General features: G+C 38.2%; 4 protein-coding genes and 1 non-coding gene across 6 annotated transcripts; 3 read left to right on the forward strand and 2 right to left on the reverse strand.

Annotated features, from left to right (window-relative positions):
• Nucleotides 1-7,626: 7,626 nt before the first annotated feature.
• Nucleotides 7,627-28,663, reverse strand: LOC148999365 (exopolygalacturonase-like). The gene is made up of 4 exons (XM_089141190.1): nt 28,518-28,663; nt 27,509-27,730; nt 8,239-8,464; nt 7,627-7,845 (listed from the first exon to the last, which is right to left on the reverse strand). Exons 1-4 carry the CDS (start codon nt 28,661-28,663, stop codon nt 7,627-7,629), a joined length of 813 nt encoding a protein of 270 aa, XP_088997316.1.
• A 5,221-nt stretch (nt 28,664-33,884) lies between these two features.
• Nucleotides 33,885-33,991, forward strand: LOC148999366 (small nucleolar RNA R71). Its single transcript, XR_016170961.1, has one exon. It is a non-coding gene; the product is annotated as a small nucleolar RNA R71 (small nucleolar RNA).
• Nucleotides 33,992-39,459: 5,468 nt separating this feature from the next.
• Nucleotides 39,460-48,556, forward strand: LOC148999367 (large ribosomal subunit protein bL19cz-like). Of its 2 annotated transcripts, XM_089141214.1 has the most exons (7): nt 39,460-39,549; nt 40,457-40,757; nt 41,456-41,590; nt 41,759-41,955; nt 42,136-42,222; nt 42,301-42,434; nt 47,926-48,556. In XM_089141214.1, the coding sequence occupies exons 2-7, from the start codon at nt 40,640-40,642 to the stop codon at nt 48,029-48,031; spliced, it is 777 nt and encodes a 258-aa protein (XP_088997340.1). In that variant the 5' UTR covers nt 39,460-39,549; nt 40,457-40,639; the 3' UTR covers nt 48,032-48,556. The 2 variants fall into 2 exon arrangements, with proteins under 2 accessions (XP_088997340.1, XP_088997341.1); XM_089141215.1 differs by lacking the exon at nt 41,456-41,590.
• Nucleotides 48,557-51,088: 2,532 nt separating this feature from the next.
• RPN13 (regulatory particle non-ATPase 13) lies at nt 51,089-69,700 on the reverse strand. Its single transcript, XM_089141185.1, is given in 16 exon segments — nt 51,089-51,949; nt 51,951-51,989; nt 51,991-52,055; nt 52,448-52,502; nt 52,625-52,702; nt 52,779-52,873; nt 53,892-53,915; nt 54,024-54,142; nt 58,490-58,580; nt 58,654-58,726; nt 58,810-58,884; nt 58,979-59,017; nt 60,654-60,713; nt 60,887-60,979; nt 69,106-69,165; nt 69,497-69,700. Coding segments are annotated over 15 exon segments (984 nt in total). The 5' UTR covers nt 69,145-69,165; nt 69,497-69,700; the 3' UTR covers nt 51,089-51,910.
• Nucleotides 69,701-114,449: 44,749 nt separating this feature from the next.
• LOC148999369 (pollen receptor-like kinase 4) lies at nt 114,450-120,086 on the forward strand. The gene is made up of 3 exons (XM_089141206.1): nt 114,450-115,251; nt 117,078-117,698; nt 119,334-120,086. The coding sequence occupies exons 1-3, from the start codon at nt 114,579-114,581 to the stop codon at nt 119,999-120,001; spliced, it is 1,962 nt and encodes a 653-aa protein (XP_088997332.1). The 5' UTR covers nt 114,450-114,578; the 3' UTR covers nt 120,002-120,086.
• The last annotated feature ends 5,101 nt before the right edge of the window (nt 120,087-125,187 follow it).

Below are 125,187 nucleotides of genomic sequence, written 5' to 3' on the forward strand. Positions count from 1 at the left end.
AGTAGTAATACAAGTAGGTAGCTATGGTCTCAAATGCTTTTCTCCTTCCATAGTTCCAACTTTTCTGAGGTACCAAAACCAAGCACAACAATATACTCCGGCTTGAGGAATCACTCTTTAAAAGCAATACACAGATGTTGGAGAATCACAATTGAATGGACTCTAAAACACGGACTTGGCATTTGAACACCAAAAGCAACCCCTTTTGCATTCTTACAAACAGAGGTGCTGTCACCATCACTTGATTTCAAATTAAAATAAACGAGCTCTACTCCTTCGCATGGTACAACTTCACTGCATATGGGGGAAACTACTTCCTTGGTGGCAGATGTACCCTTGATGTTCTTGAAACAAATGTTTGTGAGCTTCACATGTGAAGGATGTGCATTGGGTAAGGTTAATAAGTACATTAGTAATCTTAGATACAAGGTTTATAAAACCAATATATATTTGCCTGCCTTCAAGTAAATAAGACGAGGTTGAGCAATCAGGATCCTCTCCTTTGACGTGATCGACCTACCTCCCTTCTATCAAACACAAAAGGGGATGGTTATACGAACATACTTATGCCAACCTAATTGTGCTTGGAGAGAGATTGTCAATGAGTATGTACAATCAGATTTGGTAGTATTTTATTGATGTCACATTATTTTACTTATTGGGCTTTTTAAACTTACCAAAGAGTCACATTGGTTCTTATCACAATATTCTTGGCTAATGATGATGGGGTTTCTCTCATTTTTCATGATAAGATCCTCAAATATATCATTAGAAACTTTGTTATCTTTTGATGTTGGCCATGTTTTGATCCGAACGCCATTATCAGTTCCAATAAAAATACAACTCCTCACTCTCAAAACCGTTCACTTCCTTGTCATTTTGATACTTCCCAAGGCTTCCCAAGTTGCAAAACAAAGAACAAAACTTGGATAAAGCCAATTGAAACAATTTTTATCATCCCTTTTTTTTTTTTTTGGGCGGGGAAGGGAGCTTTCAGATTTGACCCAACCGTTGGAGCCTTGATCTAATACCTAGCCCAACATACCCCTGGTAGGGCCAACCGTAAACTTGACCCAGCCCAACCCTAGTAGGGTTTTCCCAACAACTGCCTAGCCCTAGTTCACCTTGATTATCATGCGCCCATTTAGCCATGGAACTTACAAACCCATTGCATTCTACTCGGGCTAAGCCGAAGCTTTAATGCACATAATGTCATGGAAATAATGATGCTCGTTAAAGCCCATTTATGTCAAGTGCATACTTTATATATGTTGAAACTAGCCCACACCTAACTTCAAATACATGCCCTGTCTAATCCTGTTTGCCTCAGGGGGATTGTGCTAGTTGGTTTTTCTCTGACACCCCTTTATTGTTTTAGACCAGCTGTACTAATAACTAGGAGATATATCAAATTATTTAAGCATGATTAATATGTCATTACCTGATGCCATGACCTGGTCCACAATTCACATTGGAGACTAAAATGTTGGAAGTACCATCTCCGACGAAAAAATCATTGCTGGTTCCAATATTACTGTTAGTAAAAGTGATCCTTGGATGAGTGGAGATATGCACACCGTCAGTGTTTTGGCTCGTCGCAGGGGCTTGGATCTTGATACCCTGGAAAGTTAAGTCACTGCTTTCAAAATTAGCTATGTGAAAACCCTTACTATTGATTAAAGTGATGTTGCTTAAGAAAGTAGTCAGCTTACATGATTGAAGTAAGAAAGTAGTCACTTTTTGGGACAAAAAGGCTGGTGGTTCAGTAGATTTACATGCAGCAGCCCATGCATTAAGGAAGGCCTTATTATTATCTGTTTTCCAATTGCCAACTGCTCCATACTTGATGACAATAAACACTTTACCCTTTGAATCATCATCTGGTGCTGATCCTAAAGCTTTGATTCTTGACAAACATTTTAAACTTTTGAAACATAGGAAAACTTTCAGATTTAAGGGCAATTGGATACATCCAAATAAACTTAGTAAAAGCATTAAGAAACATAACATAATAATGGCATCATTTTGTATAGGGAATTGGAGAAGGGCCTTATGAGCATGATTGAATCGCTGGTGACAATCAAGGGCCTTATGACCATTTGTTGCTAATCTGACAATATGTTTCATTCATTAGATGAAGGATGAGTACTAGAACCATGGTGAGAGTTGGAGGCACCATTATCGGATGAGTGGCTAATAAAGATCAATGAGATTGGGAGCCCCCGCATTAATTGCCAAAATGTCCATGATAGCCATGGCCATGTGAACCATTCCAACGAAGCATTGGTGGTACCAAAATTACATGACTGACCGTCTCCAAAGCGATATTAGCAGTTGGATGAGGTATATTGAGGAGAACCGAATCATCTTTGAGTCAGAGTGGTAGTGGGTTTAACAACAGGACTGAATGTTTCATTATAGTTGAGGCCCCCTTCTCGATTGTAACCCTTGGCAGCAAGGTGTGCTTTGTACCTATGAAGATTACCATCAACATTTCACTTAATATGAAACACCCACTTGAGACCAATGATGTTCAAATCCGGACGAGTTGAAACGAGGGCCCAAATACCATTGCTTGCAAGAGCATTAAACTCAGAGTCTATACCTTGATGCAATCCCGGATGTTTGTTTGCAGTAGTGAAGGAGGTGGGTTCAACGGTAAGACGGGCTACATAAACTTTGGGACAGTGAGTGCCATACAGTTGATGAGTTACCATGGGATGATGCTTGGGAGGAGGTGGAGGAGCAGGTGGGTCAACCACACGGCCATTAATGGGCATAGGTGTGGTTGGGGAAGGAGAGGGCGAAGTCGATGTACTAGGTGAAGGGGAAATAAGTGGAGAGGATGGTGAGGTGTTGGGAAATGATGATGCACTGGGGGATGGTTGAAGCATGCCAACATATAATGCACATCAAGATACCAGTAAGTGATCATAAGTTGGATGCACACCATGCAATCAAAACATTGGAGAGCCATTTTGTAGTATAGGGGTGGGAACCTGACTGATTAAAAAAACTGCTGTAATAAATACATATTGCCTAAAATTCAAAGGTACCCATGTGCAAGTAAGGCTAGCCTAATCTTTAGAATACGACGATGTCGACATTCTGCACATCCCTCTTGTTCATGTAAATAAGGGTGTGTAACACGATGTGCAATACCATCTTGGTCAAGACATAAGAGATTGTTCAATACTCCCCCGCCCAATCACTATGAAATCTGTTAATTTTGCAGCTCAAATTGATTCTCGACCAACATTCAAACTTCTGAAACACAGGAAAAGCATCAGATTTATGGGCAATTGGATACATCAAAATAAACTTACAAAAAGCATTAAGAAACATAACATAATAACGATAAGTCCTTCAGAACAGGGAATTGGAGAAGTGCCTTATAAGCGTGACTGAATCGCTGGTGAATATCAAGGGCCTTATGACCCATTTGTTGTAGATCTGACATTATGTTTCATTCATTAGATGAAGAATGAGTACTAGAAGCATGGTGAGAGTGGGAGGCACCATTTTTGAATCAGATGAAGCATGCAACCCCATCTTTGTGCAACAAATATATCGGCGATCCTGAATGCCCAAGGTGCATTGTGACAAATCATCTGTATTCAAGCGGTGCATGCCCGAGGTGGGTAAAATAGAGTTTCTCCACCTCCTCTGGCTTAAAGAGAAACAACATTTGGGGCTCATGTGAACGACCCCTCATCGGTGTCTGATGACCTCCACAGGAAGCCATATGGAAGTCTGAAAAAAGAAAATAAGTAGAGAGAGTGAGAAAATGTGTGGGTGTTGTGTGGTTTGTGTTTTGAGGGCTCGTGAGTGGTTAAGCAAAGCTTAGAAACAAAGATTTTCAGAAGTCCATATCCCTAAGAAAGAAAAGTGAAAATGGATGAATTTCAGACAAATCTGAAAAGTTGTTAGATATGCAAGAAGATTACCTGACAATCACAACAAGAAATGCCTGGATCATGAAACCCATGAATTTCTTGTACTGTCCTAACCAACTGGGTCCCCTAGGCTGCACGTTGCTAACCGTTAAAGTAAATGAAAAGGGAAGAAGAAAAGATAAAGAATACACAGAGATTTTAACATGGTTTGGCATTCAACCTAAGTCCATGATATTTTGGTTTGGTCAGTGCTTTATGCTTTGATTACATGTCCTATTTAAAGGTGATTCATGTTACAGAATCTCTTTACGTAAGCAAAGCTAGATGGATGCGTATCAATAGGACTTTTGTCTTAGCTAGTGTCTATCTTCTTTCCAATTGAAGCTGTATTAGCAGGGAACTTATCTTGACTGTTGTATATCTTCTTTCCAATTGAAGATGGATAGGTACCAACAGAGACTTTATCTTGACTGTTGTTTATTTTCTTTCTAATTGAAGATGGATGAGTATCAGCAATGATCTTAGCAAAACAGTTGGTGTCGGCCTTCTTTTGAACTGAGTTAGTTGTTATGCTTTGTAAGACACGTTGACCCTTAGTTGTATTGATAGACAAGGATTTATCTTCTATTATATGTTGACTTCTGGTAGCATAAATGGTAAAGTGATCACGCCGATCTTATGGAATCTTGATAATGTCCTCTTATATCCGGCTGATCTAAGGGATCTTGAACTTTTTCTCTTATATGCCCCTTCAAACTTGACAGGGATGAAATCACCTCGAGGTTGGATACCAAAAGATTGAAGCGAGCACGAGACAATGGGTTAGTGAAAATGCCAGCCACTTCATCTTTAGATGAGACGAAGTGGACACCCAAATTTCCCCTGGCGGCTTTATGATTGACTAGGTGAAATTTGATTTCAACATTCTTAGTTTGAGCATGAAATGCTGGGTTGGGAGTGAGTTATGTGGCCCCTACATTGTCACACCATAGTATTGGAGTGAAGGGGAGAAATACATGTAGCTCTTTCAGTTGAGATTGTAGCCAAGTGAGTTCAGTTGTTGTATTAATGAGTGCACGATACTCGGCCTTCATGCTTGATCTAGGAACAGATGCTTGCACGTGCAAACTCCATGATATCAAATTGGTTCCATGAAAAATTGCAAATCCTCGTGGATTTTTGATAATCAAGGCAACCAGCCCAGCCAGCAACAAAATAGGCAGATGACTTCATGTCAGGTTGTTTTGTGAAGATGAGGCCATGGTCAGTGGTGGCCTTGAGAAAACGAATAATTCAATCAACGGCCGCCCAATGATACAAAGTTGGGCTAAACAGGAAATTGCTGCTGCATTGTTTTAATGGTTTTAATTCTTCTACTTCATTCCACTGGTAATGAAGAGAGATTATGTTTTATGTACTAGAGTCCTTTTACAGTGCCATAATGAAGTTGCTTCGTTCCTTTAATGTTACTACAAACATCTATTTTCTAAACTCAAGGGATTGGTTCAATTGCAACACCAGCTTGGCCACTGGTTGAGGAACATGAATATTAAAATTCGGACGCCATCTTTGCAAGCGGATTAACTGATTTTGCCACCTTCCATCACTCAAGACACTAGACCTCCATCATATCTCCCTCATACATGAACTAAAATATTGTAAAACCTCATCCCAACGAATGTTACACAACCCCCGAACTTAATTTCCAGGATTTCCTCGAGATCTCACAATTGGAACACAGATCTCTTGGAGCCCCCAGGTCCCTCGGAGCTTCTCTCTCCTAACTCATTATTTGAGTTGAACAAAATTTAGGACAATATTTCTTTGAAAAAAAAGAAGAAAGTTATCAGAATTTCCAATAAAGATTCTTTTTGAAATTGTGAAGGAGGCATACAATTAATCTGAAGATAATTTTTTAAAGGTAGTAAATAAGTTACCAAGAATATCTGACCAAAAAAAGTAAACAATTGGTAAATAAATGAAGGGATAATTACTGTTGCCCCCCTGTATTATAGCTTTATTACTAAAAGAACCCACCTATGAAAGTATTGCCCCCTCAATCTAACGGGAAGTGACCGAAGGTTGAATGTTAAGTCTATTTGCCCAAATAAGAAGCCAAAAAAATATCCCATTTAGAAAAAAATCACATGAAATAAACGGTAGCATCGAAATAAAAAAAAGGCACCCATTGGTAGTAGGACCCAAAAGCAACGCAAATTAGACAATAAATAAATAATAATCTATTGGAAGAGAAACCTTAAATTGATAACATTAAACGAAAGTAAATAACAAAAAAAAAACACAAAAAAAGGAATTTTTATTTATTTATTACCAGTGAAAAGTACACATCGAAATTTGAAAATGAGTATCCCTTGATTTTTCTCTTTCTTTAGACTAGGAAAGAAGATTGTTTAATCATGTTTAAGTTTTCCTTAATTACTCAGGATAGTAATGTAATTTAATATAAAGTGTAAATAAATAATATAAGACTAAGGGTTAATTTGGGATTTTTAAATAAATAAAATTGCCATAATCATTTAACACGGAGTAGAGGGGACAAAGTAAACAGCAAAGTTAAGGTTGAATAGTAATTTCAAAAGCGGGGATATATGTATAGCAGCGGGGACAAAGTAATATCCCATAAAGAAGGTAAGAAACAAGGTTCAATAAAAAGGTAAACTCGGAAAATTGCCATGAAAGGAACGCACTGATAACTAGTAAGCCACATGCAATGCAAGTGAGTATTTGTTGGTTTTTTAACATTTAAAGTTGTGTTGATCACTTGGTTTATTTGGTAGTAGCGTTTTCATATAATTTTCTTTATGAAGGTTATTGTAGTATATGCAGTTCTTATGAGTACAAAGATGGTTGGGATCTAAGCATGAATAGCAGGCGGTTGGGTTTTAGTGGAGATGATTAATTAAAATTAATACTAATTTGCAAATGAATATATTTTTCTTTCCCCTTTTCTATAACTAAATGATTGGATATATTGGTAATGCCATAGTGAGGGTTGTTTATAATAAATTTAATTTTAATAGGAATTGAGACAGCTGGGATCTATGCATGAATATCAAGAAGAGCTTAATTTGAGTTCTAGTTGCAATTAATATTAATATTTAACTAGAATAAATGACTAATTAATGACAATGTAGAATAAAAATTTTAGACATCAAGTAATCAAACTCTATTAGTGAATAATTGAGGGTATTCTCGGAATAAAAGTGCTACCATCCTCCATGAGTTCATGCTTTTACAAAAGTAGTATGTTAGTATGATTCACTTCTTGAAATCGAAGCAGATCGGATGCAAAGTAAAGTTAAATCTAATAATCAAATTCTAAATGATTTGAAGTTAGTTATATTGTTTCTTAGAGTAATGATTGTAAATTATTTGAAAAGTTGCTTTTTTAAGTATGAAAATTTCCCTTCCCTCCCTTCAATTTCCTCTTGCAACCAAACAAATTGACCATCAAAGATTGAATATTTAGTAAGAAAATTAAATTTCATCATATTGAACTTTGAATCAAGTCAAAGATAAGTAGTAATACAAGTAGGTAGTTATTTTTAAATGAAGAAGGTCTCAGATGCTTTTCTCCTTCCGTAGTTCCTACTTTGCTGAGGTACTTGAACCAAGCACAACTAGATACTCCATCTTGAGGAATCACTTTTTAAAAGCAATACACAAGAAACCAAGTACGCAGATGCTGGAGAATCACAATTGAATGGACTCAAAAACAAGAACTTGGCATTTGAACACCAGAAGCAACCCCTTTTGCATTCTTACAAACAAAGGTGCTGTCACCATCGCTTGATTTCAAATTAATATCAACGAGCTCTACTCCTTCGCATGGTGCAGCTTCACTGCATATGAGGGTAACTGCTTCCTTGGTGGCAGATGTACCTTGGATGTTCTTGAAATGAATGTCTGTGAGCTTCACACGTGAAGGCTGTGCATTGGGGTAAGGTTGGTAAATACCATTAGTAATCTTAGAGACAAGGTTTACAAAGCCAATATATAATTACCAGCCATCAAGTGAAAAAGACGAGGTAGAGCAGTCAGGATCCTATCCTATGACCTGATCCACCTACCTCCCTTCTATCAAGCACAAAAGGGAATGGTTTATACAAACGTACTTATGCCAACCTAGCCAAGGTGAGCTCACACACGAAGTCTAATTTGGTGGGGAGCATATATGTATTAACTTGATGAAAAGGGAGTGATTCTAACCAAGTGCTAATTGTGCTTGGAGAGAGATTGTCAATGAGTCTGTAGAATCAAATTGGGTAGTATTTTGTTGATGTCACATACATTATTTTACTCGTTGGGCTATTGAACTTACTAAAGAGCCGCATTTGTTCTTATCACAATATTCTTGATTGATGATGATGGGATTTCTCACATTTTTCATGGTAAGATCCTCAAATATAACATTTGAAACTTTGTTATCTCCTGATGCTGGCCATGTTTTGATCCAGACACCATTATCAGTTCCAATAAACGTACAACTCTTCACTATGAAACCGTTCGCTTCCTTTTCATTTTGACTCCTCCCAAGGCTTGCCAAGCTGCAAAACAAAGAACAAAAGTTGGATAAAGCCAATTGAAACCATTTTCATCATCCTCCTTTTTTTTTGTTTCTTTTCTTTTTGGGCGGGGAGGGGGCTTTCAGATTTAACCCAACCGTAGGAGCTTTAATCTAAAATACCTAGCCCTAGCATACCCCTGCTAGGGCCAAGGGTAAACTTGACCCAACCCAACCCAAGTAGGGTTTTCCCAACAACTGCCCGGCCCTAGTTCACCTTGATTATCATGCGCCCAATTAGTCATGGAACTTACAAACCCACTGCATCCAACTAGAGCTAAGCCGAAGCTTTAATGCACTTAATATCATGGAAATAACAAAGCTCGTCAAAGCCCATTTATAGCAAGCACATACTTTATATATGTTGCACCTAGCCCACACCTAGCTTCAAATACAGGCCTGGTCTAATCATGTTTGGGCTCAGGGGGGCTGTGCTAGTTGGTTTTTCTCTGACACCCCTTTATTGTTTTAGACCCAACTGAACTAATTGCTAGAAGATTTATCTAAGTATTTAAGCATGATTAATATGTCATTACCTGATGCCATCACCTGGTCTACAATTCACATTGGAGACCAAAATGTTGGAAGTACCATCTTCGACGGAAACACAATCGTCGCCAGTTCCAATATTACTGTCAGCAACAGTGATGCCGGATGAGTGGCCCTGATTTTGGCCCTGATCTTGGCCCTGATTTTGGCCCTAATTTGAGTCTGGACCCTCCACCCATATGGAGATGAATTAATTATAATCCACATGGGTGAATATTTGACACATGTCAAATTTTAAAAACATGATCATGTTTTGTAAAAAATTAATAAAAATAAATTATATCTTCATTACCAATGTGTAAGCATCCACCTGATTTTGGCCCGATCTTGACCCTAATATTGGCTCTAGTCTTAATGTTAATTTGACCTTGATCATGTATTAGATTTTTACCCTAGTCTTCACATTAACATTAATATAACTATAAGTATTGACTTTGACCTTCAGTCATTTTGATCATATTAGATTATGAGTTCATTTTTTATAGTATTTTTAAGATAATTTTTATTTTTCGAACTAAGTCAATTTTAGTTCCAAAAAATCATTGATTTTTTTTTTTTTTTGGGACTAAGGGGAGATAATATATTATAAATAATAAAAGCTAGTATATAGAGAATTAATATCTAACAAATCTACACCCCAACTTCTCATCATGAATATTGACATTTTTTTTGCGTCCAATGTGATATTTCAGAAGAAGGGGGAAAAGAAATATTTAAGGACAGATAGCTATGTTTGTAACTAAAATATAAGTTTCTTCAACTACGGAAAGAATATCAATACTAAATTATCGTTGATTTACTTGTTAACAAAGTTTTGAATATGATTTTTTTTTTTTTTTTTAAATAAGGATATCAATGGGAGGGGTCTTCAATATCCATCACCAAAGTAATGGGAGAGGTTTTAAATTTCCATCATCAAAGCATTGAGAGACTTTCAGAGATCAATATAGAATTATGGAGTATGAATTTATTTATGTTTAAAGCAACATTATCCACTTATTGATTATTTTATCATTTTGTATGAGCTTGAATCATCTTATATTTCTTCTACCAAAAAAAGAATCATCTTAAATTTCTTTGAATTTTATTTTTAGTTTACTTATGATACTTTTATTTTTATTATTATTATATTTTTTATGAATTTACATTTGATATTTTAGGTCCAAGGATAGGACCAATTAAAGCTTGGGCCAAGATAGGGTCAATCAAGGCCAGGGATAGGGTCAATCAGGGTCATGGCCAATTAGGGCCAATCAGGGTCAGGGCCAGGGCCAATTAGGGTCAATCAGGGTTAGGGCCATGGCCAATTAGGGCCAATCAGGGTCAAGGCCAGAGCCAATTAGGGCCAATCAAGGTCAAGGCCAGAGCCAATTAGGGCCAATCAGGGCTAATCATGGCCAATTAGGGCCAACCCATCCCGACTCGACCCAATTAGGGCCAATTAGGGTAGGAATGGGCTTGGCCAAGCCTTGTAGGGCTTAGGGCCAGGGACAATAATCATTGGCCTTGAACTAGGGTCAGGTGGGAAGGGGAGGATGGGTTTGGGATTGCAAAAGCTCGGCCCAGCCCGACCTAGTTGCAGCCCTAGTATTTATTAAAACTCCTTTTACAATATTACAATTGTAATAGCACATTTGAAGCATGAATTGTATTCATTTACAGTTTCAAATCTTACAACTTCAAGTGCATCTGTAGAACTGTATTCATTTACAATTTCATATCTTGCAACTTCAAGTGCATTTAAAAATATTTGTGATGCAAAACTAGCAACTACTATATACAATAAATAAATAAATAAAATCATTATGTTTGGATTGGTTAATGACAAACCACACTGACCTAATATCTTTTTTTTTTATTTTTTTATTGTTAGATTCAATTTTATCACGATGCACTTACATTACAAGATGGATAAGACAAACTCCATTGTTTATAGAAACTTGCGAAAAGGTCGATCATCATTTTCTCCTTGGAATAGAAAGCATAATGGCATATAGTCTGTCATCTTTCTTCTTAAAATGCAATTACTTTGAGTGGAGTCGTGCTGATAACATGTTATGAAATAAAGAAGGTATATTGAACATGTTATAAAATAAAGAAGATATATTGAATACAAAGAAGAAAAAAGTTATTCATTACATATTTATAATGGAACTAGTATCTTCTCTAGTATGGAAATATTAGAGTCTATAAAGAAATACAATATATAATTCTTGCACACAATTTTAATGAATAATGTGAATATTCGCTTATGTGCTTCGACGCATATTATACTGAGAGAAAAAGAAAAATTCTCTTATTTGATGATGTGGGAGCTAATGTTCATACAATAATTGATAGTACAACATTGATTGAAGACTCCGGAAGAGCTAATCTATTATTATCTGGGAGATAAAATTGGCTACAAATAATGCATTATTTTGTAATCAGTCTTAAAGAAACTTTTTAAGTTTCGAAGCTATATGCCAAAATGATTGAGACTATAAATGATGGTAAAAGTGAATACTTATGCATTACTACAAAAGGGTTAGCATTTTCTCCCAGTTTGTACTACATGAATATTTGCATGGTTGAAATACATGCTTGGGTAAACCAAAAGAACATTGATTCCGATAGTTTTATTATTTGGCATGACCGGTTGGACCATCCCGGATCAAGTATGATGCATAATTTGTTTTTACTGAAAATTCATTTGTCATCTATTGAAAAACCAGAAGATTCTTCAATTAAGTGAATTTTCTTGTGCTACTTGTTCTCTAGAGAAATCTATTATTAGATATTCACTAGCTAAAGTTGAGATTGAACAATTGCATTTTTTAAATGTATACTGAGTGAAATACATGGGCCCATTCACCAATCATGTGGACCAATCAGATAATATATGATTTTAGTAGATGCATCTATAAAATGGTCACATGTATGTTCATTATGATCTCATAATTTGGTATTTGCGAAATTGTTTGCTCAAATAATTAGATTAAGACCACAATTTATAGATTATAAGATAAAGACAGTTTGTCTTGATAATGCTGGTGAATTTACATTTCAAACTTTATGGTTCTTGTATAATAACTAAGATTATAGTTGAATAGCCTATTGCTCATGTTTAGATTTATTTACCAATTGTTTACTTTTTTGGGTCAGATATTCTCGGTAACATATTTACTACCTTTAAAAAGTTATCTTCAAAGTAATTTTATGTCTCCTCCAAAATTTCAAAAATAATCCTTGTTGGAAATTCAGATAACTTTCTTCTTTTTTTCAAAGAAATCTTTGTCCTAAATTTTTCTCAACTCAAATATTGAGTGAGGAGAGAGAAGCTCCGAGGGACCTGGGGCTCCAAGAGATTTGTGTTCCAATTGTGAGATCTCGAGGAAATCCTAGAAATTAAGTTTGTGGGTGGTGTAACATTCGTTGGGATGAGGTTTTACAGTATTTTAGTTTATGTATGAGGGAGATATGACGGAGGTCTAGTGTCTTGAGTGATGGAAGGTGGCAAAATCAGTTTATCCGCCTGCAGAGATGGCGTCTGGATTTTAATATTCATGTTCCTCAACCAGTGACCAAGCTGGTGTTGCAATTGAACCAATCCCTTGAGTTTAGAAAATAGATATTTGTAGTAACATAAAAGGAACCAAGCAACTTCATTATGGCACTATAAAAGGACTCTAGAAAATACATAAAACATTAATCTCTCTTGCTGATCAGTGGAATGAAGTAAAAGAATTAAAACCATTAAAACAATGCAGGAGCAATTACCTGTTTTGCCCAACATTGTATCATTGGGCTGCCGTTGATTGAATTATTCGTTTTCTCATGGCCACCACTGACCATGGCCTCATCTTCACAAAAATACCTGACATGAAGTTATCTGCCTATTATGTTGCTGACTAGGCTGGTTGCCCTGTTTATGGAAAATCGACAAGAGGGTTTGCAATTTTTCATGGAACCAATTTGATATCATGGAGCTTTGGCAAGCCCGACAAGCAAGCCACCGAACAACTGCTGAACTCACTTGGCTACAATCTCAACTAAAAGAACTACATGCATTTCTCCCCTCCACCCAAACTATGGGTGACGATGAGGGGCCCGACCAACTAAAAGAACACATGCATTCTCCCCTTCACCCAATTGTAAAATCCAGCTCTATCCTAACCCCGACCCTAACCGAATCCACCGTGTTTTTGGTCCGAAGACCGAGCGGTGGTAGAAGAGACGTGGACCCTTGATTGATAATTTGAGTCGGAGACCGAGCCCATGGACATGACGATGATACCCCTACTTGAGTACATGTCGGTGTTAATGAAAGTCTGCATCGGAGAAGAATTAGTTGAAGTACCATGGACTCCCTGCACAACCGAAGGTATTCCCGAAACTAGACTCTGATTGAATAGAAGAAAACCCCATCAATTTGATCTTGTATAGCCCTCCATATCCCGTCCAAGCGCGCACTAAACCCGACTCTTGGAAACATTTGGTCGATACCATCGACCAAGGACCACGACCAAAGTTCCCGACGACAAGTTAATGATCTTGGAATATTCTCTATTCTATTTATACTAGCCTCGTGTTTGAGCCCTATTGCAATCATTCACCCCCGAGAACAGGGGGAGCTCCCAAAGCAACCCTAGGCACTGTGAAGAAGATTCACCAAAACTCATTGTAACGTCTGTCTCCACACAACACAAGGATGATCATCACTCCACCCACCCTCGCCTTGCTTCAAGCCTAGCATATACATTCTTTGATTTTCTTCTTAACATCATGCCTTCTTGTACAGAACTGAAGTGTATAGTATGCTATGTACATGTTTATCACTAGCATATGATCCTAAACAAATTTCTATAAGTTCCCCTAACTAATGCATGCCTTTTCATGTCAATGCAATCAATTTCAATCCATGCTATAATGCTTGTCTCTTGAACTTTGTAGCTCAAATTGGGGCTTTCTATTTAGACCACTAGATTATATAATTTCCTTGATTTGTAGTGTCCTCATACTGTTATTAAGCATCCCTCCAAGTTCCGGATTGATTCAAACCCCGGAAGACCAATTTCAGACTAAAATCCCCAAAACCCACTATTCTGTCCCGAAGACATTTTGGTCGATCCTCTTTGGTCGATGCCATCGACCAAACTTGTTGCTGACAGCAACCTTATCCAGTTTTGACCCGTTCGACATCCGATCTTCCCGATTTCTTCTCTAACTTCTTATTTATGTTTGTTTAGGGTCTTAACACTACTTTTGGACCATTCCTTGGTAAATTCTTGATTCATCATCAACTCAACCTAAGGTAAGGATGGTTATCTCCATAAACACATAGACTATGAACTTATGTTTTGGTACTTATACTTAGTGAGCATAACCTCTTATTTGTTTTGATTATTATAGAACTGCCATACATGTTTTAGAACTGTGGTATTGAAATTCATATACTCTTGTCATAATGAATTACTATTCTTGTTACTTGTGTTCATGATGGATCATTTCAATATTATGACTTATCTTTTATCATGAAGATGTATTGAATGTATGAGAAATGATGGATTTGAATATGTGATTGCCTAAGTATAACTTGGGATTGGGGAGTGTCCTATTGACGCTTTTGTCCTTGGGCATCGGAGGGAATAGTATGGAATGTTCTCCGAAGGTGCCTATCGACACTTTCTCGGGTTATTGGATGACATACATAGGATTGTCTAGTTGTGTGGCTAGGATTGTCCTTGTCGTGTCAAACCCGAATCGGAAGGGCATTGAGACCGAACGACCCGTGGTAGTGTACGGTTTGATGGGCGCTCAAGACCGGTAACCATCCCGGGAGAGGACATAAACCATGCTACGGATACCCGAAAGGGGCCATTCATTGGTAGGGTTGCAAATAGCTAGACTTGGGCTCACGGATGCTCTAAGATCGGTGAGTCATATCCATGAGAGGACGTGAGAGCTTCCCGTCTACTATTTGTGAATGACCAATAGGGTTGATGAGTCCGATGGGTAATATCCATGACTCTAGTGTGAAGGATACCAGAAAGGATCCAGGGATGAGAGGAATGGAAGTATCCGGATCTAACTTGATACGACTGAGTAGATGACTTGCATTGGGCTAGGCTTTACCTTGACATGCGCCAATACTTAGACCAAATGGAGATGTGAGAGAGTGGTGACCGAAACCCCAACCATGGAATGGTCCGAGAGGGATGCAGGACCCAATTCCCCCCCGGTATTGAGTGATTGAGACTTACCTAAAGAAGTATGGTGCTATGGCTTAAAGCATGTCTACCATAGAGACTAGCATTCATAGAGTTAGAATCATATTTTCATCATATGTCTCATATCACATTGCATTATGTCATGATCTGTATTTATATGATTTTGGATTATGGAATAACTGCCTTGCTGAGTTCTTTTGAACTCGTTACTTTTGTGCAATTGTTGTAGATTTTCCCGCAAGTACTGAAGACTCTGATGGCTCATTCTACGAGACAGAATTTGATTCCTCATACTACCCTCCGGGTGGTAGCTACGTTGAGGATCAAAGTTATGGTGCCGAAGAGGATTATTATACGTACCAGGGTTAGCCCCACTATTGTGCGGGAGTCGGCTAAGCTGGGCTTTCTTCATCCACACCTATGAGGAGACGATCATTATGATAGAAGAAACCCTTGTCTAGTGCCCCATTTCCCTGGTTTATTGTGGAACATTTGGATATGTAATTAACTTTCTTTAGATTACTCTTTAAAACATGGGATTGTAACTAACTTGATTTTTACTATTTTCCGCTGCCTTGAGAGAGTGACTCTCATATACTCTCTCATCCTTATGATTACACTTATACAATTGGTATCATCTATTTCCGCACTTTGATTAGTTGAACTTATCTTATTCATGATATCTATTATTTGTTGCTTTTACCTTGATTATTATTGTTAATGATTGTGTTATCGCGTATGTGGGAGGCATGGTCCCTCGATGCTTGATCCTTGGACTGTGGATCACATTCCCGGGTATGCCAGATAGGGTACCGGCTGGGTGGATGTGACACCAATACACGGTGATTGAGAGCAAGATGTGAGACATCGTCGTCCCCTTCTCCACACAAATGCTAGCACACATATTGGATGTCCCTTACGTCCCAAGTGAGAGGTGATGGATTGCGCCAGGTAGTGAGTTCGACGACATACTATACTGGATTTAACGCCACTTGATCTTATCTGTTCTCTATGATGAGGAGTGTACTAGTGTTAGGAGGGCCAAGTGCATGCTTCAAACTACCAAACTCACGCATTGACAGTGAAAACATCATGCCTAAGGGAGGGAACTAGAACAAGATCTCACTAACAAAGGTGCTCGTCACTTATGCTCCCTACGTCAACTTTCCGATAGACTTGGCCTACATCGTTTTGGATGCCATGTGGTTAGGGCACACTCAAAAACGGGATTTGAGCTCTTTCTTCTCTATTTTTGGATTCTTTCCTTCATTGTTTCTTCCACAACAAACAAGCCGTTTGTCCCCCTGTGGACCTCTAAAGAGAAAGACAAATTCCCCATCCATAAACCACATGGGAAACTTCAAGTAATGGGCCATCCTTTGCATGGAGGGAAACCCAAACCAAACATAAATCATCCCAACTTTCTATTTAACAAGTAAAATATTCAAAATAATAAAATAATGAACATGTGTTGTACCAAAAAATATACTAAGCACGTGTAATGCTTCTTCTATACAACAGTTGAATGATCATTCAGTGGACATTTTGGATCTTTCTTCAATGTGCGGTGCTACATTGGGGTAGTCCCAAGTCGCCATATTGGTGAGATGCTTTGCACCATAGAGGATCCAAGTTCCTAAATTTATCACCCGTAGATAAAACTCAACCACATAAACCAACATATACCTTTTTCTTCATTCTTTTTATAAAATAAATAAAACATCTTTATTAAAAGAGGGTAAAAATGACTAAGGAACAATAACACTCAAACTAGCAACAACAACTGCCCAGCACACCCATTGCTCACTAGTTCCTTAATTTGTGGTATACTCAATCAAGGGAGAATCCCCCAACCAAGAACCCCCTTTAAGAAAACTGTCCATTCACTCAAAAAGTGAGAAAAAAAAAACTGCAAAACAGCAGCACCAAACTAACAACCCAAAGAACAACATATTACCTTCATTCCCTTTTTTTTCCTAAAGAAAAGGGAAGCCAATCCTTATCTGAAGTTCTATTTCCTACCGCACAATCAATATTAACAATAACAGTGAGTTAAGATCTCTCTCACTAAATTCACGCATGAAATAGCCCAAAACAGGTTGGAAATTCAAAGCATAAATATCAAATCCCCCACAAGCGTTACAACTTGAATGAAGTCCACCACTAGACATCTGTTGGAGTTGGGATCAACCAAACCTCTCATCCCAAGCAAGGTCTCTAAGGCTCTACCTGATCCTTGTTTATGATCACAGCTCGATTGCTTTTCTCACTTGTCTTTGAATCTTTATTTGCATAAGAGAAATTAATGATGGGTTCAAGCAGGCTTCTTATGTTAATATGATTGCTAGGCTTCCTTCTATGAGTGGCTGAAGCAAGAAGTACTGGGATTCGGCTTCTCAATTCAAAAGATAAAAAGGGAACCTCCAATGGTCAAACTCCCACAAGAACGCCATCACCAGCGTTAGCAGCAACAAATGCTTCAGCATTGCCACCAAAAAAGGCTTTAGGATCGGCACAAAGTGATGATTCACAGGGTAGAGTGTTTGATGTCACCAAGTATGGAGCAGTTGGTGATGGGAAAACAGATAATAATAAGGCCTTCCTTAATGCATGGGCTACTGCATGTAAATCTACTGAACCATCCAGCCTTTTGGTCCCAAAAGGTGACTACTTTCTTACTTCAATCATGTTCAGTGGTCCTTGTGGAGACAAGAAATCTCCTTGTGTTGAGATAAGCAGCAAATTAATAGCTCTGACTTCCTCGGGATCTACCGAGTCATGTATCAAATTTGATAGTCTTAGCAAACTGCATGTCACTAGGTCCAGAACTGGATCTCTAGATGGTCAAGGAGAAGCCTCTTGGGGAAGTAGTTGTGTTCAGACTGCAAATTCAAACTACAAAATGGCTGGATCAATGACTTATTGTATTTTTACAAATATAAACAATTGGATCCTTAATATATTTGTTTCCCTTTTTGAACTTTCACTTTTGTGGCAGATCTTGCGCTTTTTTGCAATTACCGGCGGATCATTAAGCAACATCACTTTAATCAACAGTAAGGCTTTTCACATAGGTAATGTTGAAAGCAGTGACCTAACCGTCCAGTGTATCAAGATCCAAGCCCCTGCGACAAGCCGAAACACTTATGGTGTGCATATCGGCCACTCATCCAGGCATCACTGTTGCTGACAGTAATATTGGAACTGGCGACGATTGTGTTTCCGTCAGAGATGGTACTTCCAACATTTTGGTCTCCAATGTGAATTGTGGACCAGGTCATGGCATCAGGTAATGGCATATTAATCATGCAGTAGGTTTGTAAGTTCCACAACTAAATGGGCGCACGATAATCAAGGTGAACTAGGGCCAGGCAGTTGTTTGGTAAAACCCTACTAGGGTTGGGGTGGGTTCACTCTACCCTATGAATCATCACTTTGTGCCGATCCTAAAGCATTTTCTGGTGGCAGCACTGAAGCATCTATTGGTGCTAATGCTGAAGCATGTCCTAGTGCGGATGCTGGTGATGGTGTTCTTGTGGGAGTTTGACCATTGGAGGTTCTCTTTTTATCATTTGATTTGAGAAGCCGAATCCCAGTATTTCTTGCTTCAGCCACTCATAGAAGGAAGCCTAGCAAACATATTAACATAAGAAGCCTGCTTAACCCATCATTAATTTCTCTTATGCAAATAAAGATTCAAAGACAAGTGAGAAAAGCAATCGAGCTGTGATCATAAACAAGGATCAGCTAGAGCCTTAGAGACCTTGCTTGGGATGAGAGGCTTGGTTGATCCCAACTCCAACAGATGTCTAGTGGTGAACTTCATTCAAGTTGTAACGCTTGTGGGGGGATTTTATTTATGCTCTGAATTTCCAACCTTTTTTGGGCTACTTCATGGGTGAATTTAGTGAGAGAGATCTTAACTCACTCTTCTTGTTAATATTAGTTGTGCGGTAGGAAATAGACATTAAATAAGGATTGGCTTCCCTTTTCTTCAAGGGGAAAAAAAAAAGAATGAATGTAATATGTTGTTCTTTGGCTTGTTAGTTTTGTGCGGCTGTTTTGCAGTTTGTTTTCCTCCCTTTGAGTGAGTGGACTGTTTTCTTAAAGAAGGTTCTTTGTTGGGGGATTCTCCCTCGACTGAGTATACCACAAGTTAAGGAACTGGTGAGCGATGGGTGTATTGGGTCAATTATTGTTGCCAATATGAGTGTTTATTGTTCCTTGTAGTCCTTTTTACCTCATTTAATAAAGATGTTTTATTTATTTTTTTCAAAAGAATGAAGAAAAAGGTGTATTTAGGAACTTGGATCCTCTACATTGCTTGGAGGTCACCCCATAATAATGTTCTATTTTTCAGTTGTTTTTGATAAATTTAGGAACTTCGAACCTCTATGGTGCAAAGCAGGTCACCAATCTAGCAACAAGGGATTACCCCAATGTAGCACCACACATTGAAGAAAGATCCTAAATGTCCACCGAATGATCATTCAACTGTTGTATAGAAGAAGCCTTACACGTGCTTAGTATTTTTTTTTTGGTATAACACATGTACAGTATTTTATTATTTTGTTTTAGTGAATATTTTCACTTGTTAAATAAAAAGTTGGGATGATTTATGTTTAGTTTGGGTTTCCCTCCATGTAGAGGATGGCCCATTACTTGAGGATTCCCATGTGGTTTATGGATGGGCAATTTGTCTTTATCTTTAGAGGTCCATAGGGAGACTATTTGCAAAATAAAAATAACCACAATTGCACGATATTGTGTAGCTAACGGGTCAATCTTAGAGAGATGTGCCACTTTAGAATTTAACATCTTATTGGTAGCGCGGGAGTGCAATGATTCAAAATTCTTAACTAGTTAATTAAATTAAATGTGTAGTCCTAACACATACATTTAAAGCGACCGAATTGAGGCTAAGAAATAAAACAAACATAAACTAATCATTCATCATCTAATAAATAAACAAATAAATAACACATAAATAAAAGGTAGGGGAAAAATGTGAACAATAAATAATAAATAAAAGGGAAGTGATCCGAGTGTCAGCTTTGGATTGAGGGAATGAGAGTATAATTAGGATGACTTTGACCTTGGACCCTTTGCCATAGCTTACAGTCCACTGATTGGGGAAACGGATATTAAAGAGAGAGAAAAATGCAGAAAGTAAATAACAAAGCACTAAAAGAAAAAGGAAAACCTTAACCAAAGAGAGGCACGACTATAGGCATCTTTGATCAAGGACCCAGGGGAAAGGAGAACAATAAATAAATGAGAGGAAAAAATTGCAAAAACTAAATAACAAAACAATAAAAGGAAAAGGGAAACCTTAACCAAAGAGAGGCACGACTGTGCATCTTTGGTCAAGGACCCAGGGGGAAAGGAGGACAATAAATAAATGCTTAAAAATAAATCATAAGTTCAATAGATGGAGGGGTAGATAGAAGTGGGAATGGAGGGGGGAGATAAGATTATTGGCGAACATTACTTACTCGCATCTTTGAATCTCTAATAATAAATAAATAAAAACTTGAACGAATGATTCGAATCTCAATCAACCCTAACATCCAGATCTAGAATGATCTAGATCTGCAATTGCTAGACCCAGAGAAAAAGGAATCCTCAAACTTGAAACGTGAACTTGAATTTGAACTTGAAGTTGAAATTGAATTGCATTACATAGAAAAATTAAACCTAAACATTCAATCTAGAAACTAGAATCCCACAAAGCAATCAAAGAAAACTAGAGAAAGCCTAAATAAATTAAAGAGAAAGAAAAAGTGTAAACGGCCTAAAATAAACTAAAGAGAAAAGAAAGTATGCTCCTCCAAAGCTCCAAAAAATGTTCTCCCATGCTGGAGTATGCTCTCCTTTTATAGTGTAATTTCCTAGATTACATGGGATATGATTTTTGACATAGTTTGAATCAAACTCAAAGTTCCTATCTGACTCAACCAAGAAGGGTTTTGGCATACAAATTGGACTGATTTAGAGAGATCAAATGCACAATTCCACCTTTGGATTTGAGGATGAAGAAGTTGTGAAGCTCTCTTCCAAAATTCAGCTTAGACCGGACACCGGATGACCATTCAATGAAGGGCTTGATTGAAACTTGACATAGACACTCAAAAACGGGATTTTTCTCTCTTTTCTTTCTCTGAATAGGATTCTTTTTCCTGTTTTTCCTTCTTTGATCAAGTTCCAAATAGGAAATAAAATATTGAAGCATGCAAGGACTCCTCTCCAAATTTTTGAGGAAGCTTTTAGAGTGCACTATAACTTCATAAACAAGACTTTCCTTTCTAGAGTGGAATACAATCCAGCTTGGTTCCACTAGGACTCTTTTTACAGAATTTTCCATCAACCTCTGTAGATTTGATTGATAATTTCTAATCTCAGTCGTAGATCAAAATTTGCTTCTTTATTTCTAAAATATTTTTGGAGGTGGCCCATAATCACATCTCTAGCCCATCATGCTCCAGATCAGTCCCATTATCACACTTGAAATTTTGAATGGACCTCTTGACGTGTAAAATTGCATGTTTCATATCCAAAACTCCAAATGTGTGCTTAAATCTTGAAAAGTCCTAAAATCTACAAAAACAACATAAAACCCAAGGTCGCTCCACTCTAAGTGTGTAAAATGCATGTTTTATGCCCTAAGATTTCACACATAAAGGTGTTCATCTGAATTCCCCCACACTTAGACTAAGCTTCTCCTCAAGCAAGAATAAAAAAATGACAAATGTAAAAGATTGAACCGTTTGGCCTGAAACCAACCCAAACCAGCCCGTTAAACCCGCTATAAAGAAATAAAATAGCTTAAATTTAAATGTAAAAGACAAGAAAACCCCAAATATCCATTTGTTTTCCTTAATTGTTTTGCTTTGGAATATGCAAACAACAAGCTTGTCAAAGCTTTCACCATTTGGAAGATGGGCTTAGTAAATATTTAGCAAGTGTATTATCATTTGAAAATCTTTTTATGTTTTATTTTGATCCATTTTTTCAAGTGTCACGAAGGAGGAGGAAAATAAGCAGAGACAACCCATTAAAATTCATCAAAATGCTAGCTTTCTTTTGTATAATAGTTCTATAAGTTTTATTTCTTTGTAAAAAAAAGGTTTTTGGTTTTAAATACCCAACACAAAAGACTTGGAGATAACTTAATATTTATATGTGTTCACATACTTTTGATAAATTTCACATATCAACAAGGTACTCAAAACACACCATTAGTAAACCCGAACCCAAACCGTTAGTAAACCCAATTCTAAACCGTTAGCCCAAACCGTTAGTTAGCCCGAACCCAAACCGCACCAGCCCAAAACCGGCCAGAAACCGTTATTTTCTTTATGGGCCGTGTTTGGGCTGAGTGTTTTTTAGCCCGAAACCATTAGGCCCGACCCGAAACCGGCCCAACCCGAACCGTTGACAACCCTAAGGTTGGATGCCAAAATATCAAGGCGTGCACAAGATAATGGGTTAGTAAAAATGTCAACCATTTCATCTTTAGTTGAGATGAAGCAGACATCCAAATTGCCCTTGGCTGCTTGATCACAGATGAGGTGAAATTTGATTTCAACACGCTGATTTTGACACACTCAATTAACTGTGAAATAGGTATTTGGCCGAGTCAATGTGGCATATTGCAAGGCACCTGTACTAGGATACAATGTAAGTTCACTCATTGGAGCCCCAGAAAACTTGGATAATTGGGCAAATTTAGCCATCGAGTATACAGTGGTTTGCAATCAGACATATTTGTCTTATCCAGTGGATCTAGAATGTATTGGCGTTGTGTAACAACAAGGCCATGAGAGGTAGGGAGCACACTAATTCCCAAGAAATAATGCACAGGCCCCAAGTCCTTGTTAGCGAAGGAAGACACCATGGTGCTGATGAAATGGGTTAGTGCTACATCATTATTGCTAGTGATAATGATCTCATCAACATGAATTAACATATAGACCATTGCATCAACCTTGTTGCATATGATTAGAGACGTATCAATAAACTTGTACCCACTTTCAAATAGAAATGAGCTAAGACGATCAAACCAAGCATGTGGGGCTTGCTTTAGGCCATTATGTGGGCATCGGAGTCAACATACAAGATTAGGGCGAAGAGGATTGACCAACCTTGGAGGTTGCGACATTTTAAACCTCTGTAACACAGGAAAAGCTTCATATTTATGGGCAATTAGATACATCCAAATAAACTTACTAAAAGCATTAAGAAACATAACATAATAACGATGTCCTTTTGTACAGGGAATTGGAGAAGGGCCTTATGAACAGGACTAAATCATTGGTGACAATCAAAGGTTTTAAGACCCATTGTTGCAGATTTGACAATATGTTTCATTCATTAGATGAAGGATGACTACTAGAACCATTGTGAGAGTGGGAGACACCATTGTCAGATGAGTGGCTAGCTAAAAGATCAATGAGATTGGGAGCCACCATGATAATTGCCAAAATGTCCACAATAGCCATGGTGACGTGAACCATTCCAACGAGCATTGCTGCCACCAAATTTATGTGATTGACTGCTGCAAGCCATATTAGCAATTGGATGAGGTATATTGAGGCGAGCATCATCTTTGAGTAGCACATGGGTCAAAAGCATACCACAAAGTTCACCATAAGTAATAGATATCCCACAAGTGGAGCCTAAGTTGATAAACAAAGCATACTTTGGACCTTATTAGTCCTTTTTTTTTCTTTTTTCTTTTTCTTTTGGGGGGGGGGGGTTGGGGTGGGGTGAAGATTAAACTTATTCATTGCGAGTAAAATTCTGAAGTCCAGATTACATGCCTCTAGTATCCAAGGAATGGATGTGGGCCAAACTCGCTCAATTGTACAAGTTATGGCCTTGCATGGGAGAGAATCTACAGCCAAGTTGGACTTTCTCAAAACAAACTCAATGGATAGAACATGAAATTGTTGTTGCAAGGTTTTAATGGTTTTAATTCCTCTACTTCATTCCACTAATCAAGAGAGGTTAATTTCTTATGTATTTTCTAAAGACCTTTTATAATGCCATAATGAAGTTGCCGGGTCCTTTTAGGTTACCACAAATATCTATTTTCTAAACTCCAGGGATTGGTTCAATGCAACACCAGCTTGGCCATTGGTTGAGGAACACGAATATTGAAAACCGGATCCATCCCTGCAAGTGGATAAACAGATTTTGCCACCATCCGTCACTCAAGACGCTAGACCTCCGTCATATCTCCCTCATGCATGAACTAAAAAATTATAAAAGCTCATCCGAATGAATGTTACACCACCCTCGAACTTAATTTCCAGGATTTCCTCACTAGACCTCACAACTCATCCATAGAAGTACATTGAAAATTGGATCTGCTGATCAATGACAACAAAATTGGATGCTTTAAAAATCATCATACTCCAGTTGCGGTATCACAATTCTCCGATAAGAATCAGTATGCATGGGAGATGGGAGAGAGTCAATGTTAATGCACCTTTGATTTTCCCACAACACCAGCATATGACTTCTTCCCCTTCACACCACCAACACCCCCATTACCTGCCTCCTCAGGATGTTTCAAACATTGGAACATAGATCTCTTGGAGCCCCCATGTCCCTCGGAGCTTCTTCTCTTCACTCATTATTTGAGTTGAATAAAATTTAGGATAAGATTTCTTTGAAAAAAAAAAAGTTAACTAAATTTCCAACAACGATCTTTTTTGAAATCGTGGAGGCATAAATTTACTTTGAAGATATTTTTTTAAAGGTAGTAAATAAGTTACCAAGAATATCTGACCAAAAAAAAAAAAGAGACCGTAAACAATTGGTAAATAAATGATAGGTAATAAGAAAATAAATGAATTTCAATTAAAGTAAAGGATAAAATCGTTAAGTTAAATTTGCCAAGAAACAGGAATACATGCACTTTGTATAACTAGTAAAGTAACACATGCAATGCAAGTGAGTATTTGTTCATTTTTTTAATAATTATAGTTGTGTTGATCACTTGGTTTGGCATTTTCGTAGAATTTCTTTTATGAAGGTTATGGTAGTATATGCAGCTTTTATGTGAACTGAGATGGTTGGGTTCCAAGCATGAATATCAAGATGTGGGCTTTTAGTGGAGATGATTAATTACAATTATTACTAAATTAAATTGCAAATGAATATATTTTTCTTTTCCCTTTTCTATAAATAAACGATTGGGTATTGGTAATGCCATAGCAACGTTTTCTTTTTTCTTCTTCTTTTTTTTTTTTTTTTTTTTGGAGGGCGGGGGTGGGGGTTGGTTGAGGGTTGTTTTTAATAAACTCAATTCTCTAATGGGATTTATACAGTAGGGATCCATGCAGGAATATCAAGTGGAGCTTAATTTGGGTTTTAATGGCGAGTATTAATTGCAATTAATATTAATATAGAATAAAAGACTAATTAATGAGAATGTAAAATAACCATTTTAGGCATAAGTAATCAACCCTTTTGGCAAGTAATTGAGGGTATTCTAGGAATAAAAATGTTACCATTCTCCATGAGTTCATGCGTTTATAAAAGTAGTATGTTAGTATGATTCACTTCTTGAAATCGAAGAGGATTGGATGCAAAGTAAAGCAAAATCTAATAATCAAATTTTAAGTTAGTTATATTGTATCTTAGAGTAATGACTACAAATTATTGTAAAAGTTACTGTTTTAAGTATGAAAATTTCCCTTCCCTTCCTTCAATTTTATTGCAACTAGACAAATCGACCATCAAAGATTGAATATTTAGTAAGAAAATTAAATTTCATTATATTGAACCCTGAATTGAGTCAAAGAGAAGTAGTAACACTAGTAGGGTTGTTCAGAAGCTCAATCCCAACCCAGAAAAAGTGTTGTTCAACATTTACAATTGGATCCAAGTTCTAGAATCCAACACAAAGAATCCTTTAGGGTCCACACCTAGAGAGACGATGGTTTCTAAACCACACACATGTTTATGTAAAACTATGACTAACTTAAGCTATTTACCAATGTTGATGTGTGCAGGGGTACATAATGCAGCATTAGATAGTACTAGATGGAGTGTGGGACTATTCTGGGAAGGACACCTAAGGTATCTCAATGCAGGAGGACCGAAGAAAGGAAAGATCGTGGAGGCTCTTCTAAGTGGAATGATGGATAGAATAGAAAAGGCACTAGCTTACAACATACAACTAGAAGAAATATGGAGCAATGAAAAGGAAGTGCTTGATCTACTCTCACCACAAAACCACATGAAATGGCCAATAGATTATGTCCCAATTTTGATAAATATATTTTGTAATATTAAGAAACCTTGTCTGAAACAATTCACCCAAACCACACTCCAGGAATGGCTTATATATATAGCATATATATCCTCCATAGAACATCAAGGGAAAAATAGAAGTCATAGATGCTACTAGCCTGTGTACTTGTTCTCTTATTTAATACTAAGTTTTCTTTCAGTATCAAAAAAAAAAAATACTAGTAGGTAGTTATGTTAAAATGAAGAAGGTCTCAGATGCTTTTCTTCTTCCATAGTCCTACTTTGTTGACGTACTTGAACCAAGCACAATCTGATACTTCAGCATAAGGAATCACTCTTTAAAAGCAATACACAAGAAACCAAGTACACCTATGTAGGAGAATCACAATTGAATGGACTCAAATAAACAGACTTGGCATTTGAACACCAGAAGCAACCCCTTTTGCATTCTTACAAACAGTGGTGCTGTCATCATCACTTGATTTCAAAATTAATATCAACGAGCTCTACTCCTTTGCATGGTACAACTTCACTACATATGAGGGTAACTCCTTCCTTGGTGGCAGATGTACCCTTGATATTCTTGAAAAAAAATGTCTGTGAGCTCCACACATGAAGGTTGTACATTGGATAAGGTTGGTAATTACCATTAATAATCTTAGAGACAAGGTTTACAAAACCAATATATAATTACCAGCCTTCAAGTGAAAAGACGAGGTAGAGCAATCAGAATCCTCTCCTATGACCTAACCGACCTACCTCCCTTCTATCAAACACAAAAGGGGATGGTTATATAAACATACTTATGCCAACCTAGCCAAGGTGTGCTCACACATGACGTCTAATTGGGTGGGGAGAATATATGTATTAACTTGATGAAAAGAGAGTGATTCTAACAAAGTCTTAGTTGTGCTTGGAGAGAGATTGTCAATGAGTCTATAGTCAAATTGGGTAGTATTTTATTGATGTCACATTATTTTACTCACTGGGCTTATTGAACTTACGGAAGAGACACATTGGTTCTTAACCCAATATTCTTGGTTGATGATGGGTTTGTCACATTTTTCATTATAAGATCCTCAAATATAACATTAGAAACTTTGTTATCTTCTGATGCTGGCCATGTTTTGATCCGGACGCCATTATCAGTTCCAGTAAAAGTACAAGTCTTCACTCTAAAACTGTTCACTTCCTTTTCATTTTGATACTTCCCAAGGCTTCCCGAGCTGCAAAACAAAGAACAAAACTTGGATAAAGCCAATTGAAACAATTTTCATCATCCCTCCTCTTCTTTTCTTTTTCTTTTTTTCACAATATACTTCAATTCACTTGGGTTAAGGCAGCTACTTGCCTTAGCATTCTGGCCTTGACTGGTATGTGATAAGACCCCGATCTCAAAAACGATGAATAAACTCACTCACCACGATAATATCAACATTGAATCAAACAATCTCCAGACAAAACACACTACTAGCAGTAGGTGAATCCTACGACTACCCAAGAGCAATAGCTCTCACCTAATCTTCCCCAATAACTCCAAAAAACAATCCCCTCTACTATTCCTTCCCCCTATTTATAAAAATTATGTTCCTACAGTATTAATTAAAAGAATCATCCCAATTTGAATAGGACTCTTCAATTCTAATCCTAAAAAGTAATTCGAATAGGACTCTTTGAATCTAATCCTAATTGTAATATGACTCTTCAAATCTTCCAATTGTTTCCTTCCCTAGATTTTAGGGATTTGCTTTCCACGTTGTCGAGTGTAGACTCGTGATAAAAGGGGCTTATCAGTATGCTACTCCAGCACACCACACGAGCTTAGTGAGGGGAACTTGCAATGCAACATAACACATCATATCTCTACATGCATCTGTACAACCATTATAACAAACAATCGTGCAAGCAGTTAATAAAAGAAAACCACATAGTCCACGATAATGTGGGATCCATTTATTAGAAATGAAAACCTAGCAACCATCTCTAAGTCTCAACTGGTATAGTACTACTCACAACAAATTAGGTACGGCTTGTGCTCCCAACATGCAAGAGTGCCTGGGGATGTTAACCATCTTGGCCTCACACATAAGAGACCCAGAGACCTTAACTGCCTTTGGAAGCCACCAATTACAAGCACCAATAATGCCCAATATAATCATTTTCCATGGCCCTGTGACATGCTAATGAACTCACCTGTTTCTGATAGAACTCTACATCATATCACAAGCCAGTCAGTTCGGAATGATCTCGAGTGTAAATATTTCTGTTGAATAGAAACCCAATTATTCTTTTTAATTCCTAAGATTATTATTATAGATTAAGTAATTATAAAATATAACCAATGGAATAGTGGTCCATCCTGTTATATAGCATAAAAGAAGCTAAGTTTACTAGGTATATGTTACAAGCAAATTCAATTTTCTTCATAAAGCTGAAAGCAGCAATGTATTACATTGTAATACTTTCTTAGAACATGAATTCACATACTTTGAGATCTGTACTGTATTACATTGTAGGAGTTTTTAAAGACCTAAATTTACCCTTCCTCTAAATCCATCCCTTGGCCCTTCTTTTTTGGGCTGCCCTTCTCTCCAATCCACCCTCGATACTTCCCCTTCATTCACCTTGGCCCAACCCATCATCTCTCCCTCCCCCCTCTCAGCCCAATCTTTCCAACCCTTCTTCTCTATTTGCCCTTCTCTCCTCTCTTCTCTCTCCTTGTCTCCTCGTCCCCCCCCCCTCACTCGGATTTGTCCTCATCCACCTCTCCCCCATTTATCATTCCCCTTTCTCTCGCCGCTCCAGTTTGTCCTCCCATTTTGGGGATTTACAGCTACCTCAAGTGCATTGCCAGCAGGTTATCCTTCACCTATTGCGGGCAGCCTAAAGTGGGCCACTCTTTGTCATGCAATAATGATGCTTCAACAGTTGTGCCCAAGATTGAATTCCCTTCCCCCTTCGTCCAACCTTGATTGTGTTGGTTGCAAGAAAAGCAACTGATCGTGTCGCTAACCAATCAAAAATAAAATCCTATACTAATCTAGCAAGCAGAAAGTACGGGGTTGAACTATGGGGAACTAAAAGGCTAAGTTACTAAGATTGAATTTAACAAAACTAAATTTAAACTAAATCTATTAATTAATGCAAAAACTTAAACTATGAATATGTGAAGATCTTTGGGATTTCGAATCCCCAATGCTTTTGCCTAACCGATATAACTCTACACTTCAAAGGAAATTAGGGATGGTCTTCCTAGGTATGCCCTATCTTCGCAAGACTATCGTCCTTCACGGAAGCTTGGCACGCTTAGTTCGCTGAGCTATAGAACATCTTTGGCCAAACTCAAACACAATCAACTAGAAAATATAGAACAATCAAATTAATGGAATAAGCATGGTTCATCTACATCCCAAAGAAAAGGAACTAGCTACTCATTATCACAAAGTTCATAAGAAAAATAAAGATGAAACATAGGGGGGGAGAGAGAGATGTGGTCTTCTCCTTCAGCAATGAGAGATGAGAGCCGCATTCGCCGTCTTCTTTTCTGTGGTTGGCTTCTCTTTTATGTCTCCCGCACACAATGAATCCCCTCTCTTATCCGTCGATTTGACCTTTATTCTTTCGAATTTTGGAAAAACTCAAAACTGAAAAGTTGTAGATATTTTTAATATCGTTCCATAGAATCTTGAATCACCGAAATCCAAGCTCATACGAGAGAGATATGCCCAAAATACTGAAGGTAGGTGTGTTTACCCGATTTTCAAATTTATTACCAATTTTGTTCCTTAGACCTCCACCTGTTTCCAATTTGGCTAAGATTTCACTTTTCATGATTTCTTGGGCAGCAAGATTGAATGCCATGATTTAAAATCCACCAATATCTAATATATTTGCCAACTTTACTCCATATTATCTCTAATATCCAAAATCACCTTATTCCTGAAAAATACACAAAAATACTCAATTAGCTCTCTTTAATTAAATAAGTATGGGGAATTAAATCAAATAAATAATGGTAAATGCATGCTTATCAAATACCCCCACACTTGAGTGTTTGTTAGTCCTCGAGCAAAACAAAACAATAAAAGTAATACAGAAAATAAAGAAAGAAAAACCTAACTCACTTTCGTAGGAATCACGGTTGCACTTAGCATGTGCAACAAGCCTTTAAACCCCTAGGTTACCCTAGTGGACGAGTTGTGTCTCGTGAGTGTTTGCAGAGAATATACACACAAAATTCTTAAGTGCTCTTCTAATTATTCTGGCAGTAGTAAGAGTAGAAAGATAGATTCCAAGACAAGGACACTCCACTAAAGATTGAAGGGAATATAGGCACCCCCACACTTAAGCTCTTTACACCCTCTCTTGAGTCTAGCTCTAGGAAAACAATTCAATCGAGAAGTCTCTTCTTATCTTCATTCTACCAGTTCACCCTCAGATAAGACTAAACTAGGTACCAAATAATACCAAGAACTCAAGATCTAAGCAATATTGACATTCTTAGACATTTCTCCTTTATAAGCACATTAAATTCACTTCTTTCTTTAATGGTCACAGTTCTAGTCCGTGCAATGTCTTGCCTCTTAAGCTTTCTAGATGGCCTATGTAACGAGTGTTGGGTCAGCCGCTCTCAAGCCAGATGGCCTTAAGGGACTAGGTGTAGAATACCCCTCGAACTTACTTACTCAAGCCAACTAGGCTACAGGCCAAGACTGGACCAAAGACACCCCAATTGTTTGACGCGAGGCACGATGTTGATGACATCGAGACCCGGTTACTAAGAAGGAGGTCTAACATTTAAACTTCAACATTTTTTTTTCTTTTTCTTTTTTCACATTATACTTCAATTTACTTCACATTTAAATAGTCTGAAATTGGTCTCAACTTGTCACCATAAGCACAAAGCAATACAAGATAACTAGATGGTCAAACCTTTTGGACTACCTGGAATTCCTATTTTTCGATTCAGCCTCGGTCTCAAAATGTAAAACCCATTACTATTCTCTCAAGAGGGTGTTCATTACATCAGATGGGATTTCTAAAACACTTAAACTCTCATATTTAAGCAAGGAATTAAAACATTTATCTTACCAAAGCCAGAAAAAATTGAGCACTTTTTATCTTTGTGACAATGCTCTACCAACTATCAACAAGTCTTACTCGAGTTGACACCCCCCCCCCCCACACACTTAAATTATGCAATGATCTCAGTGCATGCAAAAAAAAAATAGAAGCAAATAGAGGAAAGAGTGTACCCGATGTTTGAACTCATGATAGAGCACGCAACAGTAAAACCTAACAACAAACAAAGAAAATAAAGGAAAAAAAAAACAAGAAATAATATCTAAACATATGGGTTGCCTCCCATAAAACTCTAAGTTTAGAGTCTTCAGCCAGACTTAGTAAAAAGCAGCCAATGGAGGTGGAGGCTCAAATCTAAATGTGAATGGTGACTGCTCCAAAGAAGTGGAAGAGTCCAACAATGTGTTGATTTCCTCAATATTTAGGTTAGATTCCCCAAATGGCAAGCAATGTTGTAGGGGATAATCAATAAGCATGTTTGGAGTATAATCAACCACTACCTCATCAATAAAGTTAATCGCAAAGCACTTTTCATCCCTATTTGAGCTTAAGGATGCATTGAAGATGTTGACTCTAAGTTTCTTATTGCCAAATGATATGTCCATGACACCCGATCTACAATTGATGCAACCATTCGCAATGGCTAAAAAGGGCCGTCCAAGAATGACAGGTGGTAACTTATTGGTAGTTGTATTGTCCATATCTAGGATCAAAAAATCAACAGGAAAATATAGATCCTCAACCTTTACCAAAACGTTTTCAAGTAGCCCACGGGGTCGTTTGATTGAGCGGTCTGCCAATTGTAGAATCACATCAGTGGATTTCAAATCTCCTAGACCAAACCTATCATAAACTGAACTGGGTAAAATATTCACACTGGCTCCCAAATCAAGCAATGCTTTACTTATTGATAAATCTCCAATGACACATGAAATTAAAGGTGTACCTGGATCTTTAAGTTTAGGGGGCAGTTGGTTGGAAATTACCGAGCTGACTTGTTCAGTTAGGTGCACAATTTTAGGTGTTTGAGTCTTCAACTTACGCTTTTGGGTGCACAAATCTTTTATAAACTTAGCATAAGCTGGGACTTGCTTGATAGCATCTAATAATGGGAGATTGATACGAACTTGTTGGAATAAATCAATCATCTCTTGCATCTTAGCATTCTTTCTAGAATCTGGAATTGAGGACTCAAGAGCTTCAGGGAAGGGGGCTTTGGGAGTGTAAGATTTAGGAGTAGGACCCTCTACAATCGGAATATGCAACCCCTTACAAGGAAATTGATGGGAAATACTCACAGGTGGTGTTTCTTTACTAGGCTTGTGTGCATCATTGCCAGTCTCATGGGTCAAATCAACCTCTTCTCGACTCTCAAGATCAATGGCCAATGGCTTAGGAGTAGGCAAAGGTGCATAATATTCCTTCCCACTGCGTGTCACAACCGAGACTGCTTGGACTTGTTCTTTCCTAGACCCAATTTGATGATTAGGGTTACCTATTGGTTGACTAGGTAACTGACCAACCTCCCTCCTACTGATGGCATCAGCTAGTTGACCAAGTTGAGTTTCCAATTTGTTAATGGACTGAGAATGGGAATGCAACAATTGAGTGTTTTGCTCTAATCCACTAAGTACTTTTAGTACCTTATCCTCAAATGATGAATTATGTAAGGGTTGTGAAGATGATGGTTGCTCATTCCTATAGGCATTTTTGTGCATATTAAATGGAGGTGGCCTATAAGGTATTTGATTAGAGGGATTGGGCATTGAGTTTCGCCATGAAAAATTGGGGTGGTTTCGCCATCCTGGGTTGTAGGCATTGGAATATAGATCATTACCCAATTTAGAGACTCCTTGGGCCAAATGTACATGCTCCTTAACAAACTCAGGGTATTGTGTAACCAAATAGCAGTCAGTGACATGATGGGATAGGCTAGAACATAAAGCACATGCTTCAATCTGATTAGGTGGAGAAGAACTTGTAGGAAGTGGAGATGGGGTTTGTTGTCCTAATGACAAGAGATAATCCAATTTCTTAGATAACAAGTCAACCTTAGCACTCATCTCAATGGTAGGATTGATCTCATAGAGACCGCTCCTCTTTGGTTGCCCAATGGATGGAATCTCAGTCCTAGCTGCTGAAGCATGGTGTTGGGAGTTTTCACTAAGGGTCTCAAAAAGTTCCCATGCCTCATTCTCATTCTTGTGCATGAAAGTCCCACCACAAGAAGAATCAATCATTTGCCTATGTCGGTCTCTAAGGCCATCATAAAAGCATTGAACCAGTTGCCATTTAGGAATAGCATGATGGGGGCACTTTCTAAGCAATTCTTTTAATCTTTCCCAGGCCTCATGAAATTGTTCTCCTTCTTGTTGGGAGAAACTCGTTATCGCTCTCCTAATGCTATTGGTAAACGACCAATGGGGAAGGACTTTTTAAGGAACTCCTGTTGCATTTCTGCCCAAGTAGAAATTTTAACATTGTCCAAAAACTGAAGCCAATGCTTAGCTTTATTTTAAGGGAGAATGGAAAAAGAAGTAACCTTAAAGCATCAATTGAGAGGTTTTGAATTTTAACCGTGGAAGACACCTCTAAAAACTCATCTAAGTGCTTATAAGGCTCTTCATTGGCATGTCCATAAAAAGATGGTAACATTTGAATCACACTAGATTTGATCTCATATTGAGCTACCTCTATATTAGGCAACTTAATACAAGAAACCGGAGTATATATCGTAGGAATGAAATGCTCACTCAAGGGCCTCATTGGATGCTCATAGTTTGCCATGGTTCTTTGCCTTCTAAGGTTGGCCAAAGTCTCTTCTAACTCTAAGTCAAGTGGAGTCAACTCAAGGTTTAGGGACCGACGACCATGCATACACACAGAAGAATAAAAAAAGAATAAGCTAAATAAGGAAAATTAAAAGAAAATAACTATAGCAAAAGGGAGAGTTTAGGACGTACCTGAAGCACAATCCACGTGATCTTTTGAACAAAAGTTACACATGTGGGATCTGAGGGATGAGGATTTTTAAAAATTAACCTAAACAACCCAATCTAATGCAAATATTACGATTGAAAAGTCTTAAATACAATTATATCTAAGAAAGAAAAGATAACAACCTAAACTAATTATCGAATCGCTACTCTTGCAGTTACCTACCAAACAAAAGAAAAAGAGATAAGTTAAATAAGCAAAGAAAAATTAAAAATTAAAAACACTAAAGTTACTCTAAAAATTATGCCTAATCAATCCTAGCAACTGTGCTTTGGTTCCCCAGCAACGGCGCCAAAATTTGATCGTGTCGCTAACCAATCAAAAATAAAATCCTATACTAATCTAGCAAGCAGAAAGTACGGGGTCGAACTATGGGGAACTAAAAGGCTAAGTTACTAAGATTGAATTTAACAAAACTAAATTTAAACTAAATCTATTAATTAATGCAAAAACTTAAACTATGAATATGTGAAGATCTTTGGGATTTCGAATCCCCAATGCTTTTGCCTAACCGATATAACTCTACACTTCAAAGCAAATTAGGGATGGTCTTCCTAGGTATGCCCTATCTTCACAAGACTATCGTCCTTCACGGAAGCTTGGCACGCTTAGTTCGCTGAGCTATAGAACATCTTTGGCAAAACTCAAACACAATCAACTAGAAGATATAGAACAATCAAATTAATGGAATAAGCATGGTTCATCTACATCCCAAAGAAAAGGAACTAGCTACTCATTATCACAAAGTTCATAAGAAAAATAAAGATGAAACATAGGGGTGAGAGAGAGAGATGTGGTCTTTTTCTTCAGCAATGAGAGATGAGAGCCGCATTCGCCGTCTTCTTTTCTGTGGTTGGCTTCTCTTTTATGTCTCCCGCACACAATGAATCCCCTCTCTTTATCCTTCTATTTGACCTTTATTCTTTAGGATTTTGGAAAAACTCAAAACTGAAAAGTTGTAGATATTTTTAATATCGTTCCATAGCATCTTGAATCACCGAAATCCAAGCTCATACGAGAGAGATATGCCCAAAATACTGAAGGTAGGTGTGTTTACCCGATTTTCAAATTTATTACCAATTTTGTTCCTTAGACCTCCACCTGTTTCCAATTTTGCTAAGATCTCACTTTTCATGATTTCTTGGGCAGCAAGATTGAATGTCATGATTTAAAATCCACCAATATCTAATATATTTGCCAACTTTACTACATATTATCTCTAATATCCAAAATCACCTTATTGCTGAAAAATACACAAAAATACTCAATTAGCTCTCTTTAATTAAATAAGTATGGGAAATTAAATCAAATAAATAATGATAAATGCATGCTTATCAGCAACCATATCCCTAAAGATTGCTACCAAGATGATGGAGATTTCATTGTTGACCTCAAGTCCCTTAGAAAGAGGAGGAATAAAAGCAAAAAGAAAAAAATAGACTCACCTCTAGTCTTGCTTTTTAGTTCTGTTCTTTGTTCAGAGTTATGTAAGGTTTCTGCCAATTTGAGCTTCTATTGTTTGGGCTTAGCTCTGACCTTCTCTTGCTTGTTTTCCTTCGTTCCGCCCTCATCCTATCTTTGATAATGAATTCTTTATTCATCTCCAAAAAGCCATGACAAATTTGTGTGACTTCAACCTTTTTGGCCAAGTCATATATCTAAACCTTCTTTGTTTCATACCTTTACACCTAGGATTATAGGAAAGAAGCAACAAAAAAAAATTCTTATTTAGATAGCTGAACGAACGTTGCTCAATTATTATTTTTTAATCATCAATTGAGATGGGCCAATGCCTCCAAGAAATACTGACACTTCGCTTAAGAGGTTTTGTCCAAGCCTATTTGGCATTCTTTTTTTCAGCACTGAACTTGGGTATTTCGAAATGAGAACATAATTCCAAGAAGCCATAGGTCAATTTGTTGCCCCACTGTCATCTTTCTAGGCCTGGTCTAGAGGCACATAGGCTATCTTGGCCCATGGGTAGCTTCATCACACATAGTAACATGGTTCAGAATGTTTTCTTGGTAAAGTCTTGGTCTGGTCCTATTACAGTAGGAAGTGATTCAATATCAAATTACAAGGCACAACTAATGCAGAACTTTCATACATACTAGTGATTTCAGAGGACTTTGGTACTAGCATTGCTTGAATAGGCCAAAACCCAAAGTTAAATTCCTACAATACAACACTAAGCTTTTGATGTGAAAAACACTTGTTCATATGAACAAGCCATTATGGCTATAGGCTTGATATTCTAATTAGTTTGTAGGAAGATTGAGAGACATCCACTGCGAAATTGTAGACTTGCAAACTAACTCGGTACTTCTTCATGATCACTTACTTTATGTGTATGATAAAGCCAAATACCTATAATATACATTTTGTAAAACCCCTTCAATCAATTTTGACCACCTAGTCCTAGTGTAACTTAAGTTATACACAAAATACTTAGGTCACATTGATCCCTCTAACTCCAACTTGATGCCAATCTCTACATTTGTCTCATCCATTGGAACAAATAAAGGCTTTAAACTAATATTTGACGTATAGATGGAACTCAGTTGTAATGGGTAAATATGTGGGTGTAATTCTCTTATTGCACAATGCTAGATATATATGGCTACCTTGAGGTTTCAATGATTGAAGAGCATATATAATCTTATATCCAAAAGTTGGGCCTTCTTTCTGATATAAGCTTGATGAATTATTTATTGACCATGTATGCTAGTTGTGGATCCATGGATAAGGCATACAAAGTCTTGAAAAGGATCCCTTTGGCTGACTCTGTTTTATAGAATTCAATTGTTTGTGGTTACTAGCAAATTCATGGATAAGGCATACAAAGTCTTGAAAGGGATCCCTTTAGCTGACTCTATTTCATGGAATTCAATTGTTTATGGTTATGCACAGAATGGCTTCAATGAAGAATCTATCAGATTCTACATGTTAATGAACAAGAATTTCTTAGGACCTAATCACATGATGTTCATGAGTTAATGAACAAGATTGGCTTAGGACCTAACCACAAGATGGCTTCAATGAAGAATCAATTAGATTTTCCACAAGATTGTATTGTTGACTTTGTAAATTAATCCATTAAAGATCAATGAATAAACAGCCAATAGATTTATATAGAAGACCAAAACCTGTGGTATCTTGAGGACTCAACATAGTAACAACCCTCACATCATAAGATTGAAAATCCAAACACCATTGAGAAAAAAGCTAAAAGCAGCATGTGCAGATTACATAAATTAAATAAACTCTGATAAACTGATACACTTAATCGATTCAAATTAATTACAATGCAAAAACACCAAATATTAAAGACAAACAAAGCAAAAAGCGAAGAAATCTAAAGAACAAACTCGAATAAACTGCGGTTCTAGAATCGGTTAAAAAATATACTCGGTTTTCACAACAAAGCTACTCCTTAAGGAAAACTAAAGAAAAGAGACTCACCCAAGCCCAAATGATGGCCCATTTAGCTGAAAGATTAAGTGATTTTACAACAAGGTAAGGAACGCAACTTGCTAGCTTTGCTTCACTAACGATTTGGCCTAATGGTTTGGATCTCAAATGGAACAAGAAATCCAAATGGTCCTTGGACTAAATTAAAAATCAATATTGAAATAGTTATTTTTATTTTTTCTTCAACTCCAAATCCTAGTTTCTCAAACACAAAACTACAAAAGATAGAGGATGAATTCACTCCAAATGAAGATCCAATGCCATAAGTTAAACTGCCCATTAGCTCTTGATGCAAACCACCCTCCACCCTCAAAAAAGGGATAAAGAATTTATATTTTCTATCATGTGTGCAAACCAACCTCACAATTTTCACCCAATGAAATTGAATTTGTAAGAGTTAAGAGTTATCAAATTTAAGACTGTTTAAAAGTTTTAAAATATATAAAACTAAATGAAATTTAAAAATTAAAAAGTTAACGCATTAAAGATTAAGACTTGAAGTGTTTAAAGTTGTTCAATTCAAGAATTTTCAAATTTTAAAATAATAAAACGTAAATGAAATTGAAAATTAAAAAGTCGGCTAAAACTTAAAACTTAAACACCGCCCTAAGACTTCATCGTGTCAACCACTCAAACTCTCAACTACTCAAACCCTTAGGGTTTCTCCAACGAGCTTCTCAAATACGGAAATGGCTCCATGGATCCATTGAAACCACCTTACATTTAAACAATACAAAAAAAATGCTTTTAATTACATTTAAGATTTTAATTTTATTTATGCCTAAAAGACTTCCGGCCATGTACGAACGCCACTTCGGTTCGATGGCCGGCAATTCTCAACACCATCAACGTCCGTCTCGACGCTCGCAGGAGTCCTCCTCCGCCACGCCCGAATAAAAACCCATCTTCAAGGATTCCTCTCTCGCTCCATCCTCCTCAAAGCCGTCTCGGACTATTTCAACCAGCCGCCGCACGTTCCGGTCCGATTTTAATGGTGGCGGAGCGAGTGTTGAAAATTGACACCCCAATACGAAACCAAGGTATGTAAAAACGTATAAAAGTTTAAAAACATATAAATGGTATACGAACCGCTGAACCGCTCGATTTGGTCGACCAACCCAATGAACCGCACATTAAACATTATATTTGAATTTTTTAATGTTAAAAAAGAGCAACGGTCACGATCTTGCCTGACAATATCGGACGGCTCGCATGGTCGTCCTACGCATTAAATGTGCTGACTCAAGCAAAATCGGAGTCTTGAGACTCCCACTCGGTAACTGCCCATGATGAAGTGTTGAACAACGCGACTACTTGCGATGTATACATATAGAAAGGGACATAGTTTCACATTAAATAACGAAAATGCCCTCCCTTAAAACCCCTAGGCTAAAACCCATCTTTCCGCGAGGCCAGTGACATCAGTTTCCGTTCTCTCGATTTCGCTTCCTCACCGTGACCAATCTTCGAAGAAGGAATCTCTCCATTTCATCGGGTAACTTCTCCTTCTCCTTCGCTGCACTTCAAATGTAGGGCTTAGTACTTCTCCCTCCTTTGTCTTTGACCCTGAATCTCGCTTGACATGGAGATGAAATCCGAAGATAGAAGTGGGAGTTTGATGAGTTGTGATTTTGATTTGTTAACCCGTCGTTTTTTTAAAAAATTTTGGATTGAAGCAAAATTTCTCCTCTGTTCTCCTGCAATCCCCTTGTTGGACTTCTATTTCTGTTTTAATTCTGCCTTTTCCCATAGGATATCCATATCTGTTCGGAGACAATGCTGTCCGGTGTGCTGGAACGTTTTGCATCTAAAACAAGTTGTTATCCATAGTACATCATTCCGTATTTCTAGGGGACCTCAAGAAAATGGCTAGCTTGTAAATGCGCATTGATTGATTAGATTTCATCGCCCTTTGGTGTTAGGAGTGACTCTCGGTACAAAGGTCGGAGGGATTACTGCTCCACTTATCTGATTCATATTAGGAGTTATAATTGAAATGATTTTCTTGTTTCGTATTTCTAAATTAATGTTCTCCGTGACTGAGAAACCTACCATTGAGTTTCTAATCAATTATGTCTTGAACTTTTGCTTTTGTTTAATCTATCTTTGTGTGATTAACTTGGAGCTGCTTTACTTGTTTATGCTTCAGATTTATCTAATTGGACTTGGATTTAACTTATCTATTCTATTATTTTTAAGCGAATTAAGTAGTCTCTCTTTTGTTCAAATTATAGGTTCCCTTATATTATCACACCCACTAAACAGTGAACATATGACCTGTCTCTGAATAATACCCATGTTTTACCCCCTCCCCCCGACCATTAAATAAAAACCCTTGTTAAGCAGACTTATATTTTTCTTTGCAAATCCATATTTTCTAATTACGTTCTGGCCTGCTGCAGATAATGGGTCTATGTGATGATGGCATTTCTACTTGACTACTCCATAGAGCAAGTGGGAGCTCATTGAACTCCTTTGAACATTTGAAAATATTTCCTGATTAACTTACTTTTCTCTCTCCGTGGTATCCATTTTCATTCACTATTTTGATCTTGTAAAGTATTATCTCTGGTGGAAGTTTAAAGATGAACCGACTTAGAAATGCAATGAGATTTAACACTTTACTATGCAATGGAAAAATAAAGCAAGGCCTTCCAGCAACGAGATTCTTTTCTATGGGTACCGAAGAGCCCTCAAGCAAAGGTATTGTGAACCTAATCATTGGAACAAGGTTTAGAACTGAAGATGCAATTTATATTCGATTCTTTTATATTTCATTTATGAAAATCAGAATCCTTGATGTTGTCAAAACATCTCTGGCTGTTGTGTTGAATCAAAAAATTTTCTGTGAAGCCTGCTCTTATGGAACTTCCATTTTTGGGTTATCAGTTTGGAATTATTCACAACTGTCCTGTGGAATTGTGTTTTCGTGGGTTTATTATCTTTTTTGTTTCTTGTGCCACAAGGTTGGACTGTCTCACCCGTAGGAATTATGGACACAATACTTGCTTCTGCCATTTGGAAGGCTGATGTGGTGTTGCCAATCATTAGATATCTAGGGACTGACTTAGATTGGCCACGTATCAAATTTTAGACTCATTTAGTCATCAGCACTTTAGACTCATTTGATCATTAACATTTTCATGTATTGGCATACCATCCCATGAACCATGTTGGTAGTCCATAGACCATGTTGAATTCCTAGATTATTTTTGGTTTAATTTGCCAAATGATCAATTTCATTTTGGTCTTTGGCTTGACTTGTGATCAGGAGACCTTGGGGTCTACTTGTCAATAAGATTTCAGCCCCATCCAGCTTGCCGTGTAGCAGAACTGGATGGCTGGTATGCCTGCCAATTGTTTGATTTTAAGGCTTTTTATATTGTTGTTGGTTGCTGTAGAAGCAAATAAGTATCTGTTGGGGCTACAGAGGACAAAGCGATCAGATTTTATGGGTTGCTTTCAGAGGATGAGATGTTGCCCAGAGTATTCGAGTCTTACCATGGCTCATAGCATCAGAGAACCTACTCACCCTGGTAAGCCTCATCATCAGTTGGGTAGAAGCCAAGTTTGGTATAACATTGCTTTGATTAATCCTGGTATTTGATCTAAGTGGCATGATGATGGTTAAGAGTTTATTTAAGAAAATCAATTTTTGCTTCCAAAGGTGTTCTTTGACATCTCATAACAGCAGCTGCCTTCAGTATCTATGTTTTGCAGAAACCCCATGCCAAGGCTACTGAGTAAGGGAATGGAGTGGCCTGGCTTTCTTGTCAGACATGCTACGACAGTGGGTGAATCTAAGGAGTCTATTTCAGAAGTCGATTTTACTTCTAGTCCTGACATGGCTCCCCGCATCAAATTTAAAAGGCTCGATAAAACAGCAAAGCACATAATGCAGGCATGCCATGTTTTCACCATATTTTGTTGAAATGAAGTCCTTCATTTGCTTCCACACAATCCCAAACCAACCCAAAAAAAAAAAAAGAAAAAGGAAAGCACCCCTCACACGCATTAAAAAAAAATGTATCATTCCTTCCTTTTAATCTTTAATAATTAATACTAGGTTCCTGCCTTGTAGATTTTGGATAAAGAAGCAGTAGAGGAAGTGAGGTCACGGAGAGAGATACCTGACATAAGGCCTGGTTATATCATTCAGCTCAAAGTGGTATGAAATTATGAATTGTCTGGTTGAGTCATTTTTTATTCTTTTTTATTTTTTAAATATTAATCCTTATTTGAGCAGGAAGTTCCTGAGAACAAGCGGCGATCATCAATGCTGAAAGGCATTGTCATAGCACGGCGCAATGCTGGTCTGAATTCAACATTCAGATTGAGGAGGCTTGTGGCAGGGGTCGGGGTGGAATCTGTTTTCCCTTTGTAAGTAAATATGTTATAATGTCCTTTCAAGTTCTTCTTTTTCAGCACCTTGTTCTCTGCCCAATTTACTGCATGTGTCTTGGGAATCACTGCATAAACAAATCTTGACTCTTTATGAAAATAGGTATTTTATATCTATTTGTACCAAATGAATCAATGTGATTGGTAAAATAATTTGTAAATATCGTTTTAAGTATATCGTAAACTAACTGAAAATTTATATCAAGTTAGATATAGAAGGGTTAAATGACTTGCGAAAAACTTCTTCCATAAAAGCATCATGTATTGAAAAACAGTAGAATGGCTAGGTCTGCAGCATAAGGAAGAAAGTCATTCAGAAATATTGTTCCTTTTGTTGATTCAATATTATACATCTTCTATAGCATCCCTCCGCATGCAAACAGCCTAGCAATTTTCTCTTTTCATTGCCCATTGCCCATCTTTTCCTGGAGTTTCTAGCAGCAGTGAGAATTGAAATAAAGAGACAGAAGAGAAGAGAGGAAGGGAAGAAATTCCACTTCAATTCTTTTCATTAATGAGTGCCTTTTTTTTTGGATTTTTTTTTTTTTGGGGGGGGGGGGGGGTCAGAGTCTCTTAGCTGGTAAAATGTGTGTGTGTGTGTGTCTATATAAAATAAAAAATAAATAAAAATAAAGTTAAGGCTACAATTCAGATCTTCCTTGACCAAATAGTTTTTTGAAGTATTCTAGGCCAACTTAGAAGGCTATAATAACTCATACTTGATTAGATATCTCTTTTTTAATGAAAGTTAATTAGGAGAATCCCCAGTTAACCACATACTTGTAATCGAAAGAAACCAAGGACCAACTAAAAGGGGTAATTACATGCTTTTGAAAGAGCCTAAGCTGACTCGCAACTAATCTCATATTCCCCCCCCCCTCCAAAAATAAATAAATAAATAAATAAATAAAAAAGAGATCCCAAACAAAGGATAAATTTTCATCTAACAAGATACTTCCTAATCACTTGCTAGTGGACCCCACTAACAAAGTCCCCTTTAAAGTACTATTTTTCTTCTACCTTTATGGACCTAAAATCTAGGTTTTATAATTAAACCAATTACAAAGTAAAACATTTAAAAAAAAAATTCTTGCTGAATATTGTAGAGCAAGACAATCTTTAGTGATAGATTGATGATTAGCTGTCTTGATTCAGTTATCCAGCACTTCTCTTGAATAAGATAGACATTATTAAGACTGTTGAATTTTGAAATTAAAAATCTATAGTGCAAGGAAAAAGAAATATCCATACATTTCTTTGCTTGGTTTGATCATGATTTTTATCCCCGCCAACATAATCTTCCGGAAGACTTGGCTTCCAATCAGACCATCAATCAATTTACCTTATATTTCTTTCATGATCTTGTCTTGAGGGTTGATAAAACCCTTATAATATCTTGGAAAATTAATACAAAGTTGCAAGAAATTAACAAGATAGTATTGGTTTAATTATGCCAGTCACCCCCACACCCAGAGGTGCCCCTCAGCCTATGGCTGCCCAAAATCACTCATAACACATTCGATACCTCTCCACTCAATTGTCCCTCTATTTATTACCTTCAACTAACCCTAATTCTCTCTCTCTCCTCCACATGGCCTCATCCTAGGGCCCTAACACTACCGGCCCCTCGAAAATCACCTTGTCCTCAAAGTTTTTCGAGGGGCCGGTAGTGTTAGGGCCCTAGGATGAGGCCATGTGGAGGAGAGAGAGAGAGAGAATTAGGGTAAGTTGAAGGTAATAAATAGAGGGACAATTGAGTGGAGAGGTATCGAATGTGTTATGAGTGATTTTGGGCAGCCGTAGGCTGAGGGGCACCTCTGGGTGTGGGGGTGACTGGCACCATTAAACCAGTACTATCTTGTTAATTTCTTGCAACTTTGTATTAATTTTCCAAGATATTACAAGGGTTTTATCAAGGGTCTTACTTGTTCATGCATGGACTGGAGGCATTCATCTGATTGTGTTGGGTTGACTGAGGCCAGGAATATTATATTGCTGAAGCCAAACTGAAATCTATTTTTCAAGTCTGACGGATCAATTTCTAGCAACAAGTTTCAACTCAAGGTAGTTGTTTGATAAATACATGGGCTGAAATATGATTGGCCATGAACTGGTGATTTTTGCCGACCAACTACCAGCCACACATGCACATTTAGTTCACATAGCTGAACATGATAGTATGGCTGTAAGGGGAATATGTGACAAAATTTATTATTTGGCTACTCGGTTTGATTTTAACTGGTTCCATTTTTTCAAGTTCCAGCCTAAGCATATGGATTTTGACATTCCAAAATGAAACCAAGGATTGCTACCTATTTGGTCCAACAATGCTCCTTGGGTTTTGCCATTAGCTAAATGACTTTATTTCCACCCCTTTTTTGGTACCCCTCGACAATTCATTCAACCCTTCTACAGCTTGGGATTGAATGTTGAAGTTTGTGACAGTAATAGCAGCTTAGAAAACCAGAATACGCAGAGAAGAGGAGAGGTTTCATGAGAAACTCTCCCCCCTCAACCCAATTTATTAGTAGGCAGCAAAAACAATCTCCGTTTAGGAATAACTGGGTTACACAAAAATACTAACTAACGTTATACACAAAAATTGAAACTTAGTCTAGCGGTGTGAATGCTTGTCAACCAAGCTACAAGGGGTTGCTCTTCAACCAAGCAACCAAAAATAGAATCATAAGCCAAAATGGAAAGTTTGTCACAACGTTATTAACACAGGTAATGGTTTTTTAAACCCAAAACCAAGTTTGGGAAGAATTAATACATAGGAACAAGAGTTCCATTTCAATTTTTATATTTGACAGAATGGTCTGGTCAATGACTTCATTAAGTCAGATTATTTTTAAGGTTGGTAAAATGTTTATTGAACTTTTATGGTTTTCCTGTAACAAAATTTTGAAAATATAATAGGGTTTATGTTTGCGGGCTGTGATGGATCTCTACTTCATAACCCAGCACTGAGTAGAGGGGGGGATCAAGTTTTACAACATATTCTCGTGTCTGGCAAACCATTTGTGCCAGCAGTTCCTGTCTCAGTGAGCCTGTTCTGTAGGTTAGGATACATTTGGCCTGTTGATGATGAGGGTGTATTGATGTTGGAAAAAACGTGAACATAAAGACACCAAAGTGTTGTTTCACATGAACAGTGTCACAGCCCTTTACTAGAAGATCCTGGGGGCCAAAGACCAGTTCATGGGAAGACTTTTTATCTTTGAAGCAAATCTCAGTTTCCTAGAAATCCAAGACAAGATGGTCATGTAGTCCAAAAAATACCAGGTTCCATCAAGTTCCAACTGATTTCAACAGGTTTCACTGATACTTCAGAAATTTCAATAGTTTTGACGAATGAGCACCAACATTTTGACTAATTTTAACTAGTTTCAACCAAACCAGTTTCGGTATTTCAATGGTTTTTACCTTTTTTGGCCAGCCCATCACATGTCAAATTCTACCCAAAAAATACTTGGTTTCAACCTGTTTCAACCAAATTTGGTGTCTTGCTGTCAAAATCTTTGTCAGAAGCAATATCTTCATCCTTGGTTTCAACCAGCCCATCTATGCATATTTACTTTTTCTTTTTAGAAAAATTTAGTTTAGGAAAGTTTTCATAAACTAGGAGTAGTTTGTAATATATGAAAGCATAATAAGGGAGACTGTGATGCATGCGAGCTATCCTCGTTCTCCCTTTTCCCTTCTCCTTTTATTCTTCTTTTTTCTGAATCTCCTTTTGGTCCCGAGGCTGATTACAGGCACTAAAATCGCAACAAGTTTGATTTGACTCAGGAATCTGTGCCCAAGATTGTCAGAACGCAGTTTTCCTAAGGTACTGATTGCTGCCTTGTGATTTTGGTGGTGAAAAGAGAAGATATGAGAGAGTGATTCTGCTTCATTGGGTTGCACTACTGCCCATAACAGGTAGACCACCAATACTACTAAAAAGAAAAAGGGAAGGTGAATGAAGAAGCAAGAAAACAGAAAGAAGGGGACTGGGAATGTGGAAGTTGAGAGATAAATTCACTAGATAAGGAAAGAGGAAGAAATAAGGTAGCAGGAGAAACAACAGCCAAGGTGCCTAGCCTAGTTAGGCGCACATTCAAAACCAAAAATCTCAATATCTTATTCTAACCCATTGTCCCATTATACTACTCTAATAACCTCCATCCATTACTTGAATACAATTAATAAAAAAGGACCCAAACGTATTCTAAAAGAGAAATGTAGTAAACTAGGTAGCTGCCTCAAACCAAGAAACCAAACTTCTATGTTATTCTAATTTTCATTATTCTACTTTTCATGATATAAAGTGTGCATGATATGCTCTAAATGTCAAGGTCCGAGAAGGGTGGGAAGGTGGGGGGAAATTTAAACCTCTAAATGTCCTGCTGGACCAGTACTATAATTGGACTTGGGCTGGCCTATTGAAGTGCTGCTGCATTCATAGGTAGAGGATTCGATTTGGTTTGCTTAGTACTGGCTGCACTAGTTATGATAACGCTCGCTCTTTCTTTTGCACCAGATCCTCAATTTAAGCCCTATTGTTCTTCTCCTTTTTAGTTTTATATTGAAGAGAATGTACAGTGGAAGTTCTTTACTTTTAATTCTGACATGCAGGATTTGTTTAAAGAACTACAAGAGTACTTTTGATCTGTGAATATTATCTAAGCAGAAATATGTAATATCCATTGTGTTTTATGTTGTAGAGCTTGAGAAAACTAATTTATGGGCACAGATTCTGGATCTTGAAATGATCTTGAGAACAATATTACCTCTTGTTATACATATATAGAACCTAGATTCCAAATGAATAAATGCTGGGGACAGACTTCTGGTTGTTGAAATGATCTTGAAGAACAATATTACCTCTTGTTATATATGTAGAACCTAGATTTCAAATGAATAAATTCAAACTTGAAACGGATCTTTCCACTTCTCAAAGATTGAGGGCCCAAGGGATTGATCAAGGAAGATCTCTTGTTCTTATTAGGAGTTCATGATTTGTTCCGCATATGTGTGGTAAAAAGAATGATCTTTTACTTCAAGTATAATAAAATATGGCAAGTGTTTGACACACACACACATGTATGGTGGGGAATGGTGGGGGCAGGAACTAGGGTACATATTTCTTTGGGTGGTGGGGGCAGAAACTAGGTACATATTTAGGGGTGGTGGGGGCGGAAACTAGGTACATATTTCTTTGAGTCGATGGCATGAATGTTTAGGCCAAGAAATAAATGGGGTAAACTGTAGGATCACAGAGTAATTGTGCAATGCCATCTTTATCCAGTGGCCTTCTGGGTAGGCCACTCTGAACTTCAGGCGGTCTTCATACTATTATTAGTCGGTTTATTGTTTTCTCTCATCAGTTGTTATTCCTCTTCCTGTGACGACGTCGTCATCCTTGTAGATGCACTTGATTTTGTTTGTCACTAACTGCGAACCAATGGGTGATGACTGATGACAGATACTCTCCAAACATCAAGGAGATTAAAGTGCTGGACAAGAAGAAAGTGAGAAGGGCCAAACTCTACTACCTTAGGGACAAGATGAATGCCCTCAAGAAACATTAACTGTAGAGTACTTTATGATTGAAGTTATTGGGAGAGGAAAAGCAAAGTGACTGCTTCGATCATGTGTTTGAGCAAAGCAGGTTTTGTTGGGCAATGCGAGCACTTTTTGCCAGAAATATGATCTTCCTTGACATGATACTATAGTTGTTGTCCTGGTTATTTTTGCCATATTATTTTGACACAAAAATTTTTGTTACAATTTTATAGCAAACCTGATATACTCAAGAGTTTTCTACCTGTACTCGATTTATTGCATAAATTAAAAACTGTTGGATGGGTTTCTGTTATTTTGTTGGTGTGGAACTTGAGATTGGGATGTTAAATCAATAATTGAAGTATATTCCCCGTGAAGAGACTCCATACACAACCCTAATAGCGCTGCTACCCTAATGCATTTATAAAGGAATGTTTTTCTTGCTTGATTCACTGTTCAAGTAACATGTTGAATTTGTTATGGAGCTCTCTAAATTGTGGTTCAGCAACCCCTAAACGAAGAGATAGAGATTAACAGTTTCCTGTGTCGATGGTAAGCTTCAGGTGACAAAAAAGTATTATACAGAAAAGGCAACATCAAAGGCCATATCTAAACCATGTCCAGAAAAAGAGAGGAAGGGGAAAACTAGACTGTATGTATGGTTAGCTTTTATGGTAAGGTTAAGGCTTCTTGTTCATATTTTTGACTGAATCAAGGCTTCAGAGTCTGCTTCAAAAAATCACTGGGGAGCCTGGTGATGTTTTAAGGCATTATAGGTTAATCTCTAACAATGTAGCTTACCAGTTGATTTTGCTCTTGCCAAACATGTATAAATTCCTTGGTTCTTTGTAGCCCCTTGCATAGGTTTAGAATACTACTCTCAGAAGTTCGAGCACTCGAAAGGATTGATAATTTTACCAACAGTGGCAACTAGGGGTGTAAAGAGACTGGATTCGGATCGGATAATGGTAATACCATATCCGCGTCCTATTATATTCGGACGAATTCAGATAATATCCTATCGGTTTTCGGATGGATTCAGTTGGATTCAGATGATAATCGAATTAGTTATTTTCTCAAGTAAATTCTTCTAAATGGGCATTAATAACATATCGAATACAAGTTTTCAACTACATGTTTACATCTTTACTTTTTATTTGTGAGGGCAGGTTTGAAATTTAAGAATTTAACAACTTTGGTAGTTATTTTAGTAAAAAGAGAAATTAGAAATATAGTCAAAATCACAGGTAAAAAATTTATAAAAATAAGAAAAATAAGTAAGTTAATCGGACAATTTTATCTGACGGATAATAATCGGTAAGAAATGAGTATTTACCATATCCGCATCCTATTATTAATCAAACAGATTCGGATACCCCCTAAATGGATGCGGATGCGAACTCAAAAGCGGATTTCAGTTATCCATTTACACCCCTAGTGGCAACAAGAATATGGTTGAAAGATGTCTTTTGCCAATATGGTCTACATCATTCTTTCCCTTTTACCTATGGATCCTCGTTTAAAGATGCCTACAATCATCACGTCCATTTTATTTATTACTTCAAGTTATTCTTAATTATTTTTTATTACTTGTTAGATATATGGTTTAAGTTCAACTTCTGTTCCAACTTCCAATTTCATTAGATGCCTTGGTCATTAGATGCTTCTGATTATATTATTTGTTTGAAAAATCGGCTTTAAAAAAAATGCATTTGGACTGAATGGTTAATGGCTTAATTAATTTTGGAAATGCATTGAGAAGGTTAAATGTACTTGGCGTCAGATTTAAATCGATTTATCGGTACACAAGATTAATCCGAACCCAGTAGCATCTACCACTTGGGTAATAGTACACAACTTATAATCTGAGGGGTGGCTCAGTTGGCAAAAGACCAACGCTTCCACATAAGAGGTCATAGTTTGAATCCCCTCGGGACCAAGGGTGAAGCTCCGCCTATGTTTATTATATAAAAAGAGCCTTGAGGATGTAGTCTTATATATAAGTATGTATACCAAGCAATATTTAGGCTGCCTTTGTTTGCAAAGGTAGAGTGGGAAAAAAAAAACATGTGGACCCCATATGTAGTGGGATGACGGAGAATGAAATGAAAAGAAAGGATTTTGTGGAAAAGTGATAGTGGTGAGTCCCACATTTTACTTTTCTCAACTTTTCCACGAAGTCCCACCAAATATGTGGGTTTTAAAATGGGTTGAAATGGGAAAGTTGGGCTGCCACATCATTAGACAAGCTTCTTTGATTCAAGGAAGCTTGTCTCTCATTTTCCCACCTCATGCAACCAAACAATTTACCATTTTGGGATTTCAGGGAAAAATAAAAAATCTACACTTTTTTCAAGAATTTTCTCATCTCACCTTTAATTCCAGCAAACAATAGCAGCGTTAAGGTTGATAATCTATTTTTCAAGTATAATATGTGAACTGATCCTTGGAGTTCCCAGTTTTACCCTCTCTATGGTTTCCATATCCCTTAAGAAGCTCCACCTTCACTAACGGGTTTTCATTATCAGTCATTTTTGTGCCTGCAAAGTACGAGTGTAAGTGGATAATCAAAATCCACTTCCAAATTCGTATCGGCATCCGTTTAGGGGTATTCGAATCCGTCCGATTAGTAATAGGATGCGGATATGGTATACCCCTTTCTTATCAATTATTATTTGTCCAATAAAATTATCCGATTAAATTACTTATTTAGATTTATTTTCTTATTTCTATAAATTTTTTACCAGTAATATGTGTATATTTTTCTAGATTCTCTAATAAAATAGCTATCAAATTGCTAAATTCTTAAATTTCAAACCTAGCCCTAAAAATTAAAATGGTAAAAATGAAAACATATAGTCGAAAACTTGTATTTCAACTTGTATTCAATCTGTATTCATACATTTAGAAGAATCTACTTTAAAAAATAACTATCCGATTTCCACTGAATCCGTCCAAAAACCGATAAGATATAATTCGAATAAGTCCGAATATAATAGGATGTGGATATGGTATTACCACTATCCAGTTCATTTACACCCTAGTGTAAAGCTAAACTCACTCAAGAAAATTGCCCCCAGGACATTGAAATAACACTCTACATAATGTTTTACATCATTAGGTAAATGATAGATTTGTTTGGGCACCTAAGCTTCACTGCGTTTGTACATATCTCCAAGCTGTTTGCTCCACCACTAAAATCAAGATGTTATTTAGGGCACCTGAAAACAACTAAGTTGCATCTTTTTGTCAAACCTCATATTCTAGTTTCTTTTAACCATTAGCGCTTTCTCTTCTTGAGGGAGCTGCCATGAATGTTCTCACTCCCAACCTACTTCGATTGCATCAGAGTGCTTGTCATCAGAGAGGAATCATCTTCACCTCATATTGCAGAACCCTCAATTTCTCTGAGGTCAATTTTAATGACTCATGTTCAGAAGGTTCAGGACATCCCAATATAAAAACTTTTCTTGATCATCTGGAAGAACTCCACACCTGTTTTGCTAAAAAAGCTTTTTTCTCATACGCACAGACAAGCCCCAATAATTGCAGCTTCAACAAGTTACCATATCCACCATTATTTCATTTCAAGAGACTCTGGAGGATAAATTTGTGCGCTCTTATATCTGGGTGCATCCTACATGACCAGACAACATTCTTTTTCCCTATAATTCAAAAAATCTCCAAGATGTTCAAAAAGTTTAACAAGGCCCCTCCCAAAAAACAGAGGCTTACTGATTTACAGATTCAAGAATTGAGAAACTATGGAAAAAGAAAACCTTCACCTTTCCCCTTTCTATCTTTAACAGGGAAAAAGATACAAATGCATGCAATGACAACATACTTATATGTTCTGACAACCAAATATAATCATTAACAATGAGAAGCACATAAAGTTTCCATCATCAACCTTCATCGGCTGCATCATTGCCACTACATGTCTTGAGACCAGAAATCGTCGTTCTCATCCTGCCATGTTCTCATCAGTTTCCGATGCTTTAGCAACAGAGTCCTCCAACGCCTCAAGGAAAGACAACACAGTGAATTTATCTATAGAATTAAGACCCAAAACAAAAATAAAAATAAAAACGGAGGATTAGAAACGACTGAGCAGAAGCTTAGAAAGCCAAAGAACAATAAAGAACATGGCAATTGGATGCTCCCCTCGCCTTCCCCCTTTTCTGACCAGCTAATAAAGTAGACATTTTAATACCACTGCTACTATGAACCCATGCAAGACTTGGCAAATCAAATATTTTGTACCTCAATGAAGTCATAATAATAGTTACTGCCATCATCATGACAGTACCATAGCAGTGGCAATAATATCACCAACCACAACTGGGATGTGGGGAAGCAAATAGGGAGTATATAGAGATTCTCCAAAATGCATGAAATCTAACATCCTGAGTTAGTTTAGTTCATGAAGAGTGAGTACTCACATTTACTAGGGTCAACTCCAAACTGAGTCAAATCTATCTGCCCTGTTCTAAGGACCTGTACAAGTTCAAAGCATCACATGCAATCTTTAAGCAACTTGATATGAAAATGCCATAAAAGAAGGAAAGAATCAAATAGAAAAAGAAAAAAAAAATCAGAAGTAAGAAGGGAGTTCTCACAAAAGTAAATGCTTCTACTTGTTGACGAAAAGGTGGACTTTGAAACAAGTCCATAAGCTCCTCAGGAGTCCATTGACCCTATAAAATAACAACCATTACAAAGTTTTGCAAATAACAGAACAAGATTTAGAGGAGACTACTGCAAGTTAGTTACCTCAGGCAAATATGATGCTAATTTCTGTTCCAACGGCAACCTCTCAATCAAAGGCATTATTAGATCAGGCTTCAAAATATCTCCTAATTCCAAACCTAATAACAGGAACAGAATGTTCATTTTTCTGTACCTCAAAAAAAATCAATAAAAAGCTACGCCTTTTGCAACCCATAAGCATAAGTTTAACCTTAAAAATGGCTCACGTGCAATTACGGGACGGGTACAAGTACAGAGATCTCCCAGGCCACAAATTCCCATCACTAAATAATCCTAGACACCATACTTTGTCTGATAGCATATGTCCAAAGTGGCACATACACTTGAAATCTTTAAAGCACTCTCTTGCTCAAAGTCCATACCAGAAATCCCCCCCACCCCGGCAGGGGGACCTGGCAATGCCGTGGATTTATTCCACAGTTTTTATAGTCTCCAGTGGGATCTGGAATGGAGTAAGGTTAGTAAACAAGAAGACGGGGGATGTCTGAAGAATATGTTCTGTTATTGGTGAATTTTCTTTGTGCACCGAGCAACAAAGGGAGAAAACGAATAATGGGGGTAGATAGATTTAGTTTTGATGATGAGAAGAATTCTTTTAAATGGAAAACTCCACCTCATGGTCCATCTGTTCAAAAATGTTAGTTTTTCTTTCTTTGAAGGGAAAAGGGTAATGATCCCTCCCCTCTACATGGGAACAGAATTGGGTAACACTGCCTGCCTACTTGGAGCAAGCAACATGCTAAACTCTCTCCCTTTTCTGTTTAAATGCATACAGAACATTGATCCTGCAACTATTCTTCAGGCTTTTTATTTTGTATACATGTCTCCATTGCCTCAGTGAACTCCTTGCCTTAGCCTATGAATAGAAGAACAGAAGAGGTCACTAATTAGGATCATCAGATCGGGCAGGTTCAAACCCACCACCACAATGCCCCCATAGAGAGAGGCTTGGGGGGGGGGGGGGGAGAAGATCTATGCAGGGCTGGTCCATTCAATGGTTGATCTGACTACACCATGTATCCCACAAGAATCCACCCCACCCCCACGGGCGTTGGAAGACCATCCTTGAAATCTGACTTTAAGGTACCAGTGTTTCCTCATCTATTGATGCATTACCTCCATCCTGGTCTTCAGTAGCATCTACAGCAAAAATCAAGTAAATATGTAAGAGCAACACTATAAAGTAGAAGAGTAAGACGACCCACTGCTAATAGAGACATTCCTCAAAAGGGAATGGATCATTCATACCTGGAGGTGCAATGTTACTTAATATTCTTTGAAGATCTGCCAATTGTACAGGTCCAGATGATGATGTAACATCCATAGTAGCTTCCCCACCCAGGTTTGAGCCGACCAAGTTTCCAGCTCTGAGTAAGAAACAGTGCTCAAGAAGTGAGTGACAAATTCTGGATCAAGAATGCTTTGAGACAATGAAATTCTTAACGAAAATATAAGGCAGTGCCATCCCAGAAGAAGAAGGAAAAAAAAGACAGCACAATGATTATCGCACCAAGACAGTGGAGATCCTCTAATGCAGAATATGATATAATTAATTACTTTCCTGCATTATGAAATAGATTTCATGTTTACTAATTCATAGCCAGGATCCATAGATTATCAGTAGATCTGATTACATGATATCATAAGCCATTATATCATATGTTATTCTAATCCTAAAAACTTCTAAGTTGTGATTTCTTGTGTGTCAATTCCTTCCTCCATCCCTTTCAATCTTTCTCCCTCTCTGTAATTTGTGACCACCTGCAAGGGTTTTCAACATATCAACCTGTAAACATTCACGAGCTTTATAATCTAGTGAGTTCCAGAAAAACAAACTTCTTCCCCAGTTCTGGATTTCTTCTCTTGATGCTCTGTTAGCTAAAAGAAAAAAGGCAAGTTGGATGGTTGAGACATAGAGTTATTTCAAAGTTCTATCTTTCAATGGAGAGCATGCGATCGGATCAACATCAGATTGACTCCTTTTTCTTCACCCACATTTTTCTACATGAGAACATCAAACTGTCTGCATCACAAATCCCATTTTTCCTTCATATGGTTCTTTCATTTGTTGGGTCTAGGTCCCCTGACAGTGCAGCAACCATATGACTTGGAGACCAAACTATGTCCAGCAGAGGTCCGCAAGATTTTTTATGCACCACAAACTAAACTTTAATTGAAGAGACACACGACCATACAAAACTTTCACCTCTATCACGTTTGGCACAAGTTCTTGGCAGCCATTTCAGTATACATACTGTTTAATCAGCCTAGGGACCATAGAACAAAACCATCGAAACTTGCGAAATTTCCACCGAAATTCCATTTTGAGAACCTCGAAATGAAAAACTAGGGGACTGCAAAGAAATCCCAAGTTTCAATCGAAACAGTCAAAATTTCGTCAAAACTTGTTGAAACCTCGAAACCTATCAAAACTTGTCCAACCCAGCTGGACCAGCTAGTTCATGAGAAGAAATTTCCCAAATTTTGTGGGAAACATGGAAAATTTTGTGGAAACCTAGGATTTTTTCCTGCAAGTTTTGTAGCTTTTCCAAATTTTCATTTTTTTGTTTCTTCCATGTTTCCCCAAATACCACAACAAATACCCCCTCCATCAGGACTTCCCTATCCAAATTGCGTATTCCCTCAGATTGGTTATCTTAAGTATGTTGATGACCAGACTTATAAAGTTACAGTTGTTTACCTTGACAACCATAGGCATAAAATGTCATGGAATGTCTATGTTCGTTGGTTGGAGGAGAGAATGTTACTAGCATAGTATTGCTCAGCTCATAGGATGGATCCACTCTTCGCACTCCTCTTGGCACTAAGTTGTACTTTCATTTTATTGTCAGTTACTTTGTATTTGATGTTTTGAAGTTAGAAATTATATATTGAATGTTATGTACTTAAGTAGTTAAATTTATAGTGTACTTCTTGGACAACTCTACATTGATGTTATGTACATTGAATGACATATCTACATTGATTTTTTTATCAAAATACAGTCAATGTGTTCTTTATACTCTAATTAGCTTAAATGCAAAGTCCCACCCTAAAATACTCCCTAAAACCTGTCGAAACTTGCACGAAAAAGTCCCAAGTTTCTTCGATATTTCCTAGTTTCCCACTAGGTTTCCCATTTTCACCTGGTCAAAACTTGAGTTTCCCTCGGATTTTTTTCTATGCTAGGGACTGCCTTTTTCTGTTGACATTTGCACAAGTTAAGGAGCTGATGCCTTGGTGCACAAGTCATGGAGCTTCTGCCTGGAGTTTCCTTTTAGGAAACTTTCAATTTTCTTTTTTGTTTCTATTTTAGTACTTGCTATTTCTATTTGTTTCTATTTAGGACAGAATCCTCTATCAGTTTATTCTGTCCTTTTCATGTACTAGTTGTTTCCTTTATTTAGGACAGATTACATGTCCTCCAAGATTGTCATTTGGAGGAACTGAATATTATAAATAGAAGACCTGCGACTCTGAGAAAACAATCCAGAATCGCAAGGTGCGGTTAACCTGCTAGTTCTCCTCTTCTTCTTCTTCTTCTTCTTCTTCTTCTTCTTCAGTCTTCTTCTATTTTTCCTCTTCTTTCTAAATTTCCTTTCAATCCCTAGGCTGATTACATGTGCTGAAATTCTAACATCATATCAGTACAGGTTTAATCAGCCTAGGGACTCTCTCGTCATTGATCAAATTCTGAGTTTTTTCTTCTTATCTGGTGCACAGCCACCTATAGCTGTTATAATCAATGTGGTAGTAATTTCTCCAATGACGTATGAAGTCATCTACCATTCCTACTGCTGGAGACTCGGGGTGGAATGTTTTCTTATTGATTGAGATCTGAATATACATATGCCTCTGGTTTATTGGATCGATCTGCTATTTTTTGCCCCCCCCCCCCCCCCCAAAGTCTAGGTTATAATTGCTATGCGGCCTTCATTCTGTAATTGATGTTGAGGCTGCTGAAACTTTGAGGGATTATTGAATCTACCTAGAAGGAAACTCAATCACAATCTGGGAAGTTTTTGGTGGTTTGGTAACCACATCCTATTGCCCTCTTTTCTTCTAGCAGAGACTTTTTTTGGGATTTTCTGGTTCATGACTAGTTGCATCAATTTTTATTTTTTTAAATATTGAGGAAATATTGTTGGTTGTTGCAATACCAAAGTACTGTTGCCTTCTTCCCTGGTTTTTTGTAACTAAGGTTGAATGTCACCTTCTATTTTCTATTTTCCTTCAAAAACTTCTACTTTGTATTCCTTCTTCTTTTTTTCCCCCCTTCGGTCGTTTGTTTGCTTTCTTGATTGAGGGTTGAATATTATCACATTACTTACCTACTTTATCTGATTTTAGCTTCTCTTCACTCAATCACTAGAAATTCTCTTCCTTTATCCCATATTCCTTTCATTTCCATCACTTCTTTATTTACCAATAGGCCCTTAAAAAATCTGGTTTATTACAGAATTGCCATTGGGCTTATATGTTAACTATTTTTTGGTTGGACTCCTATTACATCAACTTTTGAAGCTTGGCACATGCATGCACCTTGTTTGGAGATTTCGGAAATTGTTTCTAGGATTCAAACTTGGAAGAATAAAGACTATGTCTACCACAAAAAGGCACATTAGAAATTCTTGCTTGGAATCTTCCTATATTGGAAATTGGTTGTCATTAATTCTCCACGTGCAATGCTACACCTTCTATATTTACTCAGGATTTGTTGAAGAATATTATTGGTGAAGATCTTTTTCCTCCTAAGTTGGTATTCTACGTCAATACATTTACCTACCTACTTGGTCCACAGTAACCAATACTACCTTACTTAATCCGCAGTAACCTAGACTGCCTTTTCCTCACTACTTGGTCCACAGCAACCAATACTGCCTTTTACCAATTCATAACTTTGCCTTTGCCTTCTTGCAAGAGGTTGTATGTGGACATTAGAGCTACAATTTTTATTTGTTAGTGTGGAGATTCTTCCATACTACTGGCATTATTTGGATAGTGCCTTTGATGTTGCGATACTTATGGATTTTGCCAATTGTATTCATCATTGGATGGTTTGTTCAACATAAAGAATCAAAGCTTTTTTTAAGTTGATTATCTCCTGGGTGAAATTCTCTAAGTGTTTATCAGCATCTACTATTGCTACATGATTCAAAACTGATGTCTTTCAAGTTTATTCTTATTTGTCCAAGTTGGAGCTTTCTTTGTTTATACTCTAGCTTGAGGGGAAGTGTTGAGATTTACACAAGTTATGGAGAAGCTGCCTAGGAGCGGAAGTATTGGAGCTGCTGCTTTGGTGCACAAGTTTTGGAGCTGCTACCTTGGTACACAAGTTTTGGAGCTGCTGCCTGGAGTTTCCTTTTTGGATACTTTCTATTTTTCTTTTGTTTCTATTTTAGTACTTTCTATTTCTGTTTGTTTCTATTTTGGACAGAATCCTCTATCACTTTATTCTGTTCTTTTCATGTAATAGTTATTTCCTTTTTTAGAGGACAGATTACTTCTCCAAGATTGTGATTTCCAAGATTGCAATTTGCAGAACTGAATAATAGAAGACCTGCGATTCTGAGAAAACAATCCGAAATCGCAGGATATTGTTAACCTGCTGGTTCTTCTCCTTCTTCTCTTCTTCTTCTTCAATTATTCTTCTTCTTTCTAAATTTCCTTTCAGTCCCTAGACCGATTACAGGTGCTGAAATTCTAACACATACCTTGAGGAAATCTCATCTTCAACCATGTCTTCTGACATTTCCGACGTTTGCTGGGGAAGGAAATCCTGAGGTACTTCTTCATCACCAAATGCTGCCAAATTAGAAGGATACAATAGTTTAGAGAATGATCAGGCATTATTGCACAGAGAGCACCATACAGTTACCTGTAATGAAATGCTGATTAATGTGGTAATTGACTGAGCTGCATATTTGGGAATCACCATCAGCTCTTGGCTCCTGAGACCAATTGAAAAAGGCTAAGGTGAAAACACTAGAAAAGTAGTATGTTGTGAACATTCAGAAGGTGGAAAACAGCTGACCTGCATCCAGAAAAAGAATCTTCTGTCGTCGGTGCTAAACTTCAAAACATATACCCTATCAGACGATTGAGTGACCTGAGTTACACAAGATATAAGTGACATGAAGATACAGATAGTACCTCAGAAATCTGTGTAATTGAAAGTCAAGAATTTAGCAATAATGAGATACCTTCTCAAATACTGCCTCTTCAGGAAATACAATCTGCTCCTGTTATATCTTGTATCAAGGGAAACTAGATGAGGTCAAAAACAGACACGTGCACAGGAAGATGGTTATTATACCTTTATTAGCATCAGATGTGTGGAAAGGTGCTCAGCTGGAGATAGGGACAAGCTAGATCTCCCTCTAATTCTCTTCTGGCAGTGTTTACAGATTGGGAAGGGGTCATGAGGAGAAGAGAGGGGAAGGAAGGTGGAGTGGAATAAAAAACACAATGGAAGATGATTGTTTTCATAAATCGCAACCTTTTGAGCATGAGGAAGGAGAAGAATGGTCATCATTTTACGTAAGGAAGGTGCCTGTCAAGAGGACTGCCTCTAAAGCCGTGTGTTTCAGTTCCAGTCGGTGTTCCAGAGTTTCTAGAAATCAATACAACTGGCATACGGCATTGGTGCTTAACTGCAGCTCAGGTTTTCATATGAGAACCATTGTTGTACGGCCTAAGCTGCACAGATAGAATCCAAGAAAGGTGGGTCCCATGAGAACCTGAGCCACCCTCTTGATGGTTTGAGCTCGTAAATGAATAATTACAAACAGTTTGATGTCAAAAATAAAAATCAATACTTTATTACAGCATCTGATAGTGTACGGATTGCTTCACTTTTAAGCTAAAAAATTCAAAATATCTTTGAGGGAAAAAAGAATGAGATCAACATAGGATCTGAAAGGATATCACAAAAACATCTAAATAATATATTTCCATTTATTTATTAGCAAAAGTATATAAACGATGCAGCATTTAAATGAAGCAAGGCAAAGTTTACATGAAACAGAAAACAACTTTCCTGGGTGACACAATCTGCCTCATGGTATGTTGGTGGACAGAATTTCATGGTATGTTGGTGGATGGAATTTCATGGATCAGTAGACTCCAAGATGCACTCCTTTAAGGTTTCAGCCAGAATAGAGATTGCAAAGTGGTAAAAAGCTTCAAAAGAACTCAATAAAAACATTAGACGACTGGAAAAAAAGAAAATACGACAAAACACAACCAAGATTGACTTTGAGCCTGAAAATTTTACGCTTGGACAATTCATACCATTTCTTAAATATCCAGTCAGTGGATTTGCCACATCACCTTCCATGTGGCACAAGGTGAACAGTCAAGAACTCGCTAACAACAATTTTTTTCAATCAAACATATCGGCATACAAGAAATCAATGAAGAAAGATGCATAATCAATTGAAAAGCAATGCTAGAAGATCATCTTATCCCTGACCTCTTGTGACTACACTGCAACTAGAAACAAGGTCACCAACAAAGTCCTAGGATTGCCTAGAGCCACAATCATCTCAACTCTGCACACAATCAGGAAAAATGGATATAGCCACCAACCACCACCTCCCTGGCATATAACTACAAATACAAATGTGCTAAAATCCTAAAGTAAAGCCATACTTTGTAAGTACAGCAAAACAGATTGGTACAGCATCGCACAAGATCTATCTGAATTTATCACACTGTTTCTGTTAATCAGTGTTGCACCAAAAAGACTAGTTTACCACCAAACATTGGGTTTCAGCAGTGACCCCAAACTATATCAAGCAATGAAGCTGTTGTTTATATAATCTTATTCCTAACAGATAAGTGAAACAAAGATAGATGACACTTAAAGAAGGATACATCTTCAATTTCATTCCGAGTTCGATCAAGCCACTGAAAACGGATCAAAGCGTCCTCGCCCTAATAAATAAGGTCAATAATATTCATATTAACAGAACAAACTACAAAGCATGATCTAGGAAGATAAATGAATAACACAATATGGATCAATCAATATTTGGCTTTTCTTCAGTACAAAATTGAATAAATTTTCCTGTACACCAAAAATCTCATCTCATCTGAGATCACCTTACCCTTCCTAATCGAACAAGCCCTTTACGTGTATCTGGAACTACTCGTGTCCCCTCAGTCAACATCTTACCAGCACGGAACTCCAGTAGAATTTCCTGCATATAATATCAATCAAGGCAAGTCCAGGGTCACATATTTATGAAATGTCGACATCTAAAGATTTATGTGCTCACAATTGGTAAAGAATCAAAAATCAAGCACACAAAGAGAGAGAGAGAGAGAGAGAGAGAGAGTCAAATTACCCTAATACCCCAAGAGATGGAGGTTCAACTTCAAAAGAAAAATCCTACCCACTTGAGAAGATCTTGGCCGAATTGACTTCATTGAGAGGGCAAGACTGACCTCGAGTTCAACTCTTGAACCATGTGAGCAACTCCTCCAAGAAGTAATTGCATGGTAAAGATAACTGCCCTGGCAGTTGGAAGGTCCCAGACCTGAGGTTTATGGAGTCAAACTCCACCTTTGTTTCTCTCCCCTACAGAGAAAGTGATAGCAGCTCCCAAGGCATCCTAAGGCCTTCAATGCAATTCAATATTCTTATAACTAAACACTTTTATTCTCCCACAACCGGGTTAAATAATAAGCCACAACAGCTAAGCAATGAGACTTCAAAAAAGACTTGAAAATTAATAGAAAAGAGACTTGTGTTCACTAAACAAACTCTAAAACAAGTCCAATCTAATCCCCATCAACCTTCTAACTGACCAAGTGGACTCAAAACTATAGGTCCAGGACTCAATCTCAAGGCCAATCTCACTGCTCAAAAAATTGAATTGGCTCAAAATCTTTTTAAGTACGTGAAAATTTTTTCTTTTAAAATTCAAGGGGTATAAGTGGTCATTTGGGCTGAATCTTGCTGCCCAGCCTAGTTCAGCTATTTTTGAACACATTGATGACCTTACATTAATGAGAAAAGTAGTATAAATGTTAGTTCCACATTGGACTCAAGTCGGAAATGGTACGCGAAAGTAAAACCCCAAAATTGCCTATTGTAGGCATCAATACATCATATACTCATACATTAATGCTCAAAGTTTTAACTTCAAATTTGATATATTAGACATGTCCATAGTTCGAACAAAGTTCCAGTGACATATATTAGAATCACAAACAACAACATAAAACCAGAGTTCTTGAACAAAATAGATCTGGGAGCATAGGGGTTACCTTCTTGTAGATTAGCATGGAAAATGAGTGGGATGAGATATAGAGGGTACAGGAGTGCTAAAGATCACCTCCAACACTGCTCCAACAAAGAATCTAGGCAAAAATATGCAAAGTTTAGTGGCAGCAAGCAAAATCCTCTTCTAGGGTGAAACCTCCCTGTCTTGGCAAGATTTCAGTAAAAAAGTCTCAACTTGATCAAGTTAGGGATTTTTTAGGCTGGTTAGGTTTGAGATTTTGGTCAAAGCGAGATCTTGAGTCAATCTTGAACAAGTTTTCCGACTTTTTGGTCTACCATCAAGTCACATATATAGCTTTTAAGAGAGAGAGAGAGAGAGAGAGAGAGAGAGAGAGAGAGAGAGAGAGAGAGAGATCTTGCAAGTTTTAGAACAATGTTCAGAACAGATTGGGCTCTACAAAAAGATTCCTAAAATAATTATATAAACCAAATACTAACCTATTCTCATACTCAGTTTAGACCCTAACAAATTAAGGTTTTGATGATTTTGAAGGTTAGGGTTCGAATGATGGGACCAATGGATGATGGTGAAGATATCAATGAAGGTTCATGGCGAAGCCATAGATGAACTAAGGACCCAACAGGACCTTGTTACAGAACCAAGCTTGAATTGATATATGTGTAGGGTTTTAGGAAAATGGATTACAATGGTAGGGTATTGATCCCAACAAAGTTATGGATTGTTGATCAAATGGGTCCAGTACTTAACTTGACGGCTGATGGAATGCGAATTATGATGTTTAATAATGGGTTAGGATTGGTTGTATCAAACTCCTAGCTTTTAATAGGTTGAGATAGGTTTTTGAGATGGGGTATCTCAATTAGGATTTTGGAAGGTTTGTTTGATTAAAGATTTGGAGGGTGTGTAAGAACGATAACCATGCATTGTCTCAAGTTCAGATTTGAAGGTTTGTTCCCTTAAAGATTTGAGGGCTGTGCAAGGTATGGGGTAACAATATATTATTTCTAGTTCAAGTTTGAAACAATTCCCAAAGGTAGGGTTAGCAGTAAGGGCTACCAAGAATCAAGGTCGTGATGGTGGGATGAAGCTGTAACTTGGATCAATTTTAGTATTAGGTATAGGCCATATGTAAACCCAAGCTAGGAGGCCTATAATGGATAGATGAGGCAGAATTAGGTAGAATGGGGTTTCTTAAAGATTCCAAATTTCAAGACTTGAGCTGGATCTAGGTGAGAGGTGATCTGCAGTGGATGAATCTTGGAGGTTAACTGATGGTTATCATCTAACCTCCATAGAAACAAAAAAGGAAAAGAAAAATGCCATACAAATGAAAACAATTCTGACCTCTCGCTAAGGGACTATTCATATAACAAATTGGATCAAGAAAACAAAATTGATCACTGGCTCAAACCAACAGATACAGTACACTATCACTACGACAACTATCTTCCATCTGCCTTCAGAGTATGACTATATGATCCGCTCACCTCACTAAGGCAAGGAGCTCTATCAGTTGCAAGCCGAGAACAGTATTTTGAAACACCAAAGTACCAAAACATATATTGTTTCAATTTGGAAGGGAGTTTAGAGACCCAAAACAAGACGTGCACAACAAATATCTATGACAAATTGGAATGGGGACTCCAGATCCAAAACAAGGTTGGCATGACAAATATCTATGACTTTCAAGTGCGACTCTTCTTCAGTTTAGAAGCACCATCAGAGGGTGCTCTAAGGATGTTCCCAAATCCTATAGGAATTGAAATACCACATTCGGATCGGTGAATCTATCAGGAGTGATCCTGCACACCCCAACCATTCCGGTCTATAGATTCATTAAGAGAACTTAAATACATACAGGAATAAATACACCATAGGGAGGTCTGAGCACTGGCCCTTTCTCCTCTTTCCTCTTTCCTCTAGAAATCTAGCAAGATCTGAAACTACAGCTTCTAGAAGGCCCAACTTCATAAGAGATATTGAGGACTTCCATAAAACAATTTGTCTCTCAAGTCTCAAGTTAGAGAATGCATTATCCAAATAATTGCTGATGGTAGTAGTTGTGTTGTTTTTGTTGTTGTTCTGAACTTTCCATTAAAAGGCTTCATGGATGGAGATCTCACTCTCAAGGGCAATCTCGCCCTTCAAAAAAACTGAGATCTCACTCGAGATATTGTAAATCTCAGGACTCAACTCAAATGAACTCAACAGCCCATCTTAGGAGGGATTTAAGGGTCAAATTGGGCTGAATCATAGTTGTCAAGGCGGCAAGGTGACCAAAGCAATTGGGGCTCCGCCTAGGCGATTAGGCAACAAAGCGGCGCCTAGGTAGCAATAAGGCGACCAAAGCGGTTGGGTCAAAATTTTCTAATACTACTACTTTCTATAATAAGCTAAACAAATATTCAATAGTCACATTCATCCCAAAAAAAAAAAAAAAAAGCATTCAAGAATCATAATTATGAATAATTATTCAAAAAAAATAAAAAAATACAAACATAAGTTCATCTCATCAAACCATGGTTGTCAAAGCGTCTTGATGTTGAGTATGACTCATGCTTCACATTCTGTTGCCATAAGTTTGAAACTGAAATGTTGCAGGATCAGGACCCTGATCGAGTTGGAGTGAAAGCCTTCATTTCGACCGAGATACCTAGTTGAACCAAGATATCGGCCAAGTTTGAGTAAAAACCAGGTATCAACGCTGGTCTTGTCTCACTGGGTTGGAAAGGCAAGATCTCCTACCATGCCAGGGTGTATCCCTCTAGTTTCAAACCAAGCATTTCTTAAACCTTATTTTGCCTCCAATGAGGACTTACCTGTCGTGGAGGAAAATTTCATCTTGCTAGAAGAACACCTTTAAATGGCCTTGATTGATGTTGTTTTGTTGACATAGATATTAAGGAGTCTTGTAGGAGAAGATCCAACAAGATTCAGGCAAAAACTCAAGCCAAAAACACCCTTCAAGTGTGTTGTCGAGATAGGAGGCAAGCAGAGGAAAGAGGGAGTCAAGATGAGAATGGAATCTCATCTTGACTCAAGCAAGAGGGGGTATTATTTTGGGTGTGTTCAACTGAGATGTTGGTCGAGTTGGAGTAAAATCCAACTATTGACCTTGGTCTCGTCTCACTGAGCAATACCTCAAGCGAGATCTCCAACCATGAAAGGGTTGATCTAAAGACTGATTCACTGATTTGTGAATTTTGCATCTGCTCTAAGGGTGTGAGTGTGTGCTTGGAGTTACGAACTTCATTGTTGATTATTGTGTTCAGAATACTTGATTTATGCACTTACTCTAGGAAAGTGTTCTAGAAGGATCTGCCATACAAGCTAGAGAAGCTGTTACTAGGTAAAATGATTTGACCTTAGGCATCTTCTCTTCTCTTCTCTCACCTTTCTATTTTAACGCGCTTAATTAAAAGCCAACCTAGATCCCAAATCTACCATCAAAACCAACTCAAAATTAACATACAACCCCCTTATGTCATCCCCCATGTTTATTCCCTTTGCTGCTCAAGAATCCCAGTAAAACCTGCATCCACATAGCAAATGTTGTTCAAGTTTCAAATTAAGAGGAGCTACTTTTTCGAAACCTGCAACTATCTTTCTAGAAAAACATACACTGTTTTTTCACAGGAAATTCTGCCCATGCCTAATCCAATCATCAGATCTTCAACCCTTTGCACCATATCATCCCCATACCTCTTAACAAAACCATTTGAATCTGGTCGCAATCTAACCAGCCGATATCCAGAAATTAAGCTTTTATATTCGGTCCTATTTCTACTAGGAACCCTCTATAACTCCTGAATTAACCACCTGATTTAGTTGTAATTTTCAGCATATATCCTTTGCAACATTAATTTGGCATACCCCACATATTAACCCTAACCCTAGCTCTCTGATGGCCCGGCACCCAGTTTTAGCCTCCTTGACTTAGCTGGTTCTGTAGAGATATTGGTTAACTAGCAGCTAGTTGATCCCTTCCAATCTAGGACTACATTAGCAACATCACTCCTCTTAACACCAATAATAATCTTGTTACACAGCCACTCTTACTCCTAAGGGGAATTTGGATCTAGGAAGGAACCTGATATCGACCTCCAGCAATGGAGATGTTGCTGCCTATAGATGTGCTATATTTTCTTTTGATGGGGATAAGCTGCAGGGAGCCTTGGTTCTCAAAATTTTGGTGCTTGATTCCCAATAATCCTTAAGTCTTGAACTCTATTGCAGTGATGGATGCCTTAAATGCCCCCAGTACGGAGGAGTGATTTACTCCAGATTGAAGGTGATGTGAACCAGATTCAAGGCCGAAATAGGTCCTAGGGTAACATCTCCATACCCTATCCCAACGGCCCTCCAGGGCCAGCAGGGGCATTTCAGTAATATTGTTATATTTCAGTTGACTAGGGTTTACCTCCATCCATATGTTTGTGGGACCCTAGATCTATTTATATATATAAGTATTTGTTAAGTAATTGTTAAGTCCTTGTTAGGTTAGGATTCCTAAGTCGTAAAGGAGTCCCCTAGTTTTATTCTACTAGCAAAAATTCCATATCCACTCTTGGTTTTGAATTTGGATTCTTCTAGAGTAGATATGAAAGAATCCTTGTGTGAGTATAAGTCCCTAGTCCAAGTAGAAATTTCAGTTTGATTTGTGTTTTAAAAATTGAGTCCTAGTGTGAGTTCCTTCTAAAGGCTATAAATAAGCATCTCTGCAAAGTAAAAAAACAGTTTTCTGATTAATGAAATTGATTAAGAATTGAAGAAGCATAGAGTTGGGGTCGTGGGTTCCATAGTTAAGAGGGGAACTTGCAGGTACTGTTTGAAGAAGTTTTCTGCAGAATTATAGATTTTTTTGGCTTCCATCTTCTTCCACAAGTACATTAAACCCAACCCTAGCCTTCCCTCTTCCTTCTCTCCAGTCTGCAAGCTTCTTCCCCATCCCAAAACCCAAAAACCAGTAAGAATAGCCCCATCCTCCAACGCAAATCGTCTTACCCCCTCCCCCAACCCTGCAGCAGCTCCCCTTCCCCTCCCTCAACCCTAATTCCTTGCCCCTTACCCTCCCCAACCCTAGACAAATAATCGCGGCCCCCTCTTTATATTTTCTTCTTCTTCTTCCTCCTCCATCCTTGCAGAAGCTTCTGGAATTTCCAATTCCTAAAATTAGAATTACAGCCCCATTGTAAACCTTAGATATTCCCTAACCCTTTGACCTATACCTAACCACTTTAGGACTTAGACTCCTCTCTCCATTCCTTACCTTCAACCCAAGGCTTCAGCCACTCCATTTCCCTCTAAACCCTAGAAAATTCTGCAACTCATCTTCCTCAGAAAACCCTAAACTCTGAAAACTTCAAAAGCCTAAATCTCTTTAACACCTCAACCAAACCCTAAACCCTTTTAGGTTTAGCATCTCTATGACCTATTCAACACATGACCCTAACCCTAGCCCTAATTCAAACCCTAGAAACCCTAGATTTTTAAGAAAACCTAATTTCCCAAAACCCTAGACTGAAATCGTTTATGAAACTAAAATTTTAGAAAAGTTTCAGACTCGGTTCACTAGACCCTAGCCAAACATAACCCTACCCCTTTCCCAACCCGAGAACCCTTCATCCAGCCTAACTCCTTCAACCATAGGGTGTTCTAAACCCTAATTGACTGTTATTCACTTGAAGAGATCTTGAGGGTGGACCCATACCTAGGGGTTGCATCATTCAATCAAACCCTAGATCCTGGTACACATTAGAAGGAACTAACAAAGCTAGGGGCAAACCTAAATTGATCTTAGGAGAAATGGTGAGAAAAGATATGCGTGGCTTACACCTTGTGTCTGGTATAGCCTCAAATAGAGCTGAACAAGGATCCATGCAGCTGACCCCATTCTATTGGGATAAAGCTTGTTTTATCATAGTGATGGAAACCTCAAAGGTGTCTTCAGCTTCAAAGGACATTTACTTTTATCATTGTTCAAAAAGAGTTTTAACTGATGTTGTCAACAAGCTCCAAATGCCCATGGAAAATAAAATTTTGCTCAAATCCTTGTTCATCTCTAACTGAGGAATGAGTGCATTGGAAAGGTGTGTTGCCTTCATATTCCTTCATTTTTTCCTAGTCTCTTCTTACCGCACACAGGAAATCATACAAAATAAAATAATCATTTAACAAATATAACATTCCTAAACCACCTGAGATCCATCTTCATAGTCTCTCAACTCGTACACCTCTAGGGGTATAGATTATTCTATTAAACCTCCATACCTACAACAATGAACTTGAGGTTTATCATGTTTTCCCCTTAGTTCAAAACCCATGATGATTCAACCGAATATCTTGGTTTTTTTAGAAGGTGGGATATGACTGAATGTGGAACATAAAACTATCCTAACTCGATTAAGAACTTGAACAAGATGATCTTGCTTCAACCAGAACTCAAAGGAAAAGGACCCAAATATCTCTCAAGACATGACATCTTGCCCTAAACACTATCAAGTTTCTGCATTTCACCGCTAAAAGCCGCCTCCCCAAGTTTTTGGTTGATTTTTGTAGAGAAATTTGTTGCAGTTACCCTTGTAATTTATGGCTCATAGCCTACATCTACCACAAATTACTAACTACTTGCAACTTAAGCATTATATGTCTATTGAAGTTGTTTTACATGAAATGTATGGTTTGGTTAGCTTTTATGGATAAATTGTGTTGAATAGGGTATTCGTTCTATAGTTCATTGCAGAGGTTACAGCCTACGGTCTCAAATCAAACTCTAGTTTAGGCCTCAATTTTTTTTCTTTCATAAATTTGAAGGGTGTCATTGTGTTCAAAACACCTAAAATATGCTAGATACAAGTTTCAAACTCCTCCACCCTCAAAAATTCACTTAGATGGCCAACCGAGTTAGCAGGAGAAAAAACTACCTCAACTCACCGACACCAAAATCACAACAAAGAGTACAGGCAATGATATAGTGCTCGTAGAAAGCTGAAAAAGACCACATAGTCTTACAGCAACACAAAACGGAATACTAAGATAACATGATATATGGGAGACGATAATACGCCGTCAAATACCTGCAATGGGGCAAAATTCTCCACTTCAGAAGATCCCATAGCTTCAAATTTGCTTCTCCACTTCAGAAGTAAAGGAAAAAGAAAAATTATAATTAGTATTCAACAGACAAGCTAAACCCAGGTAAGTCTGCAACAACATACATGATCAGAACCATTGATATAAACCCTTTTCTTTCCGTTGATAGAAACACATACAAACCATCAGGTTGCCAATGCTCAGGGCATTAATTTACCAGATTATAAAAACGTTTAGTTATAGGAAAGAAGATAAGAACAATAGAACATCAGAACCCTAGATTGTTAATCATGTATTCAACAAAACTTTAAAAATGGTTGGTGGAAGCAATGGGAGAAGGAATTTATGAGAAATTGGTTATCGTTAATTATTAACCTTTTTGCCTGAATCTGATGGGCTTGCAGAGAATCTATCACCAATTCGAATGAAGTAACGCTGAAGAAAGCCAAAATTTGAGAGACAGAAAGCTTTTGAACTTGAGAAGTGTTTTCCCTCTGAGATACGGAAAAAGAAACTTCGAGGGCTTTCAGCTTTGGAGCCAAAGTTGAATTGACCAAGCAGGACCTGTTCTTGAACAATATTACAATGCAGGTCTCAAAGGATCGACGCTTCGTTTAGCGATCTGGATCGGTGAATGTGTCGGTTTCGGTAAGTATATCTCTAGCTGCGTTGAGGTGGGTCCGTAATAGCTAGTTACTGTTGATCGGTAGATGAGAGAACTGGACCTGATTGAACGGTTCAGATAAGCGTTAAGTAGTCATAGGCGAAATATTTCATATTCTTCTTTAAAAAAAAAAGTTTTCTCATGGCTCTAATTTAAGTTGGGCCTAAATTCTTTTAGCGTCCATTTAAGTGGGAAAATTTTGGAACTATCCACAATTCACTCTTTTCAAAATTCTAAGTTACTCAAGAGTCAGGACTAACGTTTCTATTAACTTTGAAAATGAATTGACTATTTTGCCCATTGGGTGAAGCCAAACATGAATTTAGATTTTTACCGAACTTTACTTATTTTTTTTAAATATACAAAAAAGAAAAATCCCTTATCACTCAATTCACCTCCCCTCCACCTGTTGGCGACCATTACAAGTAAGGGTGTCAAAACCTAACCCGAACTTTTTAAAATCACACCGAACCGGCCTGAACCAAAGCTTAATGAGCTGTGTTTAGGCTGAACAACCTCAGGCCACACTGGTTCGAGCTATGCCAGACCAGCCCGTGTGTGGCCCGCTAGCCCGAACCGTTTGGCTCGAAACCAACCCAAACCCAAACCAACTCGTTAAACCCTATAAATAAATAAATTAAATTAAATTAAATTAAAATATAAAAAACAGGAAGACCCCCAAGCATCCATTTGTTTTGTTTTGGAATATGCAAACAACAAGCCTGTCAAAGCCTTCGTCATTTGGAAGATGGGCTTAGTAAATATTTAGCAAGTCAGGTATTATCATTTGAAAATCTTTTAATGCTTTATTTTGATATATTTTTACAAGTATCAAGAAAAGGGAGGAGAACAAGCAGAGGCAACCCATTATAATTCATCAAGATGCCAACTTTCTTTTATATATTAGTTCTATAATTTTTAGTTTTTTTGTAGAAAAAAGGTTTTGGGTTTGGAACACTTAACATAAAAGACTTGGAGAGAACTTAATGCTTATACGTGTTCACATGCTCTTGATAAATTTCACACACCTACAAGGTACTTAAAACATACCGTTAGTAAACACAAACAGTTAGTAAAGCAAAATTCTAAACCGTTAGCTCAAACTATCAGTCAGCCCGAACCCAAACCGCACCAGCCCAAAACTCGTTATTTTTTTAATGGGCCGTGTTTGGACTGAGTGTTTTTCAGCTCGAAACTGTTGGGCCCAACCCGAACTGGTGACACCCCTAACTGCAGGCAACCACCACCGAATCCCCCTACCGAAAAAGAGCAAATTTACAAGAAAACCACCAGCAGATAGAACTTATTTCCATCTTTGCATTCCTTCATTTCTTTTCTAACTTTCATTTCCGTTCCTCATAAAAACATATCTTAAAGTTGCAAAATTTTCCATTTCCCTTCCTTCATTTCCGTTCGAACTTATTTCCATTCTTTGCCAGAAACATATCTTAAAGCTGCAAAATATTCAAAATTTTCATTGATGGAACAAGATAAGAGACTGGAAAGACCCCAATCATCGCAGCTAAGCTCTGATCAACCACAGAAGCGTGAGCGGACCAACGAGCAAGATAAACTTTAGGGTATGTGGTTGCTGCTCCTTGGGTTTGTTTACCAATCCAACGCAACTGATTCACACTCATAACCTTAGAAATTTATTACTTTCTTGACCTATGTACTCTATATTTTAACATTGGTTCCAATCTTAATTGATCAATGTCACAGATTTGGCTCCAATTCCTCAAATCATAAACCCACTTTTGAGTTTTGACTTGAACAATTATGAAGCTTCAATGTGTGTTGTTCTCAATGTCGAACTTGTAAGCTACAGAATGCCCAACCAGAGCATTGGTTGATGCCCTAATGCCTTAACCTTCGCATCCTTAGATTTTTACACACAAACACACATACAAAAGAATTGAAATTCTTTTCAATTCTTTTAGAACATTATTAAATTAAAAACCGAGAAGAAAATGAAAAATTGATCTTCTAGGTATAAATTTTCTTAAAGAAATCGCCTTCGGACTTGCTCCAAAGCTCAGAGCATTGGTTGTTGCCAATGTTGAGAGAAGAACAATGAGAATTGTTGTTTCTCCTAGGAATCAAAGGGCCATGAGAGAGATCAAGCATTGGTTGTAAATTTGCTCTTTTCCGGCAAGGGGTGGTTGTTGGTGGTGGTCACGGGCAGGGGGAGGAGGGGTGATGAATGGAGTGAATCAAGGAGTTTTTTTTGTAAATATAAATGTTGGAATTTATTAATTTGATTAATAAATTAAATGCCCAAGGGCAATATTGGAAATTCACTATTAGGGCGGTTACAAAATAGGGTTATATATTTTGGTAACCACCACATTAGTGAGTAAGTAACTGAGTGATTCATTCGCACGAGCTAATCTCTGAAAAACGGCGGCTCCATCTCTCTCTCCCTCTCTCTTAGAATCGCAGGCTTAGAAATTCTTCTTTCCTAGTATTTGATCTTCATTCCATTAATCCACGGCATTTGGGTTGTGGATATTATTCCCTTTCCCTGTGATTGTGGAATCTCGCCGGTAAATCTTTGGTGGTGGAACGAGAACGTGGATCTAGACTTCCGCTGCGAATACTTCAAGTAAGGGAAAGCGAATCCAGGTAAGGAATCTTTTCCCCATCAATTAATTGAATTGAATTACTTTTGATGTATTACCAACATTGGCATCAGAGCCATTGGTTCCCACGTTTATTGTTCCTCCCCATTGTTTAATTTTATTGTATGGATCCAATGGGAGGATCAAGGGTTTAATATGAAACCCATGGGAGAATTGATAGGGTTTTTGGAAACCCTTAATTTTGATTCGGATCCGAGTGGGAGATCCTTGTGAATTTCCCTAATGAAGATTTGCATGAATTGATAATCCATGATGATAATTTTTTTGTTTAAAATTTTTTGTTGGATTTTTTCATGTGTTTTTGGATGATTTTTTGAGTGAAAAAACGAGTTTTACCGTTTTTCTCGTCTGTCTATTATCAGAGTGGTCACAGTGACCCAGACGAAATTTCCGTCTGGGAGACGGTCATCCGTCTGGTCACAGAATGCCAGACGGAATTTCCGTCTGGGCAAACGGTCATCCGTCTGGGCATAAAAGGCAGACGGAATTCCGTCTGGGCAGACGGCAGTCCATCTGGGAGATGGATTTTTTTGGATATTGGTCTGTCCAGTTCAGAATGTGTTTCTAACTTACTGGACACCAATGGCCCGACAATCTGTGTGATGTTTGGGCATTGAGGGCCTATTGGGGCCTAGTGGGAGCTAATGAGGTAGAAGTGTTCTGTGTGAACCACCTCATAGCTTTAACATGATTGCATGTTTTATTTTAATAAAACTATTTTTTATTTATGGGTCTATCAATCATGTTTCTTGCACAGAATGAAGCTAGTGTATAAGTCTATGTGGGTTTGCATGAGAATTTGATTGAATGTTTTTTTAGCATCTCTTTTGGTTTAAGTGCTTATCCCATAGGTTGACTATGCTAGTGTGATTTTTTGTTGCATGAGTTGTGTTTTATGCTAGATTTATTGAACTCATTCTTGTATGTAATATCTCTAGAAAAATGGTTGCTACCAAGAGCATTGTTCTTGACCTCACTAAAGGAGATAAACTTGAATGAGAGGAATTATGACCTCGGCACCGAAAGGTGCAATATCTCCTGGAAGAGCAGGATATGCTGGAGACCATAAACCAGACCATGAACCCACCTGAGGAAGGTACCACTGCATAGCATCGCAGGGACCTTGATATATACAATGCTTGGAAGAGGAAAGACCGAGTAGCCAGGATTACAATCCTGAGCTCCATGAGGGATGACCTGATGCTTCGTTATGAGAAGCATAGGACTGCAAAGTCTTTGTGGGAGGCTGTGAAGTTCCAGTATGGAGGGACTTCCACCACAAGAGGCCGCCAGCTCGGACTCACTTTTGACGGTTATAAGATGCGTCAGGGTCACACCATGAGGCAGCATATAACCATCATGTCTAACATGATCAGTGAGTTGAGCGCATGTGGGCGCTAGAAGACTGATGAGGAGCAAGTCTCCGCAGTCATCAGGTCATTGCCAAAGACTTGGGAGCATATGAAGATCTTCTTGACTCATGCTGATGAGGTCAAGACTTTCGATCAAGCTGCCAAGCACCTTGAGCTTGATGAGGATCGGATGTTGGCCGATACCCCTCAAACTGATGTATTTGTTGCTGAAGCTAGCACTAGTAAGGGTGCAGGCTTCAAGTGCAAGAGAGAGAAAGCTCAACCTCAGCGGTCCAAGCAAAGTAACCAGGGTGGGAACAAAAACAAGAGTGGGCCCAAGCGTTCAAGGGGGACTAGTGCTGGCAAGAAGAAATCAGCTTTGATTTGCTTCAAGTGCCGAAAGCTTCGATCATTTTGCTCGTGATTGCACCGAGCAAGAGGTATGTCTTGTGTGTTATACCTCATCTTGTTATGTAACAAGTTCTACTATGCTTGTTGAACTAAATCCTTTGTGGATTGTTGATTCAGGTGCGACAGAATACATAACAAGGGAACGCTCGAGCTTCGTGGAATACCGTCGTATTCCAAGAGGAAGCAAAATAATAACGATGGGGAACAGCTCAAGCGTGGAGGTTCATGGCATAGGCACATGCAAATTAGTTTTGCGAGGTGGCCGGTAGCTGTTACTCCATGATGTGTTGTATGCTCCAGGACATTCGGCGAAATCTTGTTTCGTTATTTATCTTTTAAGACATGGTTTTAGAGTTGTATTTGAAAACAATTCTTTGGTTTTGTATCTGGGTGATACAGTTTATGGTTATGGTTTTCTTGATAATGGTTTCATTGTATTGGATACAATTGATTATTCATTTAATTCTAGTAATGCTTTTGTTTGCCAAAATACTGTGTGTATTGATTCTAATTTGTGGCATGCTAGACTAGGACATATTGGCTTAGATAGGATGAACAAGGTTGGCAAGAGAAGGTCTCTTAGGCCAAGGTTCACTATCTAATTTGCCAACTTCGTGAGTCATGTCTAGCAGGAAAAGCAACTAGAAAATCATTTAAAAAGGCTTTGAGAGCCTCTCTTCCTTTAGAACTTATCCATTCAGATGTGTGTGGACCCATGAATGTGCATACTAGAAAAGGACAGTCTTATTTCATCACATTCATAGATGACTATACAAGGTATGGTCACATTTATCTAATTTCTCATAAGTCAGAAGCTCTGGAATGTCTTAAGAAATTCATGAGCTTGGTTGAGAATCGATTAGATAAAAGGATTAAAACTCTTAGAACGGATAGAGGAAGAGAGTATCTCTCCGATATGTTCAAAGGGTTATGTGATAAAAAGGGGATATCTAGACAACTTACTATTCCAAGGACTCCACAGCAAAATGGGGTTGCTGAGAGGAGGAATAGAACCTTGCTAGACATGGTGAGATCCATGATGGCGCAGGAAAATCTACCCATCTCTTATTGGGGAGATGCTTTGTTGACTGCGGCCTATATCCTCAACAGAGTTCCAACCAAATCGGTTCCTTCCACACCATATGAGTTGTGGACCGGAAGGAAGCCAGATTTGAGTTACTTGCGCGCATGGGGATGTGCAGCATATGTTCACTCTGCTTCTCACCAATATAGAAAGCTTGGACCCAGAGGAAGAAAGTGTATCTTTGTGAGATATTCTGAACCCTCAAAGGGCCATGTCTTCATTGGACTAGATGAGAGTGAGAGGAGAACGGAACTTGAGTCTAGGGATGCAACATTCTTGGAGAATGATTTTCCATCTCTTTCAGGAGTTAACAAAGAATCATTGGAATTCTTTGAGATACAAGATAGTGGTCTTGTCACTCCAGGGATTCAGATTCTGGATAATGAACTTGGGGTTCATCCAGAAGATCCTAGTGGGAGTGGGAGTGCAGATGTGATAGCTACCTTAGACGGTGAGCAATCGACATGCACTTGCGCCGTAGTGGGCGTGGGCTAGTTCCTCGTCGACGTTTCGACATAGAGGATGAAGCCTACATGGTAACCCGACTGTGAGATGATTTCAGTCGATGAGCATGAACCAAAGAGTGTGCAGGAAGCTCTTGCGGGGGTCAAGCTCAAAGGAATGGTTAAAAGCAATAAAGGAAGAGTTGGAGTCGATGAAAGTTAATCATGTCCGGGACTTGGTTGACTTGCCGCCGAGCCGAAAGGCGATTGGGAACAAGTGGGTTCTCAAGATCAAAAGAAAGGCGGATGGATCTATTGAGAGATTCAAGGCTCGTTTAGTGGCTAAGGGCTACACCCAACGAGAGGGCGTTGATTATGAGGAAACTTTTTCCCCCGTGGTTAGGTTTGCCTCAATTCGCCTCATACTAGCCATTGTTGCTCGGTTGGACTTGGAGCTTTATCGGATGGATGTAAAACTGCTTTTCTCAATGGAGAACTTGAGGAAGAGATCTATATGGATCAACCTCAAGGCTTTGAAGCACATGGACTTGAGCGCAAAGTGTGCAAGCTTAAGAAGTCCATATATGGCTTAAAGCAAGCATCTAGACAGTGGAATGTGCGCTTCCACCAAGCTATGATGGAAAATGATTTTTCCATGCTTGAGGAAGACCACCGTGTTTACACCAAGAGATCGATAATAATTATGTCATTCGACACTATACGTAGATGACATACTTATGGCTAGCAATAGCAAGGAGCTATTGGAAACCATTAAGAAATGGTTGTCCTCCGTATTTGATATAAAGGACATGGGTGAAACAAGCTATGTGCTTGGTGTCAAGATTGTCGGAAATAGGCAAAAGAGATTACTTGGGTTTATCTCAAGAGACCTATATTGACAATGTCTTGACGAGATACAGATGCACAACTCGCAAACCAATTGATACTCCAGTGGAGAAGGGTTTGCATTTGAGCCTTGATATGGGTCCTAAGACTCTAGAGGAGAAAACCAAGATGGAAAGAGTTCCATATTCCGGTGCGATGGGTAGCCTTATGTACGCTATGATGTGTACTAGGCTGGATATTTGTTATGCAGTGGGTTTGGTTAGTCGGTACCAATCAAACCCAGGCATAGAGCACTGGAAAGCAGTCAAGAGGATATTGAGATATCTCAGAGGAACGAGTAACTACATGTTGTGTTACCAAGGATCGGATTTGCAGTTAGTTGGCTATAGTGATGCCGACTGGGCTGGAGACATCGATGATCGCAAATCAACCTCTGGATATGCTTTCTTGTTGAATGGCGGGGCCATTTTGTGGTGTAGCAAGAAGCAGGCTTGTATATCCCTCTCGACCATGGAAGCAGAGTATGTGGCATGCTCAGCTGCTGTTCAAGAGGCTGTTTGGTTGAAGAGATTCCTTTGACATACTGGGATTGTGATGACATCCAAAGAGGCTGCCCTTGTCTACTGTGATAGTACAGCAGCTCTTAGCTATGTCAAGGACCCCAAGTATCATGGGAAGACCAAACATATACAGTTGAGATATCACTTTGTTAGAGACATTACATCAAGAAAGAAAGTTGTACTTAAGCACATATCTACTAGTTTGATGGTAGCTAACCCTCTTACCAAACCTATAGCCAAGGATGTTTTTATTTCTCATGTAAAATCCTTGGGCTTGCGTAGATTGTGACTTATTTTTGTACTGAGACTTTCTTATTAATGAGTAATATGAGTTCATTCCAGCATTTTTTTTATTCACTTTCTGTGTGATTGTGTTTTGATAGCATAAAACAAGATATGTCAATAGGCAAGAGAATGGCTCACTCACACGAGCATTCACCTCTGGCGCCTTGGAGGCGAGCAGAGATGAGACAGATTGTGAATGACTTTGTGTAGGTCAATTCATAATCATGATGTCGCCTTGATTTGGAATCAAGATGAGTTTCTCTATTGTGAAGAGAATCGACATGAATGTTCCCACTATTCATGTTGCCTATAGGAGCCAAGTGCGAGTACTTTATGTGGCGCTAGGGTGGCGACAATAAAGAAACTCGGGTTAGGCGCATGAGGTTGCGACTAGACTAAGACCTGTATGGTGTTGAGATGGACATACGTTCTATTGTATATAGAATGCTCCAGCATAACACATATATCATACTATGTGTGCTTAGCGATCATTGGAAATAAGAGGATGGATCCCTGCTCCTCTCATTGTGTGAGTCCTGGACCTTATGGTCCATTAGTGTTCTTAGTGACTTTCGACGACATCATGAACGAAGGGTTGATGTGGCTACTTTGGCGTGTTACCTATGGTCATGATTGATTCAACCTAAAGGGGCACTACCGAGAAAGGAGTCAATCCTAAGTGTAGTGATGGTCTCGGGCGAAAGGAAAGGTTTGATTCAACTGCACCTTAAAAAGTATTTGCTGGCGCCAACTGTATGTGTTACAGTAGTGAACATTTTAAGGACAAGAAGGTGATCTCTCAGAGGGATCGAGATACCTTTAGTCTAGTGAGTTTGAATAAACCTAGGACATTGTGTTATACTAATGCTTATTTGATTTGTTTCTATGAGTGATGTGCCATTCTGGCCTTCTGGGAAGGTTTCTAGTTTGGGGCTCATGTGTGCAGGTATATCACCGGTCGCACAACCCATTTTGCCAGTATGACTTGTGGATATTAGTGTCTGGGACACAGGTGGTCTATGTATCTAGGATACATAGTGAAGAGATCAATATATATGTATATCTGGGATATGCATGTGTGTCTGGGACACAAGAGGTCTATGTATCTGGGATACATAGCAGAGAGATTGAATGTGTATATCTGGGATATACAAGTGTGTCTGGGACACATTGAAAGATTAACACTTGCCCTTGTGCAAGTGGGAGCTGTTGGAATTTATTAATTTGATTAATAAATTAAATGCCCAAGGGCAATATTGGAAACTCACTATTAGGGCGGTTACAAAATAGGATTATATATTTTGGTAACCACCGCATTAGTGAGTAAGTAACTGAGTGATTCATTCGCACGAGCGAATCTCTGAAAAACGGCGGCTCCATCTCTCTCTCCCTCTCTCTTAGAATCGCAGGCTTAGAAATTCTTCTTTCCTAGTATTTGATCTTCATTCCATTAATCCACGGCATTTGGGTTGTTGATATTATTCCCTTTCCCTGTGATTGTGGAATCTCGCCGGTAAATCTTTGGTGGTGGAACGAGAACGTGGATCTAGACTTCCGCTGCGAATACTTCAAGTAAGGGAAAGCGAATCCAGGTAAGGAATCTTTTCCCCATCAATTAATTGAATTGAATTACTTTTGATGTATTACCAACAATAAAAAAAGTTAAGTGAGGTTTGGTAAAATCAAAACTTATATTTCCCTTCACCCCATTGGCAAAATAACCATTTTAATTTCAAAGTTAACAAAAAAAATTTCATGGTTTGAAGTTAAATTCCTTAATTCCTTTAAATTGACCCTAAGTAAAGAAAAACCTTGATTCACAATGTCATGGTTTCAAGATGAATCAATTCCTAGCATCAAAGTAACCAAATAGTTAATTTTAATGAGCTACGACTTTAGGGATTCTGGTTCCATGAATTTGAAATCGAAATCAACACAAGCATTGATTTGAACTAGAGTTGAAATATTTCATGGTTTGTGGTTAATCCCTTTGATTCCTCTAAATTGACCTTAAGTAAAGAAAAACCTTGACTCTCATTTCCATGGTATTTGTATCCCTTTGATTCCTCTAAATTGACCTTAGGAATCAAAGGTTTATTTGTATACCTAAACCTAAGGAATCAAACAATACACACTGCCGTATAGTAATTCTTATTATTTATACAAGTAAAACCTACATTTCGGTTGAGAATAAGGTGTTCATGGTATAAAATGAAAGCCCAAAAACCATATTAACATTCTATATAAGAGGAAATGAACAATTAAATCACTTGCAGATGATTGAATCGTCCAACAATAGTGACGAGGCTAGTGGTCAAGCCATCAATGAAGGTAAATCTTCATTTACTTTTAGCCCCAACTAGTAAAAATTTCTCGTGTAATGCACGTAGGTTTCTTTTTGACATAGCTTCGATTTGAACTAAAAACCTTTATTCAATTGATAATAGTTGGGATAGTTCTGATATCCTAGTCTCAAGAAATGCCATTCTTTCTCATCAAATAAGAAAGAATAATTTATTTGATGGTATTTGAACTCTCATCTTGTCGAGCTCTTTCTTCTTCCGGTAGGTCCCATCTAACACATATCCGACTACAACAACTGATGAACAAGCCGCCTCACGCTTGGTGATCATGTTTCTTTTATTGTCCCTAATCTTTGATTTGAAGTCCATCTTTTGCCTTGTTGAATCAAGCCGCCTCATGCCCAGTGATCACAGTGCTTTTACTATCCCTAATCTTTGATTTGAAGTCCATCTTTTGCCTTTTGGAATCAGATTGAGAGCAAAATTATCTCCATTAATGTAATGTTGGTGTGCACAGGTGTATGGTGAGGAAATCTTCATTTACTTTTAGCCCCAATACCCCTGCTCGGTTTAGAAGATGGTTCTCCAGGATTCTCAAAATCAAGTATGGGGAGGGACCTTCTAAATATTTGGGTTTGCCGGCTGACTTCGGAGTTAAAAAGTCAGTCATCTTCAAAGATATTGGGGAGAAAGTTGGTAAGAGAACACTTGGTTGGAAAGCAAAACTATTATCTCAAGCAGGTCGCGAAACTCTCATCAAATCGGTTGCCTCGGCCATCCCCTCCTTTGCAAGGTCCCACTTTCTCCTACTGGTGAATCTTCATAATGATATACGGAAGGTGATATCAAACTTTTATTGGGGTCAGAAGGAAGACAAACACAGAGTCCACTGGATGTCTTGGTCCAGACTTTGCAGGTCAAAGGAGAAAGGAGGGCTCGGTTTTCATGATCCAATTCTCCACAATCGTGCATTATTGGCCAAGGTGGCGTAGCGCCTTGGACCTATCTGGATTCACCATGGGCTAAATTTATTAAAGCAGTCTACTACCCCCATTGTAGCTTCTTGGAGCTAGGAAAGGTTCTGGTGCATCTTGGGCATGGCAGAGCATCATCAAAGGCAGGGACATTCTTAAGATGGGTCTCATATCACTAATTGGTAATGGAGTTAATACTCCTATCTGGAATTCAAACTGGATCCCAAATTCACCAAATTTCAGGGTCTTGTCTGATAAACCTAGCTGGTGTTCACTTCAGTGGTCTCTCGATCTTATTGAGCCCACTTCGAGATCTTGGAATAGAAGTCTGTTACATCAATTATTTACAACTCAGGAAGTGAATGCAATTCTAAAAATTCAGCTAATTCGATTACCAGTGGAGGATCTGTTAATGGTATTTTCTCTGTAAAGAGTGCTTATCACCTGCAATGCAACCATAGGGACTTCCAATCCAGCCGTGCTCCATCATCCTCTCGTTGCCAGATTTGGGAAGATATTCCTACAAAGTCTTGGAAACAGATTTGGAGCGCCCAATGCTACCCAAAAATTCGGTCTTTCCTGTGGAAAGCATTGAATCAAGCAATGGCTACTGGTGACAATCTACAGATCAGACAAATTAAAATAGATCCTACTTGCTTGAGATGTGGTAAAGAAGTGGAGTCGATCGATCACCTTCTTTTCAAATGCGATCTCTCCCAAGCAGTTTGGTTCGGCACAGGCCTCTCTAGAGCTATGGAAATGCAAAATCAGAATACCCTAGCTAGCATCATCAACGATTGGGACAAACTGAGTTTCCCTGATTCGAAATCGAGTAAAGAGGCGTTCAGCCTCTTCTCCTTCACATGCTGGTTTTTCTGGTTAGCAAGAAACGATTTTTATTTTAGTTGAGAGAAGTGGAGCCCTGATCGTATTGTGGAGAGAGTTTGGCATGCTTACCGGGAGTTCTGGAGCATTTTCTCGCCTGCAACCCCTACTGTAAACGAGATCAATAGATTCTGGAGTCCGCCAGTTGATGGAGCTTTAAAGATAAACTCAGATTTCTCTTTCTGTGAGGCCGATCAGCGTGCAGGGATGGGTTTTGTGCTGAGAGACTCTTATGGGTTATGCCGATTTGCAGCTTCAATCCCTGGTACAACAGATTCCATTTTTACAGGGGAAGCCGTGGCTTTGAGAGAAGCGATTCTGTGGGCTGGAAAAGAAAGGTTGAAGAATGTGTCGTTTGAGAGTGACTCTTTCAATCTGATCCGTTCTTTTGAAGACCCATTTCTCCCCATTGATCGTGATGCCTATCGTGTGGTTGAGGACATTAGGCAGCTGCTCTCTCTTGAACCGTCTTGGTCAGTTCATTATGTCTCTAGGTGGGCTAATTGTGTAGCCGATTCCCTAGCTTGGAAGGCCCAGTCTGTGGCAAGTTGGACTAATTGGCCTAGTTCCACTCCTTGGCTTCTTGAAGCTTGTAATCGAGATGTCTTGGCATTTTCTTGCCCTTATGCTAATTAAACTTCCTTTTACCAAAAAAAAAAAAAAAAAACAATAGTGATGAGAACATTTGGGAGACAAATGGAAAACTACGGGTTTGAGGGTTCCGCAAATATATATATATGGATTATTCATGATCTTTTGGTTTTTTAGTTTTATTTTTTAAATTAGCATAAAATATATTAATAAATCAATTGACAAGAAAATTGATACGGATTGGTTTCAAAGTTGGATGCGAAAACAAGTGCATGCATAAGATACATGAAAAAAAAATATAATTTCAATTATACATTGAAATATGCATATTAATACGACAATTAAGAGCATTTGATGTTGAAAATATGTTTAAAACTTTATGTATAATATTTTTTATTTAATATATGTTTAAATTATGTCTTTTATATTATGATTTTTATAACGGAAACTTTAGTCCTACATCGGGCAAAAAGGAGCTAATTATCTTATTTATATATAGTAAAGACCTATGTAATAAGTTAATGCAGGGTTGATAGAGTGGTAAGATCCATACTTCTTAGTGGAGAGGTCATGGGTTCGACCTAGACCTGTAAATGGATAGCCGAAATCCGCCTCCGAATTCGCATCCTTATTCGTTTAAGGGTGTTCGTATCCAAAAATTTTCTTATCGAAAAATATCTGTATCCATTAAGCAACCGGATTCGGATAATTGCTTATCGGATCCAATAATATCCGGATAGAGTAAAGTATTAAATATATTTTTATTTGAAAATGGATGATAATCGGATTCGAAAACCGGTATTCGATTCCAGATACCATGAATCGGAAATAAAAAATTTTCTAGTTAGAGTAAAGTATTAAACATTTTTCACAAAAAAGGACTGATAATCAGATATTGGAAATCGAAAATTGTAAATTGAAAATTTTAAAAAAAATGACAATCACCAATCAATAATCGGATAGTTTATCGGATCGGATTATTATCGGATATCCGATAAAGTTCCGGATTCGAATTTAGATGTCTTTTTTAAATTTTTGCCGGATTTGGATTTGGATTCGGATACTGGTGTATCCGAGCCGAATTCGATCCGTTTACAAGTCTAGTTCGGCCCTTGAGGACAATAAAGCTCCCTCTGAAGATGTCATCAAGGTGTGCGCAAGTTGGCCCGGATGAACCTAAGACACCAAAAAATAAATAAATAAATAAAATATGTAATATATCTTTGGAGTTAAGGATCACACTTACACAATATAGTGCAAACCCATGTGCAACGTGAACCAAACTTGAACTTTGGTGTGATCCAACTATAGTTATATATCTATATATTAATATTAATATTTCTATATGACTTGGGACTTGGGTTGTGGGTCATAGGCCTTGATCCGAAAATCCTATTTTGTCATGGGCCCTAATCCGAAAAGTCCACTATTAGGTGGAAGTGTGGAGATGCCATTAAAGAGACACTTTCCCTTAGGGAGTTCAGCTGAATAGGTACCCTCTTGTAGGGAGTTGAGTTGAATGGATACCCTCACAAAGGGAGGTGACCTTATCTTTTACCCACATCCTTTGGAGCTATATGTAAACCCATTTTCGAGCTCATTTTTTAGATGAATTTCCTCTTCCTCTCTCTCCCTTTGGATTCCCATCCTCTGCGGCCACTCAAGGAGCGGCCATCCAACGGCCGCTCCAAGATGGCAGCCACATGTCACCAAAAGAAGGAAAACCGTTGAATTTAATTTGCAGTTAATACTTCAGTTTTCTGATTACACCGGTTATCAAAACAATTTGATTTAGATGAATGAACCGAATTGTAAACCAGGCCGGCTTATTCATTTAAAAAAGAAAAAACTCAAAAACCCTGCATCCTCTTCGTTCTTCCACGATTTCTAAATTTTCAAAAACCTTGCTCTCTCACTCTCAACGTGTTTCCTTTCTTTCTTGCTCTCTCTCTCCATCAACACCGATTCTCATCCATGGAGGAAAAAACCTAAATCGGACTCGAATCGTAGATAGGTTTTAGATTGAATAAGATTTAGGATTGTAGAGATAGAAGAAGATGAGGTCGAGATCGAAAGAGTGGAGACGATGATGCACATTTTCAAGAAACTCCATCGAAATCACGACCCTAATCGATTGAACGAGATACCTGCTCAGTCTGTATCTTCATCTTGTGCATCTGAGAATCATCTAACTTCGGTTCAGAATTCTGGTCAATCGTTGGCGAGTCCTTCTCCTTCATCTTCGTCTTCACCTGCTCCAGCAACTACTGTTAGTGCACCTATACCTACTTCAGTTTCCATCGATCGACCAGATTATTTTTCTATCTGCAGAAGAATTTTAGGTTCAGTTAGCCCTAGCTATTAGTGCATCCAACTTGGATTACCGTGAGGATTCTGATAATGATTGGGTCCGTGCGGCAACTTTGTTAAGCTTGGGGCGTCTTCTGTTTGATTCAACTTTGTTAGGTTTTTTCCTCCATGGATGAGAATCGGTGTTGATGGAGAGAGAGAGAGCAAGAAAGAAAGGAAACACGTTGAGAGTGAGAGAGCAAGGTTTTTGAAAATTTAGAAATCGTGGAAGAACGAAGAGGATGCAGGGTTTTTGAGTTTTTTTTTTTTTTTAATGAGTAAGGCGGCCGAGTTTACAATTCGGTTCATTCATCTGTACCGAATTGTTTTGATAACCGGTTTAATGGAACACAGAAGAATTAATTGCAAATTAAATCTGACGGTTTTCGTTTTTTTGGTGACATGTGGGGTCATCTGGGAGTGGCCGTAGAGGATGGGAACCCCTCTCCCCCTATTGTTATTCTGTTAAGTAGCTAGTGAACATAGCTTAATTGATTACACTTGAAATAACATTTTGGGGTACAATCTTAAAGGTTTGGGGTGACTGAACTTGGGGGTAAAGACACATTTAGTACCCGTATTGTACCAATCGGGGTATCTAAGTACCTTAAAAAAAGTATTTATGGCATGTTTCAGCTCTGATGAAGTATCGTGATTATAACAACATTAATTCAAGTGTTCTTCCAGATTCCTCAACAAGTTTTCAACAAGTGACGCTAGAACATTTTGATCATACCTTTTTCTACTAATATGGTCGCACTTAATGTCTAAGCTGAATTTTGGTTCAATTTGGTTGAGTGTCCCAGTGGTGCCTCATGATGCTTTGAGCATCAAAAAAGTTTATCTAGAAGCCTATACCTAACAAAAAGCATAAATTGTTTTTTATTTTTTATTTTTTTATTTCTTTGTCAGGGAGTCAGAATTGTCTATGGAAGATAGCAAGAAACCCAAATAATCCAACCATGCTTTCATGTCTCCACTATCAGCATGTACCACATGGACCAACTGTTCTTAGTGCCCTCCACACACATGTGCACCCAAAATAAGATAGCAAAGCAAACCAAAATTGAATTTCACCATAACAAAATACCAAACAATAGCTCATGATATGTCCTCTTCCCTTCTGGAAAACTTGTATTTCCTCATTTCAACATTGCAGATTCGGAAAGTTCTATTGCTTCTAAACCAACCTTTTTCATCTCTATCTTTTAACTGAAGAAAATACAGTAAATTAAAAGAACAGAAAAAGAGAAAATTACAATTTTTCTGGGTCATTCTTCTGTACATCCTATGACACTTCTTTTGTAATGACTTGTTTGTTGTACAGTGAAGCCCTTCCCCATCAGCCACTGAAGATTGGAAGAACCTCCTACAAAGACTTGTATTCCTTCTTTGACATCCATTGAAACAAGTGAAGGTCATGCTTGTCGCATTACTCGAATTTTCAATTCCTGAACTCTTGATCATGGTTTGAGTCATGGAAACTGCCACTTTCAAACATGTATAAGACTGCATAGATCTAATCTTCCTCAAACTTGCCAAAATGCAGAAGTCTTGTGCATGGAGCACGACGTTTTTCATCCATTAGACCGAGGCTTTGATCTAATTAAAGAACTATTTCATTATTAACACATCAACATAACAAACTTCATGTTCATTGGAGAGAGTGGGAAAAAGAATAAGAAGAAACTGGATCAGGGAAGGGAGGTTACTTGTTCTGGATTGGATTTGATGTGCTTGGAGGTGCCTTGCGAAGGCTTTCTTTTGCTTGTTTCATGGGCTGCTTCTTCATGTCTACCTGCAAATTTTCTGTAGCTTGAGAAGGCTTTGAAGGTTGTGGTTGAACTGGAAAAACTCTAGCTTGGCCTTGTATTGTCTGTAGAGAAAACAGCAATGCCAGTGCAAGCAAAACTACCCAGAGTCTGCAACACCAACCCATCATCATTCTCTTGCAACTGCTGTTCAACTTATCTTCTCACTGAACTTTGAAACGATGCTTGATTTATATCATTCAGGAATGTGTCATGTGATTCAGCTTTGACTACTGCTCCAGTCTTGAACTAATCTCTGACTTCATTGATTTAAAATTTATAGTCTAAGAAATGTCATGTGATCTGGCACGTGATAACAACACTGGGTTTTCATCAACTCAAGTTTCTACAGTCATTTCATGGTAGAAGATTTCACATTTCTTACTCAGATTGGCTTTTCTATTTCTTCTGTTTCTATTTGTTTGTTTTAGAATCTCAACTTGGTTTGCTTGCTGTTTCTTTCCAGCATTTAGTTGATTATATACTTCAACACATGACTTTACTGTGTTTGGCTACCTACTTAGAAATTTCTTATACTCTGCAACTGTTTGATTAAGTTGTAAAAAATATAAAAAATCTGTGTTCTTAAGCTCTCAGTGTGACTAACATGCATTGGCTGCGGCCGCGGCGAGCACGAGTTTCAAGGGATTAAGACTAGAGGAAGAAAGAATCCGATGTGATTATGAAACATTTATTTTTGCCACATCTTTGTTTAGTGTAAGTTACTAGAGATTCTGATTTGGGATTTGAAAATTTTTGTTCTTCTTGACTGGATCTTGGGCCATGAGAAATCTCTGTAACAGTAGTCTTTGATTCGATTTCCACATTGAAACATGTGAGCCTATAATTGGCGAGAGGAAGAGTAAGAAAAACGAGTTCCCAAGCTAGAATCTACTTCTTAAAAACATTTCTTCCACCTGTAGTTCAGGAGGAATGCTTGGATTACCTTCTTTGGCCAGGTAAGATGTCAGCAGCTCTTGCTGGATTATGGTACGTTTGTCCAACATTTTGATTTTTCTAGAGTAATCCAATTAGTTTTTAAGGGGAAAAAACTCAAAATCTGACTCAGCATATGAGGGTGTGCCCAAGGAGAGTGTGGAGGAAGTATTTTAAAGTTAGGTTATGTAATATACATCTCAATAGTTATCTAATTAAATGTTAGGATTGATATGTCCTTAGATACTAGATACCCTTAATTAAAAGCAAAGGCACTTAGCTTACTATTAGTACTTTTTGTTTGCTTTTGTCTAATTATCTCTCACAGCTTTTGAATTGCAACACATGACATATTTGAGATTTAAAAGTTATAAAATCTCAATCTTGAAATTATAGCCGTTAGATCTAAAAAATGTTACACGTCACAATTCAAGAACGATACCATGCCAAAGATACCAGTATGACAACCGTTGTTGCAAAAATCCGTTTGGCTACGCGAGTGAACAACCTGCAAAAATTGGATCCTCAATCCTTGGACTTCAAATTGGATCCCAGATACTATGCAGGATGTGGGATGCTTTCCTTTTGCTTCAATGGGCCCCTCTACTGTTGCTTAGTTAATTGATTAGTGTATCCATTCATGGAATCATGATATCCTTCACGCTTGGTGGTCTTGACCCATCGTAGATAAAATTCTGACCATTCAGATTCCACATATGGATTTACCTGATCGCATCATCTGGCAGTGGACATCATTAGGATTTTTTCAGTAAAGTCGGCATATCGACTTGCTTGCTCTCAATTGTATCCGCAAAGGCCTACAGCTGAAAATACTATCCCATGGCTCAAACTTTGGAGACTTCCGCTTCACCCTTGAGCCACTCATTTTCTATGGAAGTAATTGCATCAAAAGCTTCCTACGACAAACTTACTTAGGCTACGAGGTTGCTTGTGCTCTGAGGATTGTTTGTTCTGTGGTGCTCATGAATCCAATCATGATCACATTTTTATACATTGTCAATTAGCAAGACATGTCTGAGGTGAACTGCATCTCCATGACTTGCTGTCTGCTAGCACCGTTAGAGAAACAATTATTCAGCTCCTCAACACCCCTCCAAGCAGGGATTCCGATGCAAAGCTTCTAGAGTCTTTTATTGCATTATGGCTGGTATGGAAGGCTTATACAACAAATATTTATGACAATCGCACCCCTCAACACTCTCAGCTTAGTTTCCTGATTTGGAAGGGATTGCAGATTTACAGTACTAAGGCGGTACCCTTGATGGACTCAAACTTACCCCAGACAAATATTAAATGGGTAAGACCTAATTCTAATACTATCAAAATCAATGTAGATGGCTCCTTTTTTAAGGAAAGAAAACTTGCTGGTTTTGGTGGTATTGCTCGCGATTGGCAGGGAAAAATGATCTTTAGCTTTGGAAGTGGTTCTGCAGCCCATGATGTTCTAATCTTGGAAGCACTAGCTATGCACAAAGCTTTACAGTGGGCAAATGACTTTAATTTGTCCTCTATAGCCATGGAAAGTGACAACCAAGCACTCATCTCCGTCCTGCATAAAAATCTATCAGAGGTCCCTTGGAAGATATTTCCTATTATTTCTGACATTCGACGGATGATGGATATTTTTGAAAATACTTCCATCACTCATGTGCTTAGGGAAGCTAACTTAGTTGCTGACACTTTGGCCAAAGAAGGAGCAGTGTCCCATGAAACGTTTTTATATGTACAGACCCCCTTCCTATGTTAGATGGTTAATGTTGTTTGATCTTTTCTCCTTAGGTTGTAATCGTGGTTTTTCTTTTTAATAAAGTATTCCGTTTGCACCAAAAAAAGAACAACCTACAAAAAACATGCTTGACCGGGTTGGTCAAAGAACTTCTCTGATGATTAAGTTAGTGGAAGCTCATAGCTTTAAAAGAAGAAAACAACTTGTAGAGCTCTCAATGCTAGAGAAAGTAACCCAAGAATGCATATTTGATAATGATGAATGTGTGGGTATTTATAGATCTAAGGAGAGGTTACCTTAACTGTGCAGTAATGGAGTTCGAATGGAACTCTATAATTGTTGCTAACTTCCTGGGGATAAGAAATCTTATCATCCAAAAGAGTATTAGTTGAATTGTAGTTGTGGAATCGATCTAGACTCTAAGAGTAATTCAAAATATCTAACTTGATTGGAATCCTTATTCCTATCTTTAAGAATGAACCAATGAAAAAAATGGTTTGAAAAAATTACTTTTGTAGAATATGAGTCATGTTTTGACAATTCTGGTAAGGGAACAAAAACTCGATAAAATAATTCCAATGATAAAAGTCTCTCGAGGCTGTCCCTACCTTCACCTCTTGTAAACCTTTTAACCTTGCTCTTCTGTCTGTCGTCCATATTTAAAATAAATTTTTTTTTTGCATTATTGATTTTGTTAAGAACTATTTTTAGAATAAGTTTGTCGAATGCTCATATCCAAACAAATAATTTTTTTTTTGTAAGAACAAACAAAGAATGATCCACTCACATACAAATTATAGAATCAACTTTACACAAAGCATTACCAAATGGCTAGCAGAAAGTGAGCAAAGCATCACGTGAATACCACCACCAATCCATAAAGAAAATCGATTGCGGTCAAATCGGAACTCTCAGTGCTTCCACTTCCAATATAAATTGGTTTAAAACACTTGAATAGCTACTCGAAAGTCAACAAATTAAGGCATCATGTGAAAAAGCGCCACCCATGAATAAAGAAAATCTATATTAAAATTTGGCATGCAATAGTAGTACAATTGCATGAGACAAGTTTCCTTGTTGATTGATTGCTGTAAAAGAGATTGGATGGTGTTTTTGAAGAGGACTCTCAGTCTCATTTTCTTCTCTTTCTTGGAATTTTTTGGAACTTGTGAACAGTTCACACACAAAATTGGATGATGGGCCAAGAGTTTAAATATCTTTTACATCCGGTCCTTCTCTTCAATGTCTAAATTTGTCTTCACTATTACTAGACACTTAGCACTTATTCGGTTACATGAGTCCTGAAGATTTCAAATCTATGAGTCATATTTTATAAAATTAATTGTTTTGTTAACCTGAATTTGTGGAAATTTCATTATGAAAAGCTATTTGGTCAATGCAATTTTTTGTGAATGTGCAAAAAGTTGAATCTAGAGATTTTCACAACCAAACGGGTATAAAAATAACCAAACTACCTGAGCACCTAGAGAGTCATATTCAATACAGATTCATATTATGGCATTTATGGTTTGCTCGTAATTTGTTGATCTTTCGACAAAAAGACATGCATCCGATTGTGGTGATTCAACAAGCACAAAAGGTTGCTGATGAATTCTTGACAGTATTGCAGAAAAATAAAGGAAATGATAGTTATATGGTGGATTCTCTACTAGAAGATAACAATTCAAAATTAGGTGTCTTCTCTTCTTTTTTCTTGCCAATCTATATCTATAGTTCTTACTGTATTATGTGATGCTAGTTTTACAACATCTGAAGAGTAAAATGAGATTGGTTATGCTTTTCTTTCTCCAAGTGGAAGTTTGCTTCATGCTATTTCGGATCCAAAAAAATTTCATCTTCTTTAATGGGTGAAGCTTTGTGCCTTCGTGATGCTCTTCAGGAGGCAATTCGAAGTGGGTATAGATGCATCAAGATATGTTCTGATAATCAATTGATTATCCATTTTTTAAATGTCATCAATTTGTTTTTAGATTGGGATGTTAGTCTTATTTTAGGAGATATTTTAAGGCCATGTCAGGATATTGATGGTTGTAATTTTCTTTTTATTTCAAGAGTGTCTAATGCTTTAGCAGACACCTTGGCTAGGAGGGCCCGATCAGTGCAAAGTTTGACTGTTTGGCCCGTTTTCTCTCCCTGGCTGGTGGATTTCTTACCTCCAGGTTGTTCCTCTCGGTAGTTCTTTTATAAATGCAGTTCTATTACCCAAAAAAAAAAAAAAAAAATCCAAAAATTTGAAATCTCTAGATTCATGTAACCAAACAGGCCCTTAAGGTTTAAGGGGTTTTTTTTATATCAATTTTTATTTGCATTTTTGGATTTTTTTTGGGTGTCTGATTGGTATCAAATTTAAAATTTATTTTTAAAAGAATAAAAATTTTCAAAATTCATAATAGACTGTTTTTCGGATTTTGTGTCAAAAATTCGTTCTATTTGTTTTTGTACAATCACTAAAATCTAGATGCAATTGAAGGCATAATAGTAAATATATACATTCTTTTTATGAAAACCCTACTATTTCTCTTTTTTTCTCACTTTCAAATCCTAATGATCTATTCTATTCATAATAGCTTTTGTATCAATTTTTATCAAATTTTCATTTTGACTACCAGAATTATTTTTCATTCCATTATTTGTTTCTAATAAAGGTTATCAAACTATTTTTCATTTTTGACTGTGAATGATTCTTCTATTCATTTCTTTTAAATGAGAAAAATAGAGAATGAGAATTGATATAAAAATTTTGTCCTAATTAACCTAGTCTAGACATCTTGAAATATCACAAAAAAGTAAAAAAGAAAAAAATTAGAGAAGATAAGACGATTCAAAAGAATCCCATAAATCTATCATCTTTCACATTCACCCGATATAAATGTGTTGTTAAGAACCGTATGGAGGATGAAAGTTCCATCCTCCTATGAGAGAAGCCCCAATAAGCTCAACATAAATTGACCCTACCTGCAGGAGATGTGATTCGGCTGTGGAGTCAATTGATCAGAAATCTTTAACAGAGGTGATCAACAAATGGGGGAAATTGCAATTCCCAAACTCGAAAACGAGTAAGGAAACCTTCAGTTTCTTCGCTTTCACTTGCTGGTTCTCCTGGTTGGCAAGAAAAGATATTGTTTTCAAAAATTCGAAATGGAACCCTGAATGTATTGTGGACAGATCATGGAAGGCTTACCTGGAATTTTGGAGTAAAACGCAGGCGATGGATGACTCTTTAGGAGCGGCGATCAGATCTTGGGTTTCTCCTCCGCCTCAGTTTGTGAAGATGAACTCTGATTTTGCGCTCTCTGATGAAGGTAATATTGCTGGGATGGGGTTTATTTTAAGAGATCACAGAGGATCGTGTCTTATGGCAGCATCGATTCCTTCGGTTTTGTCTTCCATCCTCACGGGAGAAGCTCTGGCTCTCAGAGAAGCAGTCGTTTGGGCGAAGCAGAATGACCTGGTTAATGTCATATTTGAGAGCGATTCGTGGAACCTGGTTCACTATTTTGAAGACCCGTTTTGCCCTATTCAATTAGATTCCCAATGTGTGGTTGAGGATATCCGATCTTTGATAGGTTTAGAACCGTCTTGGTCGGTTCAATATGTCTCTAGATGGGCTAATTCTGTAGCCGATTGTCTAGCTAGGAAGGCCCAGTCCGTGGCAAGTAGGACTATCTGGCCTAATTCTGTTCCTTGGCTTCTTGAAGCATGCAATTAGGATGTCTTGGGTTCTTCTTGCCCCTATGTTAATTGAAAGTCTATTTACCAAAAAAAAAAGCTCAACATAACTCCCTCAAACAATAGTCAGTATAACAATTGTTAGGTGCTTCAGGTTTGCACTTTAGAGTTACTCCTTAGTTTTTTTTTTGGGTCAAAGGAGGAAAAGTGGTTTAGAGTTACTCTTAGTTTACATGGTTTTAGGTGAGTTCGGATGATATGTTTATACAATCGTGCCCCAATTCAGAGTTCGAATCCCCTCCGGGCCAGGGGCGAAGTCCTGCCTATATTAATTATATAAAAGCTCCCATGAGGATGTGTGCACAAGTTGGCTAGGATGAACCTCAGATCAAAAAAAAAAAAAAAAAAAAAAAAGTGTCCAGGACTCTCTAGAATCCATTGTGTTGAGAATGAAATCCATTGTAAGTGCTGATTTCATGGTGGATTTTATGAAACATTTATTTGTTAATTACCGTGTAGGTATCACCTGTTCGACTTTGGGATCATGACACCTTTCAAGATCGAATGATTTTTATTACAAGCACGGGAGGGATCACAGTTGTTAGATCTAAACAAATTAGGTGTTGCAACCTGAGAACTACAGGAGAGATACTTTTGCGCAGCAAATAAAAATTTGACTCTCTGTGTTTGGTTCTTAGAGTATGCGTTTGGTAACGTTTTTATTCTGAGAAACCAGTTCTTATGCAAAACTGTTTTTTAATGTTTCTGTGCTAAAAAACCGTTCTTTGCTTGAAAATGGCGTTTGATAAATCCGTTCTGAAAATATTTTCAGAACACTAATAATAGAATAAGTTGGTGTTTTTTCTTTTTCTTTTTTGGGTTGAAAAATAAAGTTGGTGTTTGATAAACTCGTTTTAATGTTTCAATTTGAACCAATTTTATTACTTTCGTTTATGTTCTTTGGTAAAAACATCTTTTTGATGTTCTGCAAAAAGCGTTCTTTAGAACACTTTTCTGACCAATTAGTTCTTAAAGAACCGAAGAACGAACCGTTTTATCAAACGGCTCTAATCCGTTTTTCCGTTCCCAAAGAACAGAAGAACGCCAAAAACGTTTTGTAAAAATGTTATCAAACGCGCCTAGAGTGTCTTGAACGTCTTTATACTAGGATATCATCTAGATTCCTTTTATTCCTTTTTTTTTTGGTAAAAAATCAGGACTCGTTTTAGGGTTAGACTTCATGGTGTTATCTTTAAAAGTTCCGAAGGGTTACCCATTTTCTATTCCACTTAAAAGTTCCGAAGGGTTACCCATTTTCTATTCCACACAGAATCCCTCTTCTACTTTTCTATAATTCAATTTTCCTTTCCTTTCCTTTCCGTTATTTGTTTGGTCATCTACTTTTAGGGTTGTTAATGGGTCAGGTTGATCGAGTCTTTCTTATATTTATCCACACCCGATGCTGGTGGTGGTCTAAATCTATTAATCTAACTCGACCAAATCTGTTACATCCACTCAGCCGGTACCCTATCTGGCATACCCGAATGTGTGATCCACAGCCTTGAAGATCACTATCGAGGAAACCAACCTCCCACATATACAATAACATAATCAATAACAAGACTAAATCAATGTTATATTACATTAACAGAGAGATCAAGATAAGATTCAAAGAATAACAATATAATCAGAGTGCGAAAAATGATACCAATATAATAAATCAAATGTAGAGTGTCGTGAAAAATGACTCCACAATACACAGTGGAAAGTAGATTCGAAAGTCAAAAGAAAGATTATAACCGATTCCAAAAATAAGAGGAATAGAAAAGAAGTAACCAAAACTAAACTAAGGTCTCTTTTAACTTATAAATACAACTTCTAAAAGTAAAAATCTCAGAATCCAGATAATGCGTAATTAGCACATGAGTACGGCTAATCCTGACGCGATATGTCTTCACTCAAGAATTCTTCACTTTCATAGTCACCGTAGCCAACACCTTGGGAGTAGTATGCGTCGTCCGCTTGTGCTTCATAGTACTGGCATTCATAATCTTCAGTACCTGCAGGATAGTTTAACAAAAATATTTGCAAAACAAATGAAGAAGGGCTCTAGGCAAATTTGGAGTTCATCGATGAAGTCCGAGAAGTGGCTTTTTACCGAAATGTGGCTTATCAGAAGAAAGTAGCCAAATACTACAATTCCAAAGTCGAAGTTAAGACCTTTTCGGCAAGGGGACTTAGTCCCCCGACTAGCTGATGTTTCGGCCCCAAGGCAAAGGAATAAACTATCTCCTAGATGAGAAGGCCCTTACCTTGTGGTCCAAGAGTTCTAGCCAGGAACTTACAAGCTCAAGGACATAGGGGTTGACAGAGAACTTGCTCATGCATGGAATGCTATGCACATGAAGAAGTTCTACTAGTGAAGGAGATGTGTAGCTAAACCAGTAAGAATTGCTAACTTACATAAGCTGCTAAGTACTTAGTTTCTTCTTTGGTCATTTCTCAAACCAAGTGTATGAACTTATCGGGGAACTTCTACGTTAGAAACCTTACATGAGAACCAACACTTAGTAGTTTTTCTAGAAAAAGTTTTATTATCTTGACAATCAAATGTTTCCGACCCTACACTTAGTGGTATTTTGTATGCAATGCAATGTGAATTTATTATGCATTCAAAAGCCATTAAGAGATGAGTCAAGGAATGTGAATCAAAATTTTTTTCATTATTGATAAACCCAAAGTATAAAGAAGGCCTTAGGGGCACAAGAAACATATAAAGGATTCATCATTTATTAGCAGCATCAGCTTCATCTTCGGTAGCTACGACAATAGAGCCGTCAGGGCCAGCTTGTGGAAGAGAAGCCTGACTGGGGTCTCCTTTGGAAGGAGGAAGACCCTCTTTAGAATCTACCGAGGTCTCCTTGGATGGGGAGTTCTTGGAGTTGACAATTGCATCCAGCTGAACATAGGAATCTTTAACCTCTAATAGCTGCCGGCTCCAAAAAGAGAATCTTTGCAGACTTTTTCCAAGGTCTCTTCTGGCAATCTTTTCACCATTAAGGCGAAGGCTGCATCGAGACCAAGCTCAAAGCCTGGAAGAGCCGCCTCTACAATTTCTAGTTTGTACCACTCGAAAGCCTTGAATTCCTTTATGATATCCTCTACACAAGAAGAGTTGCGCTCACTCAATTGTTGTATCTTTTCGCAAGATGACTGTAAGTTCAGGACTAGCTGTTCTTTCTCGGAGCCCATCTTTGAGCAAGAGGCAGAGAGTTCGTGGTTCTTCACTTGAAGCTTTGCTACTGTGGCCTTTGATATCTTCTTATCAGCTCGCAACTTGGCCAATTTAGCTTCCATTCTGTCTATATTTTGGACCGCAGCCGCCTTGGCCGTCACAGCTTCATCCTCTCTCTTCCTTGCTTCATCCTCCATCCTTTTGGTCATCCCTCTCCTTCCTAAAATACTCACAGTTGGAGCAGACTTTGCTCAACCTCTTCTTTGTTTCCTCTAATTCTCTCTTGGCTCTATCCATCTCCTTGCACGTGTCATCATATTTGGCTTGAAGGGTATTATTCTTATCAATTTGAAGTCCTAGCTTCAGTGTGGCCCTGGAATTCTCATTGGCCATTTTTCTACATCTTCTCATATGCGACTCCACCAAGCTAATAGAGGTGTACACAAGAAACTGTTACAAAGAGCAACAGGCGAATCGGCAAAGAGAAATGAGGGGAGATGAAAAAAAAAAAAAAAAAAAAAAACTTTCGTAGAAGAAGGAAGGAGATTCTGAGCTTATTGAGCCAACTAGGAATGAAGTCCTGAATGGGACAGTTTGTCGCAGACTTCTTTGTCTTAGGGGGGGGGGGAATAGTGTGCTCGATCCACTGTTTGGACTTGATGACATCTTCCTAAACTTTGTCTCCTTCGAAGAGTTCCCCCTGGGGAGTCCATTTTGGAGGCAGCAGGGAAGGATTCAGCATAGCATTGAAGGAGGCCACCACTTCCCTCGCTGCTGCTATGGTTGGTATTGAAGCTGCTGTAGCTGTTGCTATTGTTGCTGCGGTGGTTATTAGTGGGGGAATGACAATCATAACGCTTTGGGGAGCAAGGACTTGGGTCTTTGAACTCACCCTTAATACCACAGTAGTGGCATCTCCAGTGGTCTTTGCACCTATAATCACCCCGGGAAGTGACTTCCTTGGGGTGAGAGGTGGTAGACCTTTGGAACTCTTGGATTGAGTAGTCAACGCCTTGGGCCCCTCAATCCGGGTTACCTTCGCTTTTCCTTTATCAGTAGGAGGAGAACGAGTGCGCTTACGACTTTCTAAAGCCGCTGCATCATCACGCTAAGAAGTCCTTTGTAAACTGACTTCTTGGAATACCTCAGTGGGGGCCTCGTTCTGTCATCCAGCAGCCCCAACTGCCTCCTCCTCAACTTCTCGAGCAATTTCCTCCAATGTCTTGAGTTCTGAGTCAGGAGGAGGCCTAGCAATGGGACTTGGGAGCCTTGAGACTGGAGTGGATGAACCGGCACGAGAGTCTTTTGCCTTCTCACCTTCCCTCCTAGCGGCCACTCGAGAGTCCATGTAGCGCTGAAGAAGTACATCTTTATCAAGAGACATCTCTGGTATCGCAAAGGATAAAGAAGGTTTACTCACTCAAGCAATCCAAGGTGATGGGTAATGTACTACAGCCATCAATAAAAGGAGAAGGGTGGGGGACTCACCAACCATGACTTCCCGGAGGAGTAGGGGAGCTTCAAATTCCATCTCTCTGCCATGGATTGGGATCCCCTTCCCTTGACTCTTTCTTGTACACTAATCCTTTGATGCCTCCACAATTTCTCTGGAGAGTCTTTTATAAATAACTCCTTTGAACAAAAAAAGTAATCAATACCCTTTCATCCTTATTTCCTAAGAAATATTGCTTTTATCAACGTTTACTTGCGGACTAGAAAGCTGATGGTACATTTGAAGAAACAAGTTCAAATTTCTTGTGTATGATAATGAATGCATTTAAAAAAATGAAGATGCCATCCACAGAAAGTAAATGACTTCATAACACTGCTCCTCACGGCCCTTGAAGAGGCTTCAAGTGATTCTTACTGATCAAAGCTTTAAGATCTCCGTTGACCACTCCTTCTGCTAATATGAATAAGATTGGTGAGATTAGGGTGCCTTGTCTAAAGCCTCTTTCTACTCCAAAGAAGCCCGTAGGTCCACCATTCACAGGAATAGAGATTCTAGATGATACTAGAATCTCCTAGATTCGATTTATCCACATAGGAGAGAACCCGAATTGCTTAGCATTTCATGAAATCAAGAATCCCTCCACCCCTCACCACATCCTACATTGAATTAGTCAACCCAAAAGCAACAACATTATTATTATTTGAAAGTATCTTCCCTTTCTAAAAGGTATCCTACTCTTCTAAGATCAACTTAGGAAGTATATCAGACAATCTGGATACAATAATCCTAGACAGAACTTCGCAGAAGAAGTTAGACATGTAAACGGGTCTAGATACTGTCAAATTTGGGGACCAGGGTGATAAAACCATTATTAATACCCCTTAGCATCCTTCAATTTCTGAAACAACCAATGCATCATGTGAGAGTGTGAGAGAAGGAAGAAGAAGACAATGAGAAGAGAGAGAAAGAAAAGAGAGACAATGAGAGCAAGGAATAGAGGCAACTCAAAGAGAGTCCATGCCTCATCTTATTCACACTAGTCAAGAAGCATAAATCACCAAAAAAGCTGTCCTTAAGTCAAGTTGATTATGTTTTACTTCTTCCCCGAGAAAAGATGATCAAACATCATGGTCCTTGCGGATCAGATCATTTGCATAGAATACAAAAGGAAACTCCAAATATTTGGTATCTTACTCTTTGAATGAGATCTCAAATCCCAGCTACAGTTTTATTATCTATCTTACAACTAGAATCCCTCTTTTTTCTCATCCGGTTCCTCCACCACAGGGAACCCCAATTAGATTTAGACTTGATACACTTTTTAGTTATTGGAAGAACCCAAGTGCTCTCTTTTGGATATGTGAAACAACTCTTAGAGATCTTTTTCCCTTTCGGAAGATATAGGAGCGAAACAATCAACCTATTCATATTGGAAGACCCAAAAGATTCTTCTATTGTATTGTTTCTGGGTCCAATGGAATTCATAGGTATGGGAAGAAGCCCCATCAAATAGAGGTTTTTTCTTTTGACCATAAAACCGGGTTCTAGCTTGTGCTTAATTTTGTTAACCCCCCCCCCCAAAGTACGATTTGCCTATCCCTACCTGAAGAGATCTGATTCCCAATCCCTAGCTTGAGACAACTTCGTAGAAACACAGGATTAGACAAAGGCTTGGTAAAAATATCTCAAACTTTTTTTGTAGAACTCACATGCATAGAATCCGCACTCAACTACATAACGAAAAGCAATCCACCCTTCGCCATGAAACACCTTATATGGTGGGATTGTTTAGAACATCTCCATTGGTTCTTCTATATCAACTCCTACTTCTTTCAAAAACTACTTGATCCACATGATCTCAGAGACCATGTGTGCGATGGCTCGATATCCACAATCATTTGTTTTATACTTTTCCATATAACTAGATTTCCTCCCAGGAAGGTGCAATAACACAAAGTAGACCTCCAATCATCCTAAGATCCTCTCCAATCAGCATCAGAATAGGCACAACAACTTCATCTGTGAATTTTTCTTATACACCAAGCCTTTCCTAGGGTCCTTCTTAAGATACTAAAGTATTCTAGTAACTATATTCCAGTGAGCCTTTTTTGGAGCATGCATGAATTGACTCACCACACCAACTACATAGGACAAGTTTGGATGAGTTATTGTTAGATAAATAAGCTTTCCCACTAACCTTCTATATCTTTGTGGCTTTGGAAAATCTTCTCCTTCATTTTTAGACAACTTGATGTGAGGATCCATGGGTGTATAAATAGGTTCATACCCTAGCATACCAGTCTTTGTCAACAAGTCAATCATACATTTATGCTGGAGGAGGCTAATTCCTTGGCTCAAGATTTCAATGCCTAGAAAACATTGAAAGGACTAACCTAAAAAGGATGCCTAGGAAAGCTTTTACTTCATCAATTCCTGCACTATCACTTCTAGAAACAATTATATCATCAATATAAACAATAAGTATAACAATTCCAAACTCCTTTCCACACACAGAAACAAAATGATTTGAGCAACACTGACTAAACCCAACTTCAGAGAGTATTAAACTTACTGAACTAAAATTTTCAAACCATGCCCTAAGGGATTGTTTGAGGCCATAAATGGACTTGTGAAGCATGCAAGCCTTGATTGAATTTCCCCTTGAGCAACAAATCCTTAGGGTTGCTCCATATACACTTCTTCAAGTAAATCACCATACAGGGAGGCATTCTTAACATCTAGTTGATGAAGAGGCCACTTTGAATTTGTAGCCAAGGATAATAAAATGTGAATAGAATTAAGGCCAGCAACAGGGGAAAAGTCTCAAAAAAATTTACACCATTAGTATGGGTGTAGCCCTTCGCCACAAGTTTATCTTTTAACCTCTCTACCGATGCATTTGACTTATATTTAATAACAAAAACCCAATGGCACTTAATTAATCCTTACGTGGAGGCAAATCGATGAGTGTCCACGTATGCCTAGAATGTAAAGCGTCAACTTTAGACTCCATAGCCATTTTCCAACCCAGATCAAAAAGAGCCTTAGAATAAGTAGATGGAACAGTGACAAATGACATGGTAGTGACAAGACAACAATAATTACTGAGAAGATGAGCAAAAGTAACATACTCAGAAATAGGGACAACCACTAAGAGTCTACATGTTTACCTTTCCAAAGAACTATTGGTAAGTCATCAAGATTATCAGACACAACCGAGGGATTGGAGTGAATTTCCATACCATTTGATTATTTGTCTCTTCCTTTTGTGATACTCCAATGTAGGAGGAAATTGAACTAGGACTTCATTTGGTTCTAGAAAAACTCAAGTATTTTCTACTTATAGTAGCGTAAACCTGTTTATGGACATTATCTTGGACACTTTACTCAATACCCTTATCAAACTCAATTGGGAATAGCATAGGAAAAGGATAATCAAACATGTCATCATCAAAATTTTTTCTTGGGGATAATAAGGGGTTTCTAAAATAAATGTGACATTGGCAATAACAAATTTCCATTTTGATAGAAGGATCAAAAACTTTGTAACCTTTTTGAAAATGAGAATATCCAAAAAAAAAAAAATGCATTTAGAAGCTCGAGCAAAAAATTTATCCCTAGGATGGGGAAGAACATGTGCAAAGCAAACACAACCAAAGGTTTTTGTGGGAGGGGAAATAATGGCAATTTGGGTAGGCAGTTTTAAAAGGAATCTCATCCTTTAAAACAGTGGATGACATTTTATTTATTAATGTGCATTTAGTAAGAAGGGAATAGAACATTCAATGAGAACGTGTTACTTCTAGTCAATGGAAACGTTTTTTCTAGCAACACCATTTTGTTGAGGTGTGTGACACCAACTCGACTAGTGAATTATGCTTTTAGAAGAACACAAATCAGAAATTGCACCTTGCATATATTCTGATGCATTATCTATAGGAAACTTAATAGAAGTATTGAATTGTGTGGAAATTTAAACAAAGAAACCGAGGATAAATTTTCAACACCTCAGTTATATCAATCATTAAAAAAAAAATGAAAAAGAAAGGAAAAAAAAAAGAGAGAAGGTGAATCGCAAAAAAATGTCCACAAAGACAATAAAATACTAAAAACCAAAACAATTAGGGATCCTACATGGTCCCAAGACATCTAAATGAACAACAGAAAATAAGGACACTTTTGGGTTCACGTCTAGGGGGAAAACTTGTTTGTGATGGTTGTCCATCTCACATGCTTCACAATTTATTTTTTCAACATTCTTGCAACTTGTTAGTACTAACCTAAGTCCACTAGAAGATAAATGTCCTAAATGATATTATTGCCATTGAAGAGGGGGGAAAATTGGGAAAATTGTATGCTGTCACAGCCGACAAATCAAAATCAGTCAGATAAGAAAGTCCTCCATTTTCAACTCCTCAAGCAATCCTCTTTTGGTTGGATATCCTAAAACTCAAAGAAAGAGAAGGGGGGGGAAGGGGAAGCCACAAGACAATTCAAGGATTTAGAAGAAGACGACAAACCTTGGCTCTGTTTAATTGTTGCATGCATTTGAGGATCCAAGCCAAGTCCAAGCTAGGCAACGAAACACTTGTAGAAGCTGTAGGATTAGACTCGAGTACAGATTGGTTGAATTTTCTCCTTCAGAAACTGTGTTAACATAATTTTCTGCTCCTTTGGGGAGACCATGCATGCTTATCCCAACAAATTTTCTCTATGTGATTATGCTTCCCACAGTATTAACATAGACGGTTTCCCTTGGACTATTTGAAGGAAGACGTCCGTCCTCCCCCTCCGCCTCTGCCTTGGCCTCAGCTGCCACCATGTCCTCTAAGCGAATAGGTGCTACGGCCTTGACTTGCCAACAAAGGGCTGATCCATCTTGATGGCTTTGTGTACTTTTTGTCCTGCTGATTCACAACAACTTGTAAAAAGAATCACTCAAGGTAGTAACAATTTATGAGGTCAATATCTGCAGGTTCTTACCCATTGAATATTCTGGATGGATAAAATTTTGCTCTCTAGGTCTTTAAAACTTCAATGTTGGTGGTAAGAGGTTGATGGGATTGTAATTCTTCCACCATCCCTTTAAATCCACTATAATACTCCATTAGTGAACGTCCTCCTTGAAAATAACTAAACATCTTATCATAGAACTCACACACGTGGGATATTTTTTTTTCTTGGCCGAATGAATCATATAGGTCTTCCCAAATTTCTTTAGAAGTATCATAAAACCTAATCTATTACAACTCGTGGTATCCCTAGCACTTTTGCTGAGTTAAAAGAAATGTTACTCACTCACAAAATTCGTCTTAAAGATGACTTAGCCTATGACTCCTCTTTACCTCGGGCTAATCGGCTTAGACTAGCCAGTGCTCTCAATTATCGTCCTCCCTTGGTTGATTGCACTACGGAGGCAGAGTTTTTTGTGGACGTTCTTCTAGCTACCGTCCTCCACTTCTTGCCACTCCACCCTCTACTAGGGGTCCCAAACAACAATAATCCTCTCTAATTACTTGCCAAATTTGTGATCTCACGACCATAAAGCTCATGATTGTCATCAATGTTACAATCATGCTATTCAAGGTACAACCAATGCTCCCCCCTTTGTGCATGCTTCTGAACTCTCTAGAGGACCTTATATAGACACCACTTGGTATCTTGACTTTGTGGCTACACATCACAATGCCCTTGAGAATCTTCACTTGGCTCAACCTTACACTGGTTCAGGTTTTGATTGGTAACGGTACAGGCTTGCCAATCACTCACACTGGTATTTTTTTCTCTCCCTACACAACATTCTCCTGTTTTTCTCAATAAAGTTCTTCATGTTCCCTCCATTGAAAAGAACCTTTTATCTGTTTTCAAGTTTACTCGTGATAATAATGCTAACTTTGAGTTTCATCCTGACATATTTTATGTGAAGGATCGAGCAACAGGGATTTGTCAACTCTAGGGAACCGTTAGGAATGGGCTTTACTAGATGCGCTTGGGAGACTTTTCTCCACAAGCTTATATTGGTGAACGCGCTTTTGTCTCCTAGTGGCACTCCAAACTTGGCCATCCTACTTTTAAAACAGTCCATCGTCTTGTTTCTCAATTTAAATTACCTATTACTTTTGAGAAAATTCATTTTTTGTGTGACGCTTGTCAAAAAGGAAAGAGTCATAAACTCCCCTTCTCCTCTTCTACTTCAGTTTCTAAAGCCCCTTTGGATTTGATTTATTTGGATGTGTGGGGACCCTCTCCTATTGTTTCTATTGATGGTCTTCGATACTATGTTATTTTTGTGGATGCTTTTAGTAAATACACTTGGTTTGTATCCTATACATTTGAAATCTGAGGTTATTGGGATTCTTCAATGTTTTAATGACGTGTTGGAAATTAATTTTCAAAGCAGGATTAAACGATTTCAGAGTAATTGGGGTGGCGAATATCGCACTGTGTCTACCTTTTTCACTTCTTGTGGGGATTGATCATCGCCTTTCTTGTTCTCACACTCATGAGAAAAATGGGGTTGTCGAGCACCGTCATCACCATATTGTTGAAACTGGCCTTACATTGCTAGCTTATTCTTCTTGCCCTAGAAAATTTTGGAACTATGCTTTTGAAACTGCAGTATTTTTTATAAATAAGATTCCTACCCCTATTTTGGGAAATTTTTCGCCACACTACAAACTCTTCAACATCCATCCGGACTATGCGTTCTTAAGAGTTTTTGGTTGTGCATGCTATCCTTATCTTCACCCTTACAACAAACACAAGCTAGAGTTTTGCTCTAGCATGCATGTCTTTCTTGGATATTGTCCTCATCACCATGGCTATCATTGCTTCAATCCTTAAACAAATAAACTCTTAATTCCTACCATGTTACTTTTGATGAAAAACAATTTCCCTTTCACCATCAATCACCCACTAAGATTATCCATCCATCTCAACCACCTTTACCCTCGCTGCTTGGTCCCCCTCCTATACTCCCTTCCCCTATTTCATCTCCTCCACTTATGGGCCCACCACCCCCATCCCCACCCTTGGCCAAATCCCCTCCCCTTGAGCTCCATGCCTCCCCTTCCCAACTCACACCCGAATCTTCCCTTGGGCCCCACACCTCCACCTCATCCTTATCCTCTTCTCTTTCTTTGGATCTCATTATTGATCTCCCTTATGATCCTCACCATCCATCTCCTTCCCCACCTCCTCCAACCTCTTCTCTAAACACTCATCCCATGGTAACTTGCTCCAAAGCCCACCATCCACCTAGAGCCCTGCATACATCCATCTCTGATGATACCCAACTTGAGCCTACCTCTTTCACTACTGCCAACAAATACCCTTACTGGTGAACAACAATGCATGATGAATTTAATGCCCTAATAAAGAATGGCACTTGGTCTCTTGTCCCTCCTCCTCCTTAGACAAACGTTATAGGTTGCAAGTGGGTGTTTTGAATTAAAAGGAAGGTTGATGGTTCTATTGAAAGATACAAAGCCCACTTAGTGGCCAAAGGGTTCAATCAACAAGAAGGTCTTGACTACAATGAAACTTTTAGTCTTGTTGTCAAACCCACTACTATCCTTCTGGTTCTATCTCTAGTTGTCTCCCACTCTTGGCCTATTCACCAACTTGACATCCAAAATGCCTTTCTTTATGGCTTTTTAAATGAAATAGTCTACATAAAACAACCACCAGGGTTTGCTGACACTCTTCATCCAACTATGTTTGTCGACTTCACATATCTCTTTATGGTCTCAAACAGGCCCCTCGTACTTGGTTTGATCGTCTTAGTTCCTTCTTACTAGAATTTGGTTTTGTTGGATCTAAAATTGACATTTTTCTTTTCATTTATCATGGTATTTCTGATACACTTTTTGTGAAATCCACCCTATCCTAACCCTGACCCTGAACCTGACCCGGATCCTTTGATGTTTGTAGGTCCGAAGAGCCGGAGTGGTGGAAGAAGAGACTTGTGGGCCCTTGTAGTTGAAGAATTGGTGTATGAATCAGAGCCTATGGACATTGACAATGATGCCCCTTACTTGGATACACTGTCAGTGTTCGGTGAGAAACTGCACCTAGAAGAGGGGAAGCTTAGTTGAAGTACTTGATGCGCTTCCGATCTTGTTTCGAAGGTATTTCTCTAATCTAGACTTGTTTATTGATTTGTAGGAGAAAACCCAACTCAATTTGGACTAGTTTGGCCTTCCAATTCCCTATTTGAAGTTGCTATCATTGCTTGGTCGACTGCTTTGTCGACTGACCTAGTTGACCAGCTGGTTATTAAATACAATTTTTCTTGATTATTTTAAGTCTACTTATTGGGACCTCGTGAATAGAACCCTACCCTAATCATTTGGATTCTAGATAATGAGGAGGGAGCTTCCCAAAGCCATTTATTGGTAGTTGTGAAGAATCATTGCATTTCATCTCCAACTTCCTCTCTTAGGTATGTTTTCTCTCTCATCCTCTATTCTATTCCTTTCTCTTCTCTTTCTTGCTGTTGAGACCATGACTAAGGTGCTGCAACCTTGCAAACACCTAGTCATGTGTTTCCCCTTTCATTTCCATTAGTTTCTTTCCATTCTTGCTATGCTATGCTTCCATTTCAATCATTAGCATTGCATTTCCATGATTCTCTCCATTCCAACTTGTTTCTTTGATCTAAACTGAGGTGTATATGTATGCTAGGTCTGATTTGTTGTTGGTTTATGATTGTAATCTACTTCTTATCACTCCCTTAGCTGATTCCCCATTGTTCCTTGCTATTGCAACCAATTTCATTTCAATTCTTGATATTTAGCATATAGAACATAGGGTTTCAATTTGGGTATTCCTAATTAGACCATTAGATTACGTTAAATACTTGCTAGATAGTGTTCTATACTGTTGTAATTAATCCCTCCAAGTGTCGGATCGATCCGAGCCTCGGAAGGTAGGTTTTGGATCAAATTTCACTCTTTAGCCCCGCACTGTTCACTTGGTTGAATGCTTGGTCGACTGAGTCAGTCAACTCAGTTAGTCGACCAGTTGAGTACAACAATCTTGTATTTGCTTGATTTGCTCCGTTTGATCTCCAATTTGATTGTTTCTTTTTCTAATGTTGCACATATGTTGTCTAGGGTGCAAGCACTGATTTGGGGACTATTCTAAGTGATCCTTGGTATTAGATTCGATTGGATTAAGCTAAGGATGGTTATTGTCATAATTACATGATTTGTGTGAATATTGCCGCTATGTTGGAAATGTGGTAGATTTACATTCCTTGAAGTATTTCATGCATCATGTGACTACTGTAGGTACTTTGTAACAATAGTATCATGTTTAGTTAGTCTTATATATCATGTCTATTCATTCTTGTTATTTACTTATACACTTGATCATGTGATGTTATAACTTATCTTTCAATATGATGAAGCATCACGTATGTATGATATGATGAAACTGATAATGTGATTGGATAAGTATGATTTGGGATTAGGAAATGTCCTTATGAGATTTCTGTCTTTGGACATTAGAGGGAATAGTATGGGATGTTCTCCGAAGGTGCCCATCGACACTTTCCCGGATTATTGGATGACATACATAGGACTTGTCTAGATGTGTTGGCTAGGATGTCCTTGTTGTATCAGACCCGAATCGGAAGGGCATTGAGACCGAATGACCCATGGTAGTAGTGTGATTTGATGGGCACTCAAGACCGGTGAGTTATATCCATGAGATGACATAAATCATATTGCGGATACTCGAAAGGGGCCATTCATTGGTAGAGCAAATAGCTAGACTTGGGCTCAAGGGAGCTCAAGACCAGTGAGTTATATCCGTGAGAGGACGTGAGAGCTTCCCGTCTACTATTTGTGGATGACCAATAGGTTGGTGAGTCTGGTGAGTAATATCCGTGACTCTAGTGTGAAGGATACCGGAAAGGATCCTGGGATGGGAGGAATGGACGTATCCGGATCTGACATGATACGGCTGAGTAGATGATTTACATTGGGCTAGGCTTTACCTTGACATGCGCCAATACTTAGACCAAATGGAGGTGTGAGAGAGCGGTGACTGAAACCGCAACCATGGATTGTCTGAGATGGATGCAGGACCCATTACCAACTGGTGTTGAGTGATTGAGACTTACCCAAAGAAGTATGGTGCTATGACTTAAAACATGTCTACCATAGAGACTAGCATATGTAGAGTTAGAATCATATTTGCATCATCTGTTTCATATCATTTGCATCATGTTATGTTTTGTATCATTTGGCTTATGTATTATTGAATAACTACCTTGCAAAGTTCTTTTGAACTCATTCCTTTTTGTGCAATTGTTTTGTTAGATTTCATCTATAGGTATTAAAGAAGTTGATGGCTCATTCCTAGAGACGGACCTAGATTCCTCATACTACGCTGAAGGTCCTGGCTACTTTGAAGGTCATGGTGAAGATACCGAGGGTGGATTAGCCCTTCGTACCAAGATTAGCCCGACCTTAGTGTGGGAAAGGCCTTTGGTCTCTTATGTGTACACCTATGAGGATATCTTGTATAAGACCAAGGAGACCTTAGCTTAGGCCTTTATACTATTATTTTTGGAACATGGATCTGTAATTATAACTTTCACTGATTTACATTCCGCTGCCACTGAGGGAGTGATTTCCGCTCACTCTCTCTCCTTTTGGATTATATGTATACTTTGGCACCTTTTAATTCCGCGCTCTGATTATCTGATCTTATCTTATTCTTGATATAATTTATTATATGCTTTTACCTTGATTATTATTGTTCATGATTGTGTTATCGCGTATGTGGGAAGCATGGTTGCTCGATACTTAATCCTTGGGACTGTGGATCACAAAGCCGGGTATGCCTGGTAGGGTAGTGGCTGGGTGGATGGATGTGATACTTTTTATCTTAATTTATGTGGATGACATCATTGTTACTGGCTCTAAAGTGTTACAATCAAAATTTATGATTGCTATTTCCTTTGTCTTCGCTGTCAAAGATCTTGGTCCCTAACAATATTTTCTTGGAATGTCTGTATCTTTATTCCCTAATGGTTTTCAACTTTGTCAACAACAATATATTACTGACCTTTTTCATAGGGTCAACATGAGTGATTGCAAGCCTGTTACCAATCCTCTTTCTCCCTCTACCCAGTTGAGCAAATTTTTGGGGGAGCTCATGGTTGATCCTACATTGTATAGAAGTATTGTGGGGGCCCTACAGTATGCTACTATGACTCATCCTGACATACAATTTGCAATCAACGAAGTCTGTCTGTCACATCCACCCAGCCGGTACCCTATCTGGCATACTCGAGTGTGTGATCCACAGTCCACAAGATCCAGTATCGAGGAAATCAACCTCCCACATTCACAATAATATAATCAAGAACATGACTAAATCAAGGTTAACAATATTATTTAAATGAATCAAGCAAAGTAACGAAATAATCATCAGAGTGCGGAAATGATACCAATAGATATATATAATCAAAATGTAGAGTGAGGCTGAATCTCACTCCACGAGTACAACGGAATGTAGATCGAAAGTCAAAAGAAGATTACAACTGGTTCTAAAGACAAGAAAGAAAGATATAATCAAACTAAGCTATAGTCTATTCTATTTTATAAAGAACATCTTCATAAACATAGACTTCATCAATCACGCTCAGACGCTCCCACTCCACGGTAGGGCTAATCATGATATGAAGTATGATCACTCGAGGGATCATCAACGTAATCTTCATAGTTGCCAACACCTTACGTGTAGTACGCTTCTTCATCTTGCGCTTCCTCATATTGGCCTTCATAGTCATCTATGCCTGTAGAGTAATCTAACAAAAGATATTGTACAAAAGGAGTGAGTTTCTAAAGAAACCCAGTAAGGCAAGTTATTCCGTAATGTGATATGATATGAAACAGACAATGCATGTATGAGTCTAACTCTATGTATGCTAGTCTCTATAGGTAGACATGCTTTAAGTCATAGCACCATACTTCTTTAGGAAGGTCATTCACTCCCCCTCAGCCATCTTGGCATCTTGGGTCTGCCGGTGGTAGTTGGGTCTTGCATACTTCTTGGACATTCCTTGGTTGGGGCTTTAGGTCACCTCTCTCTCACATCACCATTGGTCTAAGTATTGGCGCATGTCAGGGTAAAGCCTAGCCCAATGCAAGTTTTCTACTTAGTCATATCAACTCAGGTCCAAAACGTCCATTCCTTGCCCCAGGCGATCCTTTCCGGTATCCTTTCCACTAGAGTCAACATAGTCCTAGACTATAGACTCATCAACCCTATTTGTCATCCACATATATTAGACGGGAAGCTCTCATGTCCCCTCACGGATTGGCTACCGGTCTTGAGCGCCCATGAGCCTAACTATATGCAACCCTACCAATCAATGGCCCCCACAATGTGATTCATGTCTTCTCACGGGTTGGTTACCGGTCTTGAACACCCATGAATCCCCATTGCTACCACAAGTCGTTCGGTCTCAATACCCTTTTGAATCGGGTCTGATATAACAAGGAATATCCTAGCCAAACACTGCTAGACAAGTCCTAGGTATGACAACCAATAATCCGGGAAAGTGTCAAAGGGCAACATTGGAAATATCCCATACTATTCCCAATGATGTCCAAGGACAGAAATGTCAAAAGGACATTCCCCAATCCCAAATCATACCTAAACAATCACAATCCCAATTCAGTCATATCATTCATGACATATATCTCATCAAATAGAAGAGTATAATAAGACAAGATCAAATGAATAAGCAACGTAAATGAATAAGTATTCATACATGATCAAGTACATAAAGTAAATAAGGAAATAAGATCCTACTGTACTTACAACATTCATATCATAATAGAAACTATCATAACAGTAACAAATCTAAGTAGTTCCCAAATTAGAAACTAAATCTATGCAATCTATGTTACTATGCTAACAACTGTCCTTACCTTAAATAGATTCGAATATATTCCGGATGAACAAGAGGATGAATCCAAAGTTAGCAAACAAACCCTAGAATAGCATCACACAGTCATTAGGAAGTAGTCCTAAAAGAATGAGCATCAATCAAATTGAAACGGACGAAGAAATCCAATTCTATCACTGCGGGTTGATTGGCTGGGTTGACTGGTTCAGTCGACCTAGGCAATCTGCCCAGAGAGTAATCCGAGTCCAAAAACAATATTTTGATCCGAAACCTATTCTATACAATCTGGAATGCTACGAAACTTGGAGAGAATGTCTAACAAAGTAGTCTAAGACTAAAAAGCATATTTTAGACATCAAACTACGATTAAAACCATTACTTACTAAATTGAAATCATACTCTCTATCTTGGTAAAAATCATGGTTTTCATTGAAGACATGCTATGAATGAAAGAGATGAACTAGAGATGATGAGATCTCATTCTAGTACATGAATACAGTAAATCATAGGTATGAATAATCATGGAGAGGCATCTATAATGCTAGAAGAAATCAAAATAAGAATATGACCATAGATGCATGTAGAAAACATAAGAATCATGGTAAGAATTTATTATGATGATCATAGTATGAGAATGAATGGAGATTGTAGAAGATACAATTGCAGATATGCAATATCTTCTTCATAATCTTAGATTAGAGAAGAGAAAGATCATGGAAAGAATAAATCAATATCATAGAAGTAAGATTACTAATCTTTGATTGAAGAACAAGAGAGAGAACTTGCAAGTTTGCAAGGTTTGATCTTCTTCAACACTTTTGGAGGCTTGGAGATGAGTTCCCTTCGTTCTCTAAGTGTTTTGGAGGCTAGGGATATTAAAATCACGAAGTCATGAGGTATATATAGCAAGATAACCTAAACAGAAGATTCTGCTCGAGTTCAGCAACCTTGGGTCGATTGGCTGGGTAGACTGACCCAGACTGTCAACTTAGTCTGAAACAGGGATTTGAGGGCCTTTCACTACTCGGAATCAAACGAAACTTTAAACACATAAACTATAACTTACCTAGTATGGAAAAATGGCTTCAAATCATATCCAACCAAGCTCTAGGGTCATCAACCAATCTTCTCTTCATCAAGGCATAGTCTCTTCTCTAGATCCAACACTGTCTTCAAATATGGGGCATCATCGTCAATCTCCATAGGTTTGGAGTCGAACACTATGTCTTCTACTGATATGGCCCATAGTTGACTTTCACTTCTACTTTGGGTCTTCGGACCTACGGACAATAGAGTATCCGGGTAAAGGTTAGGGTCGGGTTTCACACTGTCAGCCAATGCAAAGTCCAACTCTTGATCATTGGTTTGCTGTCAAAAGGATTTTGTAGTGGGTACACTCTCTCATGGAATAGTCATCAACAAATCCTCTAATATGACTTTAACAACCTTCTTCGATTCTGATTGGGCTGGATGCCATGATGATCGTAAATCTACTAGTGGTTATGCTATCTTCCTAGGGCCCAACATTGTCTCTTGAAGTTCTCGAAAACAATCCACTGTTGCTCGCTCTAGTATAGAGTCTAAATATCTAGCTATTGCTAATGTTGCTGCTCAACTCACTTGGCTACAATCTCTACTTCATATGCTTCATATATTCTTTAGTGCTATTCCTGTACTCTGGTGTGATAATATTGATGCCACCTATGCAAATCCAGTCTTTCATGCTCGTACCAAACATGTGGAGATGGACTTCCACTTTGTTCTTGATAAAGTTGCCAAATGATATCTTCATGTTCATTTCTTATCTACTAAGGATCAACTGGCTGACATCTTCACCAAGCCACTATCTACTCCATGTTTTAGTAGCTTGCTGGCCAACCTCAAGGTCACTTCACCTCCCTTGAGTTTGTGGGGGCGTATTAAGGATACCCTAGCCACCACTTCATTTCAAGCTTATGTGGCTAGGGTTGCTTCCAAGAGTTCCACCGCTGTTAGAAGTCCCACAACTGATCAAACACTAGTTACTACATTCAAGGCTTCCAAGAGTTCCATTTCCGTTAGAAGTCCCACAGCTGATCAAACACTGGAAGAACTCTACAATTGGTACTCACAACACCCTAGTCAATATTTTAGGTACTTTAAAACACCTACCTTCATGTAAACCGAAACACTGTAACTCAAGAGTCCTAGAACCACAACTATAAGGGTCCTAGAACACTGAGGAAGAAACTCAAGAGTCCTAGAACCACAATTGCAAGAGTCCTAGAACACTAAGGAAGAAGGACTCTATTTCTATATAGAGGCTTGTACTAACTCCTTGTAAATTGATGTGAAATAATACTCTCTCTCTTACACACTCTGTCTCTCTCTCTCTCTCTTTATCTCTCCTTCAATGTTTCTCTCTTATTATCTATTTCCCTATTCAACTATCTTTTTCTAACAGTTTGAGACGCATCCGTAGAGTGATTGGTACCATCATGTTTCTTCTCCAATTCTTGCAAGGTTACGCTAACATGGTGGTGTCAGTGGTGCCCAATGTTGGATGGATTCCATGTAAATTTTATTAAATCTTAGATGCTCAAATCATGGTTCAGTTTGTTAAGAAAAAACTATTTTTTTCACTAAGGTCGGTTACATGTCCACCTGGGTTTTGAACGGTTGGGATTCAATAGAAACCACATGGCATCTATCTAATGCTGGGCACCACATGCACCATTAAGTCACTAGCCGCTTGGTCAGAATCCGAGAATTATACCGCGGTGTAAAAAATCAGAAATCTAGAGATTCACCTACACAAAACGGAACGAGATTTAGGGTAAGGGGTGAAACCGAGATTTCAAAAAGTTATACATTTGTACATCCAAAATCACGCGATCAAATAGTTTTTAGGATGAAGACACAGATTTCATTCCACAACCAAACATTTAATTTTATAAATTATAACTCCATAGATTTGAAATCTATAGATTTGGATTCTCTAGATATTTGAAATCTCTAGACTCATGTAACCAAACAGGCCCTAAAGGAGCGACATTGTACATTATAACATCCAACAAACTGTTTTCCCCACCGAATGGTGAAAAAATTGTGCATGATCTTTTGCCTCAATGACTTCTATTGCAATTCATCCGAAAAAGAAAAGTAATGTTTATTGCAATAGTCCATTTTTAGCCCATGAAGAATTTAATTACAACTTGGATTCACATCTTCTACAATTCTCACCTCCTACAATTCCTTGTAATTCCTATCTGGGATTGTGACACATTGACACGTGACAGTTAATTATCCAAGGATAATGATTGGAACCCAACTAAGAATTGTATCTAATAAATCCCAAAATTTTCTCCTACCGGCAGCATATGTAATATCCCTATCCCTATATATAAAAAGCGCATTTGTAAAAAAAAAAAATCCCAAAATTTTCTCCCAATTTTGTCTCTCCTCTTTTATGGAAACTTAATTTAAGGGATTTATTAGGTTCAGTTCCTAATTGGATTCTAATCATGACCCTTGGATAATTAACTGCCACGTGTCACAATCCCAAATAGGAATTATAGGAGATGAGAATTGTAGAGGTGAATCCTAACAACTCTTATCTCAAATAAATGGAGTCGGATGAGATTGAATGATTTTTTAAGTATCCTATTGTTAAGAATGACGGGAATACGTGGCAGATACTGAGACTAACGCAGATAAACAATTGACATTTTCTCATCAACCATTCATCAACTAACTAGCTACTCAGGAAAAAATAAAAATAAAAAATGCAGCTAACTAACAAAAAAATTTTAATATTGATACATACAACGATAACAACAACAAAAACAGAATTTTAAAGGGCCGGCCTCAGATTTCATCTTATTTCATCATCATCTTCCAACACATATACATGTACTACCCCTCTAAAATCTTTATTAAGAAGAACAATCCAGAGATCTAGAGAAAATCAAGCAATGAAGAATTAGTCAATCTTATTTTGCATATCTCTCTCTTCAACCACTCTACTTTCTATTCTTAGTTCTTCAACTTCATGCCTTCCTTCCTCAACCATTCATTGATTCCCACATCTTCTCTCCCTCTCTAGTTGTCTGTCTCTCTCTCTCTCTCCTTCTCTCTCTCTGGCTTTCCTCATTTTTCTGGCGAACTCATAAAAAACCATTAATCTCCAAAGTTTCTCCCGCGTTCCCCCAAACACAGCGCCCAGTAGCAGCAAAAACGCCACATTGCGCGCACATAGCTCTGCTTGTGCGCGCACCAACCCCTTCATGGCCCGTTACCAAACAGCACCCTTCAATCTTCGATGCCTTATCATCTTCTCTATCATCTTCATGGCAATGGCAGCACCACCTTCATCATCATCATCATCATCATCATCGGATGCAGATATCCTTCTCAGATTCAAGGCTTCATTAAACAACACGGTTGCCCTTGATAGTTGGAAGGCGTCCGGGAATCCTTGTAAGGGTTGGGTCGGCGTCCGCTGCAGCGGAGACATCGTTCGTGGATTACAACTTGAACATATGGGTTTAGCAGGAACCATTGACGTAGAAAGCCTCATGGATTTGCATTCTTTAAGGACTATAAGCTTCTTGAACAATAGCTTCAATTCTCCTGTTCCAAATATATGGAAGCTTGGAGCTTTGAAATCTGTGTTTCTGTCAAATAATAAGTTCCATGGTGAGATTCCAGACGATGCATTTGCAAGTATGGGGTCTTTGAAATTTTTGTACATGGCAGAAAATAATTTATCTGGTAAGATTCCATCATCAGTTGCTACGTTGCCAAAGCTCCTGGAATTAAGTCTTGATGGGAACAGGTTTGAAGGAACCGTTCCAGATTTCCAGCAGAAAGGTTTGAGAATGGTGAGTGTTGCAAATAATCAATTGGAGGGTCCAATTCCTGCAAGTCTAAGCAAGATGAGTTTAAGCTCTTTTGCAGGTGAGTTCATTAATTAATTTATTTATTTATGTGTTTTTTTTTTTGATAAGAATTTATGTGTTATTTGTTCTTCATCATATCTAATGTTCTACCCACTTCCATAATTCATTACAAAATTATTTTGGTTATGTAATTAAGGTTATGTTTGGATGCTAAGAGTGACAGGAAAAAGTTTTAAGAAACAAATTGAATTTGACAAGAGAAAGGCACATCAATCAATCATTTCATCGTGATAGACTCTATCTTGCTAAAAAAATTTTCTTTCTTTTTTACTTTTATGTATCCAACCATAACTTAAAAAGATCCTTGGCCAGATGAGTTTAAAAGAAATAACCTAAAGATTTGTTGTGGCATTATTGTGAAGAGATAGTAAGATTAAGAAGGTTTTAGGTTTAATCTTCCTCTTCTCTTCTCATCTGTTGAGTTTAAACAAATTTAATGATAACTAAGCAAATCAATCATTATATTTTTATGGTTTTATTTATACTTACTTTTCCTTTCCTTGGCATCCCAACATAGCCAAAAATAATACAAGGAGATGAGAAGCCTCATGTCCATCAATGCATGTATTGGGATTATGCTTGTTATATCTAACAGTCGATTGAATTAAAAAATAAATAATAAAAAACCAAATATTAGAAGTAATGTGGTTGAAAGGAAAATTTTCATTTTCCAGCTATGAAATGATACCAGTTGTTTTTTTTTTTTCATTTTTTCTTTTATTTTTATTTCTACGTGTGAAGATATGCTTCGAGAATTTATTATAATTAAAAATCCTATGTTGCAAATCTTGGAATAAGCACTTTGTGAACTTCCCAGCACGTTGAATGATCATTGGGTCCTCGTCTTCATTTATAATAAAATTTCAAAAGATTTCAAGGAACAGGTCCTCCTTTAATTAATTTATTAATTCTTTGATCCTGACTCTTAGGTTTTATTTATATATATTTAATTATTTTTGGGCTTGAATTGGACAGATGGAATCTAAGACTGGGAACCATCTATCTTGTTATAATTTTTAATGCAAATAAAAGAGGGTGATTATATTTCTAAAAGTTATTTGGTTTAATTTTTACAACTTGTTTTAGTGCATGCTAGATCAAAGAGAATAGAAGTCTGAAAGAGTAGAGGACTTTATGAATTTTGAAACTAAAATTGATTTCAGTTATGTTATTCAAGGAATTTTGAGGCTTGAAATCTCATATGTAGTGACAAAGTAGTAATTTTCATGTTTTGCAAATTATTCATCACCACCTCATAAGGAATAGGTTTATTTTATTTTATTTACTTTTTTGGATTATCATCAAGTTAATCACAAGGACTAGGGGTACATAGGTCCTTAAGATGGAAAAATGGAGTGGGGGGGGGGGGGTGTTGCGGAGGGAATGAAGGCTCAAACCCAAGACCTCATTAGTCTTATTGCCTTTACGTAGGAGGCTGACATCATTGTGTCAGAAGTATATCCATTCATGAATAAGAGTTGAGACTTCAAATTTGCTTGGGGCAAAGTTTCTTCCTTATGCATAAGCTCCCCTTGAGGATTAGATGAGGTACACGTAAGTTGTCCTGGACACCTTTGAGTGAAAATCATATTGAGATAAAAATCATATAACATTTAGATTATATGTTGAAACACACCAAGGGCATCTCCATGAATTTTTTTGCTTCTACCCCAATTGGAAGAACTTTCCCTATACTTAAGTTTGGAAGGAAAGTGAGATTGATTCACAAACACCAAAACCCAATTTTATTTATTTAATTATTTTTTTTGTAAATTTGTTCAAAAATTTCTCTTCTCTTAACAGTCTTAAATTCTGATTGTGCAGGCAATAAGGGACTTTGTGGGGTGCCTTTGGGGGCTTGCAAAAGCCAAGCAACAGCAGCTGCTCCTAAGCAATCATCATCTTTACCAAAAATGGTTATTGCTGCTTTTGTAGCTCTAGCAGTAGTTGCAGTCTTTGTTGTTGTTCTAATTCTCATTGCCGTTCACCGGAGAAATCGTCGAACAGAACAACTAGGTCGACCGTCATCAATTAGCAACCGCCGAGCTAAGGTTGTATCTTTTGATGAAAATGACATGGATGCTAGGTCACAAGATCACTCTACCTCTAGCCATAAGGCAGAGCATGGAAAGTTATCATTTGTGAGGGATGATGTTGAGAGGTTTGAGTTGCAAGACTTGCTTAGAGCCTCAGCTGAAGTACTGGGTAGTGGTTCCTTTGGTTCTTCTTATAAAGCAGTTCTCACTACTGGGAAAGCAATGGTTGTGAAGCGGTTTAGGCATATGAACAAAGTGGGTAGGGAAGATTTTCAAGAGCATATGAGAAGGCTTGGAAGATTGAGACACCCTAATTTGCTTCCTCTTGTAGCCTATTACTACAGGAAAGAAGAGAAGCTATTGGTATCTGACTTCATAGGAAATGGCAGCTTGGCTTCTTTGCTTCACAGTTAAGTCATTCTCAGGTTTTCATGCATTAGTTTTGCTAACTCATATGCCTGTTTTTAGTTGGTTCTCGGGAATAGGTTATCAAATGACTTGACCTACTCTCTATACACACTAGAGGTCCTAGGGCTAGGGAATATTTCTTATGACTGGGCTGTGCCATGTTGGTTTAATTTCAATGTTGTGCTTTGAGCTGCGTAAGGCCCTGATTTCCCCAAGTGGTTCAGGGCGAAATCTCAATCACTTATTATACATATATACAGGGGTTGAATGGTTGAAAAAGTAAAAACATACAAATCGGGTGGTCAAGATTTCACCCTCAACCATCCATTGCATCCTTGCCATACGCAGCTCAGTGCTACGCATTAATTGTGCAACATTGAAGCTCCATCGGCCATTGATATCTTGATGGTTGATTACATAGACATTGAAATGTGTGCAACACAACCTAGTAATGTAGAATGCTCTCCATAATACTTTTGAAGGTTGAACTCCTCCGGTATGAGCAGGGGGCAAAACCATGGTGGGGCCGGGGGCCATGCCCCCCCCCTCTTTAAAAAAATTATATTAATTTCTTAATTTTTATATTAATTCCTTTAATTTTTTCAGTTTTTTCTCTTCCCACAAGTGAAATATCATTATTTGGTCCCGTCAATATTGAGAACAATTTTTTAAAGGTAAAATAATGGGTATAAGTGTCATTCCTAATTAGATACTAACTCTTCAATCCCTTTTTACTCTCCTCACTCTTGTCTCTCATCTTTTCTTCCTATTTATTCTCTTTGTATAAATGTGGATTAAAGGAAATTTTTGAAAAAAAAAAAGTGTAGGTATTCAAAATGTCATTCCTAATTAGAAACTAACTCCTCAATCTCTATTTATTCTCTTGTCTTTCCTCTTTTCTTCCTATTTATTCTCTTCCCTTTCTTTTTTCCAAGGAAAATTTGGAAAAAAAATCTTCTCCACAAGGTAATCTTTCTCTTTCTCAATTTATTTATCATTTCTCATTTTCTCATTTTTTTGGGTATTCTTTTTATTTGCTTTTATATTTTCTATTTTTTTATTTCTCCTGCAATTTTTGTTATTTGATTTTATATTGTGAATAAAATGGATGTATCATGTAATCACCAAGTACGACACCAAGCCTTGGTGCAATGGTAAGCATGTTTCACCATGAGTAAGTAGTAACAGATTTGAGTCCCAAACCATCTCCTTAACGATGTAAAAGCTGTGGTAAGACCGCATATATCATCCTCCCCAAACCAATTTCTCCAACCTCCTGTGTTAGAAGCTGGGAAACTTGTGCACTAGATACACCCTAAATGAACTATATTTGAAGTTTATCGTCACTTTACTTGCTTATTATCATATTTTGAAACTTATCTATTCTAGGGTGATTTTGTTTTACAAACACAAGGGCAACTTTTACAAACCACATGCATAATATATAATAATTCACTTTCAAATTATTTTTAAAGACCTTTTGGTCAAAAACCAAAATAACTTTTATGAATAAGACAATGATAACTATCAATGTGATCATAAGAAGATTTTCAATTACATTGAGTATTGTTTTTAACTGAGGAAATTGGGAGTGAATGATTTAAACTTGTGATTTTTGTATGTATTTTGAATTCAGGTAACAAGACAGGAAATCAACAAGGGCTTGACTGGCCAACTCGCTTGAAGATCATCAAAGGAGTAACAAGTGCTTTGGCTTATCTCCACAAGGAACTTCCTAGCTTGAGTGTTCCCCATGCTCACCTGAAGTCTTCCAATGTGGTTCTAAATGAATCCAATGAGCCCTTACTAACAGACTATGGCTTACTTCCAGTTGTCAACAATGAACATGCTTCACAGATAATGGTGGCATTCAAGTCTCCAGAGGTTGCAGAACAAGGTGGGCGTGTGACAAAGAAGAGTGATGTTTGGTGCCTTGGAACCCTAATATTAGAGCTCTTAACTGGTAAGCTTCCCATGAATTACCTTAAACAAGGTAGGGGAGGTACAGAATCGGATTTGGCTAGTTGGGTTCAGTCTGTTCCAAAGGAAGAATGGACAAGAGAAGTTTTTGACATAGAGATGAAAGGAACAACAAATGGAGAAGGACAGATGCTGAAGCTTCTCAAGATTGGATTGAGTTGTTGTGAGGCAGATATGGAGAAAAGGTTGGATTTGGATGAAGCAGTTGACAACATTGAAGAAGTTAAAGAGAAAGATCATGCTGATGGTATCTCTTGTTCATATAATAGTGAAGATATGTACTCTACAACAGATGAGTTCAATCTCTCTATGAATAGAGAATAGTTTCAAGTGGCGTTGATGGTGGCCTGGTGTTGATGGTGGCCTTGTTTTGGATTGGTTTGGCTTTTATTTATAATTTTGAAGGATCTGGTGGGAACTTGTGTATCATGTTTTAGTATTCTTTCTAGGGTTCAAAAAAAAAAACTTCAACGAATTAGGAATAGGGAATGTGGTGGAATTTTCTTTTCGTTAGTAGTGTAAAGCGGTAAGGTTTCTTCATTCTTTAGCTGCCATGGAATTGGTTGTTTTACTTCTCTTTGTTTCTCCTTCTAATAGAGACATAGATTAGTCTATTAAACCTGTCTTATAATTCTTTTTTCAACTCTCTTCGTAGATTGCATTTTTCAACATATATGCTTGGGTGTTAGAATCACAATACAGTAGACACCGTATACAAACCAAATGGCATGCAATAAGAATAAAGATAGAAGCACAACAGTAAACTTTTCTTGTATTAAAAGCAATTACTTGTATGTTGCAGAAGAAATAATACAATAACAACAAGAACTTGAATAGGGTGAGTTGAGGCATATAGAACATTTATTTCCTTAAGGTATTTGAACACCCCCTATAGTGCAAATTGGGTTTGACATTGGCATTCTCACCTCCAAGATACAACTCCCTAAATCCAAAGGCTTGCACTCCAACAAAATCTACTTGCAAAGGAGATACGTAGGTAGCTAGTTAACAACATAGGAAGAAAAACAAAAACAAGAATTTTCATTTTTCAAGAAAATGATTTCTTAGAAACCAGAGAGCAAAGACATGTGTTGGAATACAATTACAGACTCTTATTTTCTTATAGACACCCCTCATTAGTCCACGTATAAGGTATAGACATTTTCGTCCACAGATAGGCTAGGGAAGGGCGTGTACGTAAGGTCACCTCTTTATGTAAAAGGGTGAGGGTTGTGATTGTTCGTATAATCACCTCCAAGACCCAATAATGGGTTTTTTAGGTCAAGTCCCAAGTCCCATCATAGATATATGGATATTAATTACATAATATTATATATCCCATGACATGGTTGGACTAGGGTCCACGGACCATGGCCACAGCCCAACCTAGCTTGGATCGGCTCGGTGCATGCACGAGTAGTTCGTACTTAGTTCTCTTCTGGTAGATATCCCACTTAGAGCAATTGTTATATATATAACAATACTATTGTTATCTCCATCTAATGTGGGACTAAAATAAATATGGTAAATTAGACTACCTTTTATATGCTAGATTGCAAAAGCTTTGGATCGAAATCCTCCCATCCACAAGAGACCTAAATGTACAAATCCAACATAGGATTTTTTTGTTGTTCTCTCATCATGGGGCGTCCCCAATATAGAGACACGTGTATAGGCAGGGTATAGGATACTTCTATAAATACTTGTACACAGTTACAAAATATTCATTTAATACAATACTTTCTGATGCGGATCAATTATGCTTCTGGATCCGACTGAGCCTCCTCTCGTATCCGGGACGATGGGTCCTGCAAAAAAGGTTAGATGCGGGCCGGCTTGTGTGCCGGGCAGCCGCCTCCGATGATGAAGTCAGATAACGAAGGGCGAGAGGTCTTGTGCAAAAACTACACAAGAATAGGCTTAGTGTGTCCTGAATTACTTACCAAGGAGATGTGTCCCCTATCTTATAGTGATTAACTTACCTTACGTGTATTTGGTAATTTCTCTCTGACAGGAACCGTCGAATCCCTTAGGATTATGCCCTTCCGTTATTGGTTCCAGCGAGGTAGCCGTTTGAGTTGACTTTCTCGAAAAAGAGTGACTGCCTTATTTGTGTAGCGTGATGTACGTATTAATCAACAGGGTCGGTCAAATCCCGATTGGATGTGGAGCCCCATTCGGGTGTAGTCTGCTGACCCAAGAACTGGTGAGATGACCAGTTCGGGTCAATTCATAAGACCGGGTAAAACCCGACCAATCTGATAATATACAGACTTCGGGTTATACCCGTTTGGTGCTCATCTTTCCGTATCATAAACTCCCTATCCCGATCGTTGCTTGCGATGTTCGGGATAGCTAGGAGGTTGGAGCAAGCTGTGCCTGATCCCGAGCACCACTCTGCATAACCCGGGAAAATGTAGTCCTTAATTGATACTCGTTGCTTATCCCGGTCTATGGGAAGATCCTTCTTAAGCTCTATTTGGTTTCCTCGGAAGATTCCAGGAGTATCCTTTAATGGATGCATTAAATGTCTGCAATGAAGTGACCAGCCGTTTTCCGTAACGGATGTCCTCCAGGACCTCGCCCAACCTGGGAGCGACACGTCGACGGCTAGGCGTAGGCTCATAATGAGAGCTCGGGGAGGCGAACCGTCTCCATTTTGTAACCGTTGATCATCAAGGGTCGTAACCGTCTGATTGAAGAGTGTAACGCCTCTTCCGGCAATATAAATAGGGACCTTCCCTTTCATTTTCTTTCTACTGTTTTCTTTGCTCTCGACTAAGAAACGCTCCCGACTGACTTCCGAAGTTTCTCAAGCCTTCCTTGCCTTTAAGCAGTAAGTTTCTTCTTTCTTATGGCCCCGAGGAAATATAAGGCCCCGAAGAGGCCAAAAGTGAGCTTGAGAGGGTTTAGGTATCAGAATAAAGTTCTGTTCCCATCTACCGTGAAAGGCGTCGTCGGGCTGAAGGTTATACTAGTGAGGGTGATAGCGATCAGACCAAAAAGTATAACCTGACCGGGGATCGTCTGAAAGAATTCCATGAACAATCCTCTGACGAGGAGAAATCTAAGTCCCGCAGCTGTTCCACTCAGGACGATGATCCTCGGCTCCTTATTGAAATCCAGGAGATGTTCCGTAAGGATAAGGAAAAATGGGAGATGCAGGTCCCGACTGCACCCCCCGTGCACGATGAAGTAGAAAATGAGGTGAGCGCAAGTAGAGGCCGAGGTAGAAGCTATCCCCAGTGTTGAGTCTCGGGAAGGTCCCGTTCATAGTTCAAATTCAAATCCTGCCCCTGCTTCTGATTCCGCTACTCCTTCCGCCCAGAGCGCCTTGAGACCTGAGTCTACTGCCACTTCCCGGGATCCCCCCGCTTCATCCGCCCAAGCTTACCTTCGGACAAATGTCCCGTCTACATCCCGAGTGTCTAGATCAAAAGCTCCGCCCCGTCCACCTTTTCAACGTCCCAGCGGTTTCCGGGGGGCCATTCCCCGTAAGCCCGATCGTAAAAAGCTCGATTCCACAGCCTTGGAGTTGCTCCAGTCAGAGCCCCTAAGTCCCTGGCACATTGACTTTGTCCAGAATTCCTCGGGACCTGAATTTTACCTCTGCTCCCTGTTTCCCGAAGATCTGGATAGATTTTTGTTTAGTTTCGGTATACCTGAGGGATATCAGGTTATTATCCCGACTGATAGCCAAAGGGTGAACAGTCCTCTCGAGGGATTTTATCCCTTGTATTATGATGCCTTCATCGGGGGGCTACGTCTCCCGTTGCATTACATTTTTGTTGATTTTTTGGATCATTACGGGCTCAGCCCATCTAACTTGAGCCCGAATAGCTGGCGAATCATGATCGGGTTCGTCATCTTCTGCCATAATGTGGGAGTTTTCCCGACCTTTTCCATGTTTCATCAATTCTACTCTCTGCATCCGCACTCCCAGCGTGGCTGGTTTTTTCTTTCAAAAAGGATTTCTTCGTCTTTCCAAGGAAGCTTTATCTGAAAGACTCCCTCCCGTCCACCACTAAGAAGTGGAGGGAATTCTTCCTTTTCTTTAAACTCTATTATAAACAATCAAGAAGTGTTAAGGAAGACATGAGATGTTAAAGGATGATCAAAAAGATGGTGGGATCAAAGTAACATGGAGTTTGGCCATGGTTATTCCATGGTATGAAGACTGAGTGGGATTTTCCGGAGTATTTTATCTTTTAGCAGACGATTATATATTCTTTGCGGGAGTCAAACACTCGAGGATGATTTATGGTGGAAGATGGGAGGCCAAAGAGAAAGTGTCAAAGTTACCGGGAGTTTTGAAAAAAAAGAAATACCAAAGTGGTAAGGGAAGGGGGAGAAGAGTCAATTCTGATCAACGAAATTGGGATCTTCCTCCTCTGGTTGAGGATCAGGTCTCAATTGAGAAACTCTTCAATGACTGGAATGGACATGGTGAACGAGGAGAATGATGGATGTGATGAACCTCAGGAGTTTTTCAAAGAAGGTTTAGGTATTTTTCTTAACAATTTTGTCAAAAGGATATTTTTTTAGATCGTGGGAGAGAAATATTTTCAGTCTCTTAGAGCAAGGCCGGAGTCAAAAGAAGAGAGAAAAAAAAATTAAAAAGAAGGGAGTTCTTAAAAGTAAAATAAATATAAAGAAAGTGAATGACTAAGAAGGTGGAAGGTCACAAGTCTTTGAGAAAATGAAATAGATAAGTTGAAGGAGCTGAGACTATGACCAGCCGAGGACTACGACGATTGTCCACTTAAAAGAGATGCATTTTCAAAAAAGACGTCCAGAGTTAAGAACTTACTGGCACACACTGAACTCCCTTTGTGTGGATTATATTGAACCTCTTCCCCAACCTTCTCCAGAAGTAGAGAGGAAGAAGTTGATGAAGATGAAGAAGAAAATGTGGGAGAGGCTACAACTTGCTAGATGATAATTCGAGAGAACTCTTGTGGAAGGAGAAGGTCAAGGTTCCCAGTGTCACAAGCTGCAGAGTCTCTTGAAGGGGTGGTGAGGCACCACCGGAGAGGATCTTCGACATTCCATCTGAAGATTGACTAATGATTTTCAAGACTTGCTATCTTTTGATTTTGTCTCTTTTTCTCCGATCTCAAATTTTGTAATCTTTTTATAAATGAATAAATATGAATCAAAATTCCTTCATTTATCTGTTGCATTTTCCTTAAGTCCTTAAAAAGGAATAATCAAACGGGAGTGACCCGAATGATGGTATCTTTTAAGAAAAGATGTAAGTCCTTAAAAAAGGAGTAATTAATCAAGCGGGAGGACCCGAATGATTGGTATCTTTTAAGAAAAGATGTAAGTCCTTAAAAAAGGAATAATCAAGCGGGAGTGACCGAATGACTGGTATCTTTTAAGAAAAGATGTAAGTCCTTAAAAAGGAATAATCAAGCGGGAGGACCCGAATGATTGGTATCTTTTAAGAAAAGATGTAAGTCCTTAAAAAGGAATAATTAATCAAACGGGAGTGACCCGAATGACTG

The sequence above is a fragment of the Hakea prostrata genome, unplaced genomic scaffold (assembly GCF_041222555.1).
Source record: "Hakea prostrata isolate BN-2017 unplaced genomic scaffold, UWA_Hpros_2 contig_12, whole genome shotgun sequence".
In the NCBI taxonomy this organism is placed as follows: domain Eukaryota; kingdom Viridiplantae; phylum Streptophyta; class Magnoliopsida; order Proteales; family Proteaceae; genus Hakea; species Hakea prostrata.

Coding starts and splice junctions, on each gene's coding strand:
- LOC148999365 (XM_089141190.1), bottom strand. CDS start 28,663: ATGATTATATTGGGCATTATTGGTGCTTGTAATTGGTGGCTTCCAAAG. Junction 8,465..27,508: donor AGAACCAATGTGTCTCTTCC/GTAAGTTCAATA, acceptor TTTGTTTTGCAG/CTTGGCAAGCCTTGGGAGGA. Junction 7,846..8,238: donor AGAACAAATGCGGCTCTTTA/GTAAGTTCAATA, acceptor CCCAATGCACAG/CCTTCACGTGTGAAGCTCAC.
- LOC148999367 (XM_089141214.1), top strand. CDS start 40,640: ATGAACCGACTTAGAAATGCAATGAGATTTAACACTTTACTATGCAAT. Junction 41,956..42,135: donor CAGCAAAGCACATAATGCAG/GCATGCCATGTT, acceptor CCTGCCTTGTAG/ATTTTGGATAAAGAAGCAGT. Junction 42,223..42,300: donor ATATCATTCAGCTCAAAGTG/GTATGAAATTAT, acceptor TTATTTGAGCAG/GAAGTTCCTGAGAACAAGCG.
- LOC148999369 (XM_089141206.1), top strand. CDS start 114,579: ATGGCCCGTTACCAAACAGCACCCTTCAATCTTCGATGCCTTATCATC. Junction 115,252..117,077: donor GAGTTTAAGCTCTTTTGCAG/GTGAGTTCATTA, acceptor CTGATTGTGCAG/GCAATAAGGGACTTTGTGGG. Junction 117,699..119,333: donor CTTGGCTTCTTTGCTTCACA/GTTAAGTCATTC, acceptor TTTTGAATTCAG/GTAACAAGACAGGAAATCAA.